The sequence below is a fragment of the Coregonus clupeaformis genome, chromosome 23, assembly GCF_020615455.1.
Source record: "Coregonus clupeaformis isolate EN_2021a chromosome 23, ASM2061545v1, whole genome shotgun sequence".
NCBI classification, from domain to species: domain Eukaryota; kingdom Metazoa; phylum Chordata; class Actinopteri; order Salmoniformes; family Salmonidae; genus Coregonus; species Coregonus clupeaformis.
In genome coordinates, this window is record NC_059214.1 from 40,532,710 (window position 1) to 40,676,888 (window position 144,179).

The 144,179-nt window shown below is 42.7% G+C and overlaps 4 protein-coding genes and 2 non-coding genes across 10 annotated transcripts in view; 2 read left to right on the forward strand and 4 right to left on the reverse strand.

Annotated features, from left to right (window-relative positions):
• Positions 1–10,377: 10,377 nt before the first annotated feature.
• Positions 10,378–114,689, reverse strand: LOC121536948 (leucine-rich repeat and calponin homology domain-containing protein 1-like). Of its 5 annotated transcripts, none has more exons than XM_041844621.2 (20): positions 114,387–114,689; positions 85,199–85,343; positions 62,834–62,960; positions 62,231–62,336; positions 54,298–54,434; positions 53,025–53,155; positions 51,987–52,074; positions 50,930–51,035; positions 49,785–49,903; positions 39,874–39,941; positions 39,063–39,143; positions 33,244–33,321; positions 33,126–33,168; positions 31,406–31,522; positions 29,927–29,996; positions 28,509–28,625; positions 18,285–18,394; positions 18,034–18,171; positions 17,831–17,908; positions 10,378–10,749 (listed from the first exon to the last, which is right to left on the reverse strand). In XM_041844621.2, the coding sequence occupies exons 1-20, from the start codon at positions 114,601–114,603 to the stop codon at positions 10,636–10,638; spliced, it is 2,190 nt and encodes a 729-aa protein (XP_041700555.1). In that variant the 5' UTR covers positions 114,604–114,689; the 3' UTR covers positions 10,378–10,635. The 5 variants fall into 5 exon arrangements, with proteins under 5 accessions (XP_041700555.1, XP_041700557.1, XP_041700553.1 ...); XM_041844619.1 differs by lacking the exon at positions 10,378–10,749 and adding an exon at positions 14,320–16,136; XM_041844623.2 differs by lacking the exon at positions 28,509–28,625.
• Positions 114,690–119,247: 4,558 nt separating this feature from the next.
• On the forward strand, positions 119,248–126,404 carry rubcnl (rubicon like autophagy enhancer). Its single transcript, XM_041844618.2, has 14 exons — positions 119,248–119,384; positions 119,590–119,695; positions 120,029–120,698; positions 120,841–120,920; positions 122,630–122,822; positions 123,163–123,217; positions 123,358–123,493; positions 123,729–123,868; positions 124,066–124,130; positions 124,693–124,931; positions 125,345–125,406; positions 125,726–125,879; positions 126,001–126,091; positions 126,191–126,404. The coding sequence occupies exons 2-14, from the start codon at positions 119,672–119,674 to the stop codon at positions 126,292–126,294; spliced, it is 2,013 nt and encodes a 670-aa protein (XP_041700552.1). The 5' UTR covers positions 119,248–119,384; positions 119,590–119,671; the 3' UTR covers positions 126,295–126,404.
• A 607-nt stretch (positions 126,405–127,011) lies between these two features.
• On the reverse strand, positions 127,012–127,121 carry trnal-caa. The gene is made up of 2 exons: positions 127,084–127,121; positions 127,012–127,057 (listed from the first exon to the last, which is right to left on the reverse strand). It is a non-coding gene; the product is annotated as a tRNA-Leu (tRNA).
• A 489-nt stretch (positions 127,122–127,610) lies between these two features.
• On the reverse strand, positions 127,611–127,719 carry trnal-caa. The gene is made up of 2 exons: positions 127,682–127,719; positions 127,611–127,656 (listed from the first exon to the last, which is right to left on the reverse strand). It is a non-coding gene; the product is annotated as a tRNA-Leu (tRNA).
• A 262-nt stretch (positions 127,720–127,981) lies between these two features.
• On the forward strand, positions 127,982–134,729 carry LOC121536946 (dehydrogenase/reductase SDR family member 12). Its single transcript, XM_041844617.2, has 10 exons — positions 127,982–128,136; positions 128,419–128,552; positions 128,972–129,054; positions 129,634–129,726; positions 130,073–130,154; positions 130,279–130,340; positions 131,669–131,773; positions 133,525–133,615; positions 133,743–133,880; positions 134,039–134,729. The coding sequence occupies exons 1-10, from the start codon at positions 128,081–128,083 to the stop codon at positions 134,149–134,151; spliced, it is 957 nt and encodes a 318-aa protein (XP_041700551.1). The 5' UTR covers positions 127,982–128,080; the 3' UTR covers positions 134,152–134,729.
• A 462-nt stretch (positions 134,730–135,191) lies between these two features.
• Positions 135,192–144,179, reverse strand: part of LOC121536945 (WD repeat and FYVE domain-containing protein 2) — an 86,475-nt gene continuing 77,487 nt past the window's right edge. Inside the window, exons 13-14 of the transcript XR_005994929.2 lie at positions 136,823–137,016; positions 135,192–136,644 (exon numbers count right to left, since the gene is read on the reverse strand). The gene's annotated coding sequence lies outside the window, so the exon portion shown is untranslated. The remainder of the gene's footprint in view (positions 136,645–136,822; positions 137,017–144,179) is intronic.

The following is a 144,179-nucleotide window of genomic DNA, read 5'->3' on the forward strand; positions in this document are numbered from 1 at the left end:
GGAACTCCTCAGACAGCTGCTATGAGAAGAGGGTTGGATCTGGAACCTGAGATACTGAGGCAATATTCTGATTTTTGTGATGTCTCTCTGAAACAATGCGGGGTCATCATCCACCCTGATTCACCTCACCTTGCAGCCAGCCCGGATGCTAAAGTCTTCTGCCCAACAGAAGCACCACCATTTGGTCTTGCTGAGGTTAAGAGTTGCGATGTTGAAAATGTTACCCAAGTTAAACACCTGATCACAGTTAAAGGCCAGGCCTGCCTTAAGAAGAGCCACAAATACTACTATCAGGTTCAAGGCCAACTCGCCTTAAGCGGACTTCAGTGGTGTGACTTCATTACAGATACCCGCACTGACTTCACAGTTGAGAGAATCTTTAGGGATGAGGAGATTATCCACTCAATGCGACAGAAGCTTGATCATTTCTATTATAACATCTACATGGATGTCTTCTTAAGTTATAAAACATAAGGCAGAATTTTATGTGTAAATAGTGTTAAGGTAAATGTGGAAGGTGAACCTTTGACATTTTTTTCTTTAACTGCAAATTAACTTGTCATATACTGTATATCTCCTATGTACTGAAACACACATTTTGAAAAGGATTGTGATGTAAATGTCGACATGTTTTTCTTTAACTGCAAATGAACTTAATTGTGTTATATACTGTATATCTATGTATTGAAATACAAATTTTGAAAAGGATTGCGATGTTGTAAATGCTCTTACCAAAATCAAAAGGATTGGAAGCAGTTGCTTGCAAACATATATTTAATAGTTCCATCAGTGCCATGACACATAAGCACATAACATGGTTAATAGTTGGATATTTTTACAATATATCACATTAGGTTCATTAATAGCTATGAAAAAGTTATTACCCTTAACAAAAACATACAGTATAACATTAGATCAATTAAATTACCAACAAAGTTAATTCATATTTACATTTTTTTTGTACATACAATACAGTAATATAAAAGTACTTCTATTTACAGCCCATCTAGCTTACTCAGGAAATATACAACTTCCAGTTGACAAAAACATCAGACTGGTTTGTCTCCTTTAATGTCAAGAGGTCCCTGATAGTTCGACATGAGGCAGCAGATGGCCCACAGCTGATTCACTGAACCCACTGTGGAAAGAGGAACAAGCCCATCCCAGATATGGTACTCCTTCACCCTCCGTATGGCCCTCTCGACTAAAATCCTCAGCCGGGCGATGGCCTGGGTCTTAAGAGTGTCCTCCCTGCTGAGCTGAGGAGATTTTTACGGGAAGATACGGGAATTTCTGTTTGTTGTTTGAACAAAATGGTACACTGCAATAGCATCTTCTCGAAGATTGTGCCATGCTTCGGTGTTGGATGGGATACTGTTGCGATACAGACACCGGGAGAAAAGAAACAGCTAAATTAACATTCAGCTTTGACCAGGAATCAATATTTATCTAGCTATCATGCACAACAGTATTTGAATAGGTGAGTTACTATACATTCATGAATAAACTAACTGCCTAACAAAGGGTTAGATAGCTAGCTAAGTAAACTTGTTACATTACAGCCAGGCAGCAATGTAACGCTACCTTTAACGTTATCGGTATCTGGTACTAAGTTGTTGTTAGCTAACGTTAGCCCACTTTTAAGTAACTAAGGCAGTGAACAATTATGAATTAACAATAACGTTAGCAAGTTACAAACCATTGCATATACGTAAACATTATTACTCTTAACTTTACTAATTTAACTTAAACGTACCTCAGAAGAGAAGTCTCAGGTTACGGGCGAACGGAAGTGAAGTTAACCTGCTACGCGGAAAGGCGGAAGTTAGATGACGTCATCGTGAAAAGGGCCTATTATGTTATTGACATTCATTTACTTATGCTCCAACCATTTCTCAATGTGCTCCACAATTTAATATGCTTTATCTTATATAATGTAGTAATTATTTAGTTTAGATTTTCCCCACCCTTGTAGTTATAATTGTTATTATTTTTTTACATGATTTACTACGCATTGCAAAGCTGCAAAAACATTTTTTTTCGTATCAGACTTATTTTGGAAACCAAATCTGAAAACCGGAAGTCTTAATGTGGATAGTATCTAGCTAATGTTGCTGCATAGAAAAACGACTGTTTCAGTAGCTATAGTTTGCTAGCTAACTATCTAGCTAGGTGTCATCATCTAAAATACCCCTAATTTATACAACTGTTCTTATTTGATTAATGGTGGTCAGATCCACCTATGTGAATCTAGCCACAATAGTGGAATTTGCGGTTAGCCTTCAAAATAAAAGTATGTAGTTGACAGTGTTGCCAAATTTATTATTTATTTTTTAAATTATTATTTTTTAGTTATTTTCAGCAGACGCTCTTATCAGAGCGACTTAGTTATTTTTTTTATTTTTTTTCATACTGCCCCCCCTTGGGAAACGAACTCACAACCCTGACGTTGCAAGCGACATGCTCTACCAACTGAGCTACAGGGTAGCTCAGTTGACTACAAATAGTGGAATTATGCCATGGATCATGCTAAACGAGGTTGGATTGTTGTTATATAAATTCAACAAAATAAAATAATTTGTTAATTTGACCAAAATCTGTTGAAATCACACTGGATGTATTAGACTTCAGAATTGCATTAGGGGCATATTTATTTCACTGTACAGCCTTACCTATGGATTATGGATAAATTACATGGGGTATCAGTCTACTCAGTGACACCCAGAGAACATTAGCGTCGTAACTCTTATTGCGGGACTCTGAAACCACTTTGAATTGAGCCACATGTATTGTACCAGTCACCCTACTATGTGTTTTGAACAGTATTCCAGAGGAAAAACAATACAACCTGGATGTTTTGGAGTCTGATAACTCTGAGGAGGACGTTGGGAAAAAAGCTCTTGGTACTGAGTAGAGTAGACTGACACCCCATTTAATTCATCCCCAATCCTTAGGTAAGGCTGTACAGTGCAATCTGAATGTCAATACGCACAATAGGTTGACTGGGGAGGTGATTTCCCACAGTCACAGTCCCGCAATAAGAGCTACAACACTAATATTTGTGTAAACTCTTCACAGTTGTGTTCTGTGGGTGTCACCAAGTAGTCTGATACCCCATTTCATTGCTCCACATTCCAAACTTGTTTAACATTATCTAGTCTAAATATTGCATGATTTCACCAATTGTAACCTTCTGCGTCACTTTCAAAGAGGTACTTTTATTTTGAAAGCAAACCGCAAATTCGGGCAAGCCTCACCAGCCAGATGAAGTGTACTGGCTGCTTATAAAGGTAGCTTTGGGCAACAGGGTTAAGTAGCTGGCTAGCTAGTTATTTTCATGAACTGAAGTTCAAGTTTAAGTAGCTACCTAGCTAATACTTACTCACATGTATTCTTAAATCATTGCTAAGAATATTGAAAATGACTGCAGTTTCTATTGATCATTGTTTTCAGGCTAACATTAGTTGCATTGGTGCTAGCTACAGTGCCTTGCAAAACTATTCATCCCCCTTGGCGTTTTTCCTATTTTGTTGCATTACAACCTGTAATTTAAATGTATTTTTATTTGGATTTCATGTAATGGACATACACAAAATAGTCCAAATTGGTGAAGTGAAATGAAAAAAACAACTTGTTTCAAAACATAAATAATGGAAAAGTGGTGCGTGCATATGTATTCACCCCTTTGCTATGAAGCCCCTAAATAAAGATCTGGTGCAACCAATTACCTTCAGAAGTCACAATTAGTTAAATAAAGTCCACCTGTGCGCAATCTAAGTGTCACATGATCTGTCACATGATTTCAGTATATATACACCTGTTCTGAAAGGCCCCAGAGTCTGCAACACCACTAAGCAAGCGGCACCATGAAGATCAAGGAGCTCTCCAAACAGGTCAGGGACAAAGTTGTGGAGAAGTACAGATCAGGGTTGGGTTATAAAAGAATATCAGAAACTTTGAAAATCCCACAGAGCACCATTAAATCCATTATTAAAAAATTGAAAGAATATGGCACCACAACAAACCTGCAAAGAGAGGGCCGCCCACCAATACTCACAGACCAGGCAAGGAGGGCATTAATCAGAGAGGCAACAAAGAGACCAAAGATGACACTGAAGGAGCTGCAAAACTCCACAGCGGAGATTGGAGTAGCTGTCCGTAGGACCACTTTAAGCCGTACACTCCACAGAGCTGGGCTTTACGGAAGTGGCCAGAAAAAAGCCATTGCTTAAAGAAAAAAAATAAGCAAACACGTTTGGTGTTCACCAAAAGGCATGTGGGAGACTCCCCAAACATATGGAAGAAGGTACTCTGGTCAGATGAGACTAAAATTGAGCTTTTTGGCCATCAAGGAAAGTGCTATGTCTGGCGCAAACCCAACACCTCTCATCCCCCCGAGAACACCATGTTTTTTTCCATCGGCAGGGACTGGGAAACTGGTCAGAATTGAAGGAATGATGGAAGGGAACTTCTTGAGGGAAACCTGTTTCAGTCTTCCAGAGATATGAGACTGGGACAGAGGTTCACCTTCCAGCAGGACAATGACCCTAAGCATACTGCTAAAGCAACACTCAAGTGGTTTAAGGGGAAACATTTAAATGTCTTTGAATGGCCTAGTCAAAGCCCAGACCTCAATCCAATTGAGAATCTGTGGTATGACTTAAAGATTGCTGTACACCAGCGGAACCCATCCAACTTGAAGGAGCTGGAGCAGTTTTGCCTTGAAGTATGGGCAAAAATCCCAGTGGCTAGATGTGCCAAGCTTATAGAGACATACCCCGAGAGACATGCAGCTGTAATTGCTGCAAAAGGTGGCTCTACAAAGTATTGACTTTGGGGGGGGGGGTGAATAGTTATGCACGCTCAAGTTCTGTTTTTTGGCTTATTTCTTGTTTGTTTCACCCCACAAAAATGTTGGGCAACTTCAAAGTGGTAGCCATGTTGTGTATATCAAATGATACAAACCCCCAAAAATCCATTTGAATTCCAGGTTGTAAGGCAACAAAATAGGAAAAATGCCAAGGGGGGTGAAAACTTTCGCAAGCCACTGTAGGTAACGTTACCAAGCTAAAGCTAGCTGGCTACCCCAGAAGTTGCTAATAACATCTGTATCAAAGATATTTGGTGTGTGCTTGTTTGCAGACTTTTTTTTGTACAGCTTTGACAGTGCTACTGATCATAGTGGTGGCGCTTGGCTTGAACATGCAAATTCAGCACACACAACATTCTATAATATAATAGAATGGTGTTATTTGACGTGTATCTTTTTTGACACGCAAAGACCCAAACGGCGTTCCATACATGACTGCTGGACCAGAACTCAACCAGGCTTTCTCCTCTGTGCCTTCTACCCTAACTGTGTACCTGCTACTATGCACCTGTCCCATACAGAGATTCATAGTGCCTGGTGAACTGAAATGAACCGGAAATGCCAGGTGAGCCGAAATGAACACACCTGCTGTGTTGAGTCAAGCTGAGAAAATACAATAGTGGGACCAGGATGTTTGGTGTTAAGAGTAGCTTGCATGCCAATCACATGGTCACTCCAACTGTGTTTTTGCAAAATAAAGGTTCAGTTACTCCTTTTGATTACATTTGTTGCCATCTTATGACACACTCTGACATCTCTGTGACCAATACAAAATACATGTATGTGGACTAAAGACCAAACATAAGACAATGTGCTTTTTACAGATAAGGTCTTTACTGATAAAGTGATGAGAAATATATACAGTATTCACAGCAGTTAAGGTGACATTAAAGGGGTGTTTCATGCAATAAAATCGAAATTGCTGTACAACAAATACAGCAATTTGACAAAAGGTACAAAATTGTACAGTACCAGTCAAAAGTTTGGACACATCTACTCATTCAAGGGTTTTTCTTTATTTTTTTACTATTTTCTACATTGTAGAATAATATTGAAGACATCAATATGAAATAACACATATGGAATCATGTAGTAACCAAAAAAGTGTTAAACAAATCAAAATATATTTTATATTTGAGATTCTTCAAAGTAGCCACCCTCTGCCTTGATGACAGCTTTGCACACTCTTGGCATTCTCGCAACCAGCTTCATGAGGTAGTCACCTGGAATGCATTTCAATTAACAGGTGTGCCTTCTTAACAGTTAATTTGTGGAATTTCTTTCCTTCTTAATGCGTTTCAGCCAATCAGTTGTGTTGTGACAAGGCAGGGGTGGTATACAGAAGATAGCCCTATTTGGTAAAAGACCAAGTCCATATTATGGCAAGAACAGCTCAAATAAGCAAAGAGAAACGACAGTCCATCATTACTTTAAGACATGAAGGTCAGTCAATCCTGAACATTTCAAGAACTTTTAAAGTTTCTTCAAGTGCAGTCGCAAAAACCATCAAGCGCTATGATGAAACTGGCTCTCATGAGGACCGCCACTGGTATGGAAGAGCCAGAGTTTACTCTGCTGCAGAGGATATGTTCATTAGAGTTAACTACACCTCAGAATACAGCCCAAATAAATGCTTCACAGAGTTCAAGTAACAGACACATCTCAACATCAACTGTTCAGAGGAGACTGCATGAATCAGGCCTTCATGGTCAAATTGCTGCAAAAAAAACACTACTAAAGGACACCAATAAGAAGAAGAGACTTGCTTGGGCCAAGAAACATGAGCAATGGACATTAGACCAGTGGAAATCTGTCCTTTGGTCTGATGAGTCCAAATCTGAGATTTTTTATTCCAACCACCGTGTCTTGTGAGAGGCAGAGTAAGTGAACAGATGATCTCCGCATGTGTGGATCCCACCGTGAAGCATGGAGGAGGAGGTGTGATGGTGTGGGGGTGCTTTGCTGGTGACACGGTCAGTGATTTATTTAGAATTCAAGGCACACTTAACCAGCATGGGGCTACCACAGCGATATGCCATTCAATCTTGTATGCACTTAGTGGGACTATTTGTTTTTCAACAGGACAATGACCAAAAACATACCTCCAGGCTGTGTAAGGGTTATTTGACCAAGGAGAGTGATGGTGTGCTGCATCAGATGACCTCCACAATCACCTGACCTCAAACCAATTGAGATGGTTTGGGATGAGTTGGACCGCAGAGTGAAGGAAAAGCAGCCAACAAGTGCTCAGCATATGTGGGAACTCCTTCAAGACTATTGGAAAAGCATTCCTCATGAAGCTGGTTGAGAGAATGCCAAGAGTGTGCAAAGTGGTCATCAAGGCAAAGGGTGGCTACTTTGAAGAATCTAAAATATATTTTGATTTGTTTAACACGTTTTTGGTTAGTACATGATTCCATATGTGTTATTTCATAGTTTTGATGTCTTCACTATTATTCTACAATGTAGAAAATAGTAAAAATAAAGAAAAACCCTTGAATGAGTAGGTGTGTCCAAACTTTTGACTGGTACTCTATATGGTACATCAAAATGCAAAAGAAACAAACATACATCACATAAAAATAAATGTCCTCCCAATCATAAGTACAAAACTGAGTACAAGCTTTCAGGACTATGTACAGAGAAAGGTAGAAAACAACTGCTCAACACTCAGCAGTCAACAGTTACACCGTGGTAAAAACATTTCTCACAATTATATAATATAGTTTGAATTCAATTTCATATTATGCCGTACATACATTTCTAAATCAAAATGGAGCACTGAGATTTGTTAGCTGTCAAAACAAACTATAAATACTTATTTTTAAAGTGCAGATCATTTCAGGCCAGTCGGCAGCCACACAGCCACTCCCAAAGGCAGGTTAGCATTTATTGTCATGAATCTTGCCCTGTAGGCAGCTCTGCAGAGTGGTCTCTAGATGGCAGAGCCACAAAGTCATAAAATCTGATTTGAACCCTAACCTTAACCACACTGCTAACCCTAATGCCTAACCCTAAATGAAGACCAAAAAGCTAATTTCTGTTTTCATGAATTTTTTCGATATATCCAACTTTGACTTTGCAGCTGGCCCATCTAACGGAAATCCTAAATTCTGCCTCCAGGGCAAGATTCATGACAATAAACATCAACCTCCCAAAGGCCAAAGGGATTGACTGACTAATCAATTAACAGTAAAGTAATGATCTCTTTTCATGTAAAGTCCCCTCGTTAAGTTTCTAAAGGTTTTGCAGCACATGGCCCAAACCTCCATAATGCCTAAAGGAAACAATACACAGTCACTTTCTCTTACTTAACAAATATCCCGGTCACATTTCCCTTCAGTCTCCACATATCTCTGGTCTATCATCAAAATATTGAAGGAAATGTTAGAACTGGGAGAAGGAGATACTGGTATGTTAGCCTCTTAGTAGTTCCATTTAGCTAAGTGGAAAGGGAATTACTTTGAGTATTAAAGTAGGATTCATGTGCATAATGTTTATTTTTATTTTTAATGTATTGTGAATTATATTAAATATAAGCTACATTATATACAGGTAATTGCCTAAATAAAGGAAACACTAGAGTAAATGAGGGATACAAAGTATATTGAAAGCAGGTGCTTCCACACAGGTGTGGTTCCTGAGTTAATTAAGCAATTAAAACATCCCATCATGCGTAGGGTCATGTATAAAAATGCCCAGTTCCCATAATTCTGGCCAGCATAACTTGAATAAGAGATCTCAGTGACTCTGAAAGAGGTGTCTCAAAGGAGCATAGGGGGTTTAAAGGGTGTGTGTGTGTCAGTCACCAGATCTCAACTCAATTGACCACTTATGGGAGATTCTGGAGCGGCGCCTGAGACAGCATTTTCCACCACCATCAATAAAACACCAAATTATGGAATTTCTTGTAGAAGAATGGTGTTGTATCCCTCCAATAGAGTTCCAGACACTTGTAGAATCTATGCCAAGGCGCATTTAAGCTGTTTTGGCAGTTAGCTGTACATAAATAGTAGTAGTGTTGTAATTGTTATTACTTTGCATTATAGCTATGTTAACAACGAGATCAATCCAGATCCTGATTCTAAGAGATTGTTAACTTTGCCTGAGGAGTGTGGCTGTTTATCTAAGGCAGTGACTGTTAGTTTAACTAAAATATAAAAAATACTATTAATAGAGTTATATAAATACTTTCTAAATACGAAACCCACTTGCACAAACCATCATCACATTACAGCTTCACATCAACACTTCTCATTAAAAGAAATATTACCATACTAAAGACATTAGATCATAAATCTTATAAGTGGCTCTGAAAAAACAGTTTAGTTGTTTTGGCAACTGTCAAATCTATCCAGTGAAACATTGTGTTTGATATTACTGCTAAAGCTTATGCTTTGGATACCAAGCTGTAGAAAATGCATTATATCTGTACAATAGAAAAAACACCACCGCTCGCTCACACGTATACACGCACACACACCTAGTATGCTTATATTGGAGTGTTCTGCTGTTTGTGTAGTGGTAGGATATTGGGCACTCAAGCAAAACTCTTCAGATGCTGCTAACAGTGTCTCTAAATCAGTGAATGCATTTCAGTTACTTTGCAGGTCCTACATGACCACCTAGCATTGTCAGCATCACCAGATACTTCAAGAGAGGTTATTTAGCAGTATACGATGTACTTGGACATGCAAACCCTCTCCTTCGCTCTTTTTCATTCCATCTAACTATTTTCTTCTGTCTCTCACGCATGCAGTCTACACACACACACACACACACACACACACACACACACACACACACACACGCAAGTAATACCATTGACAGAAAAGCAGGCTATGGAATGAAGCATCACAGTGTAGTAAGCCCACACCTCCCCTGAGTTACATACCCACAGCTTCCTATTCAAAAACCAAAACACCACGTTCCCACAATCTTAGGACAACCCTTCAACCTCTACAGACGAGGTGAGACAAATTCAAAGTAAAACATCATACAGAACTATACCTAAAATATATTACCTATTAGAAAAAAATATTTGGGGGATTCTTTTCAATGTATACAATTCTCAACCACTTGGCCATATTCATTATAAATATCTTTAAATAGGGATGCTGTAGCAGAGAGACCGCTATGTTGGAGTGTTCGGTGTCTAGTCTCAAATTACTGAGGGTGATAATACCTGGCCTTAGGAATAGAGGGGTGGAAACTGACAGCCCTTGAAATGCATAGTCAATTATACACAGTGCAGCATGCTAGAAGCTGTTGTAGGCAGGGTTCAAGCTACAGGAGTGTCCAAGGTGCTGGATGCTCCCATAACAAACCAGGGCACTCCTGTAAGAATGAAAAATTATCAACGTGGACACCAATGTCAGCTTTGAATATCCACATTAGTACAGCCCACTACTGTGTTTTAGGGCACCCAACGCATTACATTTTAGTCATTTAGCAGACGCTCTTATCCAGAGCGACTTACAGTTAGTGAGTGCATACATTTTCATACTGGCCCCCCGTGGGAAATGAACCCACAACCCTGGCGTTGCAAGCACCATGCTCTACCAACTGAGCTACACGGGGCCCCACTGTGTAACTTCAAACCATGGTTGTAAGAATCACGAAAGGAAGACTGAGATATAAGCTACAGTCCCTTGGAAAAGGCTTTTTCAGGAGGTACAATGGCAACTGTGTTCGTCACATTGACAAAATGAACCCCAGACTAAGTGGTGTGTGTCTGTATGTTGGTGTGTTGGTCTCCTTCCCTCTCACGTGAAGAGAGCCTGCTTGGTTGAGGTCTCATCCACCAGCGCCTGGACCGTCATGCTCACCTTGATCATACCCTTCTCCTCTAGTATGTGATGAGGCAGACACAGCTTATCCTATGGAGGTTCCACACAGAGAAAGAGAAAGAAGGGAAACAGAGAGAGAGCGAGAGTGGGGGGGAGGAGGAAGAGAGAGTGGGGGAGGAGGGAGAGAGAGTGGGGGGAGGAGGGAGAGAGAGTGGGGGGAGGAGGGAGAGGAGATAGGGAGCGAGTGGGACAGAAATAGAGAGATGGACGAGGAGGCAGCAAAAACAACAAGTAAATCAAAAAGACCCCTCAATGCAACTATGGTGATGAGTGAACATACAGACAGTACAGTTGTGTGTGGAAGTATGTTGAATAACCTACAGTGGGGAGAACAAGTATTTGATACACTGCCGATTTTGCAGGTTTTCCTACTTACAAAGCATGTAGAGGTCTGTAATTTTTATCATAGGTACACTTCAACTGTGAGAGACGGAATCTAAAACAAAAATCCAGAAAATCACATTGTATGATTTTTAAGTAATTAATTTGCATTTTATTGCATGACATAAGTATTTGATACATCAGAAAAGCAGAACTTAATATTTGGTACAGAAACCTTTGTTTGCAATTACAGAGATCATACGTTTCCTGTAGGTCTTGACCAGGTTTGCACACACTGCAGCAGGGATTTTGGCCCACTCCTCCATACAGACCCTTCAGGTTTCGGGGCTGTCGCTGGGCAATACAGACTTTCAGCTCCCTCCAAAGATTTTCTATTGGGTTCAGGTGTGGAGACTGGCTAGGCCACTCCAGGACCTTGAGATGCTTCTTACGGAGCCACTCCTTAGTTGCCCTGGCTGTGTGTTTCGGGTCGTTGTCATGCTGGAAGACCCAGCCACGACCCATCTTCAATGCTCTTACTGAGGGAAGGAGGTTGTTGGCCAAGATCTCGCGATACATGGCCCCATCCATCCTCCCCTCAATACGGTGCAGTCATCCTGTCCCCTTTGCAGAAAAGCATCCCCAAAGAATGATGTTTCCACCTCCATGCTTCACGGTTGGGATGGTGTTCTTGGGGTTGTACTCATCCTTCTTCTTCCTCCAAACACGGCGAGTGGAGTTTAGACCAAAAAGCTCTATTTTTGTCTCATCAGACCACATGACCTTCTCCCATTTTTTTATTTTTTTTATTTCACCTTTATTTAACCAGGTAAGCCAGTTGAGAACAGGTTCTCATTTACAACTGCGACCTGGCCAAGATAAAGCATAGTAGTGCAATAACAAAAAAAAAACAACAACACAGAGTTACATATGGGGTAAAAAAACATAAAGTCAGAAATACAACAGAAAATATATATACAGTGTGTGCAAATGTAGCAAGTTATGGAGGTAAGGCAGTAAATAGGCTATAGTGCAGAATAATTACAATAGTATTAACACTGGAATGCTAGATGTGCAAGAGATTATGTGCAAATAGAGATACTGGGGTGCAAAAGAGCAAAATAAATAACAATATAGGGATGAGGTAGTTGGGTGGGCTAATTTCAGATGGGCTGTGTACAGGTGCAGTGATCGGTAAGGTGCTCTGACAACTGATGCTTAAAGTTATTGAGGGAGATAAGAGTCTCCAGCTTCAGAGATTTTTGCAATTCGTTCCAGTCATTGGCAGCAGAGAACTGGAAGGAATGGCGGCCAAAGGAGGTGTTGGCTTTGGGAATGACCAGTGAGATATACCTGCTGGAGCGCAGACTACGGGTGGGTGCTGCTATGGTGACCAATGAGCTAAGATAAGGCGGGGATTTGCCTAGCAGTGATTTATAGATGGCCTGGAGCCAGTGGGTTTGACGACGAACATGTAGTGAGGACCAGCCAACAAGAGCGTACAGGTCACAGTGGTGGGTAGTGTATGGGGCTTTGGAGACAAAACGGATGGCACTGTGATAGACTACATCCAATTTGCTGAGTAGAGTGTTGGAGGCTATTTTGTAAATGACATCGCCGAAGTCAAGGATCGGTAGGATAGTCAGTTTTACGAGGGCATGTTTGGCAGCATGAGTGAAGGAGGCTTTGTTGCGAAATAGGAAGCCGATTCTAGATTTAACTTTGGATTGGAGATTCTTTATGTGAGTCTGGAAGTTGAGTTTACAGTCTAACCAGACACCTAGGTATTTGTAGTTGTCCACATACTCTAGGTCAGACCCGTCGAGAGTGGTGATTCTAGTCGGGTGGGCGGGTGCCAGCAGCGTTCGATTGAAAAGCATGCATTTAGTTTTACTAGTGTTTAAGAGCAGTTGGAGGCTACTGAAGGATTGTTGTATGGCATTGAAGCTCGTTTGGAGGTTTGTTAACACAGTGTCCAATGAAGGGCCAGATGTATACAAAATGGTGTCGTCTGCGTAGAGGTGGATCTGAGAGTCACCAGCAGCAAGAGCGACATCATTGATATACACGGAGAAAAGTGTCGGCCCAAGAATTGAACCCTGTGGCACCCCCATAGAGACTGCCATAGGTCCAGACAACAGGCCCTCCGATTTGACACACTGAACTCTATCTGAGAAGTAGTTGGTGAACCAGGCGAGGCAGTCATTTGAGAAACCAAGGCTATTTAGTCTGCCAATAAGAATGCGGTGGTTGACAGAGTCGAAAGCCTTGGCCAGGTCGATGAAGACGGCTGCACAGTACTGTCTATTATCAATCGCGGTTATAATATCGTTTAGGACCTTGAGCGTGGCTGAAGTGCACCCGTGACCAGCTCGGAAACCGGATTGCATAGCGGAGAAGGTACGGTGGTATTCGAAATGGATTATCTGTTTGTTAACTTGGCTGGATCATCCAGATGGTCATTGGCAAACTTCAGACGGGCCTGGACATGCGCTGGCTTGAGCAGGGGGACCTTGCGTGCGCTGCAGGATTTTTATCCATGACGGCGTAGTGTGTTACTAATGGTTTTCTTTGAGACTGTGGTCCCAGCTCTCTTCAGGTCATTGACCAGGTCCTGCCGTGTAGTTCTGGGCTGATCCCTCACCTTCCTCATGATCATTGATGCCCCACGAGGTGAGATCTTGCATGGAGCCCCAGACCGAGGGTGATTGACCGTCATCTTGAACTTCTTCCATTTTCTAATAATTGTGCCAACAGTTTGTGCCTTCTTACCAAGCTGCTTGCCTATTGTCCTGTAGCCCATCCCAGCCTTGTGCAGGTCTACAATTTTATCCCTGATGTCCTTACACAGCTCTCTGGTCTTGGCCATTGTGGAGAGGTTGGAGTCTGTTTGATTGAGTGTGTGGACAGGTGTCTTTTATACAGGTAACGAGTTCAAACAGGTGCAGTTAATACAGGTAATGAGTGGAGAACAGGAGGGCTTCTTAAAGAAAAACTAACAGGTCTGTGAGAGCCGGAATTCTTACTGGTTGGTAGGTGATCAAATACTTATGTCATGCAATAAAATGCAAATTAATTACTTAAAAATCATACAATGTGAGTTTCTGGATTTTTGAAAAATTACAGACCTCTACATGCTTTATAAGTAGGAAAACCTGCAAAATCGGCAGTGTATCAAATACTTGTTCTCCCCACTGTATATGAAGAATCTGAACAGCACTGAACTCATCATCCTCCTTCAGAGAACAGCAACACAGAGACAGAATAGAAGAGAGGATGGAAATAACCCCAAACTGTACATTTACTACCAGTTCCATTCACACCATCAGATATACAAGTCAGAAAAAGCCTCAAGGTCCATCAAAATCAGCACCGACTACGAGTTAAAACACACCCAACTAATAGTATACAGTAATGGCGTACCAATTGCAGTCACTGGCGAGGTTGACCTGACAACAGTGAATAAGCTAACATGGCATCCGAGTTAAAAGGAAAATATGGATAGAAATGGATGGGCAGTTTGGGGGCAACTTTGGACACTACATCCATGGCTTTTAAATTAAGTTAGAAAATTAGGTTAACCCTCATTGCTTTAAATTCAACTACAGACATACATCAATGGACAGTAGCAGCACTGCTGGTCTCAAAGTATCAAAGCTCTCATATAAATGAATGAGCTTCTAGTACAGTATAGTACAGTTCACATATCATATTCACTAGCCCTTCAACATAACACCTCCAGATTAGTCAGTTCTGTAAAATTGCATGTGCAAATGATTGTATGTTTAGAAATGATCATTGCACACCTTGTATTCAGTCCAGGTGCTTGGGTAAAATAAACTTCCATCCAAAGTACCTTCTTGAGGTTTTAAAATAAGAAAATGAATATATGGCTTGAACCACGACAGAATAGCACAACAGTTGGCCCAAAACGTATACATACTTTACCTTAGTAATGTAACTCCCCCAGGGTAAATCAACTATAGTAGTCCGAGAGTAACGTAGATGGTTGAGTGGTAGAGATGTGCAGTAGTGACGTGATTATTGAACTTTATTTAGTGACAGTGTGCTGTGTGACATATTACAGTCTAGTCATAAGTGGTGTGTTTATTAGGTCCAAACCTATTCACTGCTTGTTGTGTCTTTGTGTCATGGATGGCATTACTATTGAGCGTTGCCATTTCCTTCAAACAGACGTAAACGTATAAATAATACAGTTGTTATACTGTATCTGATGTGTCTTGAAGAGAGTGACCAATGTGACAAAAAAGCTCCAAGATCCAGCTTGATAGAGGAGCTGTACTAGTGCTCTGTGCTTACCTGGACTGGACCCAAACTAGACAGGCTGTATGGAACAAAGAGACTGTATGACCACATGGGGAATCAGTGTGTATGACCCCATACGACATGTCTGTGACCCCAGAGGGCATTAATAAAACGAACAGTCCAACATGACAGGCTTGATTTGACGCATTGGCCAAAGAGTTGTAGAGAGACTTCAGGTAACTCTTGTGTACAAGCTCCAGGCTTCTTTTCAACAGTTGGAATGTGCAGTATTGGTGGGGACAGTATATGAATGCATGCGTGTGAGGTTGTGAGTCAGTATTTATTGGAGTTTAATGGTGCGCATCTGCAATTTGTGCATGAATGCAACTGTGTATGAGACACTGTTGTGTGTGTGTGAATCAGTAGTTTTCCCGGACAGAGGAGAAGAGCACAGAAACAAGAGGTTGAAGAAAAAGAGGAGGATTGCGGAGGAGAAGTGTTGGCAAATGCGGAGGGCAGGGCGGGCTTTGACAGGAGATTGACAGGTGGTGTTACGTCAGCTCGCTCCAGCTATAGGCCACAAACAGCAGGAGGAGACAGAACACGTGTAACAGGCTCGAGCAAATCAGGTCCCACGGCTGCCATGCTGGAGGCGGAGCCTGGGCCACCTGTGTAGAAGCCTCGGGGGCAGGGCTTGGGTTTGGGCCCTCCCCCTGTCTGTCTGAGTCCCTCCCCTCTGTGGGGGTCTCCATGGTGACCAGGGCGCACACGGTAACACGGATCGGCCGCAGGTGACACTGGATGATGTCATAAGCTGAGCAGAGGGAAGACTGAGGGCCCAAGGAGGAAGAGGAGGAAACATACAAGGTGAATAAAGATGAAAGGAGAAGGATTGGAAAATGAGGGAAAGAATGATACAGATGGATGAAAGGAGTCACAGAGGAACATCAAAGGATATTGCACATGAAGAAGAGAAATCCAGTCAGATAGAAGTGTCGGAGAACAATGAGAGAGGGAAGTAGAACAGAGGAGAGGAGAGAAAATACCATAGGAAGAAGGAGGAAATGGGAAGGGAGTGCCAGGAAAAGACAAATAAGGGGAAGAGGTGCAGAGGAGAGGAAGAGAAGGAAGAGGGAGGGTGGTCCAGCAGGAAAATAGAACAGAGAGAAACAAGGCAGGATGTTACCCGGTGGAAACAGAGGTCAGGGGTCAAGGTGTGTGTTTATGTGCAGGGCGCAGGCGTGGGTAACGTGCAGGTCTGCTTTTTGAGAGAGAGTGTGTGACTTAAATTTATAAAACTGAAACTGAACTCTGTCTCTCTTTCAGAAAGCAGGCCATGCTGGGGTGTGGAGCTTTAGGAGAAATGAGGGTGCGGGTGGTGTTAGCCAGCTACGCCTTCACTTGCATTAGCTTTCAATCCAGCGCAAAGCACCTGTTTCAGCGAGGCAGTGACATTTCAGCCAGCAAGCAGCAGTAGAATCAGCAAGCAAGCAGGAGGTCTAAGGAAGCAGCCAAGAGGTCTCAAACAGTCTCACTGTTGGTATTGGTAATACTGTGTATTCTACTGTACAGTCCCAGCAGGCTACTCAAACACAGCAGGGATTACTACACCAGGGTAAGATCAAATAATGAGTTTCACTACCACAGTTTTCACTACCACATAATTACTGACTATTTACTAAAGGAGAAATCAACACAGTACTGAGTCACCAGGGTCAATTTGATACTCACACACAAGCACACTTATATTATATATATTATATTATGTTTTCATCCCATGCACACAGGACATCTTTCAGTCAAGTAAATGACATAACATTTCTGCCATGTTTTTCTGCAGGAATGACAGCACACCAGCTCCTGTTAAATTCATTTTTTTCTTTGGCACTAGCTGGGGTCAGAACCAGACAAGAGCCAGGTCAAAGTTCTAAAGTATAAAGGAAGCCCAAAGCCGTAGTGGGTAGTGATGATGACAGCATAGTCCAGTGTGATGATGATGATGATGAAGATGCAGCTTTAATGCTTGTGTCATACATTTTACACTCACTCAGAGGAGGAGTAGAGGGGGATGGGAAGGTGATTGGCTAAATGTGCCAGTTCTGGGATCAAACTATGTGCTCCGACTGGGCAGATTGTTTTGAGTGATGAGTATAAAGGGGTTTGGTCCCGATGTCAAATACATATCCTAGAACTGTACTACCGTATAAAATAAATAAGTTGTAGACTTCTCAAATGGTCTAGTTTCATCCCAGCACTAGCACCCAGCCTTTTCTGACCCTCCATACTAGTGTGTATACTATCTGTGTTCTATACAGGCTGTGTGCATCACTGATCCCCAATCAGCCCACCCACAACTTGATTCCAAACCCAATGATGCACTGTAGCTTTTATTCAAATTATTAACAGATCGAAGATCAGTTTACCTCAGTTAAATCCTATCTCTAACAGTGAATCTGAAATACAGTGGCTGATTCAGGATCAATGAGGTGCCACTATCTAACAGAAAGGAGGGGGTGTGTCTCACCTCGGGAACGCCCATCTTCCTACAGGCATCGAGGAAGTTCTCTACGTTCCGCCGACACTTGGCCATGCTGAGTTTGGGCTGCGGGGTCACACACAGGGTCACACAGAACACAGAGCTCAACGGAGACTATAACTGTCTATAACACAAAGAATCACCCATTCCCACATATCCCTTTTTAACCCCTCATTGACCCCCAGACGTACCACAGCAGGCGAGGGCACATGGATGCTGACCACGGAGCGTGGGCGAATGTGATTGGCCAGATGGCAGAGCACCACCCCATCCATGAGGGAGGAGCCTAGGTCTTCAGGAAGTGCCACCTTCAGTCTGCTCTCTATGCTCTGAGGAGAGACAGGAGGGGTAAGAGGGTTCAAAACACACACACAAACTGAGGACATAATGCTAATACTGGGGAGTTGACTTCCCGAAGCGAGAAAGAGAGAGAAGCTCTCACGTCTCTGAGTTGTTCCATCAGCTCCAGCTCTTCTCTCAGCTGTTCCATCTTCCTCCTCATGGTGAACTGAGGGTCAACAGACTCCAGGGTCTTATGGGTCCTCAGGAATACTGCCCCCAACAGGCAGGAGAGAACAACAACAGCCATCCATTAGACAGGATGTCAGTAACTAACACCTACACATATTGTACTGTACATATAGTCATTCACACCCCCCCACACACACTTCACACCCATAAAATACATACTGTAGCCTACATAAATGCATACTGCAATATTCACTGACACGGAAACACACTTTCACTTACAAGCGGATGCGTAGCTACTGATACTGTACAGTTGCATAACCCCTTATTCATATAAACTAATGCAGATGCACTCTACCGTGCTGGGCTCTGGGCTGCCTTCATTGTCATGGAAACAGTCATCTGCACTGGGAAGTGAATGTGGAAGACTGGGTTTCCTAAAGGTGTTCCACTTAGTCAATCCTGCATACCAACAGATAGAATAGCAAGCCCTCAAGGAACTAATGTAACTGAAAGTTCTAAAAAAGACTTGAAGCAATGCAGAATATTTATCCATCTTATCTTATTGTACATTCATCTGGGTAAGCACAAAATAAGCAAGTCACAGCTACAGAGAAGTAGTGTTTGTTTTTACTGTGTGTGGGAGGAGGAAATGTATTCAGAGTGTGTGTGTGTGTGTGTGTGTGTGTGTGTGTGTGTGTGTGTGTGTGTGTGTGTGTGAGAGAAACGGGCATAGCCTCTGATCATATTCTACAAAATAGGAGTGAATAATTTACTAAATCAGTCAGTGGCCTATCTTCTAGTCATAAATCTCCTTACAGCTCAGTGACACACCACACGTTCAGTAGCGCTGCCTTGTGATACACATTCAGACCACATGAGGGAGCCCAAGAGTCACTGGATAATTCAACCCATGCTTGGGGAAAAGGGAAGGAGAACGCATTTCTGAAGTATTCACACCAGGCCTTAATAACATGGGCCTATCTGATCATCTCTCACAGGGAAATGGCTCCTTGAGGGGCTATCCAAGTAGGAAGTGAGAGATAAACACACACAGGCCTCATCCAGAAGCATGACTGGCTGATAACTATCAGAGTGGGTAGAGGGGGGCAGCGAGGGGCGATGGTCAACCTCCCTTATCGCCATAAAGAGAACAGGATATTGATTATTAGAGAGTGTAAATATGGTTAGCAAGGGGTAAGAGTAACATTTAACAATACAACAACAGAATGAGACGTGAAAAGTTACATATCACAACATTTGGATTTGAAATATTTTGGACATCAGAGCAACCTTGAGGAAATCTTATTTGAGTCAAAAAATGATGTTCATATGATAGGTAAGATCTACAAAACCTTGCAGAGCGCATATCCAACTGACAAACTCTTAGAAAAAATATAAACTATTGGAACCAAGACTTAAAAATGCCTGATGTTGGCACAAGATGGAGAGAAAATTGGAGAATAACTAACGAAATTACAGTTAACTAAAATGTACACTTAATCCAGTATAAACTAATGTATAGAATGTATTATACAAGAGACAAAATTCCCTAATTCTACAGCACAACGGCAGACAAGTCTTAAGTGTAAAACTAATAATGACTCAATAATCCATGCTTTTTGGGAACGCTATAAAGTCCAAAAGTTATGTGTGGAGCTAGAAAGTTGGCTGTCAGAAGTATTACAATGTAAACTTACTTTTAATCCGTCTGTCTGCATATTTCAAGACATGGCATATGGGGGTGTAGGGAGATACCCAATGGGCTGGACGATTCTCTTCTCATCTTGAAAAAATGTATACTAAAAACTTGGAAATCAATTAATCCGCCATCATTGATACAATGGAAAAATCAAATGATTTATTATTTAAATATAGAAATGGCATGGGTGACCGAGAAACTATTTGGTACAATGTATGGCCAAGTGGCAAACAATAGTGCAGGCACTAGGGATGGGGGTGTGAGCATGCGTGTCTGGGCAGATGAGATGTAGTGCGTCTTTAAGTTGTTGTTCTATGTACAGTGCTGCTTGAAAGTATGTGAACCCTACAGGGCTGGTCATTATTTTGCTATAAAATATTAAAATAAACATAAAATCATTATCTAAACCCCAATTCATAATACAAATATTCCAAGTAAATGACAGAAACAAAAATATGATTTATTTAACAAAAGTGGTTTATTTAACAGAAACTCAGATTTGATGTGTGCAAAAATATGTGAACCCCTTCAGTCAATAGCTTGTACCTCCATTAGCAGTGATAACGTGGACTAAACGTCTCCTATAGCCAGTAATCAGTCTCTGACATCTGTTTTGAGGGAATTTTGTCCACTCCTTACAGAACTTTGAGGGGTGTCTGGCATGAACTGCCCGCTTCAGATCCTGCCACAGCATCTCGATTGAATTTAGGTCAGGACTTTGACTTGGCCAATCCAAAACACAAATCTTCTTTCTCCTGAGCCATTCTTTGGTAGATTTGCTTGAATGCTTTGGGTCGTTGTCTTGTTGGAAGACGCATTTTCGGCCCAGCTTTAGCAACTTGACTGATGGCCTGACATTCTGTTAAAGAATCTCCTGGTGTACCTCAGAATTCATGGTTCCCTTAATGATGTGGAGTCGTCCAGGTCCAGAGGAGGAAAAGCAGCACCAGATCTTGACATTCCCACCACCATGCTTGACTGTTGGGATAAGGTTATTTTGGTGGTAGGCAGTGTTGGGTTTTCGCCAAACATAGCGGTGTTGATTGTGACCAAAAAGGTCAATTTTGGACTCATCGGTCCAGAGAACGGACACCTGTCCAGGTGGTCTCTGGCAAAGTTAAGACAGGCAGTTTGGTTCTTTTTTGACAGCAGAGGTCTTCTTCCTAGCAACCCTCTGATGAACGGCATTTCGATTCAGTGTTCTTATTGTTGAAGCATGCACAGTTACCTGAGATGTAGCAAGGGAGGTCTGCAAATCTCTAGATGTTATGTTTGGGTTGGCTTTTACCTGATTTATTATTGTTCTTGTGGCTCTTGGGGATATTTTGGAAGGGCGTCCACTTCTAGGCCGAGTTGCTGTCATGTTAAATGCTCTCCATTTGTAAATTATTTGCCTCACAGTGGACTGATGGAGCTCAAATACTTTTGAGATGATTTTATAGCCTTCTCCAGACTGATGTGCTCTCACTACCCTCGTCCTGATGTCCTCTGAGATATCCTTTCCTCTCGGCATGGTGTGCCTTGCATTCACCTGGATGGGTAACACCAAACTGACCTGGTTTCTTATCTCTATTTATCAGAGTCCCGCCCAAACTCTTTCCTAACGATCTCTCCTTTGATTGGTTCATTTGGTAGCTAATTATTTACCCACCTGATTCTACTTACCTACTTGATTTAACCAATGCAACTTGAGGTTCACTTATTTTTGCACCTGCCCTAATTCCTTTTTAATTTTGTTTTTCTACTACACGCATGATTTCCTCTACACCAACATATGGTATAGGTAAGAATAAACCTGTTATGTCAGATCAAAAAGACTGGTTCTGATTAAATGAAGATTGCATGGTAAAAACTGAACAAATCTGTAATTGAACAAGTGGTTCACATACTTTCAAGCAGCACTGTGTAAGTTTGTATTTGGAGTAAAAAAAATGAGTATATATATATATATATATATATATATTTATATTACATACACACACACACTACATGACCAAAAGTATGCGGACACCTGCTCATCGAACATCTCATTCCAAAATCATGGGCATTAATATAAAGTTGGTCCCCCCTTTGCTGCTATAACAGCCTCCACTCTTCTGGAAAGGCTTTCCACTAGATGTTGGAACATTGCTGCGGGGACTTGCTTCCATTCATCCACAAGAGCATTAGTGAGGTCGGGCACTCATGTTGGGCGACTAGGCATGGCTCGCAGTCGGCGTTCCAATTCATGTCAAAGGTGTTCGAAGGGGTTGAGGTCAGGGCTCTGTGCAGGCCAGTCAAATTGTTCCACACCAATCTCGACAAACCATTTCTGTATGGACCTCGCTTTGTGCAAAGGGGCATTGTCATGCTGAAACAGGAAAGGGCCTTTCCCAAACTATTGCCACAAAGTTGGAAGCACAGAATCGTCTAGAATGTCATTGTATGCTGTAGTGTTAAGATTTCCCTTCACTGGAACTAAGGGGCCTAGCCCGAACCATGAAAAACAGCCCCAGACCATTATTCCTCCTCCACCAAACTTTACAGTTGGCACTATGCATTGGGGCAGGTAGCATTCTCCTAGCATCTGCCAAATCCAGATTCGTCCAGATGGTGAAGTGTGTTTCCATGGCATTCCTTTCACATTTCCTTTGTTTCCACTGCTCCAGAGTCCAATGGCAGCTAGCTTTACACCACTCCAGCCGACGCTTAGCATTGCGCATGGTGATCTTAGGCTTGTGTGCGGCTGCTCGGCGAACAGTTATTGTGCTGACGTTGCTTACAGAGGCAGTTGGAACTCTGTAGTGAGTGTTGCAACCGAGGACAGACCATTTTTACGCACTACGCGCTTCAGCACTCGGCGGTCCCGTTCTGTGAGCTTGTGTGGCCCAACACTTCGCGGCTGAGCTATTGTTGCTCCTAGACGTTTCCACTTTACAATAACAGCACTTACAGTTGATCTGGGCAGCTCTAGCAGGGCAGAAATTTGACGAACTGACTTGTTGGAAAGGTGGCATCCTATGACGATGCCACGTTGAAAGTCACTGAGCTCTTCAGTAAGGCCATTCTACTGCCAATGTTTGTCTATGGAGATGGCTGTGTGCTCGATTTTAGACCTATCAGCAACGGGTGTGGCTGAAATAGCAGAGTCCATCAATTTGAAGGGGTGTCCACATACCTTTGTACAGTGGGGAAAACAAGTATTTGATACACTGCCGATTTTGCAGGTTTTCCTACTTACAAAGCATGTAGAGGTCTGTCATTTTTATCATAGGTACACTTCAACTGTGAGAGACGGAATCTAAAACAAAAATCCAGAAAATCACATTGTATGATTTTTAAGTAATTAATTTGCATTTTATTGCATGACATGGCAGAATGGAAGAAGTTCAAGATGACGGTCAATCACCCTCGGTCTGGGGCTCCATGCAAGATCTCACCTCGTGGGGCATCAATGATCATGAGGAATGTGAGGGATCAGCCCAGAACTACACAGCTGGACCTGGTCAATGACCTGAAGAGAGCTGGGACCACAGTCTCAAAGAAAACCATTAGTAACACACTACGCCGTCATGGATTAAAATCCTACAGCGCACGCAAGGTCCCCCTGCTCAAGCCAGCGCATGTCCAGGCCCGTCTGAAGTTTGCCAATGACCATCTGGATGATCCAGAGGAGGAATGGGAGAAGGTCATGTGGTCTGATGAGACAAAAATAGAGCTTTTTGGTCTAAACTCCACTTGCCGTGTTTGGAGGAAGAAGAAGGATGAGTACAACCCCAAGAACACCATCCCAACCGTGAAGCATGGAGGTGGAAACATCATTCTTTGGGGTTGCTTTACTGCAAAGGGGACAGGACGACTGCACCGTATTGAGGGGAGGATGGATGGGGCCATGTATCGCGAGATCTTGGCCAACAACCTCCTTCCCTCAGTAAGAGCATTGAAAATGGGTCGTGGCTGGGTCTTCCAGCATGACAACGACCCGAAACACACAGCCAGGGCAACTAAGGAGTGGCTCCGTAAGAAGCATCTCAAGGTCCTGGAGTGGCCTAGCCAGTCTCCAGACCTGAACCCAATAGAAAATCTTTGGAGGGAGCTGAAAGTCTGTATTGCCCAGCGACAGCCCCGAACCCTGAAGGATCTGGAGAAGGTATGGAGGAGTGGGCCAAAATCCCTGCTGCAGTGTGTGCAAACCTGGTCAAGACCTACAGGAAACGTATGATTTTTGTAATTGCAAACAAAGGTTTCTGTACCAAATATTATGTTCTGCTTTTCTGATGTATCAAATACTTATGTCATGCAATAAAATGCAAATTAATTACTTTAAAATCATACAATGTGATTTTCTGGATTTTTGTTTTAGATTCCGTCTCTCACAGTTGAAGTGTACCTATGATAAAAATTAAAGACCTCTACATGCTTTGTAAGTAGGAAAACCTGCAAAATTGGCAGTGTATCAAATACTTGTTCTCCCCACTGTAAATATAGTGTGTGTGTAATACATGGCGTTCATTTGTTCCAGAGTAATAGACACAGATAGGGTCTCTGAGGGCACACACTGAGTGGTGAGGGAGTCAGAGAGAGAGCAAGCGAGACGGAAAGAGGAATACTTGTGTGCCCTGCTTTCAACAACAAACCCAATTTTACACTGTCTAATGGCAGCCCAGTGGCGTTCTACCCCAGAAGGAAATCCTGTATCAGAGAGGAAGTCTAAAATCCTGGTTCCTCTCTAGTCAGGGCTGCTACTGTGTGACATCACCGACCCACGGAAATTAAAACTGTCAACAGCTGGTGTTGTTTACGAGTTCAAAGGTCAATAAAAGCTACTGCACCACAGGGTCATTCAGTATCAGTACAGTCATTCTGCTTCCTCGTTCAGCCCTCAGGCATCCACACACAAACAGGCTGTGTAACTGCGTTACCAACGACTGGTGATGGTGTGACCCTAGACCAGGGCTCTCCAAGCCTGTTCCTGGAGAGCTACTCTCCTGTAGGTTTTCGCACCAACCCCAGTTGTAACTAACCTGATTAATCTTTTCAACCAGCTAATTATTAGAATCAGGTGTGCTAGATTAGGGTTGGTGTGAAAACCTACAGGACGGTAGGTCTCCAGGAACAGGGTTGGAGATACCTGCCCTAGACACACTTGGAATTGTGCCCTTAGACTGAGAGCTCATTGGCTGTTAATGAGGTCAGCCACTCGTGATCTCACCTATTGGTTACTGGTGATGTCACCTCCCTGAGGCGTGACTAGTTATATCTTCATTGAAAAACAAAGCTATCACCACTGTTCTCACTACTAGGGAATTCCATATGACAGATTGTCCAACATTACTGCTCCTTTCAACACCCCTATTTTCTTTCTTTGGGGCATTCTTTCTGAATGTCTTTGTTATTATAATCTACCTATTGAACTATTATCATTAGCAACGGGAGAGTGATAAAAACTTAATATTGACTTTGAATCCATGCTGATATCATAAAAGCGCACCCTTTGAACAATGTTGAACATTCATGTAACATAAGTCACCCTGGGGGGGAAATGGCTGTCGGCAGCTTTCTGTTTCCCTCCTGATGGAAGTGGGATATCCCCAGTGAGACCATTATCTAACAGTTAAAATATAAAACCATAAATACCATGAGCTATAGAAAGGAAGCCAGGGGAGAGGAACAGCACGATACTCCGTCCGTACGTACGTACGTACTGGGCTGAGTGAGTGAGTGGAAGTGTGTGCATGACATCAGATATCCCAGCCCTGGCATGAAAGATCCTGTGTCTGTGTTTAATGGGTTTTTCCAAAGGCTATAAAGCACTGTTAGGCAGAGCCCGTATCAAAGGGGAATATATAAAAAAAATGTAGGTGGTTGATCAGCTTTAATATTGCAGATAGATTGTAACTTCCGTCAATGTAATTGTCTGCATCACTTCCAATCCCCCATATGTATTTTATCATTGCAACTCCACGAGGTGAGAGCTTGCATGGAGCCCCAGGCCGAGGGAGATTGACAGTGTTTTGTGTTTCTTCCATTTGCGAATAATCGCACCAACTGTTGTCACCTTCTCAACAAGCTGCTTGGCGATGGTATTGTAGCCCATTCCAGCCTTGTGTAGGTCTACAATCTTGTCCCTGACATCCTTGGAGAGCTCTTTGGTCTTGGCCATGGTGGAGAGTTTGGAATCTGATTGATTGATTGCTTCTGTGGACAGGTGTATTTTATACAGGTAACAAACTGAGATTAGGAGCACTCCTTTTAAGAGTGTGCTCCTAATCTCAGCTCTTTACCTGTATAAAAGACACCTGGGAGCCAGAAATCTTTCTGATTGAGAGGGGGTCAAATACTTATTTCCCTCATTAAAATGCAAATCAATTTATAACATTTTTGACATGTGTTTTTCTGTATTTTTTTGTTGTTATTCTGTCTCTCACTGTTCAAATAAACCTACCATTAAAATTATAGACTGATCATGTCTTTGTCAGTGGGCAAACGTTCAAAATCAGCAGGGGATCAAATACTTTTTTCCCTCACTGTATATATACATATACACATACATACACATATATACATACATACATATCCTTTAAAAATATATATCCCTTTATTACTTTCCAACCCCATCATCCCCTTCCTAATTGGAGTAAACTAGTGAACAACAACGCTTAGGCCTCTACTTCATGCTTATACATACTATATACATTTTATGGACACAGTCACTAATTATATTTTGTTTGTTTTTACTCCTGAACTTCCTCCGATCATTTTCATGATGTCCATCTGGTATGCTTCTATATGCCATATCTTTCTAACTGTGCTCTTTCACAAAAGCTCACAATATATAACCTATATACTTATTATGGACACAGCATGTCTTACACTAGTTATCTTGCTGTTATTAGTTGTTGTTATTAGTCCCATCCTTCAGCTCCATTCAACAACTCCCATCTATCTCGTAACCATCCATATTGGATTTCTATTTGCCATATATTTTTCAAATTTCTGAACCTTTCTATTCTCATTGTTTCTACAGTTTGTGAATTGAAAATAAACATCTTTGCTAAAAGTATTATTATATCATTGATCGATTGACTATGACTTTTCAGATCACCCAGTAGTGCTATCTGCAGGGTCAGCTCCATGCAAATATTGCAATCCTTCAGCCATTCCTGGACCTGTGTCCTAGAAACAAGCTGTAAATGGACAGTACCAAAACAAATTTTCTAATGATTCTGTCTCTTCACAGCCAAATCTGCAGAGCTGGGAAGATTGTATCCCCCATACAAATAACATTATATTGGTAGCAAGAATTGTATATAATAATTTAAATTGAAAAATTCTAAGTTTTGAATCCGGCGTCGTTTTGCGTATCAGTTCATAAACACTATGCCATGGAATTTGTACGTCAAAAATCTCTTCCCAACTATTTTGCAATCTATATGGGACGACCATTATCTAACAGTTAAAATATAAAACTATAAATACCATGAGCTATAGAAAGGAAGCCAGGGGAGAGGAACAGCACGATACTCCGTCCGTACGTACGTACTGGGCTGAGTGAGTGAGTGTAAGTGTGTGCATGACATCAGATATCCCAGCCTGCTTTCCCACCAATATCAGCCCTGGCATGAAAGATCCTGTGTCTGTGTTTAATGGGTTTTTCCAAAGGCTATAATGCACTGTTAGGCAGAGCCCGTATCAAAGGGGACTTAATGGAGGCGTCTATGTGTGTTGCCAGATCTGGACTGTGGTTGTACTGGGAGTGAACATACTGTCTGATAATGACTGCAGGAGGAATTAACACGTTCTCTCTGTCAGACAGAATATGGTAATGTCCAGCACTAGACAAAATACTCAAACACAGAAACACACACATCTGTGTGTATAAATGTGTATGTGCATCAGACAGTGTCTATGTGGGTGTGTGTTGTTGGGTGGTCTTGGAACTAGCTTCTGTATAGCAGACCCCCTTCCAATGTCTTCAACCACATTGATGCAGTGACGTACAGACACAAGGTTTAACTTTTACCATGTGCCACCACCACCACCATAACACACACCACCATGACCACAACACACTCGCCAACATGAGAACAGATGGTGGGATGGAAAGATGAAGGAAGAGGAGGAGTGTGTGAAGTGTGGAGGCTCTCCTTTGATCCTCTGGGCTTCAGAGTTCTGCTCCGTCACACACACACACATACGTCAGGGAGCGGAGTAATCGAAAACACCCCAAACATGTGGTCCAAGGCACACATGTGACCACAAAAGTACCGTGCACACTTTCATCACACACACTTGGAACGAGGGATAGAGAGAAGATGAGAGATCACAGAGAGTGTAATAGATAGAAAGAGTTACAGGTGGAAATATAGAAAAAGGAAACAGTGAGAGAAGGAGAGAGAGAGAGAAACAGGAACGCGTCACACAAATGCAAATAGTTTGCAAACATCTGAGACTGTGTCTAGCTGTGTTTGGTTTCGAGGCCTCCGATTGGCCAATTAGTTGGGAGGAGTGACCTACCACTGCTGTGCATGCCTCCATCGACTGGTCTAGGGGGAGTGTCTCTATCGACGGACAGGGCCTGTGTGAGGAGGGGGCGGAGACAGGGCGGGGGCGAGCAGGGCAGTGAGGCGGGGGCTAGAGGAAGAGGGGGAGGGTCGAAGGGCAGGGTGGGGCAAGGTACAGGGGGAGAGGCCAAGTAGAAGACAGATCCATTCCAAAACCCGAAACCACACCCACCCCCCGAGACACCAGAGAAAGTTCCGGAAAAAAACGGTTTGAATTTTAAAAGACAAGGGAACGAAACAGGCAGCAGCAGTTGATAATCGCATGCAAAGACAGGTTGGGTTAGATAAAGGGATGTGATTGGAGTGAGAATTGGTGTAAGAGGTCATGCAGCAGTCGGTGAAAAGATAGAAAGGGAGTAAAGGAGAGGGGGAGGAAAGGAAGAAACAAAGGAGATGTGAAAGAGATGCCATAAAAATAAAAAATACATAGAAGAAAATAAATCAATATTAGTGCCATTTCACAATACAGATTCAATGACATGCTGTTAATGGTAGCAGGTAGCCTAAAGCTAAATTTCACACACTACAGTAGTAGCCTACTGTACGTAGCAACTAGCTGGATGGATGGATGCTAGCTCTATTTCTACAAGCAGCAAATATCAGATGCTAGAGTTGTTTCAGTGAACCTGCACCCAAAGCCATCTGACCATGAAGAGTACCAGACAGGTACAGAGGATTTGTAAAGGATTTTTTTTCTCAACTCAGAATCTGTGGATCTGCTCTGTTCCATGGGAGGTAGCTAACCAGTCCTCCAGTTAGTTAGCTAAAAGAAGAATGACACTTGGTATGCGTCTTCCTCCATAGCCACACTTTGGGTTTGGGTGCAGAGTACTCACATCCACTCTTCTCAGCAAACACACATCACTTTTTCCATATTGTTCACACAGCATGACAGAAACATTGTGGGAGCATTGCATGTTAGTCAGGACAGGGCTGGTAGCCTCTACAGCATGACCCAACTGCTGCTGTTTTAGGGGACTTGAGCACAGAGGGTGTTATGAGATATTGTATGCCTCAGAAGTTATAGTCTGAGGTGAACAAGTTGGGGGGCGATTGACTCGTGACAATTGGAGGAACTGCCCACATCTTTCTTACTTTGGGATAATCTTATAACCCCATAAAAGTAGGATCGGGGTGTGGGAGGATATGGGGTTTGGGGGAGAAGCAGAGCAGAGGGGATTGAGGGCATCCATGTCTTTATGTTGGAGTGAAAGGATGGATTTACGGATGGACCCTATCAGGGACTGTAGACAGTAGTATCATGTAATTATGGACTGTGATAGGTATAGAGATGTGCCCATCCCATCACCCACCCATCCATCCAGTCCTCTACCCACCCCCCATACTGTGCCATGCCCAGCCTGCACTCACCTGAGCGAGGCTTCAGCCCAAAGGCAGGGATGGTAAACGTGGGACTGCTGCCTGGAACTCGGTCTTCTCCCTGGTAGAGAGTCCATGGGAGTACAAACAAAAGTTAGGGACCCTCTTATCCTGAGAGTACACTTGCATAATACATACACATTATCAAGGTCTATATGGGCAATTGGGGACAAGACAGCTGGTGTTGAATGTGTATATGTTTGTGACCTCTGTGTGTGTATGATGCACATGTGTGCAGGATTTTGACTGGAGCTTAGCGTCCTATACTATGTAACACTAAAGATGACCTCTGAGCTGGCTTAACTAGAGCACATCTCACCCTGTCCCTTTCTCTGACCCTCACCCAGGTAATATCAATATTGCTTCAACTCTAATTAGTTGATTGTGCTGAGGTAACTGTTGCGACGACCATGTAGCTTGTATTGGACAGGCTGTCGCTATGTGGTGACAGTGCTCTCTTCATGTGGTCAGTGATGGCTGTGTGCTCTGTCCCCAATAGTGGGCCCTGTCGCTCTTTGTGTGTGTGACAAAGCTAGAGCATTGTTGAAGATTTTTTAAAGAATCGACAGACAATGAAGTCTTGTTCTCCTTGTTATGTGTTATGTTGTTGTTCCTCCTTCCTTGGTCCTGTTTTGTTTCAACTACAGGGTTGTCAACCCTCCAGCTAAAGATTTCTAAAGACATTAAACCAACTTTTAAGTTCAAAAGCATTTGTTTAGGCCTTTAAAGTGTGTGAGCCAATCTCGGTCTTGCTCCGAAGGATAGGACCAATCACTAGCCAGAGATTGTATCTGGGCAACAGTTACCATGGTATTGACCTAGACTGGGGTGGGGTCAAATCCTCATGTTTGTAAACTATTGGTCAACTTCACACACTATGAACTATAGCGCCATGCTACATACAACTAAATCTCACACAGACACAACAAAAATACCAACACTACACACAAGCACCTGCCTCAAATAATTCCCTTCATCTACCTCTAGAAGGGTAAACAAAGGTAAGATCAAAGTTACAGACATTCAAAACAGCAGACTGACACAGGGGTCTAAAAGGTAATGAGTTGACTAGGTAACAGGATAGAGGTCACACCAGCAAACACACCTACTGGTCACGAGGCTGAATCCTAAATTGAGATCCAAGTAAACGTTCACGCAATCTTGCACTGAAGTCAATGGCAGGTTTTTGAGAAAACTCAAGTTACGCACAGATCTTGAGTTAGGATTTGCCCTCTAATGCCCTTAACCACATTTCTAGGATCAGCTACCTCTACCGTAGCCCTTGTCTGAACTATGTAACACTTCACACAAAAACTGACTTGGGACCAGTGGTTAAGAGCATGAAGTGACCACACACACACACACACACACAATACACAACACACAGACACTAGATGAGGGAAGTCAGAGGCAGGGATTGGCAGGTAAGCCTGAGGGGCGTGGCCATCCATGGCTTGTTACTAAGTTTACCTGGTTGGACATATGTCTCTCATATTGTTGGCATGCAAGCTGGGCCTCCAGCCTGGCCCTCTCTAGAATCAACTCTCGTTTCTTCTGGAACTCAAAGCCTCCATCGGGAATGTCCCACTAGATAGAACATACCAACCGGTGGAACTTATTTGTACATCTACTTAGTACACTATATATACACACACAAAAGTATGTGGACACCCCTTCAAATTAGTGGATTCAGCCATTTCAGCCACACCTGTTGCTGACAGGTGTATAAAATCAAGCACACAGCCATGCAATCTCCATAGAAAAACATTGGCGGTAGAATGACCCGTGCTGAAGAGCTCAGTGAGTTTAAATGTGGCACCGTCATAGGAGGCCACCTTTCCAACAAGTCAGTTCGTCAAATTTCTGCCCTGCTAGAGCTGCCCCGGTCAGCTGTTATTGTGAAGTGGAAACATCTAGGTGCAACAACGGCTCAGCCGCGAAGTGGTAGGCCACACAAGCTCACAGAACGGGACCGCTGAGCGCTGAAGCGCGTAGAAATCGTCTGTCCTCGGTTGCAACACTGACTACCGAGTTCCAAACTGCCTCTGGAAGCAACGTCAGCACAAGAACTGTTCGTCTGGAGCTTCATGAAATGGGTTTCCATGGCCGAGCGGCCATAAACAAGCCTAAGATTACCATGCACAATGCCAATCGTCGGCTGGAATGGTGTAAAGCTTGCCGTCATTGGACTCTGGAGCAGTGGAAACGCGTTCTCTGGAGTGATGAATCACGTTTCACCATCTGGTAGTCAGACGGACAAATCTGGGTTTGACGGATGCCAGGAGAACGCTACCTGCCCCAATGCATAGTGCCAACTGTAAAGTTTGGTGGAGGAGGAATAATGGTCTGGGGCTGTTTTTCATGGTTTGGGCTAGGCCCCTTAGTTCCAGTTAAGGGAAATCTTAACGCTGCAGCATACAATTACATTCGAGACGATTTTGTGCTTCCAACTTTGTGGCAACAGTTTGGGGAAGGCCCTTTCCTTTTTCAGCATGACGATGCCCCCCGTGCACAAAGCGAGGTCCATACAGAAATGGTTTGTTGAGATCAGTGTGGAAGAACTTGACTGGCCTGCACAGAGCCCTGACCTCAACCCCATCGAACACCTTTGGGATGAATTGGAATGCCGACTGCGAGCCAGGCCTAATCGCCCAACATCAGTGTCCGACTTTGGAATGAGATATTCCGACGAGCTGGTGTCCACGTACTTTTGGTAATGTAGTGTACATCTACCTCAGCAATTCAAGCTTTACTTCCAGAAATCCTTATTCTCTACAAAGGAGACAAGCTTACAATCTAATACAGCTCGAAAAACAAACATTCACCACAGCTCAAATACATTATACTACAAACAAGTCATCTTAACAATATTCAACTACCAGAGCTATATTATAGAAGACAGGAAATTACATCAGCGGAGGAAAAAGGGCAGGGCTGCTTGCTCAGGAAGGGAAACTAAACACACACTAACCCAGGAGAGGGGTCTTAGTCTCTAACACAGATGCTACTGATATATTTTACAGTTTGACACCGTCACACACACACTTTCACTGCACATACAGATGATACACATATTCACACAACGGTCATAGTCAGAGTTCATACAATATAGGTGCTCAAAGGGTGCTCGTAGGTGTGTACATTATGCAGTAAAACCACATATGTGATTCTCATAGGAAAGAGGTCTCACCTTGGGTGTGGTTTGTCCGTCACCGCCGTCACTGTCTTGGCCACTGTAGTGAGAGACGAGAGTGTAAGATGCACAAACTCGCACACACACACACACACACACACACACACAGTCTTACTTGATAGAGTCCTCCACCATGACCATCTCAACAGGGTAGAGCTGAATTCCAGACAGGTCCTCTGTTTCCATATTCACTCTGAGAGCAGAGAGAGAGTAGCGTCAAGCAACTACACAGATCCCCACAACATTTACAGCTCAATGCCCAATGAGTCTCTTTCACCTCCACTGAGCCAGCCCCAGAGTAATTCCAGTCCCTGTACTGAACTATATGTTCACAGAACCAAGGAAGACAGCCAAATGTACCATGTCTGCTACCATATACATGTTGCAGAGCAGGAGGGAGCAGCATGCAGTACAGTGTGTGTGTGCCAATGACTGGGCTCCGAAAAAATAATAAAGACATAATGGTAGCTACATTTACAACATTCTGATATGGCCAAGTGGGACATTTCACCAACAACTCCTCACAACATTGACCTGAAATATGATTAGATGACACATGATGGATAATATATTCTACAGAGTTAGCGTTGGGCTGTGTGTGGGAGATTTTGACTGCCTCTATCTGCATATGATAATGAGCCATCTGTTAGGTTGGGGGATGTACGTGTTTTTGTCAGAAATGTAACCTCTGACTCAGTAGGGATAACGGTAATCCAAAGTTTTCAATGCAACGTTCCAACGGTACTTCATATAGAAGACAACAATGATTATGATAATTATGTCTAGGGCTGTCACGGTGACTTTATTACCGCCAGAGGCAGTCACGAGTCATCCCCACAGTCAAACTCCCTTGGTCACGGTAGTCCCATCCAAAACTGCACAAATGAATGGAGCTGATGGGTAGCCTACCAAACTTGCTAATGGCCTGGTACTCCACGCTCTATTGTCTCTCTAATCACTCTCTAAACACTTCATGATTTAATATGAATAATCTGAATGATGAGAACAAATGGTGATGGAGTAGGGCTTACCCCATTTTGTCGACTAGTCGATTATTTGGTCGATAGGCTGTTGGTCGACCGAGATTTCTTTAGTCGAGTAGTAACAATTTATTTTAATATTTTTCATGGTGCACAAGACACCTGTCTGATTCGCGCCTGTCTCAGTAGACTAATCCATTGCTGAGGCCACGGGGATGGCACAGTCCATCACTAAGACATGTGATACTGAAATTGGATATGGTTATATGATGTAAAAATAAATGGTGCAACACTAATAAATCTACACTGAACAAAAATATAAACGCAACATGTAAAGTGGTGGTCCCATGTTTCATGAGCTGAAATAAAAAAAATCCCTGAAATGTTCAATATGCACAAAAACCAAATTCTCTCAAATTCTGTGCACAAATTTGTTTACATTCCTGTTAGTGAGCATTTCTCCTTTGCCAATATAATCCATCCACCTGACTGGTGTGGCATATCAAGAAGCTGATTAAACAGCATGATCATGAAAATGTATGCACTCACTAACTGTAAGTCGCTCTGGATAAGAGCGTCTGCTAAATGACTAAAATGTAAAATGTAAAATCATTACACTGGTGCACCTTGTGCTGGGGACAAAAAAGGCCACTTTAAAATGTGCAAATTTGTTTTTTCACACAACACAATGCCACAGATGTCTGTGGAGTATTTCTGTCTGTAATAAAGCCCTTTTGTGAGGAAAAAAATCATTCTGATTGCCTGGGCCTGACTCCACAGTGGGTGGGCCTGGCTGCCAAGTGGGTGGGCCCTCCAAGGCCCACCCATGGCTGCACCGCTGCCCAGTCATGTGAAATCCATAGATTAGGGCCTAATTAATTTATTTCAATTGACTAATTTCCTTATATGAACTGTAACTCAGTAAAATCTTTGAAATTGTTGCGTTTATATTTTTGTTCAGTATAATATTATTTTATAACAAATGCGCTTTCTGCCGCGTTGGATTCGGTCGCTGTCCGCGGTTCTGAAAAAGAATATTTGGTGCGCCGTAGAATTGGCGCTTTTCCCTATGTTGCTATGTGCATAACTGCAAAGTTAACCAGCATATTGGGATTGAGAACAATGCGGGGGAGGCACCAGCAGCAGAGATGAGGAAACAGCCCTGGCCTTAACCTAATTTTCTAAGAGAATTGAGGAGAGAGGAAACCCCAATCTAACTGTTAAATGTGCCTGGCTTTATAAATCATCCATATATATCTACAGAAATAAGACAGATCTTGCTTATGTTGCCTGTTTGAGTGAGCCAAACCTCATGCAAAGGCAAAATGTCGGAAAAATAAATTTCACAGATTCTGCCATTTTTAATCTTTGCTATGCTGTAATATAGGCTTTACATAATTTTTTTTACATTAATTTATTTAGTGTTGTTTACACTGTTCCAAACAGGCAGAAAAATAATATTGTAATCTGACAGCACCAGCTTGTCACACATAACATGCACGCAGCTCTCGCTCCTATACCCTCATTTTTCTTGATCTCCTTCTTATTGTTATTGTTACAATTATTATTATGATCATTATAATAATAAGTAATGTCGTTATCATTAGTAGGCTTTGTATAGTAGCCTTGTATAACCACCATCGAGCTGTAGGCCTAAAAGCACATCCTGTTTAGTCTTAATACCGTAACTTACTTAGGCCTATATTTCAATATATAGGCTACTGTAATCACACAGCATACGAGACATTCATGCTTTGAAATGCAATCAAGCATTAAATAAAAGGAGCTTTGAATAATTAGCCTAAACAATAAATAAACTGCAATTCAAGAATGAATGCAACTGTTTTCAGTCTGCTGTAATAAAGGCTTTATAGATTTATTTATTTTTCGTTAGAACAGACTCTGGTACACTTATTTATTAAGTGTTGTTTACACTATTCCAAATGGTCAGAAAAAAAGTATGTGTCCCAAACAGCAACTGTTTGGCACACATAATACTCACGCAACGCTTGCTCCTATACCCTCTTTTTTCTTGATCTCCAGTAGTTTCCACAACTAAGTCAAATGTCTTCCACAGATCTGACTTTCCCTCCTGAGCAACCAGTAAACATTCGCCCGTTTCAAGTTTATTTTTCACGTCCTCCTCATCCATTTTGCTGTCGACATTACTGTGTTTGGAGTTTGTTATAACCAATTTATTGATGTGAGTATGATAGGCTACAGGTCAGGCCATATTGGTCACATGCATGCAATGCTTAAATGTTTCACATAAAGAGAGCAAGGGTTGAGGGAATAGGGATTGCATTTCATAAACAAATTAGGGATTTTGGTAACAGAACTTTTCAGTCAGAAACAAGTAAGAAACTAAATGGCTACACTGGCTTCCTGTTAAGGCAAGGCTGATTTCAAGGTTTTACTGCTAACCTACAAAGCATTACATGGACTTGCTCCTACCCATCTCTCCAATTTGGTCCTGCCGTACATACCTACACGTACGCTACGGTCACAAGACACAGGCCTCCTTATTGTCCATATAATTTCTAAGCAAACAGCTGGAGGCAGGGCTTTCTCCTATAGAGCTCCATTTTTATGGAATGGTCTGCCTATCCATGTGAGAGACGCAGACTCTGTCTCGACCTTTGAGTCATTACTGAAGACTCATCTCTTCAGTAGGTCCTATGATGGAGTGTAGTCTGGCCCAGGTGTGCGCAGGTGAACGGCAAAGCACTGGAGCGATGAACCGCCCTTGCTGTCTCTGCCTAGCCGCCTCCCCTCTCTCCACTGGGATTCTCTGCCTCTGACCCTATTACAGGGGCTGAGTCACTGGTTTACTAGTGCTCTTCCATGCCGTACCTAGGAGGGGTGCGTCACTTGAGTGGGTTGAGTCACTGACGTGATCTTCCTGTCTGGTTTTGTGCCCCCTTGGGCTTGTGTGGTGGAGGAGATCTTTGCGGGCTATACTCAGCCTTGTCTCAGTGTAGTAAGTTGGTGGTCTGTTGATATCCCTCTAGTGGTGTGGGGGCTGTGCTTTGGCAAAGTGGGTGGGGTTATAGCCTGCCTGGTAGGTCCTGTCCGGGGTTATCGTCTCAGCCTCCAGTATCTACGCTGCAATAGTCTATGTGCCGGGGGCCTAGGGTCAGTCTGTTATATCTGGTGTAATTCTCCTGAGGTACTGACCTGTTGCACCCTCTACAACCACTGTGATTATTATTTGACCCTGCTGGTCATCTATGAACATTTGAACATCTTGAAGAACAATCTGGCCTTAATGGCCATGTACTCTTATAATCTCCACCCGGCACAGCCAGAAGAGGACTGGCCACCCCTCAGAGCCTGGTTCCTCTCTAGGTTTCTTCCTAGGTTCCTGCCTTTCTAGGGAGTTTTTCTTAGCCACCGTGCGTCTACATCTGCATTGCTTGCTGTTTGGGGTTTTAGGCTGGGTTTCTGTATAGCACTTGTGACGCCTGCTGATGTAAAAAGGGCTTTATAAATACATTTGATTGATGTTGCAGCTTCAGCACGGACAGAGCAATAAACACTTGCTGTGCTGTGATCCCTTTTTGCTGCAGTAGGGACACCGTGCGCCAGTCACACAGGCACTCGCTGTCATTTATTTTTAATACAGTGTGACCATTGGGCTTTTCTTCAGTCATTTGTGTGTTTTAATTATTTATATATGTAGTTGATTTTTGTCTGTCTATATATGGAAAAATATGTTTAAACATTTCAACCAATTGATTGGTCGAAAGAACAGGATGACTCTCGGTCGCCCTAGATGGGGGTTAGAGGTCCTGTTCTGAAATGGACACAGGAAAGCCCAGGACCCAATATGCATAAATACATTTAAAAAAACCATTCCGAAAGGACAACCAGACCCGTCCCCTTATGGACCCGGTCCGATCAGAGTGAGGGAAGCAGCAGAAAAGCCAATTGTTTTGCTACTTTATTAAACCGGAGCCATGGATTAAAGGGAGAGAGAGAGAGAGGCACAGAGCGAGCAGCTGTAGGCTATAGGGAGCGGAGACCGTGCAGTGTGTGTGTGAATGTGTGTGTAAGACATGGGAGGCGCGGAGCAGGCACGGAGGTAGAGACCGCAACCACTGTTAACTCCCACTAGACTAATTTCTTGCTAGTTATTTATCATCCCATCCGATTACATAGTACCTGTCTTGACTGCATCAAACCGAGAGAAAGCAGCTACCTAGACTAATTGAGGCTAGCCATAACGTTACTGCGCATCTAAACATCCTACAGTTAGCCTACACATAACAACAACTCCATTCAGATTATATCCTAAATAGCAGTTTACCTGTTGGCTTTTGGTCTTTCTAATTTCACTTTTAATTCTGCCATTTTAATTCCATCTTCCATTGACTAGGTATTCCCTAACTTGCTTGCCACACAAGATGAGCAGCAATGCAATTGTCTCTCTCTGGAAGCGCAAGGATCAGAGCGCATGCCTTTTTTTGCAACTTTTTCCAAATCATCAATATAGAGCCGCATCATGCAGCCCATATGTTTTGATTTCTAAGACATTGCCAGGTTTATAAGCCTATCACAAGTAAATAAATAATAGTTGTATTGTGATGGTGTAGGCTACTGTATATTAAATTGATTTATTCAACTTTTTAAAATGTACATGTTCCAAAGGCGTGCGTCAGCAGCTTGTATGCATGTAAGCCTGGAGATAATAAACATGTTTATGTTAATTATGGTCAATTACCGTGAGACCGGCAGTCATTTGCATGACAATTACCGGCTGACAAAATGTCATGACCGCCACTGCCCTAAATTCAATGACCAATTTCACCTTGAAAATTATCCTGAACATGCTGGTAACAATGGGTATTAAATAAAGCCAACATCATAGTAGAAGTGAGATTGATGTAATAGTATAATAAGCAGCAATAAACAGTAATAACCAGCATTGTGACAGTATCATAATGGTGCCTACCTGTTAGGGTCTTGTAGTAGCTCCACAGCCTCCTTCAGCTGGTTGATCATGGCAATGTGTGTTCCTTCCGTAACCTTTGACCTATGGGCCAGGAAACAGGAAGTGAGTAGTCTTGTTTACGATTCAGAACCACGTTTCACCAATAAAAAAATGCTTTTGAATACGACAACATTAATGAAAAGAATAATCTAAATGCTAACCTAATGTTGCCCTGGTATAGATATCAAAGGCACAACCAAAATACATAATGTGGTTTGTAGCAGAACACACATAGCTTTGCTGTGGCAAGAAAATAGTATGGTGATGGTCTGTTTAAATAAAGAGCATATTTCAAGCCTCTTTTTGGGCCACATTTGACAGCGTGGGTCTATCTTTCATCTATGAAAACAGCAACCACAGTATAGAAGAGCCAAGAACAACTTGGGAGGTGCACAGCTTCTTAAAAAACACCAAAGACGTTTCTACTCTAGCCTACAGTAAAGTGCTGACAGTGTACATCAATCAACTTGAATACAGATGGGCAAAGAGTACTACTGCCTATGGACACATACAGCATAAAGAGAAAAACAGCACCTTATAGCACAGAGAAAGAGAGTGAGAGAGAAAGAAAGAAAAAGAGCTAGAGAAAGAGTGAAGAGAGAGAGCAAGAGAGAGAAAGAGAGAGAGAGAGAGAGAGAGAGAGAGAGAAAGAAAGAGGGAACAGAAACAGACACACCGAGACACACCCACTACAGTGAAAAGAGAGGGAGGAGAAAAGGAGAGAACTGGATGGATGAAGAGATGAAAGACGGATGGATGGAGGGATACTCACGTCTGTTCTGAGGCCCAGTGTGTGTCTTCTTCTATCCTGAGGGGCTCGTCGTAGTCTGCCGTCCGTCCCTGCACGAGCAAGAACACACACACGCACACGCACCCCGAGTTACACACACACGACATCAGCACCAGCTGCAGTCAGGTCACATGATCCAGAGAATCAGCCAGCGATTGGTTGCGGTTCAACATTGCCATCACTATACTTTTTCCTAGTGAGTGAGAGAGAAGGCCAGTGTGCCACCCCTTCCCTCTCCCTCCCTCCCTCCCTCCCTCCCTCCCTCCCTCAAAGATCTGCTGACACAATCCACATGGGGTTGAAGATGAGACCACCCTGTCAATTCAATTCAATGGGCTTTATTGGCATGGGAAACATGTTTACATTGCCAAAGCAAGTGAACTAGATCATAAACAAGAGTGAAATAAACCAAAAATAAACAGTTAACATTACACTCACACGTTTCAGAGGAACAGACACATTTAAAATGTCATTATGGCTATGTACAATGTTTACATCACACTGTCACACGCCCATGGGACAGCAGGGGAGGGGGAATAGTTATCAAGAGTAATTCCTGCCCCTAATCTGAAGATATCATCCATACTGGCCTATTGAGATGACTGAGATATCATCCATACTGTACTCCCTGTTCACCTATGACTGCGTGGCCAAGCACGCCTCCAACTCAATCATCAAGTTTGCAGACGACACAACAGTAGTAGGCTTGATTACCAACAATGACGAGACAGCCTACAGGGAGGAGGTGAGGGCTCTGGGAGTGTGGTGCCAGGAAAATAACCTCTCACTCAACGTCAACAAAACAAAGGAGATTATCGTGGACTTCAGGAAACAGCAGAGGGTGCACCCCCCTATCCACATCGACGGGACCGCAGTGGAGAAGGTGGAAACCTTCAAGTTCCTTGGCGTACACATCACTGACAAACTAAAATGGTCCACCCACGCAGACAGTGTGGTGAAGAAGGCGCAACAGAGCCTCTTCAACATCAGGAGGCTGAAGAAATTTGGCTTGGCACCTAAAACCCTCAACATTTTACAGATGCACAATTGAGAGCATCCTGTCGGGCTGTATCATCGCCTGGTACGGCAACTGCACCGCCCGCAACCGCAGGGCTCTCCAGTGGGTGTTGTGGTCTGCCGAACGCATTACAGAGGGCAAACTACCCGCCCTCCAGGACACCTACAGCACCGATGTCACAGGAAGGCCAAAAAGATCAAAGGACATCAACCACCCGAGCCACTGCCTGTTCACCCCGCTATCATCCAGAAGGCGAGGTCAGTACAGGTGCATCAAAGCTGGGACCGAGAGAATGAAAAACAGCTTCTATTTCAGACTGTTAAATAGCCATCACTAGCACATTAGAGGCTGCTACTGCCTATTGAAATCACTGGCCACTTTAAGAAATGGAACATTAGTCACTTTAATAATGTTTACATATCTTGCATTACTCATCTCCTATGCATATACTGTATTCTATAATATTCTACTGTATCTTAGTCCATGCCGCTCTGTCATTGCTCGTCCATATATGTATATATTCTTACTTAGATTTATGTGTATATGTTGTGAAATTGTTAGATATTACTTGTTAGATATTACTGCACTGTCGGAGCTAGAAGCACAAGCATTTCGCTACACCCGCAATAACATCTGCTAAACACATGTATGTGACAATTTTTTTTATTTGATTTACTGTCCTATTGAGATGACTGAGATATCATCCATACTGTCCTATTGAGATGACTGAGATATCATCCATACTGTCCTATTGAGATGACTGAGATATCATCCATACTGTCCTATTGAGATATCATCCATACTGTCCTATTGAGATATCACCCATACTGTCCTATTGAGATGCCAATATATCATGATCTAAATTGCAATCCAAATGATTACTTAAGATTCATATTCCATCCATATGCTTTAACGTTACAGTATCATTAAGGGCCATTAATCAAGCCTACTGGTCATCCAAAAGTCTTTATCAAGAGTTGATGGATAATAGTGTGATTGGATAAACAGTATTGGGTCATAGAGAACGAATGCAATATACATGAGACTGGAAGTCTGAACACATCAGCTACACTTTTCCTTTTGTTAAAAACACCAATCCTTTCATTATTTACAGCAAGGCCATTTCCCCATGAATCTTTGACAATACAGACAACCAATCAATCAATCAATCAATCAATCAATTTTATTTTATATAGCCCTTCTTACATCAGCTAATATCTCGAAGTGCTTTACAGAAACCCAGCCTAAAACCCCAAACAGCTAGTAATGCAGGTGTAGAAGCACGGTGGCTAGGAAAAACTCCCTAGAAAGGCCAAAACCTAGGAAGAAACCTAGAGAGGAACCAGGCTATGAGGGGTGGCCAGTCCTCAACCTTAAAGGAAGTCATACTGTTGTGTATAACGGGGTGCATATATGCACATTATGATCCTTATTAACAGCTCCAGAGTCAGTCTAGACATCTAGCTCATAATGGATGAGGCTGAGACCCAGGTAGAAAAAGTTGACCCAAAATCACCTATTAAAGGGGTAGTTCACCCCAAATGTCAAAATGTGTGAATTCAGCAAGTTGCTCACCTAAGTAACTTTAAACCAAGTCTTTCAGTGAGTGAGTGAGTGTTAGATTAATTTGGATTTTAAGAATAATGACTAAAGAATTTCACCCCAAACACAGTATAAATGTTAGAATTATCATGTAGTGTCAACCCACTAACAGAGGGGGCGTTACTAACCATTCAAGGGGGAAGGCGGGAACTGTTTAAGAAAGGTGGGAGGAGCATAGTGTCTTTGTTTGTCAAGGAGTATAAAAACAGGATATGTGTTTTTGAGCAGAGCTCTCCATGAATAAATTTACTGATAATTACTTGTGGATTGTGGACCTTGAATCATTGATGATTAAAACCAGAGCTTTACAACCTCTGGTAATGATTCAAGCTTAGGTCGAATTAGAGATAGAAATTCACATGACAGATTGGTCCTTCGAAGCGGAGCTTAATACATCTTTATCGTTCTAGAGACACCGAAATCCGTGCACGGCCGGGTAATTACATCCGTGAAAAATAGTCCTGGCCTTCCACGTTAAGGTTATAAGACAGGCCGGTGATTACTCTTTATGAACGATAAAGACGTTAACAAGTTTGAAAAAGCATTTTAATCCAGACTGCGAGGAAAAGGTCAGTAATTTTTATTCATGGATTTTGGTAAAATGAGTTAACTTAGTTACCAAAGTCAAAGAAGGTAATAATTATTACGACAGGGAGGGTCCGCAATTGATCCTAGAGGTAAATAGCTATTACAAAAAAAAACTAGTCCGAAATGACATGGTAGTGAATTGCAATCACAAATGTAAACTAAGTTAATATTGTCATTGTACGAATTGCAATGTTCAGTATAAACAGGGAAATAATTATCATCGTATGAGAGGGATATGTCGGGAGTTCTATATGCGACTGGGCATTTGCTAGAACTGTGCAAACAAGTTTAACAGATGATAAGGTCGTATGTGTGTGAGACTGAATCCCTCGGGAGACGTGATTATTATTTCAGGGGTGGGGGAAAAAATAAGTAGCGTGATGAAAATTGGGTAACTTACTCTTTTCATGAAACCGGAGTTTTAAATAGAAACTCTGGGTTAGGGGTTAAATAATTTTAAAGGGTTAATTACAAAAGCAAGAGGCGCACTAAGAGATTGGCTCCTACGGAAATAATTCGGGAGTGAATTATTTAAAAAACAAAAAGGGGGGGAGGGATTTCTTATTGTTCCACGATGGGAAAGACATCTTCTAAACAAGTCCGAGAATTAACGGGAGATGAAAGATATATGTTAGGGAGGGATCGGATAAATATGTTTTATGGGTCCATTTGGGAGAAGAGGTATGAATTTATTGGGCATCTCGAAGTAAAAAAGTTAGTAGGCAGATGCATATAAAATTAGATGAAAAAAAAGCGAAAGGAGGGGCTGAAGACAGGGAGTGTGTTTTTTTTAAGCGTGAAAATGCTTTAACGGGGACAAAGGAATATTTAACTATCGTGACTGCAGGGGAAAAGGAGAATGACTGTCAATATTTTTGGTTCGAACAAATGTTTGAAAAAATGATTCGTGTCAATTAAGAATTGGCTAAAAACACCACAAAGCGATTATTTGAGAGGTACCTATAAAGTCCAACGATGTGGTCCTCTGTAGCTCAGCTGGTAGAGCACGGCGCTTGTAACGACAAGGTAGTGGGTTCGATCCCCGGGACCACCCATAATAAAAAATTTATGCACGCATGACTGTAGGTCGCTTTGGATGGAAGCGTCTGCTAGATGGCATATTATTATGCATGTGTCTGGACTTTCGCACTCAAACGTAGACGTACGTAATGGGTGGGAAGGTGGAGAATATTTGCGTTTTTGGTCAGTTGGCAGACGCTCTAATCCGGAGCGACTTGAAAAACCAATAGAGAGTTGAATTGAACTATTCTGTCGTGTTGGGCATTTGAATGGCAGAAGGTGAAATATGTGTGTATGAGGAAATTCAACGGCGGGTATAAATGATAATCGGATACTACTTAGTATTTGGTTGGTTAAATGCTAAATAAAAGATTTGAGGCGTGGTTATGGGGTAACTAGGAAGACGCATTTATTCAATAGGGAATGGGTGGAGAGAGAGAGTTTTTTTACGTGTATTAAAAGTTGCATTAGATAGCTTTAGTAATATTCTAGATATGTCTATGAAAATATGTTATAAGTACTAATGACATTATTTCCTAAGAAGGAAAATTGTAGGGAAGTTTCCCGCGCCTCCCCCATAATGTAGGAAGGAGCAGGAGAGGGGGGGAGTGAGAGACAGGACATCGTTCAAATGGTAGGAATGTCATTAAGTGTATGCTGATAAATAATATCAAGCATTTGTTTTATTGATTGGGGCCGAATCAGAGAAAACTGTTAAATATATTGAATAGCGAACTGAAAATGAAAGGCATTGAATACAAATAATTGGAAATTTTTAAAACGATAATTTATTTTCGTTACAAGGAAGCAAGTGGCATTGGCTGTTGTGCTGGGGGAATAGCGCCAGCCTGTGGTGGGTTCTGGATTTGTTATAAATAACTTTATATTTTAAACTAAAATGAATAGACTACAATTGGAACATCAGAAAAAGGACAATATAATCCGTAATAGTTATTATAATTATTATTGATAGTTATTGCAGTTATTATTATCCTGAGTGGCGCTGTGGTCTAAGGCACTGCATCGCAGGGCTAACTGTTTCACTAGAGATCCTGGTTCGGATCCAGGCTCTGTCGCAGCCAGCAGCGACCGGGAGACTCATGGGCGGCGCACAATTGGCCCAGCGTCGTCCAGGGTAGGGGGGGAAATGGCCGGCAGGGATGGAGCTCAGTTGATGGAGCATGGTGTTTGCAACGCCAGGGTTATGGGTTCGATTCCCACGGGGGGAGGCCAGTAAAAAATAAATAAAGATTAAAATAATAAAAATGTATTCACTAGGTTGCTCTGGATAGGAGCGTCTGCTGGGTGACTAGAATGTAAATGTATTATCATTGATTCAGTAATGATAGGAGGGAAGTAGCGATAAAGTAGAGGGTTGAGTTGAGGACAAGGAGAATGATTTGTGGCTCTGGTTGGCGGGGAAAAAGGAGAGGCAGAGACAGACTTAGAGAGACAGAGGAAGTTAGAGAGGGAGAGAATAAAAGAAAAAGAGAGAAGGAAACTGTTTAGGTTTGAAAAACAAGCAGGCTGAGAGAGATTTTACTAGGGTGTGGATCAAATAATTGATAATGGATCATTTGAATGAGATCACATGTAGCAGATTTAGAGTAATCAATTAAATAATCATTGTATACTCGAGGAATTTTGAGGGATTTTATGAAGTTAGGCAGTATTTAGGTCATAAGAGGGAGCTACCAAATTAAGTTGAGCCTAACTATCTTTGATTGTTATTTTTCAATTGGGTTTTTCAAATAAAATAAAAACACACCCAGCATGATGTTTATAAAGGGTTGTTATGTTGAATTTAGGGAATTTTCAACAGTTCATAGGTGGTGTTTACTATGCTGTGGGATGGAACGGTTTATTGGGTGATATTTGAAACTAAATTCATGGAATAAGCTGCAGTAATCAGAAGAATGTACAATCTAAGGCGAGACAACTATTGCCTAGATCATTGATTTAGCAATAGGGTCAGGTAGATAAGGAAAAGAAGAAAACAATTAGATGAAGAATGATGAGCTTTTTGGTAAGGATAGACTTCTGTAAAGCTAAGGTCGTCATTATGTACTGCATACGGGTAAATCAAGTGATCTTATCTATGGGAAGGCAATGGCAGCCCATGGTAAAATCATTTGGAACTCTGAGGAGGAAGAACAGGTTATGTTGTTGCTCTCTTCCCAAACAGTCTTAGCTTTTAATAAATATATCAGGGATGTTACCCAAATAGTAGAGAGTAAAGAGGGATGACATTGGTCGTGGTTTAAAGATGATGGGGTTTTTTGGTGGGCTATTAGAGATAACTGGGTTAATCACGAACATAGAGGTTTTTATTCTTTGTTGCTAGGCAGAATACTTAAGTGACCTAAAAAATTGACATGTCCAACAATCAGTCTTCAGGTCAAGCCCGGGAGAGCCGGGGTAGAACAGAGGTTGAACTAAACATAAGTGTTTTTACAAGATAAGAGATTGTTTGATTGGATTACTAATTGATTCTGAACTGAATGAAAGTCGAATTTAGCCGCCATAAAGACAAAGGAAGTGGGAGGAGCAATAAAGAAGCAAAAAAGAATCTCAAAAATGAAAGGCATGGCAATTGGTTGATAAATAACCTAAGGGAATGTTTAGGAAGGTGGAAAAAATTTACACATAAGCAGAACTATGTGTCAAGAGGGGGGAAGAGGCTAATTGTATTAGATAATATACGAAGGAGAGGACAAAATACTTTAAAAAAACATTTTTTAGATAGTCTAAAAAGAGAATGCAGTCAGAAATTGTTACATTAATCTGAACATGTGTGAAGATAGTTTATTAACCACACCCGTATGTCAGAGGTTTTGTGCCCCACAGGTGAACTAAAGGAGAAGGTGACCCACTATCTAACCAGGTGACTGGTGAGCATCCAGTCACTAGAAGGAAAACTGGAAGCAGGCCTGTTGGGAAGGGCCCTATCAGGTTATGTTGGTAACCACCTTGGCCATTAGAATAGCAGAGAGAGGAACCTGGGTCCATGTTACCCACTGCAAGAAGGTAAGACCACATACAAGCACCGCTTAGCACACGCAGAGTTGACGAGCGGAACTGCGCCACAGGGTGCGGGGGTCACCTCTGTCAACGAAGATCTCCTACCCAGACCTATCATCACTGTAGTGTGTTCCTAGGGTGTGAGTATGGGGTGGTACCGAGCAGAAGGACTCAAGACAGGAGAGGGTTGGGGTTTTTGGGAATATGGGTGACCCTGAGCTGCATCATAGTCTCGGCAATAGTCGTGGTAGGTCAAAATCCACCACCACCTCGCACCAATTACGCTATGGCCTTACCATTATTAAGAAATAAAGGGAAAGCGACCCGACATACTGACCATCAAGGGCGAGTGATCTACAAAATAGGAGTCAGAGAAGGGTGGGGAGTAAGATTCAAAATTATGATTAGGGATCTTATCAGAGCGGATGAGCAAGCAACATGGGATTATAAGATCCCGTTGTATTTATGTTCAGCCCCCTCAGCGGATTGTTCCTGGGCTCAGGTATTTAGACATACTGGGGGAAGGAGATATGAGACGGGGGGACGGGGGGGACGGGGGGGCTGGACGTCAAGATGGAGGATAAGAAGGTATAACGACATCCCCACGGAAATGGTAGTAACAATAGTAAAAGTCACTAAAGAGGACATGAGAAGAACTTACTGGGCTTGCGCAGACGTATACGGACGGGATACTTGTCTAAGATTATATTTGATGGAGTCAAAAGAGATAGAGGGAGCAGGTACTGGCATTAATCCATTGATGACAATAGACCGAGTAAATCAGTCAAGGGATGACGGAGTCAATTTGACTAACCCGTCCACTATGAAAGATTTTCTCCTCCAGGAATGGAACAATGGGGAAGTGGAGGGGGTCCCTGATGAGAATCTCTGGTTAAAGTGGATGAAATACACCGCTAGGGCCTTGGGGGAGACCAATTGTTATGCATGCTCCATTGGGCGACCAACAATGTTGACCGCCCCAATGCCAAAGGCAATGTTTCCCTGTGTATTAGACCTGGGGTCCAATCAAAAAGAGCCAAATTGCACAGGGATTGGGCTGGCAAAATTGACATACTCGGCCAGCCCACCTAGATTCACTTTAACTCCTGGCGAATACCAGTGTTACAGACATAGAAATGGCACCCGTAACTTGGGTGATTTTGATGGCTGTAAGGAGATAATTAATGTGACTGATTTAGATAAGGAAGGAAGGGAAAAAAAATTAGGAACCTAACCATCCCTTTGACTGATGTGTGGTGGGCATGCACTAAAAAAAGGGAGCATTCGGCAGACATTACCAGAGGGATGGGTGGGTACTTGTGCACCAGTATTGTTGGTCCAACCTGTAAGAATTGGTCATCAAAGACCAGTGACAGGAAGAATAATTAGGAGAAAAATAAATAAGTCAGGAAGGAAATAGCCCAATTTGGATAGATGGTATAGGCATCCCCAGGGGTGTTCCAGACGAATACAAAGCTATAAATCAAATATGGGAGAGTTTTACTACAACATTTTTCTGGTGGGGGACAAACAAAAATATGGATATTTATTGACAAGACTAGAGATGCAGTAAAGGGGATCTCTGAGCGATTATCCGCCATCCCGCTCATAACTTAGTAGAGGTTGGTTCTAGATCAGGCAGAAAGAGCCGGTGTCTATAGAAAGATAAGCCAGTGTTGCATATTTATCCCTAACAACACCACACCGGATGGGACAGTCACCAGAGCTCTTACAGAATTAACTGCACTAAGTGAAGGATGAACTGAACTCAGAAGTTAGTACATTGTGGATAGGGTGGTTTAATTAAATATTTGGTAAATGGAAAACCCTAGCAGCCACCATCTTAGGAGCGATCAGTGTTTGTATGGGTATTCTTGTATTATGTGGTTGTTGTCTTGTTCCCTGTGTCCGAGGATTGGTGAGTCAGGCGTTGGTGAAATGCAGTATCTAAACAATGATGAGAGATGGACTGACTCCGGACTCTGACCAGGGGAATGTGAAAAACAATCCTCCAGGCTTGGTGGATGACGAGGATTTGGACCCTGAAAGACCGCAATTGGATGAAATGTTTATTAGTTCTGATGTGATCTCTGAGATTAATCATGCTTGTAAAATACATTTATCCTGAATGTGGGAATATTTAGTCAAAGGGGTGGATTGTTAGATTAATTTGGATTTTAAGAATAATGACTAAAGAATTTCACCCCAAACACAGTATAAATGTTAGAATTATCATGTAGTGTCAACCCACTAACAGAGGGGGCGTTACTAACCATTCAAGGGGGAAGGCGGGAACTGTTTAAGAAAGGTGGGAGGAGCATAGTGTCTTTGTTTGTCAAGGAGTATAAAAACAGGATATTTGTGTTTTTGAGCAGAGCTCTCCATGAATAAATTTACTGATAATTACTTGTGGATTGTGGACCTTGAATCATTGATGATTAAAACCAGAGCTTTACAACCTCTGGTAATGATTCAAGCTTAGGTCGAATTAGAGATAGAAATTCACATGACAGTGAGTGAGTGAGTGAGTGAGTGAGTGAGTGAGTGAGTGAGTGAGTGAGTGAGTGAGTGAGTGAGTGAGTGAGTGAGTGAGTGAGTGAGAGAGAGAGAGTGAGAGAGAGAGAGAGAGAGAGAATGGCCTTGCCTTGATGTAACTGACAAAGCAGTTGCTGAGAGCAGAAGAGTCTCTGTAGCCAAACTGTTCCTTCAGGGCCTCAGTGGGGCTCTCCTCTATCAGTTGCACCCCGTCCCTGTGGGGGTCCGCTACATGGGGCAGAGATAGAGGTCAGAGATCAATGTAAAGAGTGTCACAGTTCAAAGGCTGTACTGTATGGAGACACTGTCCCTTATATACATAGAAATATATTGTGTTTGATTGCTCGTTTATGAGATTTGGGTGGATAGTGAAACATTACACTCCCCTCCATATGTATTTGGCAGTGAAGCAATCTCAGTCTGTCTGTCTGTCTGTGTGTGTGGTCTACAGAGAATCCATCAGAGCTCTGCTAATATAGCAGCCCAGATACTCTGAGGCAGCTCTATTCTCCTCTCTGCTACACTATTCCACAGTATGGATGAGTCCACCATGTTGTACCAGGCCGCATTCTTCCAATCAATTAGAGGGCTTAGTGAATAAAAGGTGACGGCCCCCATCTCGTCTGATCAAGCCTGCCTGCCATTTAACACATACACTACATTAGTACTGTTACACACTCTCACACCACCTTCACTTTCAACACCATTCCCACCCAGTCTGAGGACCGCCAGCCTATCAGTGACCCCCTCCCAGACTACTCCCTGTGTGTGCCGACATAGCCTTCCTGGTGTATATCTTTACTTCCTGTCCCCACCTCTCTCACTCACACAAACACACAGAGTTTAGCCAGGGTCAACACTACCCCAGAGCTCTCTCCGTCCTTCTCAAAAACAACAATCAGGAAAAACTCCCACTGAGCCACATAAAGACACCATGAAGGCTCCGGAAACATCTCTTTTATCCCACGTCCTCTCTTTAGAGCAACAGAAAGTGACAATGTTTCTATTCTGTTTCCTCTGGTGGCAGATAGGGGAGTAACATTAACCAGAGGCCTCTCTGCAGTGTCTATCTGGGCTGTGTTACCCTAACCTGAGGATGTCACACACAGCCCTGCTGGCTTTTCTCTTCTCCCATTCAGGAGGGCTGGTATCGGGGATGGGTGGCTACTCATTGACAGGGTCGGTGGGTGGAGTGGGGTGGAGATATCCTTACTGAGAGTGTCAGAGGTGTGTGGCATTCTGTCTGTATGCTACCTGTGAGAGCACTGATGTGTTCGCTGGAGTCGTCTTTGCTTAGCCCCTCCTCCTCTGTGATGTGGGACATGGGGACATTGAGACTCAAGCTGTCCTCGTCTGAGGGCTGAAACAACCACACAGTTCAGTTACCAAAAACACTAGCAAACATTTCTGTTACCAACAAAAATCTAAGCATTTCAGCTGCTACAACTCAACAGTATTTCAGTCAGAATCAGCCAAATGTTTCAGCTACCAAAAAACAACCAGATATTTTCTGTCAAATGCATCCAGAGAACTGTTGTATCATACCTGACAATATCTTCTTCACTACTTTTATCTGATCATCACAAAATACACTGAGGTCATGGATGAGTGTATACCGGTATAAAAGTAAGAAAGAACAAACAAACCCACCCAAAAAAGAAAACAGAAATATAGCCTGCTACCCTCAGGCGGTGGCTGTGTGCTCAGCCGGCACAATACAGCCTCGAACAGCTCTGAAGAGATGCTGACTGTTCAACATCACAAGGTAGATGTGCTCTTTCTTGCATAACTTTACATATACATTTCTAAACATTCTGAAGTCATGGTGCAGAAAATGAAGGGAACGATCAATGGCAATGCATAATGTTGGACACAGATACTGAGTAATCAATGCATAATGTGGTCCTCTGTAGCTCAATTGGTAGAGCATGGCGCTTGTAACGCCAGGGTAGTGGGTTCGATCCCCGGGACCACCCATACGTAAAAATATATGCACACATGACTGTAAGTCGCTTTGGATAAAAGCATCTGCTAAATGGCATATTATTATTATTATTATAATGTCGGACACACATACTGTGTAATCAATGCATAATGTTGGACACACATACTGTGTAATCAATGCATAATGTCGGACACACATACTGTGTAATCAATGCATAATGTCGGACACACATACTGTGTAATCAATGCATAATGTCGGACACACATACTATCAATGCATAATGTCGGACACACATATAGTGCATGTGTGCGTGCGCACACAACAAACACACATAAACAAACACACACACACACACACTCATTCTACCTCAGTGGCAGACAGTCTCTTGTCCCCGTTGTCGCTGCCAACTCCTGAGTCAGTGTCCTGTTTCTTATTCTGGTCAATGTCCTCCGTGCTGAGAGGAGAGGGGTGAGAGGTGAGAGAGGAGGATTATGGGACGGCCAGGGTCAGGAGGTAAAAACGCACACGGAGGAGAGAGGAGAGAAAGTGACAGAGAGCAGAGTCTAATCGCTCCGATCACAGAGGAGATGAAGGGCTCTGTCACGCTCTCTCTTTCTCTCGCTCTGTCTAGCTTTAAGCGAAGTTATCCACTGAACAGAGTCTCCAGACAACTGAACCGTGATGTGCTCCAAGATACACTTCTCACACACACGCGCGCTCTCTCACACACACACACACACACACACACACACACCTTGTCGTTTCTAGGCCACCTAAATTTGCATCCCAAGGGAGCATGTTCACTGATCACTGAAGCATATGGCATTCTGTGCTCATCTTCATTCACATTCACGCACTAAATCCAATTCTGGCCTCACACCTACTTAATCATTATTATCATTCAATACATCAACCTTATGAGAATCCATGTGAATACAGTTCTACTGAAACATTGGGCCAGGGTGTTGGATCCTTCTACTGTGACTCTATGGCTGAATTATAAATAGCTCTGCTGCTCTTTTCCTCCACTGCCAGGAGTGTGTGTGAGTATGTATGAGAGTGGGAATTGAGTGTGAGTCTCTGAGCTCTCCAGGACAAAAGGAACATTTTTCCTGCCCACGCGTTGCAGTGGGGAGGGTTATTGGGGTGGGGGCGGACATTACAGGGCACATTACATAACATAACATCCTCCCTCCCTGTAAAACACTTCACTCTCATACACATTGAGATGAAGGCTCAGCCGCAGCACTAAAACAACAGGTATAAATGAAGAATCTGGCAACACTCAGTGGTAAATAAATCAGTGGTTGCCAATACTGGTCCTGGAGAGCCAAAGTGTATGCAGGGTTTTGTACCAGCCCAGCACTAACAGTTGCCTCCGTTAGGATTACCATAGCAACTCACCTGCCAGTGGTGGGTTGTGATAGGCTGAGGCGCTCCATGACAGGCAGGTAGAGAGAGTCAGGCATCTTGTCACTCCGACACGCCTCGATGCTCAGGTACTTAAATACGTGAACTTTTCCCTTTATGCAGATCTAGAAAACAGATCATCAATGGGTGAATTAGAGCAACTAGATGATGATACAAAAGTGGGTACACAAATAGTTACACTATATGGAAAGCTAAAACAAAATATGCACAGTGACATGGTCAACTAGAATGCCCTATGATGAATGCTATATTCCATTGCAACGTATGTCATGCCAAGCTGTGGAGAAAGCCGTAGCCCCATGCAGATCCAGACTAGGGACGGGCATTTGAAATATTTTCACTATTCAAATAATATCATAAATTTTTTTAGATATCCGGATAGTTGAAATACCGTAATTTTCGGACTATAAGCCGCGCCGTTTTTCCCATTTTTCGACCCTGCGGCTTATATATGTGGTCCTCTGTAGCTCAGCTGGTAGAGCACGGCGCTTGTAACGCCAAGGTAGTGGGTTCGATCCCCGGGACCACCCATACACAAAAAAATGTATGCACGCATGACTGTAAGTCGCTTTGGATAAAAGCGTCTGCTAAATGGCATATTATTATTATTATTTTATTATTATTATATAACGGTGCGGCTAATCTATGGATTTTTACAGCTAACGGCCACTAGAAGACCTCCTAAATCTATGGATTTTACAGGTTACAGTCCACCAACTTTAACTCTATGGGCTCTATGACCGGTCCGCGCCCCCCACCTTTAAGCGGCGGGCTCCAGCAGGAAAAGCTGGAGGCCGGAAAAGAGTGAGACAGGTAGCGCGCAAAAGTAAAAGTGGAACTGAGAGTGGTACGAGAGACAGAACGAGAGCAAGACAGACAGACATTACGAGAGCGAGACAGTTTGTCTCTTTCCCGACAATCCCCTCTGTGCACGAACCCTTACATATGGTAATTAAACATGAAAACACCTGCGGTTTATAGTCCAGTGCGGCTTATATATGTACACATCATTCAATATCATTCAATTTAGCTGCTGCGGCTTATACTCCGGTGCGCCTTATAGTGCGGAAAATACGGTACACTGTTTTTTGCGAACATTGTGTGCTCAGACAAAGCCTTTTCATTGTTAAAATAGGCCTATATATTTTTTTATTTATTTGTATGAATAGGCCTACTTGCAAGTAATGGAATACTAACGTCTGTTCGGATATTTGATTATCCGTGCCCATCCCTAACCCAGACTGACCTGTGCAGGGGGACTCTGTAGGGGGTTGTTCTCCAGCTGTAGTGACTGGAGCTGGGACATTTTCCTGTAGCACACTGGGATGGTGGACACCTTGTTACAGGAGAAGTCAAACTTCACCAGGGGAAGCTCCGCCAAGTCTGAGGGCAAACACACAATTCCTAGAGTTAGAGGAGTAATTGTGTGTGTGTCAACAGCTCTGGGACATGACTCCAGTGGTCTCCTGAGGGTCATCGTTGCCAGGGAACGACATGGAGCTCCATCCACCTATCAGGTGAGGGCGTACAGCCTGGTGGCCGTCATCCTGAGGAAGAGGGAATGTCCACAAGAACAACAACGTCTACACAACCTACATCAACAACCCAGTATAAACACCCAAACAACCTCTGAGCAACATCCACAGAATCCATAGTGTGTGGGTTGACAAGGTCATGACTAGGATCATCAGACATAACTTTCCCCCCTAGAAACCCCCACAGCCCAGCAGGAGCAGCCCTGATACTTCAAGAGTCCCTCACTGCCAAAGTTCCACTAACGTGGACCATGCCAAAAGTTTAAAATAAACTGGAGGAATGTATCCTAGGCACTAACCTCGGCAGAAACCACTATGGCCCAGTCCATGTGGGAGGAGAGACATAGCTAGGGAACAGGAGAAAACCACAGACAGAGAGGCTGACTATCACAACATTGGAAAATACTGATAAAATAAATAGCAGCTATTAGGCTCGGTGTTACTGGTGTAGCGTTGTCATATCATATGCATTTGAATGGGAAACATTGGATAAAATAGTCCTGAAATCAGAGAGAGAAAACAGACAGTGAGAGGTCAATGACAGAGAGAAAGATAGTAACAGCCCAGCTAACACATTTGGTTCCTTGGAAGTTGTGGAAACGTATGTTTTTGGTTTCGCATTGGTTCTGGGAACAAAGCTATACGTTTCCTGACCGGTAAAACTGAACGTTTTTTAAACGTTCTAAGAACGGAAGTGAAAATGTTGCATGTTTTGGGAATGTAAATATTTAGATTGAAGGGAGGTTCTGAGAACATTTTACTATGGTTCCCTGAACATTTTCCTGGGAGATTTTATTAACATTCTGAGAACGGAAATTATAGGTTATTGGAAGGTAATTAAATAACGTTCTGAGAACATGTTTCAATAAGACTTTTTATAACACTGCTAGCTTAGTTTGGGTTAAATGTTTTGAACTCCAAGCACAGATAGGCCACATTGAAATTGTGAGAACATGACTTAAATAGAATCATGAGGAAACCTGTAGAAAACGTTATGCTTAAGTACTGAAATTCCCACAGAAGAACGTTGTTTCTTAACGTTCTCTGAACGTTCTGAGAACATTACTTTAAATAGAACCATGAGGAAACCTGTAGGAAACCTTCACTGAAGCACATAAATACTCACCTAAGAAACATATGGTTCTCAGAACGTTATGTGCTAGCTGGGTATCCTGCACCATTTCCCAGAACTTTGTGGGAGGGTTGTATGCAAAATAACCATAGGACAAGCAAGCTCTCACAAAGCTCTAAGAAACACATGGTTCTCAGAACATTATGTACTAGCTGGGAGAGAAAGAGTAACAAAGACAGAGCTAGAGAGTCTCAGAGATTCTGTGCCAGCAACACATTTCTCAAAAGGTCGTAATTCAAGCGAAACAATTATGACTATACCTCTCCGACAACCTTTTATAATTAAAATCTCTGAGAGATAATCTTGGCTTGGAGTACATGAGGGAGAGTGCCAAATATATATATTTTTTACCAACCAGTACTCTACTTTTCTTAATTAGCTGAAATGAGAAAGTCTGTCACATCCTCTTCCCTCAAGGTCACCCCTTAAAATAACTTCTAAGAGGGATTTCAACTATCATTCAGTATAAAAAGGGGGACATCTCATTCTGAATAGTCAGGTAAATCAATTCCATTTCCGAAGCTTTCAGGGACTTTACCAACATTTTCAACAACAGGATTTCAACCTCCAGACAATATTTTCAGAATCTATATCACCTACTGAACCAGTAACCGTAGGAATTTCCAAAAACCAACAACAAAGAAACACATTTCTTCAGTGAAACTCTTTGGCAAGACAGCTAAAACATTTCAGTGCCTTGGTGGTCCAGTAATGGGGTCTCTACAAAGACATTTGAGGAGGGACGCCCCAAAACTTCAACAACCATTAATCTAAAACTCGATTTCCCAACATCCCCCTCCTCCCCAGGGCTATCCAATCCCCTATCCTGTCCCCCACTAACAGAGTCGAGCCGCCTGGCCAGATTAAGGCTCATCAATCAAACCCAGAGAGGATCGATGGAGCATCTGCAGCGGGATCATAAATCACTTTCTGTAAATCTGCAACAGAGACGCATCCGAGGAAAATATGTAGTAAGACTGTTCGGAAAAATACTCTCGTCCATCATTCAGACAATGAGAGGTTCTGACAGATGGCGGGCGGCGTCTCTGGGATTTAGAGAGCCGTCCTGTCACAGACGTCTTTTACTCTACTAGACCTCTCAAACCACAAAGACCACTGCTGCAATACCCCTAGGCCCTAAGACATCCCAGGAGACTGGATCATAGACATCATATATCTGTCTGAGACAGACATACACCAAACAAAAATATAAACGCAACATGTAAAGTGTTGGTCCCATGTTTCATGAGCTGAAATAAAAGATCCCAGAAATGTTCCATATGCACAAAAACCTTATTGCTAAAGAATTGTGCAAAAATTTGTTTACATCCCTGTCAGTGAGCATTTCTCCTTTGCCAAGATAATCCATCCACCTGACAGGTGTGGCATATCAAGAAGCTGATAAACAGCATGATCATTACACAGGCGCACCTTGTGCTGGGGGACAATAAAAGGTAACTCTAAAATGTGCAATTTTGTCACACAACACAATTCCACAGATGTTTCAAGTTTTGAGGGAGCGTTCAATTCGAATGCTGACTGCAGGAATGTCCACCAGAGCTGTTGCCAGAGAATTGAATGTTAAGGATCTCCCTCTGCCTATTGGCTTATTTGCATATTCAAGCCTGTCTCAAAATTCAACACTGCCCCTTTAATTAAGACATAAGCTTTTTACTTGACTGGCTTTTCAAAGACAACTTGAAATGTAGCCTACACGTTTTGTGCTCTTGTAGGAAGCACTAACTCCTCATTGCTGACCTATACTTATCTATAACTGGGCTAATAACTCCCTAACTAGCAAAGAATATCAACAAATGTGCACACATGCATAATAATGACAAAGCAAAAACAGGTTTATAGAAATTGTAGCAAAATAAATAATATAATAACTGAAATATAACATTTACATAAGTATTCAGACCCTTTACTCAGTACTTTACTCAGCGATTACTGCCTTGAGTCTTCTTGGGTATGACGCTACAAGCTTGGCACACCTGTATTTGGGGAGTTTCCTATTCTTCTCTGCAGATCCTCTCAAGCTCTGTCAGGTTGGATGGGGAGCATCGCTGCACAGCTATTTTCAGGTCTCTCCAGAGATGTTAGATCGGGTTCAAGTCCGGGCTCTGGCTGGGCCACTCAAGGACATTCAGAGACTTGTCCCGAAGCCACTCCTGTGTTGTCTTGGCTGTGTGCTTAGGGTCATTGTCCTGTTGGAAGGTGAACCTTCACCCCAGTCTGAGGTCCTGAGCGCTCTGGAGCAGGTTCTCATCAAGGATCTCTCTCTCTGTACTTTGCTCCGTTCATCTTTCCCTCGATCCTGACTAGTTTTCGAGTCCCTGCCGCTGAAAAACTTCCCCACAGCATGATGCTGCCACCACCATGCTTCACCATAGGGATGGTGCCAGGTTTCCTCCAGACGTGACGCTTGGCATTCAGGTCTGAGAGTCCTTTAGGTGCCTTTTGGCAAACTACAAGCGGGCTGTGTTTGATAAATAAAAAAGTATATCAGTTTCACTTAAGGACCAAAGGATTGACAGCCGTCCCATATAGATTGCAAAATAGTTGGGAAGAGATCTTTGACGTACCGATCCCATGGCATAGTGTTTATGAACTGACAAGCAAAACGACACCGGATTCAAAAATTAGAATCTTTCAATTTAAATCATTATATAAAATTCTTGCTACCAATAGAATGTTATTTAAATGGGGGATACAATCTTCCCAGCTCTGCAGATTTTGATGTGAAGAGACAGAATCATTAGATCATTTGTTTTGGTTCTGTCCATTTGTAGCTTGTTTTTGGACACAGGTCCAGGAATGGCTAAAGGATTGCAATATTTACCTGGAGCTAACCTTGCAGATAGCATTACTGGGTGATCTGAAAAGTCATAGTCAATCAATCAATAATATAATAATACTTTTAGCAAAAATGTTTATTTTTAATTCACAATCTGTAGAAGCAATGAGAATAGAAAGGTTCAGAACTTTTGTAAAACATCACAGTACGGTTGAAATATATATGGCAAATAGAAATCCTATATGGATGGTGTTAAGAGATAGATGGGAGGAATTGAATAGAGTTGAAGGATGGGACTAATAACAAATAACAACAAATAATAACAAAGATAGCTAATAATGTAAGCATACTGTGTCCATAATAAGTATATAGGTTGTATGTTGGGAGCTTTTGGGAAAGAGCACAGTTAGAAAGATATGGCATATAGAAGCAAACCGGATGGACATCATGAAAATGATCGGAGAGGTTGAGAGTAGAAGAAGTTCATTCATATATATATATATATATATATATATATATATATATATATATATATATATATATATATATATATAATTATTGTAAAATTAACTCTGTCCATAAGGTGTAGATAGTAAGTATAGACCGGAAGTAGAGGCCTGGGCATTGTTGTTCACTAATTTACTCCAAGTAGGGAAAGGATGGTGGGGTTGAAAAGTAATAAAGGGGAGTATATATATATAAAAAAAAACATGGGGGATTGGAAGTGATGCAGACAATTACATTGATAGAAGATACAATATATCTGCAATATTAAGCTGATCCATATTTTGTTTAATTTTTTTGTTTTTTTTATTATAAAAAAACTACAAGCGGGCTGTCATGTGCCTTTTAAATAATAATAATAATATGCCATTTAGCAGACGCTTTTATCCAAAGCGACTTACAGTCATGCGTGCATACATTTTTTGTGTATGGGTGGTCCCGGGGATCGAACCCACTACCTTGGCGTTACAAGCGCCGTGCTCTACCAGCTGAGCTACAGAGGAGTTCCGTCTGGCCACTCTACCATAAAGGCCTGATTGGTGGAGCGCTGCAGAGATGGTTGTTCTTCTGGAAGGTTCTCCCAACTCCACAGAGGAACTCTGGAGCTCTTTCAGAGTGACCATCGGGTTCTTGGTCTCCTCCCTGACCAAGGCCCTTCTCCTCCAATTGCTCAGTTTGGCTGGGTGGCCAGCTCTAGGAAGAGTCTTGGTGGTTCCAAACTTCTTCCATTTAAGAATGATGGAAGCTACTGTGTTCTTGGGGACCTTCAATGCTGGATAAATTTTTTGGTACTCTTCCCCAGATCTGTCCCTCGACACAATCCTATCTCGGAGCTCTACGGACAATTCCTTCGACCTCATGGCTTGGTTTTTGCTCTGACATGCACTGTCAACTTTGGGACCTTATATAGACAGTTGTGTGCCTTTCCAAATCATGTCCAATCAATTGAATTTACCACAGGTGGACTCCAATCAAGCTGTAGAAGTATCTCAAAGATGATCAATGGAAACAGGATGCACTTAAGCTCAATTTCGAGTCTCATAGTAAAGGGTCTGAATACTTATGTAAATAAGGTATCCGTTTTATTTTTTTTATATACATTTTCAAAAATTTATAGAAACCGGTTTTTGCTTTGTCATTATGGGTTATTGTGTGTAGATTGATGAGGATTTTTTTTATTTAATCCATTTTAGAATACATCTGTAACATAACAAAATGTGGAAAACGGGAAGGGGTATGAATACTTTCCGAATTAACTGTATATTTTTATTTTCAGTTCGTCAAATTTCTGCTCTGCTAGAGCTGCCCCGGTCAACTGTAGTGCTGTCATTGTGAAGTGGAAACATCTATGACAGACGTAAAAATCGTCTGTCCTCAGTTGCAACACTCACTACCGAGTTCCAAAAAGACTCTGGAAGCAACGTCAGCACAATAACTGTTCGTCGGGAGCTTCATGAAATGGTTTTCCAAGGCCGAGCAGCTGCACAAAAGCCTAAGATCACCATGCGCAATGCCAAGAGTCGGCTGGAGTGGTGTGAAGTTCGCCGCCATTGGACTCTGGAGCAGTGGAAACGCGTTCTCTGGAGTGATGAATCACGCTTCACCATCTGGCAGTCCGATGGACGAATGCGGGTTTGGCGGATGCCAGGAGAACGCTACCTGCCCCAATGCATAGTGCCAACTGTAAAGTTTGGTGGAGGAGGAATAATGGTCTGGGGCTGTTTTTCATGGTTTGGGCTAGGCCCCTTAGTTCCAGTGAAGGGATATCTTAACGCTACAGCATACAATGACATTCTAGGTGACATTCTGTGCTTCCAACTTTGTGGCAACAGTTTGGGGAAGGACCTTTCCTGTTTCAGCATGACAATGCCTCCGTGCACAAAGCGAGGTCCATACAGAAATGTTTTGTCGAGATCGGTGTGGAGGAACTTGACTGGCCTGCACAGAGCCCTGACCTCAACCCCATCGACTGCGAGCCAGGCCTAATCGCCCAACATCAGTGCCTGAATTCAGTGCCTGAATCCTTGTGGCTGAATGGAAGCAAGTCCCCGCAGCAATGTTCCAACATCTAGTGGAAAGCCTTCCCAGAAGAGTGGAGGCAGTTATAGCAACAAAGGGGGGGGACAACTACATATTAATGCCCATGATTTTGGAATGAGATGTTCGACGAGCAGGTGTCCACATACTTTTGGTCATGTAGTGTAACTGCCCCCTGCTTCTCCACAAATGCATAGGCTATAGCCTACTTTATTTAATTGAGACCACACGTGCACCTGATCTCTAACGTGTGGCTACTGAACTTGAAGCAGCAAGAATAATGACAGCTACACTTGCTACTTTTGCATATAGCCTACCTTTTAAGATGACAATTTGCCGGCAGAGACAAATAAATGAGTAATCAATACTTATCGAAAATGAAAAGGCACAATGCTTGCTCACCATAGAAGCCTAACCTATGCACACGTTGTGCCTTTTCCTTTTCAATGATTACATTTTTTGATTGCACCTCGAATCACGTTGGTTTAGCGCCCTCACTTCTAGTAAACTACAGTCTAATCATATTTAAGTTAATTTCATATGTAAGTTAACTGCCACGCGATTCTTTGCCCATGTAGGCAGCGTACTCTATTTTAATGAGACCACACATACTAGGCACACTTGGACTCATACACAACTAGGAGAGGAGAGGTAGGCTACTGAAGCAATTTCTGAGTGTGTGAATAATGCCCATAATATGTGTTTTAATACAATAGGTAGGCTTAGGTTAACGCATACAAAGCAGAAAGATGACAGTTTCCAAATAATCTGCGGGACAACAAAAATATTTGAATCCCAAAGTCGTCTGACTGCCCGCTCCTGCCCGCAGCATGAAAAACGCAGATAGCGCCACAATGATCTCTGTCGGGACCTGTAGAATGCCCTAACCGTAACCTCAAATTCCAAGACCATAAATCCCGTGGAGGTTCTCCACTCAAACTACCTCTAGAATTCCTCTTTAGGTAACTGGTTCCCTAAACATTCTGTCATCCACCAAAATCAGCTAAATAAACAAACCATTGTTTCCAAACACAACCCAGACATGACCCAGCTGCGACAAAACACCTGGGTCCCCGAGTCTCTTCTTGACCCATCTGGAAAACATTTCCTTAGGTATCAAAACTCACAGGAAAGACATATGGCATGTAATGTGGTTTCATGGGTCTAAACTCACCTTCAGGTAGGACACAGAGCAGGTTCCTGCGGACGTTGAGTTCTCGGAGGGCCTTGAGTCGGCCGATGTGACGGGGCAGAGCAGTGATCTCATTACAGCTCACATCCTGTAGGGGGCACAACACACTGAGTTAACTCACACACACAACTAACACTTTACTGATGGGTGTGCAGGATTTTGTTCCAGCCCTACTCAAACACATCTGATTCATCTAATCAAGGTCCTGATGAGCTGCAGATAAGAGAATCAGGTGTGTTAGAGAATGGCTGGTCTGTTCACCCAGTAACTCTCCAGGAGGATGGTTAGTCGCCCCTTGTGTACAAGAGCTAAGGTAAGAACTAGGGATTTGTATGGCTCATAACACATCCATATTAATGCTCCCTATCCCACTGTTCTACCATGTATCCTCACATGGAGTCAGACAATGTCTCCCCTCGTCCCCGCTCCTCTCCTTCCCTGCTCTAGCTCCATGAGGGCTGGTTCCATTCATTTCACCCCTCAGTGGAGAACAGAACAGTTACATAAGGCCTGGCTAGGAACTCACACAGGAAACTAAGAGCTGAGACTGACACTGGCACACACGAGAAAGAGAGAATCTCTTACCAGCTCCATGAGGCTCCTGAGCTGCCCGATGGCCTCAGGTATACACACCAGCTTGTTGTTGCTGGCATTGAGGACTCGTAGGGGCAACCCACACAGGGAGGCTGGCAGAGCACACAGCTGGTTCCGACTGTGGACACACACACACACACACACACACACACAGAGCTATTATATTACACACCGGAAGAGAGATGCAGATCAAAGAGAGATAAATAATGCCCAGAGTCTTTCCAATCTAGACCTGACGACGATCCATTTGGATGGAAACTTAATTAAAGGTGTCAGATGCGTGATGGACCTTATTCATGTGTATTAGAGTACATGACCCCATACCAACTGAACCCATTTCCTTAAAGGGGAATTTCACCATGGCATATAGTCATTACTATATTAACAACATTACGTTTTTATCATAAACATCACAATTATCCAAACCACAATCTAGAACTAGCACATTTTCATTTCACTGGTAGAAATCAGGAAGTTTAGGCTCCCTGACATGGATATACATGGCTATACCAAAGGGAGAAAGACCTTAGCTTTTGTTTACATAAGAAAACAGACATCTGAATAATTTAACATCAATTAAAGTTAAGAGGGTAAAGGCAAAGAGCACTATCTGCATTGTAAGAATGTGTTGCATAATGACATATTCCAGGGATGGGCAACTGCTGGCCCCTCTTTCGTAGGATTGCAGACCAATTTTTTTGGGGGGGAACTCAGTCGGGGTTTCAACTTACTGTTGAGTTAGAATAATAGAATACACAAGGTGCAATTTTGAAATTTGTCAGCAAAACCTTTTTAGATTGGTAAGTTAGTCTAGCAGCCAGCTATCAAAACTTGTAGTAAGCATGGTCTAATTAATTGATAATCAGCTATCATATTAAAAACTGCAAACATTTGCCTCCACCCTATGGCAACATTCGCTGTAAAACTGCTATTTTTCCTCTTCGCCGTCACAAGAGGGGGCCGCTAAAATGTTTTACTCGCAAGGTGTGTGTGTGTGTGTGGGGGGGGGGGTACGCAGACCTACGAGGCACTGCGGCCCCTCATGAGTTTTTTTGTGGCTCCCACCCCCATCAGTTGCCCATCCATGACATATTCATATTAACAGTACATGTAAATGACTCAGTGTTTGTCATTGCTTGTGTGTAATATGCTGTACTGTAGTGTTTAATTCGATACCGATACAAGTTATAATATCACAATACCAAAACAATAACACAGCAAAAAAAGAAAGCATATTAGCCAAAGTCACAGAATGACACTTGATCCAGACAGATACTCAGCTACTGCTCTGTTCAATCATTGGGCATCTTTTGAGTTCAGTATCATTCCATTTGAAATGTTTTACGTCAACATCCATGTTGCATTAATGAATCAATTCTACAATCATACAATCAATTTGACTCTGTTTTTACCAATTCAACTACATAACAATGGTAATCATTTATTTGAATGGTAAATCTCTATCGATAAACTGGGTAAATCAAGATGTAGCCTAGGCCTATTCACAATATACAGGTGAATGCATATTCAATAGGAGTGTTTGTATGCATCAAGTTATTGAGCTTGTTTTGGCTGATTTCATGGGGCTACAGATGACAAACAAACAATCTGTTTCCCTTCCATTTGGGACTTATTTTATTGTACTGATCAACAACATTTGCATAGAAGTAGCATATTTTAAGTGTGCGCTGTCTCTATAATGACGTAATTCACGAGGCAAGGGTGGTGCGGCCCTTCAGAGCCCTATTCACACACACAGTCAGACTTTCACTGAGGCAATAGATCATCTTTGGGAGAGAAGTGAGAGAGAGAGACCAATTAAGTGAATGAATAAAGTTTTGGTGGCAATCGGCTTTGAAATCAGCATATTTTGATTTGCATATTATAAAAAACAAAGTACTAGGGTAGTGAATTGGTTAGCTTCAGCTGTAAGCTAGCAAGGAAAGTTAGGCTACAAAGCTGGAAGATACCGGTATCTTCTTGCTTTGTAAAGTGTTCTAGCCTGTATGGACATTGTTTTGCGAACAGTAATTAACTGTTTCTACATTTCTACATGCCATGTCGCATTATTGAAGTGTGTTAACTTCTGTGCGGCATCAGTGGGGAGATAACATGATGTAGGCCAGAATGGCTAAGTGGAGCAGGCACGTGTGCTTGTGCTATAAAAGGGGACATCAGCTTTGCTGATACAGACTTGATCTGTGAGACACATTTGACAGAAGTACCGAAAGTAACAAAAATGCTAGTACCGAACCGTTTTTCATGTTCTAGCATCGAAAAGTACAGAAGTTTCAGTAGACCGTGCAACACTACTGTACTGTAAGAAACTACTCACCTAGGACTTGACATAGATTAAGTAGATTAATCAAATCTCACATTGTTGTCAATTTCTGCTCAATCCTGCATGCTTTCTCAATCAGCTTTAACTGTATGTGCACTCGTAAATCAGGTCCTTTCTTGAGTTGGGCTCTGGGATATAACAACCGTTGAGTATCTGATTTTATGGTGGATTGTGGAGGGGGGATGAGTGTGTTGGAGTATGTGAGTATGTGCGTGTGTTTGTCCGGCATCTGTTGTGGGGGGGTGGGGATGTTGGGGGGGGGGGGGTGGTATGGGATGGACCACGGCAATTATTTGCTAGGATAATAATTGCTTGTCAATAAATTAAATGTAATACAATGACAATCTGGGTTATATGTTAAAATCCTACGCATGAACTGCCGACATTATTACGCATAGTAATTGATAATGATGGAAAATAAGATATGCAAGATATTTGAATAGATATATATTTTTAAATAGTTATATATAGAGGTGACAACATTGGAAATGCTTTTGGCGGCTTCTGCTTCTGTTTTGTGCGTGGCACTGTGTGCTGTTTCCGATGGATGGGTCCTGGCCTCTCGGGGCCTTAGGGATCCGGAGGGATGTGGGTGGGATGCCAATCACTGGGATGACGGCTCAACTTGGGATGGGGAGGGGCTTTAGCGGAGGAATTAGTGGAGAACAATTGAAGGGATACTTAGTAGCAATGCAAATATCATGGTACAGCTATATGGACACTCAATCATTACGGTATTTTTTATTGGTAAATTTACAAACATATATAATGATGAATAGACTTGAAACTTGTATCTCATTATGGTGTATGGTGAAATAAGTATAGCCAGTTATAATTGTAATGGCTTAGCTGATAATAACAAAAGAAGAACAATATTTACATGGCTCAAAGAGAAGGAATATAATATCTATTGTATACAGGAAACTCATTCAACAATTCGAGATGAAGTTGCGTGGAAAAAAGAATGGGGGGGGGGGGAAATATACTTCTCCCATGGGCAAAGAAATTCAAAAGGGGTGATGATATTAATTAATAGTAATTTCGATCCGAATGTGCAAATTGTCCAAATAGATACGCAAGGTAGATGGATTATTTTAAATATGGTATTGGACCATAAACAGATATGGCTCATTAACCTTTACGGACCAAATAATGATGATCCACAATTCTTTGACAATATATATAATAAATTATCAAGCCTGCAAGCAACTCAAGACAATATTATTATGGTGGGGGATTATAATACTGTTTTAAATAGCTCAATGGACCGAAAAGGAAATCACACCACAAACAATCACCCACATGCTCTTAAGGAAATTGTGAATGTCATGGATACATTAGAACTAGTAGATATATGGAGGCTTAAATATGCTGATCTAGTGAGATATACATGGCGGAGACTGAATCAAGCTAGTCGTCTTGACTTCTTTCTTATCTCATTCTCGTTGGCACCAAAAGTAAAAAAAAGTGTTGATAGGGGACAGAATGCGGTCGGACCATCATATAATAGGCATATACATTACTCTGACTGAATTTCCACGTGGGCGAGGATATTGGAAATTTAATCAAAGCCTATTAGATGATAATTTATTTATAATTAGAACAAAGGAATTTATAACTGACTTTTTCCAACATAACATAGGTACAGCGAATCCCCTCATTGTATGGGACACCTTTAAATGTGCCTTTAGAGGCCATGCAATTCAGTACTCATCTCGAAAACAAAAGCAATTTAGGTCAAAAGAGTTTATACTAAGAAAGGAAATAGAAAGTCTAACAGAACAGATAGATGGCAATAAAAACTGTAACATAGAGGCTCAGAATAAATTAGAGGAAAAACAAAAAGAAATGGAAAAACTTATTCAAGAAAGATCAAGTGTAATATATTATAAAAATAAAGCAAACTGGATGGAATATGGGGAAAAATGCACAAAATTCTTTTTTAATCTTCAACATAGGAATGCTACCAAAAAGAACTTAATGAAACTGGTTACAATTGACGGAGTCACCCATAATTCACCTAATGATATTTTGAAGGAAGAAACAAAGTATTTTAAGCATATGTTTTCTTTTCAGTCGCCTCCATCTCCTCTAACTGAAGCTAATTGTAGAGATTTTTTCCTATTGATAATGTCAAATTAACAGCCACACAGAAAGACTCATGTGAAGGTGAAATTACAGAGGAGGAACTTCTGGATGCAATTAAAGACTTTAAGTCTGGGAAAACTCCAGGGTTGGATGGCATACCAATCGAGGTATACCAAACCTTTTTGATATACTAAGAGGACCGTTATTAGCATGTTTTAACCACTCCTATGTAAATGGTAGATTATCTGACACTCAAGAAGAAGGTCTGATCTCATTATTACTGAAACAGGATACAAGTGGAAAATATAAAGATCCAGTCCATTTACAAAATTGGAGGCCCCTTACACTTCAGTGTTGTGATGCAAAAATCCTAGCAAAATGTATAGCGCATAGAATTAAAAAGGTATTGTCGGATATTATTCATTCTAATCAGACAGGTTTTTTACATGGAAGATACATTGGAGATAATATAAGGCAAGTATTGGAAACAATAGAACACTATGGAAAATATGGGAAACCAGGCCTGCTATTCATAGCAGACTTCGAAAAAGGCATTTGATAAAGTTCGACTGGAATTTATATATAAATGCCTGGAGCATTTCAATTTTGGAGAATCTCTTATAAAATGGGTCAAAATCATGTATAGTAACCCTAGGTGTAAAATAGTAAATAATGGCTATTTCTCAGAAAGTTTCAAACTGTCAAGAGGAGTGAAACAAGGTTGTCCACTATCGGCATATCTATTTATTGTGGCCATCGAGATGTTAGCTATTAAAATCAGATCCAATAATAATATCAGAGGATTAGAAATACAGGGCTTAAAAACAAAGGTGTCATTGTACGCAGATGATTCATGTTTTCTTTTAGATCCACAACTAGAATCCCTCCACAGCCTCATAGAGGATCTAGATACATTTTCTAACCTCTCTGGATTAAAACCAAATTATGACAAATGTACTATATTACGTATTGGATCACTAAAAAATACAATTTTTACATTACCATGTAGTTTACCAATAAAATGGTCTGATGGTGATGTGGATATACTCGGAATACATATCCCAAAGGAAATAAATGATCTCACTTCAATAAATTTTAATAGAAAGTTAGCAAAAATAGATAAGATCTTACTACCATGGAAAGGAAAATACCTGTCAATTTGTGGAAAAATCACCCTGATTAACTCTTTAGTATTATCCCAGTTTACCTATTTGCTTATGGTCTTGCCTACGCCTAGCAAACCGTTTTTTAAATTATATGAGAAAAAAATATTCAATTTTATTTGGAACGGCAAGCCAGACAAAATTAAAAGAGCATATTTATATAATGAATATGAATTCGGAGGACAGAAATTATTAAATATTAAAGCATTAGACCTATCACTAAAATCTTCAGTCATCCAAAAGTTATACTTAAATCCGAACTGGTTCTCAAGCAAATTAGTAAGATTGTCTCACCCACTGTTCAAGAAAGGCCTTTTTCCCTTTATTCAGATTACAACCTCTCACTTTCAGTTATTTGAAAAGGAAATAATCTCCCAAATGTCACTATTTCTAAAACAAGCCATAGAAAGTTGGTTGCAATTTCAATTTAATCCTCCAGAAACGACAGAACAAATAATGCAACAAATATTGTGGTTAAATTCAAATATACTAATTGACAAAAAAACTTTATTTTTTGACAGAATGTTAAAAAAGGTATAATCTTCGTAAATGATATCATCGGTAGGACTGGTGGAGTTATGTCGCACATGCAGCTAACAAAAACATATGGAAATGTCTGCTCTACCCAAAATTACAACCAAATAATTGCAGCCTTACCGCAAAAGTGGAAGAGGAAAGTTGAAGGGGGAGAAAGTAAGGAACTTGTCTGTCGGCCTTGCATTAAAGAACATAATTGGTTAAGGAAAACTGTGATAAATAAAAAAGTATATCAGTTTCACTTAAGGACCAAAGGATTGACAGCAGTCCCATATAGATTGCAAAATAGTTGGGAAGAGATCTTTGACGTACCGATCCCATGGCATAGTGTTTATGAACTGACACGCAAAAACGACACCGGATTCAAAAATTAGAATCTTTCAATTTAAATTATTATATAAAATTCTTGCTACCAATAGAATGTTATTTATATGGGGGATACAATCTTCCCAGCTCTGCAGATTTTGCTGTGAAGAGATAGAATCATTAGATCATTTGTTTTGGTTCTGTCCATTTGTAGCTTGTTTTTGGACACAGGTCCAGGAATGGCTAAAGGATTGCAATATTTACCTGGAACTAACCTTGCAGATAGCATTACTGGGTGATCTGAAAAGTCATAGTCAATCAATCAATAATATAATAATACTTTTAGCAAAAATGTTTATTTTTAATTCACAATCTGTAGAAGCAATGAGAATAGAAAGGTTCAGAACTTTTGTAAAACATCACAGTATGGTTGAAATATATATGGCAAATAGAAATCCTATATGGATGGTGTTAAGAGATAGATGGGAGGTATTGAATAGAGTTGAAGGATGGGACTAATAACAAATAACAACAAATAATAACAAAGATAGCTAATAATGTAAGCATACTGTGTCCATAATAAGTATATAGGTTGTATGTTGGGAGCTTTTGGGAAAGAGCACAGTTAGAAAGATATGGCATTTAGAAGCAAACCGGATGGACATCATGAAAATGATCGGAGAGGTTGAGAGTAGAAGAAGTTTAGGAGCAAAAAAAATATATATATATATATATATATATATATATATATATATATATATATATATATATATATATATATATAGAATTATTGTAAAATTAACTCTGTCTATAAGGTGTAGATAGTAAGTATAGACCGGAAGTAGAGGCCTGGGCGTTGTTGTTCACTAATTTACTCCAAGTAGGGAAAGGATGGTGGGGTTGAAAAGTAATAAAGGGGAATATATATATAAAAAATAAAAAAAACATGGGGGATTGGAAGTGATGCAGACAATTACATTGATAGAAGATACAATCTATCTGCAATATTAAGCTGATCCATCCCCCCGAGAAAAAAAAAAAAAAAAAAAAAAACATATATAATGATGAATAGACTTGAAACTTGTATCTCATTATGGTGTATGGTGAAATAAGTATAGCCAGTTATAATTGTAATGGCTTAGCTGATAACAAAAGAAGAACAATATTTACATGGCTCAAAGAGAAGGAATATTATATCTATTGTTTACAGGAAACTCATTCAACAATTCTAGATGAAGTTGCGTGGAAAAAGGAATGGGGGGGGGGGGGGCGGATATACTTCTCCCATGGGCAAAGAAATTCAAAAGGAGGGATGATATTAATTAATAGTAATTTCGATCCGAATGTGCACATTTTCCAAATAGATACGCAAGGTAGATGGATTATTTTAAATATGTTATTGGACAATAAACAGATATGGCTCATTAACATTTACGGACCAAATAATGATGATCCACACTTATTTGACAATATACAGTGGGGGAAAAAAGTATTTAGTCAGCCACCAATTGTGCAAGTTCTCCCACTTAAAAAGATGAGAGAGGCCTGTAATTTTCATCATAGGTACACGTCAACTATGACAGACAAAATGAGAAAAGAAATCCAGAAAATCACATTGTAGGATTTTTTATGAATTTATTTGCAAATTATGGTGGAAAATAAGTATTTGGTTAATAACAAAAGTTTGTGCTTAAGCCAGTACATGTCCAGGCCCGTCTGAAGTTTGCTAGAGTGCATTTGGATGATCCAGAAGAGGATTGGGAGAATGTCATATGGTCAGATGAAACCAAAATAGAACTTTTTGGTAAAAACTCAACTCGTCGTGTTTGGAGGACAAAGAATGCTGAGTTGCATCCAAAGAACACCATACCTACTGTGAAGCATGGGGGTGGAAACATCATGCTTTGGGGCTGTTTTTCTGCAAAGGGACCAGGACGACTGATCCGTGTAAAGGAAAGAATGAATGGGGCCATGTATCGTGATATTTTGAGTGAAAACCTCCTTCCATCAGCAAGGGCATTGAAGATGAAACGTGGCTGGGTCTTTCAGCATGACAATGATCCCAAACACACCGCCCCGGGCAACGAAGGAGTGGCTTCGTAAGAAGCATTTCAAGGTCCTGGAGTGGCCTAGCCAGTCTCCAGATCTCAACCCCATAGAAAATCTTTGGAGGGAGTTGAAAGTCCGTGTTGCCCAGCGACAGCCCCAAAACATCACTGCTCTAGAGGAGATCTGCATGGAGGAATGGGCCAAAATACCAGCAACAGTGTGTGAAAACCTTGTGAAGACTTACAGAAAACGTTTGACCTGTGTCATTGCCAACAAAGGGTATATAACAAAGTATTGAGAAACTTTTGTTATTGACCAAATACTTATTTTCCACCATAATTTGCAAATAAATTCATTAGAAATCCTACAATGTGATTTTCTGGAAAGAAAATTCTCATTTTGTCGGTCATAGTTAACGTGTATCTATGATGAAAATTACAGGCCTCTCTCATCTTTTTAAGTGGGAGAACTTGCACAATTGGTGGCTGACTAAATACTTTTTTTCCCCACTGTATATATATATAAAAAAACATGGGGGATTGGAACTGATGCAGACAATTACATTGATGGAAGTTAGAATCTATCTGCAATATTAAGCTGATCTACCCCCGCAAAAAAAAAAGAAAATACTCATTAGCTTTCCCATAAACACTTTTGCACTGTACTTCTGCAAAACATAAACACACAGTCTGAATCCAGTTCAGTTCAGTCCAGCACGACAGCCCAAAACCCCTCATAAAAACAGGATGTTGGTGTTCCCTGCCTGGTTTACATGAGCAGTTCAACAAAATGCTCGAAAACAATCCAAAGCCTTTCCAAAACAGATCAGAACTCCTCCAAAACAGTTTCAACCTCTCATAAAAACAGGCTTCTGGATTTCTGTCTCCGGCTTACAGCTGCAGTTAGCCAGCACGCGGAAGGATGTCTGTGGCAGAGCAATAAGAGAGAGGCCCTATTATGTAGACAGACAGACTGGAATAGAGGCCTTTAACATAGACAGTGAGAATATAGAGACATTTAACATAGACAGAGGTTGGTAGAGAAGCTGGCAGTATGAGCAGAGCTGATTACAGATGACCCCAGAGAAAACAAGCTCTCCACTGCAACAAAAAAGGCTAAAACAATATCCTGGAAATGACCCATCGGTACACACACACACACACACAGGGGAAAGCCTCTTGTTCTGTAGTGTGTGGTAAGACTTTGATTACACTTCCATGAGATATTGGTTATTTTGTGCTGGAGAACAATGAGAGTGGTGAGGACTTATGGGAACATTCTGGAACACTGGATGCTTTCACACCACTCAGAGGTGTTTGCAGCGTGTATGTGTGTGTGCGTGTGTGCCTACGAGTTTGCATGCATGCGTTACGGAAGTTCTAGCCGTATCACTGTGCAGTCCAGAGGCGCCACAGAGCCAGAGCTGTCAAACACTGTCTCTGACCCAAGAGATTATAGACGGGATGAGTTTCTCTCTGGGATGTACTCTCTATGGAATCCTCCTACAAGATCCGATTCAACACCTCGATATGATGAAGGAGAACGTATAGACATAACACTGTGACCGGCTGAATGAAGAATTCTAACAACCACCCATCCAATAATTTCAGCTACCTGTGTATGCAAAATGGAATCCCCAGTGGAGCAGTAACATAACAACACACAGGCCAAGAGAGGAGCTATCAGCTAGGATCTCTCTCTCTCTCTCTCTCTCTCTCTCTCTCTCTCTCTCTCTCTCTCTCTCTCTCTCTCTCTCTCTCTCTCTCTCTCTCTCTCTCTCTCTCTCTCTCTCTCTCTCTCTCTCTCTCTCTCTCTCTCTCTCTCTCTCTCTCTCTCTCTCTCTCTCTCTCTCTCTCTCCTCTCTCTCTCTCTCTCTCTCTCTCTCTCTCTCTCTCTCTCTCTCTCTCTCTCTCTCTCTCTCTCTCTCTCTCTCTCTCTCTCTCTCTCTCTCTCTCTCTCTCTCTCTCTCTCTCTCTCTCTCTCTCTCTCTCTCTCTCTCTCTCTCTCTCTCTCTCTCTCTCTCTCTCTCTCTCTCTCTCTCTCTCTCTCTCTCTCTCTCTCTCTCTCTCTCTCTCTCTCTCTCTCTCTCTCTCTCTCTCTCTCTCTCTCTCTCTCTCTCTCTCTCTCTCTCTCTCTCTCTCTCTCTCTCTCTCTCTCTCTCTCTCTCTCTCTCTCTCTCTCTCTCACTCTCTCTCTCACTCTCTCACTCTCTCACTCTCTCACTCTCTCACTCTCACTCTCAAACATGTTTACATTGCCAAAGCAAGTGAAAAAAAAAACATACAGTAAACATTTCACTCACAAAAGTTCCAAAAGAATAAAGACATATCAAATCAAATGTTATTTGTCACATACACGTGTTTAGCAGATGTTATTGCGGGTGTAGCGAAATGCTTGTGCTTCTAGCTCCGACAGTGCAGTAATATCTAACAATTTCGCAACATATACCCAATACACACAAATCTAAGTAAGGAATGGAATTAAGAATATATACATATATGGACGAGCAATGACAGAGCGGCATGGACTAAGATACAGTAGAATATTATAGAATACAGTTTATACATATGAGATGAGTAATGCAAGATATGTAAACATTATTAAAGTGACTAGTGTTCCATTTCTTAAAGTGGCCAGTGATTTCAATAGGCAGCAGCAGCCTCTAATGTGCTAGTGATGGCTATTTAATAGTCTGACGGCCTTGAGATAGAAGCTGTTTTTCAGTCTCTCGGTCCCAGCTTTGATGCACCTGTACTGACCTCGCCTTCTGGATGATAGCGGGGTGAACAGGCAGTGGCTCGGGTGGTTGATGTCCTTGATTATCTTTTTGGCCTTCCTGTGACATCGGGTGCTGTAGGTGTCCTGGAAGGCGGATAGTTTGCCCCCCGGTAATGCGTTCGGCAAACCCCACCACCCTCTGGAGAGCCCTGCGGTTGCGTGCGGTGATACAGCCCGACAGGATGCTCTCAATTGTGCATCTGTAAAAGTTTGTGAGGGTTTTAGGTGCCAAGCCAAATTTCTTCAGCCTCCTGAGGTTGAAGAGGCTCTGTTGCACCTTCTTCACCACACTGTCTACATGGGTGGACCATTTCAGTTTGTCAGTGATGTGAACTTGAAGGTTTCCACCTTCTCCACTGCGTTCCCGTCGATGTGGATATGGGGGTGCACCCTCTGCTGTTTCCTGAAGTCCGCGATCATCTCCTTTGTTTTGTTGACATTGAGTGAGAGGTTATTTTCCTGGCACCACACTCCCAGAGCCCTCACCTCCTCCCCGTAGGCTGTCTCGTCATTGTTGGCAATCAAGCCTACTACTGTTGTGTCGTCTGCAAACTTGATGATTGAGTTGGAGGCGTGCTTGGCCACACAGTCATGGGTGAACAGGGAGTACAGGAGGGGGCTGAGCACGCACCCTTGTGGGGCCCCAGTGTTGAGGATCAGCGAAGTGGAGGTGTTGTTTCCTACCTTCACCACCTGGGGGCGGCCCTTCAGGAAGTCCAGGACCCAGTTGTACAGGGCGGGGGTCAGACCCAGGGCCTCAAACTTAATGATGAGCTTGGAGGGTACTATGGTGTTGAATGCTGAGCTATAGTCAATGAACAGCATTGATCTGTTCTCTCTCCCTCTCCCTCTCACTCTCCTTATCAACCCTCTCAGGTTCAAGTGTCATATTATGTCTATATACAGTGTTGTAATAATGTGCAAATAGTTCAAGTACAAAAGGGAAAATAAATAAACATAAATATGGGTTGTATTTACAATGGTGTTTGTTTTTCACTGGTTGCCCTTTTCTTGTGGCAGCAGGTCACAAATCTTGCTGCTGTGATTGAACACTGTGGTATTTCACCCAATAGATATGGGAGTTTATCAAAATTGGATTTGTTTTCAAATTATTTGTGAGTCTGTGTAATGTGAGGGAAATGTGTGTCTCTAATATGGTCATACATTTGGCAGGAAGTTAGGAAGTGCAGCTCAGTTTCCACCTCATTTTGTGGGCAGTGTGCACATAGCCTGTCTTCTCTTGAGAGCCAGGAATGCATTCGGCTGCCTTTCTCAATAGCAAGGCTATACTCACTGAGTCTGTACATAGTAAAAGATTTCCTTAATTTTGGGTCAGTCACAGTTGTCAGCTTTCTGCCACTGTGTACTCTCTGTTTAGGGCCAAATAGCGTTCTAGTTTGCTCGGTTTGTTTGTACATTCTTTCCAATGTGTCAAGTAATTATCTTTTTGTTTTCTCATGATTTGGTTGGGTCTAATTGTGTTGCTGTCCTGGGGCTCCGTTTGTGTTTGTGAACAGAGCCCCAGGACCAGCTTGCTTAGGGGGCTCTTCTCCAGGTTCATTTCTCTGTAGGTGATGGCTTTGTTATGGAAGGTTTGGGAATTACTTCCCTTTAGGTGGTTGTAGAATTTAACGGCTCTTTTCTGGATTTTGATCATTAGCGGGTATCGGCCTAATTCTGCATGCATTATTTGGTGTTTTACATTGTATACAGAGGATATTTTTTGCCGAATTCTGCATGCAGTCTCAATTTGGTGTTTGTCCCATTTTGTGAATTCTTGGTTGGTGAAAAGACTCGAGACCATAAAGGGCAATGGGTTCTATAACTGATTCAAGTATTTTTTGGCCAGATCCTAATTGGTGTGTCGAATTGTATGTTCCTTTTGATGGCATAGAAAGCCCTTGTCTCAGATCGTTCACAGCTTTGTGGAAGTTACCTGTGGGACTGATGTTTAGGCCGAGGTATGTATAGTTTTTTGTGTGCTCTAGGGCAACGGTGTCTAGATGGAATTTGTATTTGTGGTCCTGGCAACTGGACCTTTTTTGGAACACCATTATTTTTGTCTTACTGAGATTTACTGTCAGGGCCCAGGTCTGACAGAATCTGTGCATAAGATCTAGGTGCTGCTGTAGGCCCTCTTTGGTTGGGGACAGAAGCACCAGATCATCAGCAAACAGTAAACATTTGACTTCAGATTCTAGTAGGGTGAGGCTGGGTGCTGCAGACAGTTCTAGAGCACTCGCCAATTCATTGATATACAGCTGTGGAAAAAATTAAGAGACCACTGCACATTTTTCTTAAATCAGCATCTCTACATGTATGACAGCCATTCCATTCCAGTGTCTGTTGAATTCCAACACAGGCATACCTCATTCTAATGAATTAGGTACTGATTAGGTGATCACCTGAACCAAATCTTATTTAACGAGGAAAAGTGTAAAAACCACTGCTGTGGTCATCACTATCCTCTTGCAATAGGACCAGCTGGATGGCAAAAACAGTGCTAATAGTACCTCAAAGGTAATATTAATAAAAAAATAACTATTGACCATGCCAAAAGAGTTGAAAAGGAAAGTTTTGAGTGAGGAAAAGAAGGGTTCAATTCTGGCTTTACTGGCAGAGGGATACAGTGAGCGTCAGGTTGCTTCCATCCTTAAAATTTCAAAGACGGCCAAGCAGCAGACATTGGGGACAACAAAGCTACAGACCGGCAGAGGGCGAAAACGACTCTCTACTGACCGGGATGACCGCCAACTCATTTGATTGTCACTCAACAACCGTAGGATGACATCAAGTGACCTACAAAAAGAATGGCAAACGGCAGCTGGGGTGAAGTGCACGGCGAGGACGGTTTGAAACAGGCTCCTAGGGGCAGGGCTGAAGTCGTGCAAAGCCAGAAAAAAGCCCTTCATCAATGATCAGCAAATAAGAGCCAGGCTGAGGTTTGCAAAAGACCATAAGGATTGGACCGTAGAGGACTGGGGTAAGGTCATCTTCTCTGATGAGTCCAATTTTCAGCTTTGCCCAACACCTGGTCGTCTAATGGTTAGACGGAGACCTGGAGAGGCCTACAAGCCACAGTGTCTCGCACCCACTGTGAAATTTGGTGGAGGATCGGTGACGATCTGGGGGTGCTTCAGCAAGGCTGGAATCGGGCAGAAGGACACATGAATCAAGCCACGTACAAGGTTGTCCTGGAAGAAAACTTGCTTCCTTTTGCTCTGACGATTGGTTTTTCTAGCAGGACAATGTGCCATGACACACAGCCAGGTCAATCAAGGTGTGGATGGAGGACCACCAGATCAAGAACCTGTCATGGCCAGCCCAATCTCCAGACCTGAACCCCATTGAAAACTTCTGGAATGTGATCAAGAGGAAGATGGATGGTCACAAGCCATAAAACAAAGCCGAGCTGCTTGAATTTTTGCGCCAGGAGTGGCATAAAGTCACCCAACATCAATGTGAAAGACTGGTGGAGAGCATGCCAAGACGCATGAAAGCTGTGATTGAAAACCAGGGTTATTCCACCAAATATTGATTTCTGAACTCTTCCTAAGTTAAAACATTGCTATTGTGTTGTTTAAAAATGAACATTAACTTATTTTATTTGCATTATTCGAGGTCTGACAACACTGCATCTTTTTTGTTATTTTGACCAGTTGTCATTTTCTGCAAATAAATGCTCTAAAATGACATTATTTTTATTTGGAATTTGGGAGAAATGTTATTTTTACCCAAACACATACCTATATATAGTAAAACCAGAGAAACTGATAATTTTGCAGTGGTCTCTTAATTTTTTTCCAGAGCTGTATATGTTGAAGAGGGTGGGGCTTAAACTGCATCCCTGTCTCACCCCCCGGCCCTGTGGAAAGAAATGTGTGTTTTTTGCCAATTCAACAAAGCATGAGAAGACTTTGCCTTTGTTTTGGTTTGTTTGTTTGTCAATTAGGGTGTGCAGGGTGAATATGTGTTCTGTTGTACGGTAATTTGGTAAAAAGCCAATTTGACATTTGCTCAGTACATTGTTTATGCTGAGGAATCATATGAGTCTGCTGTTCATGATAATGCAGAGGATTTTCCCAAGGTTGCTGTTGACGCATATCCCACAGTAGTTATTGAGGTCAAATTTGTCTCCACTTTTGTGGATTGGGGTGATCAGTCCTTGGTTCCAAATATTGGGGAATATGCCAGAGCTGTTAAAGAGTTTAAGTATAGCCAATTGGAATTTGTGGTCTGTATATTTTATCAATTTATTTAGGATACCATCAACCCCACAGGCCTTTTTGTGTTGGAGGGTTTGTATTTTGTCCTGTAGTTCTTTCAATGTAATTGGAGAATCCAGTGGGTTCTGGTAGTCTTTAATAGTTGATTCTAAGATTGTATTTGATCATGTACAGTGGTGTGAAAAAGTGTTTGCCCCCTTCCTGATTTCTTATTTGTTTGCATGTTTGTCACACTTAAATGTTTCAGATCATCAAACAAATTTAAATATTAGTCAAAGATAACACAAGTAAACACAAAATGCAGTTTTGAAATGAAGGTTGTTATTATTAAGGGAAAACAAAATCCAAACCCACATGGCCCTGTGTGAAAAAGTGATTGCCCCCTACAACCTAATAACTGGTTGGGCCACCCTTAGCAGCAACAACTGCAATCAAGCGTTTGCGATAACTTGCAATGAGTCTTTTACAGCAAATTTTGGCCCACTCATCTTTGCAGAATTGTTGTAATTCAGCCACATTGGAGGGTTTGAGCATGAACTGCCTTTTTAAGGTCATGCCACATCATCTCAATAGGATTCAGGTCAGGACTTTGACTAGGCCACTCCAAAGTCTTCATTTTGTTTTTCTTCAGCCATTCAGAGGTGGACTTGCTGGTGTGTTTTGGATCATTGTCCTGCTGCAGAACCCAAGTTCGCTTCAGCTTGAGGTTATGAACAGATGGCCGGACATTTTCCTTCAGGATTTTTTGGTAGACAGCAGAATTCATGGTTCCATTTATCACAGCAAGTCTTCCAGGTCCTGAAGCAGCAAAACAGGCCCAGACCATCACACTACCACCACCATATTTTACTGTTGGTATGATGTTCTTTTTCTGAAATGCGGTGTTACTATTACACCAGATGTAATGGGACACACACCTTCCAAAAAGTTCAACTTTTGTCTCGTCAGTCCACAGATTATTTTCCCAAAGGTCTTGGGGATCATCAAGATGTTTTCTGGCAAAAATGAGACGAGCCTTAATGTTATTTTTGCTCAGCAGTGGTTTTCGTCTTGGAACTCTGCCATGCAGGCCATTTTTGCCCAGTCTCTTTCCTATGGCGGAGTCATGAACACTGAACTTAACTGAGGCAAGTGAGGCCTGCAGCTCTTTGGATGTTGTTGTGGGGTCTTTTGTGACCTCTTGGATGAGTCATCGCTGCACGCTTGGGGTAATTTTGGTCGGCCGGCCACTCCTGGGAAGGTTCACCACTGCTCCATGTTTTCGTCATTTGTGGATAATGGCTCTCACTGTGGTTCGCTGGAGTCCCAAAGCTTTAGAAATGGCTTTATAACCTTTTCCAGACTGATGGATCTCAATTACTTTCTTTGTCATTTGTTCATGAATTTCTTTGGATCTCGGGAAGATGTCTAGCTTTTGAGGATCTTTTGGTCTACTTCACTTTGTCAGGCAGGTCATATTTAAGTGATTCCTTGATTGAGAACAGGTGTGGCAGTAATCAGGCCTGGGTGTGGCTAGAGGAATTGAACTCGGGTGTGATAAACCACAGTTGAGTTGTGTTATAACAGGGGCGGCAAACACTTTTTCACACAGGGCCATGTAGGTTTGGATTTTGTTTTTTTTCTTAATAATAACAACCTTCATTTCAAAACTGCATTTTGTGTTTACTTGTGTTATCTTTGACTAATATTTAAATGTGTTTGATGATCTGAAACATTTAAGTGTGACAAACATGCAAACAAATAACAAATCAGGAAGGGGGCAAACACTTTTTCACACCACTGTATATGTTTTTGCTGTTTGTTCATTGTTATAGGGCGAAAAAGATTGGATAAGTGGTTTATCCATACATCTCCGTTTTGGATAGATAACTGTTCATGTTGTTGTTGGTTTAGAGTTTTCCAATTTTCCCAGAAGCTGTTAGATTCTATGGATTCTTCAATTACATTGAGCTGATTTCTGACGTTCTGTTCCTTCTTTTTCTGTTGTGTATTTCTGTATTGTTTTAGTGATTCACCATAGTGAAGGCGTAGGCTCAGGTTTTCTGGGTCTCTATGTTTTTGGTTGGATAGGTTTCTCAATTTCTTTCTTAGGTTTTTGCATTCTTCATCAAACCATTTGCCATTGTTGTTAATTTTCTTACGTTGTCTGCTTGAAATTTTCTATTTGATAGGGAAGCTGAGAGGTCAAATATACTGTTTAGGTTTTCTACTGCCAAGTTTACACCTTCACTATTACAGTGAAACATTTTGTCCAGGAAATTGTCTTGAAGGGATTGCATTTATTATTGCCTAATATATTTTTGGGTAGATTTCCACACTACTTTCCTTCCATCTATAGCATTTCTTAATATTATTCAGTTCCTTTGGTTTTGATGCCTCATGATTGAGCATAGCTCTGTTAAAGCAGAGTGTGATTTTGCTGTGATCTGATAGGGGTGTCAGTGGACTGACTGTGAACGCTCTAAGAGACTCTGGGTTGAGTTCAGTGATAAAGTAGTCCATAGTACTACTGCCAAGACATGAGCTATATGTGTCCAGTTCTGGCATTTAGGTCGCCACAGACCAGTACATGTCCCTGGGCCTGGAAATGGTTGATCTCCCCCTCTAGGATGGAGAAGCTGTCATTGTTAAAGTATGGGGATTCTATTGGGGGGATATACAGTGGGGAGAACAAGTATTTGATACACTGCCGATTTAGCAGGTTTTCCTACTTACAAAGCATGTAGAGGTCTGTAATTCTTATCATAGGTACACTTCAACTGTGAGAGACGGAATCTAAAACAAAAATCCAGAAAATCACATTGTATGATTTTTAAGTAATTAATTTGCATTTTATTGCATGACATAAGTATTTGATCACCTACCAACCAGTAAGAATTCCGGCTCTCACAGACCTGTTAGTTTTTCTTTAAGAAGCCCTCCTGTTCTCCACTCATTACCTGTATTAACTGCACCTGTTTGAACTCGTTACCTGTATAAAAGACACCTGTCCACACACTCAATCAAACAGACTCCAACCTCTCCACAATGGCCAAGACCAGAGAGCTGTGTAAGGACATCAGGGATTGTAGACCTGTACTACGCCGTCAGGGATTAAAATCCTGCAGCGCACGCAAGGTCCCCCTGCTCAAGCCAGCCATGTCCAGGCCCGTCTGAAGTTTGCCAATGACCATCTGGATGATCCAGAGGAGGAATGGGAGAAGGTCATGTGGTCTGATGAGACAAAAATAGAGCTTTTTGGTCTAAACTCCACTCGCCGTGTTTGGAGGAAGAAGAAGGATGAGTACAACCCCAAGAACACCATCCCAACCGTGAAGCATGGAGGTGGAAACATCATTCTTTGGGGATGCTTTTCTGCAAAGGGGACAGGACGACTGCACCGTATTGAGGGGAGGATGGATGGGGCCATGTATCGCGAGATCTTGACCAACAACCTCCTTCCCTCAGTAAGAGCATTGAAGATGGGTCGTGGCTGGGTCTTCCAGCATGACAACGACCCGAAACACACAGCCAGGGCAACTAAGGAGTGGCTCCGTAAGAAGCATCTCAAGGTTCTGGAGTGGCCTAGCCAGTCTCCAGACCTGAACCCAATAGAAAATCTTTGGAGGGAGCTGAAAGTCCGTATTGCCCAGCGACAGCCCCGAAACCTGAAGGATCTGGAGAAGGTCTGTATGGAGGAGTGGGCCAAAATTCCTGCTACAGTGTGTGCAAACCTGGTCAAGACCTACAGGAAACGTATGATCTCTGTAATTTCAAACAAAGGTTTCTGTACCAAATATTATGTTCTGCTTTTCTGATGTATCAAATACTTATGTCATGCAATAAAATGCAAAATTAAAAATCATATCATGTGATTTTCTGGATTTTTGTTTTAGATTCCGTCTCTCACAGTTGAAGTGTACCTATGATAAAAATAGAGACCTCTACATGCTTTGTAAGTAGGAAAACCTGCAAAATCGGCAGTGTATCAAATACTTGTTCTCCCCACTATAGGTAGCACACAAGGACATTTTTCTCTGTTGAGATGATTTCCTTATTAATTTCTAGCCAGATGTAAAATGTTCCTGTTTTGACTAATTTAATACAGTGGGTTAAGTCTGTTCTATACCAAATTAGCATGCCCCGGAGTCTCTTCCCTGTTTCACACCTGGTAGTTTGGTGGATGTGACTACCAGCTCTCTGTAACCTAGAGAGCAACCAGTGGGTCCGTCTCCTTTATGCCATGTTTCTTGTAGGATATGTCTGTATTTCCAATGTATTTGATGAAGTCTGGGTTCCTGCTCTTTAGGCCAAAGGCAGATGACCTCAGACCTTGTATATTCCAGGATGAGATAGTATAGGCTTTGTGTTCCATAGTGTCTAGTGTGTTTTTGTGTGGTTTAGGGCCGGACCATCACAGTAGGTGTGAGCAGAGCATGTTGAGCATCTGATACATACCTCTTAGGTCGCAGGATGGTGCTTGGGCGGGTGTAATAGTGGGGGTTGGGCCTGTTGCTCTGCTCACGGCCTGGGCATATGTCCTGCTGTCATGTTGAGGTCCTTGCCGCAGGGGCATGGGGTGGGCAGAAGGGGCATAGGTCTGATATGGGGGGGCCTATATAGGGTGTAGCCAGGGTTTGCTTGGGGTGGTCTTAGCTGGTTGGGGTGTGGCTGGTGATGGTGGGGTGTGGCTGGTGATGCTGTGGTCTGGGTGTAGGTCCTCTTGGCGTGGGTTCTCTCGGTGCAGGTCCTTCAGAAGGGGTCTTGCAGGTGTCTCGCTGGTCTAGACGGGGTGTCCGTTGCTCCTGTGTGAGGTGCTCGAGCTACGGTTGAGGGTGACGTCCTTCAGGGTCCTGTCAAAAGTTGGGATTGCTGCCTTGTAGAGGTGGACCTGGTCGTAAAGGCTGTTCAAGTCCAGGGCGGAGTGGTTGGCCAGGTAGACATTAGGTTTTGAGGCACAGTCTCACGAAATGCTTGCATTCACCCGCCTGTATGGTGGCAGGGTGAAAGTCTTTTCGTGGTAGCAGGATGGAGATAACTACTTGTGCGTCTCTCTCACTCTCCTTATTGACCCTCTCTCTCTCTCCCCTTCTTTTCTATTTCCTTATCGTCTTTCTCTGTGTTTAATCTTTCCATATACCAGGGAGGGCAGGCCTTTCTCTCTGCTATGGAAACGACCTTTCAGCTTCCCCACTCCAGATACACAGGCCAATACAGGCCAATAGGAGGGAAAAGGCATTCATGACCTTGGCTCCTGACTCCCTCCCTCCCCGAAACAATGTGTTGTCTGGTATGTTAGATATTATTGTTCTGTGAACACTCCTATCAAGCATTGCTTTTTACAACCCCTCATGAAGAGTCATGTGATATGTTTTATGGCTATTATATTTCAAGTGGCTGGTGTATGTTGATCTGAAAACCACTACACTGCAGCTAGCACAACAGCACAAGCTAACACAATAGAGCAACAAGCGAGCATGCCAACAGCCACAGTAAAAGCTGCCTGCCTAAATAAAAGCTAACAGAACAAAAGCAGCAAAAACAAATCAGCAAACTCAATGACACAACATGAAAACAACAGCTGACAGCTCCAAACAGCCTCCATCCCATTAACTTCAAAATAAGACGTTTTTTTCCACAACTGCCAAAGTTCTATCTAGACAACAAAGAGTCTTTATTCTCTTTCCACCATGATACAGGAACAGAACGATCCTAAAACTAAAGCTGTCCTTTTCATGTGTTCCTGGTGCAGACATGGAGAACATTGTCTATTTCCTGTTTTGACGGCAATATGAAAAGCCACAAATTCAAACGAGATGATCTGCCAGTGTCTCCATGGCGTCTGATAACATTCCTGTCTAGTGGTGTAAAACACATCCCCTGGTGCTGTCACTGTGGTGCTCACATCACATTATACTCAGACACACACACGCCACGGACTCACTCACTCACACACTCACGTTAACCTACATCAGCTACCCTCCACCGAGGCTCAGTGATGAGAAGATAAACTACATTTCCTATTACATCCTCCCCCTTCAGATGTAGCATTTCGATAACTAATTCAACTTATTAACTCAACTTAAACGATATGGCCGCAACATGACATGCATGCATGCGTGTATGTGTGTGTGCGCGCGAGAGAGTTTGCTCTTCTGTGTGTCTCTGTCAGAGATATGACTAATGAATTTCCCTCAGTTGCACTGTGGTCTGAGCAGGGAGGAAGAGACGTGAAGGACAGAGAGTACCGAGTCTGTCTCAGGTTGATGATGCGTACAGCAGGCAGTAAAGAACCAGGCTAGCACTGATATGATGATCTCTCTCTCTCTCTCTCCCCCCCCTCTCTCCCCCCTCTCTCCCCCCTCTCTCCCCCTCTCTCAATAGCTAGATAAAGCGGGAGTGGAGACTGGAGAGAGATAAAATGAAACAGGTAGTGTCATGCATCATTCCATTATGCGATCTGAGCGTATTGCACAAACACAGAGACAGGATGTGCTGTTGCCCTGTGGTCCTGCGATGAGGTTGGAAGCGGTGCCAGCAGCCCATTGAGAGGTGTCTGTGATGCGTGAAGCCTAACAAGCGTGTCAGTCCTGGGGAACAGTTGGGATCAAACACCTGAGTCTAAACAAGCCCTGGTCCAAAGAAGGTACTGCTAACTGCTAACCTTCTCTGCTGCTTATCAAATATCAAATGACATCTAATATATTTAACGCTATACTGAACCAATACTGCCACCTTTATAAGGATAACTGTGCAAACACAACTTTAACGATCAACCACTGATATTCAGCAACTCCTGGAAAGAAAATGGAGGCATTTCTATCATTGAAAACTAATGTGTTTCTCACTCACTCAACAGTCACCTGTTAACTGTAGGTCCAAGTTTTACCTGAGGTTTAAGGAGGTGAGTGACTGTAGGCTGATGATGGTGTCAGGAATGGTCTTGATACAGTTGTGATAGAGGTTCAGAGTTTCCAAGGCAACCAGGTGACACACCTCCAAGGGGACCTCCGCCAAACGATTCCTCGACAGGTCTATGAGAGAGAGAGAGAGAGAAAAAAATAGAATAGGAAGAGACAAATATCACCTGTAGTTATATACTAGTGCCACTAGGTGTCTCTCTCCCCAGCCCAGGACCTCCCCTCCATACAACCCAGCTCAGCAAAGCCATCCAAAGGCTACAGGCTAACACAAGAATTCCTGTACTGTACTGGCTACCAGCAGCAAATAACAACACTGATATCAGCTGAGGCAATAATAACAATTAGCCACTGTGTTCAGTGTTCAGATTAGCTCCACTCCACCCCTGCCTACTGTTCCATGGTGATTTAGTGAATTCAACTGGGATGACCTAACGCACTCAGTCAATATGGAAGCCTGTGTTACATTATGGACACCACAGGGGAAGGAAGTTCTGTTAAAAACACTCAGATACAAAAGGCTACTCATTGTTGATCTTCCGCTCTAGCAAAACAGCTTCAGTGTGACTCAAAGGCCTGCTAGCACTAGTAGCGCTGACTGGAAATAATGACTAAGGCCTGAAAATAACATCACACTGTGTGTGTGTGCATGCGTACTATGTGTGTATTTAGAAAGACCAATCACCCACAGTGAATGGTGTCACAGTGTCATGTAGCATTGCATCACATCACTACGACCACATCCTACTATGCTACTATCCTACACATCTAACGAGAGACAGCTCCTGTTACACTACAACAACATGAAGCCATGGATGTTATCCGAACATGGCTGGGTATGGCATGACAGACAGATGAAGGCTCAAACTGAGACACATATTAGGGGGTGGGGACGTGCGTATGTGTGTGTCTATGTGTTTGCATGGCGGGCAGTGTGGGCAATACAACTGTCATGTGATGTGACATTGATGACGACATGGCCTAGGGTAGGGTAGGGTCAATCCCCCCACCCACACACACACACAGATACACACTCAAACACATACCCTAACACGCTCCACCGCCCTTGTAAATTAGAGCATCCCCATGGTAACCAACCCCCACAAACCATAGACACAGGAGCATTGATGTAAATATATTTAATGACACACATGAACACACCTGCATAAATGTGTGCATGCGTGACATTCCATGCAAGGAGACAACCATGTGACCGTGACAAAGATAAGACCATCATATCCTGCACTTCGCTGCAATGCCCTCTGTTCAGATTAGGCTAGTTCAGATAGCTTCCATGACAACTCAGACTGTCTGGAGGATGAAGAGCTCTACTATTACGAGTAGTGTCCTGCTTCTGTCAGACACACACACACACAAAAACACACATTCATCTTCTCTCTGTGCTACTCTTCTAAAGCTGTGTCCATTCCCCTAGCCAGACTGAAGTGTTGATCCAGAAAGCAAAAAGGTTTACAGCTCTCTTAACCCCCCCCCCCTCCTCCTCGCTCTCTCTCTCTCTATTTCCCTCCCTCACTCTCCCTCTCTTTTACAGCCCTCTAAGTGCCTCATATTTCCACTGTACAGCAGCTGAACCACATCTCCCTCAGAAGTGGAGAACTAACAATCCCTCCTCCCTCTACATCGCTTTCCAAGCTCTCCCTCGCATTCCCTTTCTCTCCCAACAGAGTTAGCCATCAACTCGCAAACACTCACTCAGCATATAGACTAAAAACAGACACACCTAGGGGCCTAGTTAGTTTAGAGTCATACCTACAAACGTATGCACAGACACACACACACCTGAGAAACGTATTCATACAAGCATACACACACACACACACTGAAACACACACACAGAGGGCCATCAGTCAATGCACAGCATGCTGGGAATGGAACTCCCCCAGACCCAGTACAGGAAGTGAAGGGAACAACAATCCCCATGGGACAGATTCAACCTTAAAGGAAAGGTTCACCCATTTTTTATGTTGTATTGTTTTTGTGCATCTCGGAGTGATGTTCTATCGATTCCCTGGGTCATTTCATGTTTTCATGTGTATCTGAGTTATTGGTGTTCAAGTAGGCAGAAATCCGTCCGGTATTATGTAGCGCCATGATAAAGTGCAGACTTTCAGCTTTAATTTTAGAATATTTACATCCAAATTGGGTGAACGGTGTAGGAATTACAGCACTTTTATATGTGGTCCCCTCCTTTTTAAGGGACCAAAAGTAATTGGACAATTGGCTGCTCAGCTGTTCCATGGCCTGGTGTGTGTTATTCCCTCATTAGTTCATTTACAAGTAAGCAGATAAAAGGTCTAGAGTTGATTTCAAGTGTGGCATTTGCATTTGGAATCTGTTGCTGTTAACCCTCAATATGAAGTCCAAAGAGCTGTCACTTCCAGTGAAGCAAGCCATCATTAGGCTGAAAAATCTAAACAAACCCATCAGAGAGATAGTAAAAACATTAGGTGTGGCCAAATCAACTATTTGGTACATTCTTAAAAAGAAAGAACGCACTGGTGAACTCAGGAACACCAAAAGGCCCGGAAGACCACAGAAAACAACTGTGGTGGATGACAGAATAATTATTTCCCTGGTGAAGAAAAACCCCTTCACAACAGTTGGCCAGATCAAGAACACCCTCCAGGAGGTAGGCGTATCTGTGTCAAAGTCAACAATCAAGAGAAGACTTCACCAGAGTAAATACAGAGGGTTTACCACAAGATGTAAACCATTGGTAAGCCTCAAAAACAGGAAGACCAGATTAGAGTTTGCCATAAACATCTAAAAAAGCCTGTACAGTTCTGGAACAACATCTTATGCACCAGAATGATAGGAAGAGAAGAGTATTGAGAAGGGAAGGAACTGCTCATGATCCGAAGCATACCACCTTATCTGTGAAGCATGGTGGAGGTAGTGTTATGGCGTGGGCATGTATGGCTGCCAATGGAACAGGTTCCCTTGTATTTATTGGTGATGTGACTGCTGACAAAAGCAGCAGGATGAATTCTGAAGTGTTTAGGGCTATATTATCTGCTCAGATTCAGCCAAATGCTTCAAAACTCACTGGACAGCGCTTCACAGTGCAGATGGACAATGACCCAAAGCATACTGCGAAAGCAACCCAATACCTTTTTAAGACAAAGAAGTGGAATGTTCTGCAATGGCCAAGTCAATCACCTGACCTGAATCCAATTGAGCATGCATTTCACTTGCTGAAGGCAAAACGCCCCATGAACAAGCAGGAACTGAAGACAGCTGCAGTAAAGGCCTGGCAGAGCATCACCAGGGAAGAAACCCAGCATCTGGTGATGTCTATGGGTTCCAGACTTCAGGCAGTCATTGACTGCAAAGGATTTGCAACCAATTATTAAAACTCACAATTTAATTTATGATTATGTTAGTTTGTCCAATTACTTTTGAGACCCTAAAATTGGGGGGCTATGTATAAAAATGGTTGTAATTCCTACACGGTTCATACAATAATTTTGACAAAATCTTTCAATGAATGATGAAAGTGTTAAATTAAAGCATATCTTGATTGTTTCCTTTCAAATCCATTGTGGTGGCGTACAGAGCCCAAATGATGCAAATTGTGTCATACAAGACAAGACGAGACACAGATTACCAAGACATATGCGCACGGCCTGCCCCCTCCTCTCTCTCCCTCCCATGCGATGGCTCTCTCTTCATTAATGATGGGAGTATGTGTTGTCTTCGGTCTGTTGCGTGTAGAATATCCTAGCCTATTTATTGAGGATAGGCCATGCTTTGCTAAAGTTGCAAGTCAAGAAATTGCGAGATCCAGCATTTCATTGAGAGATACAGCTTTTGATTGCCGATAGATAGACCTAGTACAAGGTTCTGACTTGGTCTGGCTGGTGGCTGACCTGCCTATACTGTGCCCCTCCCCTCTCTCTCCCCGTCCCTCGCTATGAAAGATGGAAGTGTTCTCAGAAGTATGGTAACTAATCAGTCTCCTCTGTTCCAAAAATACTTAATCTTAGGAGTCGATTCCTAGGGGAATTGAATCTTGACACTCAGAAATGGGAGTCGACGTGCAGTCAAGCGCCCAATAGACTCCTATTCACTCCTTGAAGGAAAGTGCTCCTTGTCCTAGAATCGCCCAGAATGCAATGTGTGGCCAATCGACGTAGCATGGGCAACGTTTCCCATCTCCTCAAAAGTATATATATATCTGACGTGGATGTCGATTAAGGCAGCCCCCCGCACCGCTCTGATTCAGAGGGGTTGGGTTAAATGCGGAAGACACATTTCAGTTGAATGCATTCAGTTCTACAACTGACTAGGTATCCCCCTTTCCATTTCCATTGCGAATGTTAGACTCCACTCTATGAGGCACATCGATCTGCAGGTTCAACATTGTGAGATTGTAGACTCCTATATTGATAATTCAGTTTGTTTAGGCGATTTTACAGCTAACTAGCTACGTTACATGCTAATATTGTCTTTGGTATTATTGTGTGTAGCTACGTTTTCTAGCTAGCTAGTTAGCCAGCCCATAGAACGAGCATTGCATTATGGATTTTGTAATCGACTTGGAGCTGCAACAGATTTCCACAACGATTTTCCATGTTGCTACCAACCTTATAACACCAAAATTAAACATTTGTTCACAAAAAATATTGTTCTCACATATTACTGTTATTTAACACTGTAAATTAAAGGAATTCATGGGTTTTGGTGGATTTTTCCTTTAACACCAGTGCAATGTACAATCACATGGGCAGACAGACACATATACATGTAGCCTCCATAAACCCAGGCAGACAAGTATCCCAGTTAGGCTCAGAGGCCTATAACTATGCAACTCTATAAAATGTATAATACAAAGTATGTGATGGAGAGGAAGCAGTGTGTGTGTGTGTAGGCAGTAAACAGTGTTATTAGAACTATGAGTTATCAGAGACCAGACCTCTTTTACTGAGGGGCTAACGTCTCCCTACGGCGAGCACTCAGGACCATATGTTGATTTACATAATTTCCCCTCCTCCTTTATGTGAAGAGAAAGAAAGAAAGAAGAGACAGATCGAGAGAGGGTGAGCATGTGTGTGTACTGTTATCCAGCACTCCTAGGCATGGAACACATCTGTGTGTGTGTGTGTTTGAGAGAGAGTGAGTGAGTGAGTGAGAGCAAGCACAGCTTATGGTTGGAGGGGGAATGTAATGGGGGGAATAGGAGGAGAGGAGCACAGATGAGACGGACAGGTGGAAGGGTGAATCACTGACTGAGCCTCAAGGAGGTCTCCTAGTCTGACACTGGTGACCCATACACACACACAGATAAAGCCTGTAGCACCCTCTCGACCTGACACACTATGATTTGTGTGTGTGTATATGTAGGAGTACCATATGCCACTGCCAAACCAAAAGCCAAAAAACAACATTCCCCTTCACACACACACACTGCGAATTCTCAAGGCCCAAGGGTGAGATGTGTCAGTATCCTACCGCAATGCCCTTTACATGACCCTATAGTGCTGGGAACCACACACGAAATTGGAATCCTTAACGTTAAGAAAAACGTTTGTGTTTGTTTTTTCCCCACAAATTTAAAGGGACATTTCTAAAATGTTAAACTAAATATTCATCATCTCCAGTACCACCCCAACATCATCAGCATGTGAAAATAGCGCATTTCTATGTTTTGTAGTAAAAAGATAACGAGGAAGATAAGTGTTTCAAGTGACATCAACCAATTAGTAGGCAATGCCTACTCATAATTGGTTAAAATCACGATGCACACTGATGATGTCTTGGAAACACTTCTCTTCCTCAATCTTTTTTTACTTTTTCCACAAAGCATAGAAATGTGCCATTTTCACATACAGTATGTGGATGTTGGGCAGGTGCTGGAGATGATGAATATGAAGTTGAACTTTTTTAAATTTCCCTTTAGAAATCACAATGCAGTCATCACAAAACATATTATTTTCCATGTTATAGCCTAACTAGAAGATAAAGGCCTGGATAATTTAAATAAAACCAGAGAGGATGAGGCAAACTTTAGGATACTTTGGTGAATTTGCGAGGCATACAAGACAAGACATGGCGAGATAAAGATTACCAAGACATATGCGCACGGCCTGCCCCCTCCTCTCTCTCCCTCCCATGCGATGGCTCTCTCTTCATTAATGATGGGAGTATGTGTTGTCTTCGGTCTGTTGCGTGTAGAATATCCTAGCCTATTCATTGAGGATAGGCCATGCTTTGCTAAAGTTGCAAGTCAAGAAATTGCGAGATCCAGCATTTCATTGAGAGATACAGCTTTTGATTGCCGATAGATAGACCTAGTACACGGTTCTGACTTGGTCTGGCTGGTGGCTGACCTGCCTATACTGTGCCCCTCCCCTCTCTCTCCCCGTCCCTCGCTATGAAAGATGGAAGTGTTCTCAGAAGTATGGTAACTAATCAGTCTCCTCTGTTCCAAAAATACTTAATCTTAGGAGTCGATTCCTAGGGGAATTGAATCTTGACACTCAGAAATGGGAGTCGACGTGCAGTCGAGGAATCAATTATTTTGTCAACTCTCCACCACTACATCATCGTCGTTAACAGCTGGAAAAATGTCAGAGAAAGGCAAGCGACAGCAGCGAAGTCCTGTATGGCAATACTTTGAGAAGTCAAATGAGAAGGGAACACAAGCAGCAATGCTTAACCATCTGAAAGGGACACACTGTGAGACCCAAACCGTTTCTGGCTGCAGCACGGCTGCATTGTGAATACCCGTGGAATTATAAAATAATTCATAAAATAATTTTAAGTCACATCCACAACCGTTTAACATAGCCATCAACAGCCACACCAAGAACACCAGAATAACTGTGTTACGCACCAATGTTTGTAATGCTTATAAAGCGTGAGGAAAAAAACTACCTCTCTGACTCACACTCATGTGACTAGAGACGCACGCACATGCACAAACATACCTCCTCCTCTTAAGGCTGCACAATGTTAAAGGTGTTATGAGAGCCAATTCTATCCCTAACCTCTTCAGACCATCCAGTGTCACACTTAGAATGAGATTTACTGGAAAGGAGGTTAAACTCACACGCACACACAGCTCCCATCCCACCAAAGCAGGAACTATGTCCTCCTTACCCAAATAAGCTTAGCAAACTCAAACCATTTTTTTTTTAAAACAAATATGAGAACTAGGGTGTGTGTGTAGGCCTAGCTCATGTCATGTTTTCAATAGCAATCAACACTGAAGAGCAGAGCATTGAATACAGGTCACTTCCATGTAAAAAGGACCCAAGAGCATCAACATGTGAAGTTCATAGGAGCATGTCAAATTGGGTGTCAAATGAAAGCTGAGTCTCTTTTTTTATAATTTTTTTATTAAGGCATATATACATTTTCTACCATTATCCATCCAAAAATAAATAAATAAGCAAAGGCTTTGATTTCTGGTCAAACAGATGGAAAATGGGTCTTAGATAACATCTACCAGAAAAAGTCTTAAAAAGGAATTCGAAAAAAATAATAATGTTGAAGATCCATGCCAACTAATATCAACACATATTTTGTTTGAGAAATTTTTTCTGCCTTCTGTAGGCTTAAGAAACATTGCCTTGTGCATTGAAATTCCATTACCAAAAACCCACATACAGTGGGGGAAAAAAGTATTTAGTCAGCCACCAATTGTGCAAGTTCTCCCACTTAAAAAGATGAGAGAGGCCTGTAATTTTCATCATAGGTACACGTCAACTATGACAGACAGAATGAGATTTTTTTTCTCCAGAAAATCACATTGTAGGATTTTTAATGAATTTATTTGCAAATTATAGTGGAAAATAAGTATTTGGTTAATAACAAAAGTTTCTCAATACTTTGTTATATACCCTTTGTTGGCAATGACACAGGTCAAACGTTTTCTGTAAGTCTTCAAAGTTTTCACACACTGTTTCTGGTATTTTGGCCCATTCCTCCATGCAGATCTCCTCTAGAGCAGTGATGTTTTGGGGCTGTTGCTGGGCAACACGGACTTTCAACTCCCTCCAAAGATTTTCTATGGGGTTGAGACCTGGAGACTGGCTAGGCCACTCCAGGACCTTGAAATGCTTCTTACGAAGCCACTCCTTCGTTGCCCGGGCGGTGTGTTTGGGATCATTGTCATGCTGAAAGACCCAGCCACGTTTCATCTTCAATGCCCTTGCTGATGGAAGGAGGTTTTCACTCAAAATCTCACGATACATGGCCCCATTCATTCTTTCCTTTACATGGATCAGTCGTCCTGGTCCCTTTGCAGAAAAACAGCCCCAAAGCATGATGTTTCCACCCCCATGCTTCACAGTAGGTATGGTGTTCTTTGGATGCAACTCAGCATTCTTTGTCCTCCAAACACGACGAGTTGAGTTTTTACCAAAAAGTTCTATTTTGGTTTCATCTGACCATATGACATTCTCCCAATCCTCTTCTGGATCATCCAAATGCACTCTAGCAAACTTCAGACTTCAAAAAAATGTGGTCCTCTGTAGCTCAGCTGGTAGAGCACGGCGCTTGTAACGCCAAGGTAGTGGGTTCGATCCCCGGGACCACCCATACACAAAAATGTATGCACGCACGACTGTAAGTCGCTTTGGATAAAAGCGTCTGCTAAATGGCATATTATTATTATTATTCAGACGGGCCTGGACATGTACTGGCTTAAGCAGGGGGACACATCTGGCACTGCAGGATTTGAGTCCCTGGCGGCGTAGTGTGTTACTGATGGTAGGCTTTGTTACTTTGGTCCCAGCTCTCTGCAGGTCATTCACTAGGTCCCCCCGTGTGGTTCTGGGATTGTTGCTCACCGTTCTTGTGATCATTTTGACCCCACGGTGTGAGATCTTGCGTGGAGCCCCAGATCGAGGGAGATTATCAGTGGTCTTGTATGTCTTCCTAATAATTGCTCCCACAGTTGATTTCTTCAAACCAAGCTGCTTACCTATTGCAGATTCAGTCTTCCCAGCCTGGTGCAGGTCTACAATTTTGTTTCTGGTGTCCTTTGACAGCTCTTTGGTCTTGGCCATAGTGGAGTTTGTTGTGTGACTGTTTGAGGTTGTGGACAGGTGTCTTTTATACTGATAACAAGTTCAAACAGGTGCCATTAATACAGGTAACGAGTGGAGGACAGAGGAGCCTCTTAAATAAGAAGTTACAGGTCTGTGAGAGCCAGAAATCTTGCTTGTTTGTAGGTGACCAAATACTTATTTTCCACCATAATTTGCAAATAAATTCATAAAAAATCCTACAATGTGATTTTCTTGAATTTTTTTCTCTATTTGTCTGTCATAGTTGACGTGTACCTATGATGAAAATTACAGGCCTCTCTCATCTTTTTAAGTGGGAGAACTTGCACAATTGGTGGCTGACTAAATACTTTTTTTCCTCACTGTATCTTTAAGATATTTTCAAATTTCTCTCCCTCATGAGGAGGAAGTATAATTAATTGACAGAAGTAACAAGTAAAGGTAGACCTATCAATTAATCAGTGTTTTTTCTGATATCAATTTTGTTTATGAATTAAGTGATTAAAACTTGAAATTCCGTAACCAAAAACTGGTAATGGAATTTCTGCAATTTGCCTTTCTAGGGCAGTATAATGTACTCTACTGTGCTGTACTCTATGGTGCTGTGCTGTCCAAACTTGTGAAACATAGATTACATTTTTACATTGTCTATGATTGGTTCAGATTTAGTCCAGACCAACCAAATTTGGTCTTGTTTGGGGGCAGAGCTCATTAAAATAATAGCCAGTGTGTAGAATAATACGCACATTTGCAAAGGACGATATTGTATATTTATACCTTTGTGTACCTATTTAGGATGCATCACCATGGAGAAAATGACATTCATATCCATAATTATGCATTTCTGTGTAGTACAGATCAGGGACCCATGATGAAATTCCTTTACCAGGTGTAAATCCTCTTCACTTACTGTAGTTCAATAACAAAAATAGATGTTCAATGCGTCACGTCATAGCTGACGACCCATTCTTTCTGCAGACATTGTTAAATCTTAATTCAGAGGAGATATTTCGTTTTGGAAAACGTGGACACAAAAAACGGAGGGAGATTTTACCTAAATTCTGTTACCAAACTTTGCATCTGCACAGTTCTTCCAGTAAATGTGTTTTGTAAAATGTTTAGTGTAAATTGTTAAAAGTAGTCCTTGTGCATAGAGTTGTATGGTTTGTTAAACTTTGAAATCAATGGTTTTTGTTTGGCATACATTTTAAAATGTCTCAGCGCAAATCTGTTACCGTGGAATTGCCCTACAGCTCAGATACACTTAGTGATAGCTATGTTATGGACAAGAACATTCTTGTTACAAGTTCCTTATCTTTCCCCCCTTTTCATTCACTCTTTAGCAGCTAGTCTTACTTTCTCTCTTTATATGAGCTCTTGACATATCTCTTCCCTTTATCCAGACGCCATGGGCTGAACGGTTCAACTGACAGCCAACAGATACAGACACTAACGTTGCTCAATAGAGTCCGGCTCTTTGTTGGATAGATACAGTGGCGCACACACAAACGTACACGCATGCACAAGCACCACTGCAATAGATATCAAGGTAGCCCAGATGGCATGGCTTATCATTCTAATCCCTGGCACACAACATATTGACACAGCTGCAACTGCTACTACTACTGGGGCACAGGACTGGGGTGTGTGTGTGTGTTTCTGATAAAGGGTTAGACACAAGGGAATTCTCTCACTGTATAGTGTGAGACCCTGTCATTAAGACCTTGTTTACACCCCCGCCCCAGACGTACAACGACCCGCCCAACAATAATTTGGAAACAACCATGTATTAGGTGACTCGTCACAGGGGGGAACCTGAATTACGTGTTTTTCAGACAAAATTGCAGCTCTGTATAACAGTTTCTCCTGCACATAACCTCTGTGGAATATACAATATGACAGACAGTATGAAAGGGGAGCACACACACTCTACTTGTGTCAACCAACCTTAAATCATAAACATAGCATTCCACCTACAGTACATCAAATATTCTCCAACTCCTCAACACTACTACAATCTACTAACATTATGACTGCAGCCTGAGGGCCTACCTTCCAACACAGTGTGACAAGCCTCAACCATTTACACACAATATCTTAGGGCTGTGAATTGCCAGGGATCTCATGATACAATATTATCACAATACTTAGGTTCTGATACGATATCCATTGCGATTTGCGATTCGATGTTCCAAACATATTTCTCACCATATGTGTGCTGCAGAGGGACAAGAGGGAACCATGAGAAAACAAGTTTTGATCAGTCATGGAAATTGTTGAAAACAAAATTGGCTCCTTATTTAAAAAGATAGAGAACAAGCTATGAAGGAAATATAGTTTTGGTGCAGGTAAAGCCAACTAGCGCAAAAATAATATTGCGATATTGTCAAAAAGTATATCCTGATATGTAACTGTATCGCTCCAAACTTCTCCAGAAGGTCTCAAAACCTGTTTACACTATCTTAGAAGGCTTAGGACTGAGTCACGGTCCCCCTACTCCACGGAAAATGTAAACAGTTTATGGCATATACTTCCCCCCACATCAGTTCCACCACTTTCTGTTACCGACACTGAGACAAAATGGCCGCCACAGACACATCAAACAACATCTAGAGCCTAGATGCCTTAAATAGGCCTGTCAGCTGGCTCCAGTGTCTTCAGGCGCAGAGAAAGTGAGTTTCTGTTCTGTTCCGCCATTCATGTGGTGCCAGTCCACTTGTCTGGACTAGTGGCGGCACAGGTTAGATCATAGCTCGATGGTAAACAAAGGTAGCATTGAGCTGGTTGTCATGGTAGAAGAAATGGCTGAGGCCAGCAATGTTTATGATTCCTGGTTCCTGATAAACATTCTCAGGAATACCCCTTATCAAGGACTGATGCGAGAGTGTGTTAAGAAGAGTTCCAGAGGAGTTCTGAGAAGTTACGGATAGGACAGGGCCTTCCTCCTACTCTCTGACTTGGCTGTATATCCAGAGCGGTACGTGTTCATTATCAGCTCCAGTATGCACTCAGGACATCCCTCAGAGGCATGGTTCATTACAGACAGGAACGAAAGACATAAACAAGAAATGGTGTGACCTAGGCCCTCGCTAGCTCCCTCTCCCTCTTCACTCGTTCTCCCCCTCTTTCGCTTGGTCTTTATCTCCCTCACCCTTCATATGACTGTGTGGGTCCAACACCCTACCCCGACATGGGCCTCCTCCTACAATGTGTCCTGTTGGTCAGACCTCCCGGGTTTTCCCATCCTGAGGCCAGCTTCCAAGGAAACCCTCCAAATGAACACTTGAAACGGAATCAAAACCACAGTGAAATTTAAGAAAATGAGCATGAGAGAAAACCTGCTGACACTCACTCACACACACACAACCCCCCTGTATCCACATCAACTCTCCCCCACTGACATGAGTCTGACCTCACAGACCAATCACCAGATAGATTGTGTGACTCAAACAGGAAGACACAGGACGTGTCCATCCATCAGTGTCAACACTGAACTCTGCTTGTCAGGGGGAAGGAAGGACGCTCCAATTAAACAGCTCAAAAAACACATTCCTTCTGCCATGACTGTAATCTAATGATTTCTAGTGGTTATTCTGCTAATTCATTGTTTCCCTGTTGCTGTGTAGAAGTATCATTGTCAAGCAGATGATATTCAGCAAGAGAACATCTGGCACCAATAATCATCTTAAGGGAGTTAGGATCTATATCAAGCCTAACAGATTCCACAGCACTCTAAATCACTGCTGATCTCAATTCCCTCTGCTGGAGGGCCTACTCACTTACACACACTGTTTCTCTCTCTCTCCTCTCTTTCTTCCCACCACACACACACACACACACACACACACACACACACACACACACACACACACACACACACACACACACACACACACACACACACACACACACACACACACACACACACACACACACACACACACACACACACACACACACACACACACACACACACACACACACACACGTCGGGGCATGTTAATGTGAGTCCCACTCCAGTCTGGTAGAGGAACAGGCCGGTCATTGAGATCAGCTCAAAGGCTAACATCATCTCAACCGTGGGCACACTATGGCCCTCACTGGACTCACTGAGGAATCTGCAGAATCAGGAGCACATGGGTCTTTCTAGAAATAATGGGGCCAATTGTGTGACATTGGGATAAACATTTCAAAATGGTTTGAAACAAAAATAAAGGATTTTCATGCAGTTCAACATGTGTACTTAAGAGGAATAAATGTGAATATATGCAAATTGACCCATAACTCCACCTATACAACATAGGACTTTCCCCTGTTAAGCAGGGTTCATACAGACATTGGCAAGTCCAATTCAAGGACTTTCAGGGACTTTTTCAAGCATTTATTTGTAATTTTCAAGGACATCAATGTTATACAATTGTATAATTTATAAAATTGTACATATAGGGACTAATATATAACCCCCCCTCCCTCCCCCAGAAAATCATGCAAAAAGTGTCATTTTGATATTTTGGATGCATTGATATTCAAATTATTACTCCATTCTAAAATATGTGAGAATAATGTGGACATGGCCTGACTAAATAGATTGGCTGCATGGTGATTTTTCTGTAGCCTATATGGCCGACGCAGGCACACATAATAAAGCCATGAATAGTGGTAGCATGAATCTCACCATCGCTGTTTTTATCATGAGAAAGTTACCAAAAACCAGGTTCCTTTTTAATGGAAGGATTTGTATGGAAAGCCAAGTTGAAGCCAACATTAGATGTTGTCGTCCTCGTAATAACCGCATGTGGTTTTACCGCAATAGAGTAGCGCAACACTCTTCAATTGAAGCAGCAGGAAATAAACGAAAGTGGCCACATCTCTCACAAAAATGGATCAAAAATGAAATCATGTATAATTATATGGGAGCAGGAGAACTGATAAATTGGCTACAATAATTACAAGGACTTTTCAAGCACCAAATTGAGGAAATGTCTGATTTTTAAAGTGAATTTCTGAGCTCCAAATTCAAGTAGGCTACTTCAAGCCCCTTATATTGTTTAAAATTGCAGCTGTAACATGGTAAACAAAATGTATTTGTCATGTTATTTCATTACCAGATCATATTGTGAATAAGCCCACTAGGCTGTGTAATTTGTTGTCACTATATCCAGAATCATTACTAGGAATAGCGTTGGGTGTTGCGCAAGATAGTCTATCCTACACAATTGCACACAGTAGACTCAGTGTCCAATTGGAGGCACAAAAACATCTGAAAACATGAACACATTACCTTTATGCTTTTTCTGTTAGAATCTAACGAGACCCTGCTGTAAATCAATCAGACAACAGATGATCAACATCAGTTCTCTAGGGATATTAGATCCAACGTGGATCAAGGCACAAGTCTTCACCGGCGTAACGAATGAGACACCAAAATATTCTGGACATTCCTTGCGAACACCTTTTTTCCAGCACTTAGCGCATGCGATGCAACAACAGCCCATCACAACAGCTGTTCGTCACTTGACTGTCATTCAGAAAATTTGTTCCTGGATCAGATGATGTGTGAAACTATCACGGTGTAATTAATCAGCTGGACACCAAATACGCATCCAACAAGTATTATGCATAATTATTGAAGAACCACGTTAATGACAGTATCGATTCAGGTGAAGTATCAAGGTAAGGTGACTCTTTCGGTTAGAAGCATTCGATTTTGCAATCACATTTATTATTTGGGAGACATGAAATGTTACGTAGTTACACTGCATTTCTGAGATCTCTATACAAAACAACTGTCCAACAGCTAGATCCAGTATTCTTACAGGGTTTAAGTTTAACTGATTAATGCTTAATATACGATATAACGATAACTTACAATGCCATAAATGCAAGGACAGAAAACTAATATTTTATGTCACACGATTTTGGACAAATCCGTCGAGACACCAACCATGATTAAGGGTTAACATAGGTTTTAAATCAGCTCATGAATTGTATTGAATATAGCTATGATCCCCTTATCTTAATGTAATGACATGACATTTTTTTGCAGATTATTATCAATGACTTATCAACAGCTGTAACAAGCTATCCAGCGTAGGAAATCCTCACTGGTATCCTAGTTTATAGAAAGACGCACACACACACACACACACACACACACACACACACACACACACACACACACACACACACACACACACACACACACACACACACACACACACACACACACACACACACACACACACACACACACACACACACACACACACACACACACACACACACACACACACACACACACACACACACACAAACTTCTGCGTGGCTGATAATATTTGTTTACACACACAGTTTCTTTGACTAATACACCTATTGTTTACAGTATGCACCATGTGTATGAGTAGACCCAACAGGGCAGTCCCATGGGACCCAACTCACATGGCTGAGTAGAGAACTAAAAGTCCCTGTACTGCTGTTCTGTTTAACTGCTCTGTTCCAGCTGCATCCTCAGGTCCTGCAGGAAGAGGCCTCTCCCTCTACCTCTAATGACAGGGTCTATGTCACACACACACACACACACACACACACACACACTTTAGGTCCACAAACATGTGCACACACCGCAGTGATATAAAAAGCCTATCCTGAGAACCAGTGTAGCCACACAGTACACTGCTGCAGATGAACAACAATGTAGTTGGGCTGAGGGAGCCATCTCATTCTCACAATACTGCCAGATAAACAGTCAAAGGTCTGCATCACTGAACTGTACAACAAGCTTAGTTCAAGAAGCCTTAGCCACAGCCCCTAGCAGTCACACATCAAAACCAGTGGACCCACCAACATCTCCTCGTCAATAAAAACACAACACCAGGGTCTAGGGCTGACTGACTGTTTGGTTTCTCATCAGAGCATGACAGACCTACGGAAATGATACTAAAGGCCAAGAAGGGAGAAAATATGCACTTGAGAATATACAACTAGAACCTAAAAGGGTTCTTCAGCTGTCCTCATAGGAGAACCCTGAAGAACCCTTTTTGGTTCCGGGTAGAACCTAGAGGGTTCTACATGGAACCCAAAAGAGTTCTACCTGGAACCATAAAGGGTTCTCCTATGGGGACAGCCTTTTGGAACCCTTTTTTCTAAGAGTGTAGCCTATATGTGAAGAAGTGAATGAGGACTAAAAGGCTTGCTGCTGCTGTATTATATGTGACCCTAAATGAACGCTCCACAGGTACAGTGGCTAAAAGCAGCTAGCCGACTGACAGACCGACCGCACTGCATTTCATTTCACACCAAGCTGCTTTTACTGACAGCAGCAGAATGACTGCCTGCCTGGGACAATAACAGGCCAGTATGAGGCTGGAGTGGGCCAGCCGCTGGATGTGGGATAGGGTTCAGTGAACTGTACTGCACAGGGTTAGGGGGTGGGGGGGAAGGAGGGATAGACCATTACCTCACCGCTAGGTCACTTTGTAGTACACACTTCAAAGGGGTGAGAGGGTGAAGCTGCTAGAAAGTGGTAATATGGTGTGATTAGTGTGATGTCAGTTACAACACAGGATGCCTACTGCCAGTGGTGGTCTCCACTGTTTACGTATGAATGGATGTGACCATACATTAGTCTGTGCACACATGTGAATGCTTGTGTGCAATCCTGTGTGAAGGCATGATGTGTAGGTGTCCATATTTCTAGATGAGGCCCTATAGGAGTAAAGATAGATGGTGTGACACAGCTCTCTCGTTCCCCCTCTCTCTCTCTCTCTCTCTCTCTCTCTCTCTCTCGTTCCATCTCTCTCACACAATCACTCCCTCTCGTACCACAATGATAGCAGCACACTAGGAGATTACCATGTTATGTAACAGAGCAATATTAGAACACCCACAAACACTCTCTCATACATACCCACACACGCGGGCTCCCACACACTCACACACACACACACACACACACTCGCTCTCTCGTATTATGTTGGGCACTTCATTCTACAACACAGATCGCATTAAGATTCAAGACATGATCTTCTCTTTCAGTCTGAATTACAGTATGTGACATAACCTGATCAGTCTTCAGCTCACCTCAAAACTCCTATAGATAAGAGCTGAATCCTAACTTGAGATTTGCATGTGGAACTCAGACTTTCATGTCAATCCTACAATAAGAGATTTGCATGAAAATGCCAATTACGTGCAGATTTTGATTGAATAGTAAACACAGCTTGGACTATGGTGGCGCTGGCCCTTCTAGACACACATCACACGTGGTGCTCTAATAAGTCATCCACTGACAGTGTCCTGGTGCTTCTATCCCAGTGTAGTAAACTAGGGCAGAACCCAGAAATAACATGTGACTCCAGTCTCTTCATCAGAGAGAATCACGTAGGCCAGGTCCCTAAAGGTAGGGTAGTACAGGCCACCCAGCCGATTCACTACAGACCAGGAGAGTGTGTATCTGGGCTACAGTATCTGGGTCAGCCTTACAGCTGATTCACTACAGACCAGGAGGGTGTGTATCTGGGCTACAGTATCTGGGTCAGCCTTACAGCTGATTCACTACAGACCAGGAGGGTGTGTATCTGGGCTACAGTATCTGGGTCAGCCTTACAGCTGATTCACTACAGACCAGGAGGGTGTGTATCTGGGCTACAGTATCTGGGTCAGCCTTACAACTGATTCACTACAGACCAGGAGGGTGTGTATCTGGGCTACAGTATCTGGGTCAGCCTTACAGCTGATTCACTACAGACCAGGAGGGTGTGTATCTGGGCTACAGTATCTGGGTCAGCCTTACAGCTGATTCACTACAGACCAGGAGGGTGTGTATCTGGGCTACAGTATCTGGGTCAGCCTTACAACTGATTCACTACAGACCAGGAGGGTGTGTATCTGGGCTACAGTATCTGGGTCAGCCTTACAGCTGATTCACTACAGACCAGGAGGGTGTGTATCTGGGCTACAGTATCTGGGTCAGCCTTACAGCTGATTCACTACAGACCAGGAGGGTGTGTATCTGGGCTACAGTATCTGGGTCAGCCTTACAACTGATTCACTACAGACCAGGAGGGTGTGTATCTGGGCTACAGTATCTGGGTCAGGCTCACATACACAATAATCTGGACTGGTGGAGGAGGCAGATATCGCTGTTTTTACCCAAACATTGATTCCTATTGAGTTCTAACATAACTGCAATGTTATTAATACATGTTACATGATGGTGGAATCGTACATGTGATGTGTGTGTGTGTGTCAGGTAGGGTGCAGAGCAGATGTGGTCAGAAGTGACATTCCAGGATATTAATACCAGCAGGTAAGACCTAAAGAATGTAGTGAGGAGAGCCTCCCATTGTGTGTGTGTGTGTGTGTGTGTGTGTGTGTGTGTGTGTGTGTGTGTGTGTGTGTGTGTGTGTGTGTGTGTGTGCATGCATGCATGCGAGCGAGAGAGCTACTGAGCTATTCTTGAATGTCTCTCTCTTTGTATACTGGACCTTATAGCTGTGAATGCATGAGTTTGTCCCCATCTGTCGCTAGACCTTTTCCATATACCAGAGAGAAACTAATCACACCCACCTCTGAAACAACACAGCAGCATTAGCTGTTAGTTGGCAATTCAATGGTTTTAAATGATGTCTTAATCTGTAGCTGAAGTACCTATCAAATTAATGTCCAGGCTTACTGCCCTCCTCTCTGCCTACCTATTCCATGCTGTCACTGATGCGGTTTAGTGATGAGGTCACCACATTTGGGACTCAGCTGAGGCTGCTGCTACCTGTAGAGGCATGACAGCCTCAGGGCCTCAGAGCAGCGAGTGAAACACCTGTCACACATCACAGCCTGGCTCTAACACACACAAACAGCTCCTCTCCTACAGGTCAGTACTGGTCTGATACATGGTGTTGCTGTCTGTGTGACGTTTTGTATCTGAGGGCTGTGAGGCTGAGGCAGGTCTGTACTGTAACAGAGGCAGGAAGCCATCCCAGCCCCTCCCCGCCTAGCTCATTGTGTGGAAGGGGAGCAGCTAAGGCCGTTTCCTGGCTGGGAAATGCTGGGACACTGCACCCCCCCGCCCTACATCACACCATCCTACCACCCTCCCTGCCCCTACTGCAACATGTCATCCATCCCTCCCTCCGTCCCTTGCTACCCCGACTCAAGAGAACAAGTGAATCTGAGAACACTGGGAGACACAGTACTGTCCCTTCAGAAGGGGGTTTCTGGTGACACCTCACACCAGTACGTCAGGGGTGTTTATTACACACACAGAAACCCCCGAGAGAGAGCGAGAGAGAGAGCGAGAGACTTCCCCAGACCCGATACCATTGAACTAGATAGAGGGTGATAACTATTTTATACAGGTCCCATCTGCTGTACACATCTCTCCCCTCATGCATCCACAGAGCAGAGCTTTGAACCAAGCCTGTGGAGCGTGAAACAAACACGGAACCTCATATCCGACACAGACAAGAACCTCTCCCTCTCTCAGCAACCAAACATGCCTGAGCAGTTCCATTAGAACAGCTCTGACCATCAACCAACGTTACCTGAGTGTTATTGCGTTGCAGCATGGTTTTGGGTCATCCGCTGGCTTGAGCCATTATCCAGGATGACCAAAATAGCTTGTGGTTTCCTAGAATCAATGATATTTAGCAAGGCCATTCAAATACCCCACGCACATTTACAAACCCTCACCACAACAGAGTTCTATAAAGCAACAAACGTGTTATTGAGCCTCCAAAAAGCCCCAAAAGTTATTCTAACATTCATAGTGCTAAATGTACCTTAGATAGTATTTGGCACTTGCTCAAGGCTGTGGGTGGGTGTATGATGTGAAGACATAAGCTCCTTTAAAAACATTTTAAAAATAATCATCCTCCAAAATATAAGCCCTTCTCATCCACCCCCATATACTAGAACCTCCCCACCCAAATTCTGCCCCTGGCATCACAATGGCAATGGAGTTAATACCATCTCCCTGCCCCGTCTATTTCGCTATACCTCTCCCTCTCTCTCTACAGTTTGTACATTTCTCTGTAGAGCTCATAAAAAAATTTAAACACATGAATACCATCCTCAGCCCCCACACACACCAGACATCACACACAATTAAACCCAGTCAGTCAGACAGACAATGTCACGGTGTGTCTGTGTAGCTGTAGAGCTATAGGTGTCGGTCTGATGGTACCAGTACAGTCCTACCAGGGACTGACATGTCAGATGCGGAGGGAAGGATTACAACCAGCCCACATAATCCCTAGTACTAATCCATCATTGTCTGCCGCTCACTGGGTCACAGCAAACGGTTTCTAGAGCAGCGCGTGTGTGTGTGTGTTGTGCTCCATGGTGACACTCCAGACTAAACAAAACACAGCCCTCACACACTGATGCAATGAATTTGATTAAAAACCCAATAACAGAAGATTGAGGATATATACAGCTGTACCAACAAAGCAAGACAAAAAGGTAGAGGCATCTAAATTCCATTATTTCCATTCCTTTCAATTCAAATTAACTTTATTGACCTAATAAACTCAGCAAAATAAGAAACATCCTCTCACTGTCAACTGCGTTTATTTTCAGCAAACTTAACATGTGTAAATATATGTAAGAACATAACAAGATTCAACAACTGAGACAAACTGAACAAGTTCCACAGACATGTGACAGAAATGGAATAACGTGTCCCTGAACAAAGGGTGGGTCAAAATCAAAAGTAACAGTCAGTATCTGGTGTGGCCACCAGCTGCATTAAGTACTGCAGTGAATCTCCTTCCTCATGGACTGCACCAGATTTGCCAGTTCTTGATGTGAGATGTTACCCCACTCTTCCACCAAGGCACATGCAAGTTCCCGGACATTTCTGGGGGGAATGGCCCTAGCCCTCACCCTCCGATCCAACAGGTCCCAGACGTGCTCAATGGGATTGAGATCCGGGCTCTTCGCTGGCCATGGCAGAACACTGACATTCCGGTCAAGCAGGAAATCACGCACAGAACGAGCAGTATGGCTGGTGGCATTGTCATGCTGGAGGGTCATGTCAGGATGAGCCTGCAGGAAGGGTACCACATGAGGGAGAAGGATGTCTTCCCTGTAACGCACAGCGTTGAGATTGCCTGCAATGACAACAAGCTCAGTCCGATGATGCTGTGACACACCGCCCCAGACCATGACGGACCCTCCACCTCCAAATCGATCCCGCTCCAGAGTACAGGCCTCGGTGTAACGCTCATTCTTTCGACGATAAACGGAATCCAACCATCACCCCTGGTGAGACAAAACCGCGACTTGTCAGTAAAGAGCACTTTTTGCCAGTCCTGTCTGGACCAGCGAAGGTGGGTTTGTGCCCATAGGCGACGTTGTTGCCGGTGATGTCTGGTGAGGACCTGCCTTACAACAGGCCTACAAGTCCTCAGTCCAGCCTCTCTCAGCCTACTGCGGACAGTCTGAGCACTGATGGAGGGATTGTGCGTTCCTGGTGTAACTCGGGCAGTTGTTGTTGCCATCCTGTACCTGCCCCGCAGGATGTACCGATCCTGTGCAGGTGTTGTTACACGTGGTCTGCCACTGCGAGGATGATCAGCTGTCCGTCCTGTCTCCCTGTAGCGCTGTCTTAGGCGTCTCACAGTATGGACATTGCAATTTATTGCCCTGGCCACATCTGCAGTCCTCATGCCTCCTTGCAGCATGCCTAAGGCACGTTCACGCAGATGAGCAGGGACCCTGGGCATCTTTCTTTTGGTGTTTTTCAGAGTCAGTAGAAAGGCCTCTTTAGTGTCCTACGTTTTCATAACTGTGACCTTAATTGCCTACCGCCTGTAAGCTGTTAGTGTTTTAACGACCGTTCCACAGGTGCATGTTCATTAATTGTTTATGGTTCTTTGAACAAGCATGGGAAACAGTGTTTAAACCCTTTACAATTGTATTTTTACGAATTATCTTTGAAAGACAAGGTCCTGAAAAAGGGACGTTTCTTTTTTTGCTGTGTTATATATATATATATATATATATATATGTGGGAATACTTTGGAACATTTCCTAAATTTAACTCAGTTTTAGCTGAATTCCTGGTGATTTTAGTCTTTTTTGACCCCAAACTAAAACCTTTTTTTTTTACGAAAAACTATGGGGGCCAAATAAAAATCACTGACATTTTTTGGCCCGTGGGCCACCTGTTGCCAACCCCTGCTATAGTGTAACCCAATCTCCTGCTGTTCCAGCCCATCTCTGTCCTGGTCTCTTGGGGCATCACCTCCTCTGAACAGGGCCAGTAACAGCTCCATTAACAATGCATTAGCTCATTATCCTCCTGTCCCCAGACTATACTCCACCATAGCACCCGCCACAACGTGTTTATCCCATCACCACGGTTACCGTCACGGGGCCTAGCCCACGGTGTCTTGTCTAAGATCTAGACTGGGACCTGGTGATATAGGGATGAGGGAGAGTGTGTGTGTGTTTGAGAGAGAGAAATACATACTAAGGCTACATACAAGATACACAATGAACTTTTGAAGGTAGTTTACTTATGTGGAGGCGATGAGGTCTGTCTTAGATTCATATTATCCTCCCCAGGCTAGGACTTAACATGGATTATGTGTGTAAGGGAGATAGAATTGGAGAGAGAAAATGAGAGCTGGAGACTAGAGAGATAGGCAGTGTGTGTGTGTGTCTGTGTGTGTGAGAGAGAGGGGGATAGTAGATGTGCGAGTGTGTTTTTCACTCAGCTGTGGTTTATGACAGTTCTCAGGTGTGGTCCGTACACAGAACAGACAGACCCTACCCTCCAATACCCTAACACCCCATCCCTGGTTGCATTCCTGCGAATTCACCGCTTCCTGTAGGAGAGAGACATACGTACTTGCGCGTCTGACAGGACATCCCAGGGAGGGGACAGAGAAATTAAAGCAGGTGTCTGTGTGTTTACAGGGCACCAGAGTGTATCCTGGCAGCCAGCCTAGTGGTGAAGGAAGAGTGCTAGGGCTGGACTGGAGACTGGAGCTGAGGGTCGTAACACAGGATCACACACACAGCACTGGGAGGGAGGTGGCTCTTTAGGAACCAGGGAACCAGTCTAAGTGCTTGCACGCGTCGCACCAAATGTGGATCTTGCGTTCGTTCGTCTGCCGATCGTTCAGTGTGCTGTGTTTTAGGGACCACCTGCTGTAGACGTCGGACTGCCTTCATTTTTCATGCGATTCTACATGTAATCATTGCGCACTCGGTTCGCAAATTACATTGAGGTGCTCAGTACTCTGGGTCAGCAAACACTACTGGTGTGACTGAGACCTAACAGATCTCACATCACATCACAGCAAGAAAGAGAGAGAAAGAGAGTCAGGCTGTAGCTCCAGAATGTGTGTGGATGGCGTGAAACAATGCCAGAAATGCCCTTCTTTGTCGTTTAGAATAGAGTGGGAGGCGGTTTCCTTTCCTGCCCCATTCCTCAGAACAGGCCAATAAAACCTCTAGAACTGACTATTACACTCTGAAACATAAATAACCATGGAGAAAAATGCTACCATCAGATACATAACGTCACCACAACATTCCGGGAACATTCGCCACTAGCTGAAGCGGATGCCTTTCTTACATTTCTGTTTGGTTCCCATTTCCTCAAAAACCTCCCCTAGGAATCATTATAAAATCAATCAGGCTATTTTTGGAGACAACCAAAAAAGGTTTCCCTCTGGTCTGGGTGAGTTGAGCTCTGAGGTCAGGAAGGCAGAATGGTAATGTTGCAGGAGTGTCCTCCTCCTCCTCCACTTTCTAATCCTACTAACAATCTGATTAGACCCACAGGACCTTTAGGCTAAACACTTTTAGGACCATCATAATATCAAAGAGTAAGACAGAGCTTCATCTGTGTACACATACTCACACACACAGTTCAAAAAAAATATTGCAACCGCTAATTTGAGATTAACTCTTTTTTAATCCAAATATAGTACCCTCCGTCATCCCAGTGCAAATTCACAATGATGATGTACCCAGCAATGCTGACTTTACCAGTTTATATTATATCTATAAACAGCGTGAGTGGCCAAACCGACCACTAGGATGAGGATGGTAGCCTACTGTTCCAATGTTCGCTCAGTTCAACTGTCGGCACTTTGTGTGGCACAGTGCTTGTCTGTATGTGTTAACTCTGAGTGATGTTTATAGTGAGTGGACACAGTAGTAGGTGTGTGTGTGTCAGGTAGGGTGCAGAGCAGATGTGAAGGTCAGAAGTGACATTCCAGGATAGTAATACCAGCAGGTGTGTGTGTAACTGTCAGTAATGTTATCAGTGTGTAGACCCAGTCAGACAGTAGTAGGGTAATTATCACCTCTAGTAATAGCTAGCGATCCCCTGGCCACCTTGCTGTGTCAGCCGACCTGGGCCATGTGTCAGCCGACCTGGCCATAACTTTAAGCATCAGTTGTCAGAGCACCTTACCGCTCACTGCACCTGTACACAGCCCATCTGAAATTAGCCCACCCAACTACCTCATCCCTATATTGTTATTTATTTTGCTCTTTTGCACCCCAGTATCTCTATTTGCACATAATCTCTTGCACATCTATCATTCCAGTGTTAATACTAATTGTAATTATTTTGCACTATGGCCTATTTATTGCCTTACCTACATAACTTGCTACATTTGCACACACTGTATATATATTTTCTGTTGTATTTTTGACTTTATGTTTTGTTTTACCCCATATGTAACTCTGTGTTGTTTTTATTGCACTGCTTTGCTTTATCTTGGCCAGGTCGCAGTTGTAAATGAGAACCTGTTCTCAACTGGCTTACCTGGTTAAATAAAGGTGAAATAAATAAAATAAATAAATACAAATAAATAAAAAAAATGGATCAATGTCAGTCAGTGGAACTCAATGACAGGGAAATAGGGGTAGGGAGTTAAAAGGGCCCCTACATCAGATTCAGGCCACATACAGTAGTATTACCAGTGTCAGTCTGCACACAGGTCCTAACATGTAGGAACCATGTAGAAGTAAGCTTTTGGTTTTAGGCAGATTATCAAATATGAAACTGCGTTTGGGACTTTTCCAAAGCCGAGTAAGAATGTGTGTGTGAATGTGTGTATACTTTTGATAACTGTCTCACTGCAGAAGCAGAAGTGGCAGACAGTGCTATCCTGTAGAGACACGTTCTCTAGGTACAGTATTACAGCCTATTCATGTTGTAATCACAGTTAATGGTGCTGATCTCTATGCCATATGTCATGTGATTAACAGTGGGATAAGGGGGTACTTCAACTGCTGGGGAATCAACTGCAATCAAGGGATTTCTCATGCAGCATAACCAAGCACACTTTGGATTTGACCCTTCCTCGATCCCACTTTCTAATCATACACCATGTAGTGCATATACAGTGGGGAGAACAAGTATTTGATACACTGCCGATTTTGCAGGTTTTCCTACTTACAAAGCATGTAGAGGTCTGTAATTTTTATCATAGGTACACTTCAACTGTGAGAGATGGAATCTAAAAAAATCCAGAAAATCACATTGTATGATTTTTAAGTAATTAATTTCCATTTTATTGCATGACATAAGTATTTGATACATCAGAAAAGCAGAACTTAATATTTGGTACAGAAACCATTGTTTGCAATTACAGAGATCATACGTTTCCTGTAGGTCTTGACCAGGTTTGCACACACTGCAGCAGGGATTTTGGCCCACTCCTCCATACAGACCTTCTCCAGATCCTTCAGGTTTCGGGGCTGTCGCTGGGCAATACGGACTTTCAGCTCCCTCCAAAGATTTTCTATTGGGTTCAGGTCTGGAGACTGGCTAGGCCACTCCAGAACCTTGAGATGCTTCTTACGGAGCCACTCCTTAGTTGCCCTATCTGTGTGTTTCGGGTTGTTGTCATGCTGGAAGACCCAGCCACGACCCATCTTCAATGCTCTTACTGAGGGAAGGAGATTGTTGGCCAAGATCTCGCGATACATGGCCCCATCCATCCTCCCCTCAATACGGTGCAGTCATCCTGTCCCCTTTGCAGAAAAGCATCCCCAAAGAATGATGTTTCCACCTCCATGCTTCACAGTTGGGATGGTGTTCTTGGGGTTGTACTCATCCTTCTTCTTCCTCCAAACACGGCGAGTGGAGTTTAGACCAAAAAGCTCTATTTTTGTCTCATCAGACCACATGACCTTCTCCCATTCCTCCTCTGGATCATCCAGATGGTCATTGGCAAACTTCAGACGGGCCTGGACATGCGCTGGCTTGAGCAGGGGGACCTTGCGTGCGCTGCAGGATTTTAAACCATGACGGCGTAGTGTGTTACTAATGGTTTTCTTTGAGACTGTGGTCCCAGCTCTCTTCAGGTCATTGACCAGGTCCTGCCGTGTAGTTCTGGGCTGATCCCTCACCTTCCTCATGATCATTGATGCCCCACGTGGTGAGATCTTGCATGGAGCCCCAGACCGAGGGTGATTGACCGAACTTCTTCCATTTTCTAATAATTGCGCCAACAGTTGTTGCCTTCTCACCAAGCTGCTTGCCTATGGTCCTGTAGCCCATCCCAGCCTTGTGCAGGTCTACAATTTTATCCCTGATGTCCTTACACAGCTCTCTGGTCTTGGCCATTGTGGAGAGGTTGGAGTCTGTTTGATTGAGTGTGTGGACAGGTGTCTTTTATACAGGTAACGAGTTCAAACAGGTGCAGTTAATACAGGTAATGAGTGGAGAACAGGAGGGCTTCTTAAAGAAAAACTAACAGGTCTGTGAGAGCCGGAATTCTTACTGGTTGGTAGGTGATCAAATACTTATGTCATGCAATAAAATTACTTACTTAAAATCATACAATGTGATTTTCTGGATTTTTGTTTTAGATTCTGTCTCTCACAGTTGAAGTGTACCTATGATAAAAATTACAGACCTCTACATGCTTTGTAAGTAGGAAAACCTGCAAAATCTGCAGTGTATCAAATACTTGTTCTCCCCACTGTACACACATTCCCTCATCAGTCATCAGTATAGCCTGTCAGGTAGACAAATCCCTTCCTCAGGCTTGGTTATAGTGGTTCTGTGTGCCTGTAAAGACACACTCTCTCTGACTGAATGACAGCTGATGACAGAAGAGAAGCCTGTTTGTAGCCTCTGGTGTATGTGTGTGTGTACATGTTTAACTATACTTGTGGGGGCCAGAAGTCCCCACAAGTATAGAATAGTAAACAAACTAAAATTTGACCAACTGAGGACATTTTGTTAGTCCCCACAAGGTCAAACGCTATTTCTAGGGGGTTTAGCATTAAGGTTAGAATTAGGAGCTAGGGTTCGTTTTAGGGTTAGAAGCTAGGGTTAAGGTTTGTGGGTTAAGGTTAGGGACAATAGGATTTTGAACGGGACTGAATTATGTGTCCCCACAAAGACTGTGTGTGTGTCCAGGCCATTAATGTGACACTGGGATAACAGATTAGTGACTCGACCTCAATGCTCAGCTATGAAAAGCCAACTGACATTTACTCCCGAGGTGCTGACCTGTTGCACACTCTACAACCACTGTGATGATTATTTGACCCTACTGGTCATCTATGAACATCTTGAATCATGTATGATGCTGTGTGCAGTCCTAAAAACATGCACATAAAGGGTAAACACTAAGACTAGGATTTACTGTCAAACCCATTGACAGCCCTTACTTATTAAGCTTGCCTGAAAATCCGACATTGAATTGCATTGAATTCAACAATCTGGCTTGTAGAGGTCGTGAGAGGAAACTTTCCTGACTCAAATGCTCATTTCTGCCCGACGTAGAATTCAATGCAATTCAACGTCGGGCTTCCAGGCAATTAAGAAAGCCTACTGAAACTGCTGACAGGTCAATGGATTTAACTGCTGTAGTGCACAGTCATGCATGGCCCAACCAATCTATACAGAACAAAAATATAAACGCAACATATAAAGGGTTGGTCCCATGTTTCATGAGCTGAATTAAAAGATCCCAGAAATGTTCCATACACACAAAACATTTATTTCTCTCAAATTTTGAGCACAAATTTCTTTACATCCCTGTTGTAAGCATTTCCCCTTTGCCAAGATAATCCATCCACCTGACAGGTGTGGCATATCAAGAAGCTGATTAAACAGCATGATCATTACACAGGTGTACCTTGTGCTGGGACAATAAAAGGCCGTCGTTTTTGAGAATTTGGCACAACCGCAGACCATGTGTATGGCGTTGTGTGGGCGAGCGGTTTGCTGATGTAAACAGAGTGCCCCATGGTGGCGGTGGGGTTATGGTATGGGCAGGCATATGCTATGGACAACAAACACAATTGCTTTTTATCTATGGCAATTTGAATGCACAAAAATACCGTGACGAGATCCTTTTTTTTAAAGGTATCTGTGACCAACAGGTGCATATCTGTATTCACAGTCATGTGAAATCCATAGATTAGGGCCTAATGTATTTATTTCAATTGACTGATTTCCTCATATGAACTGTAACTCAGTAAAATCTTTGAAATTGTTGCATGTTGCGTTTAATTTTTTTTTCAGTATATAATACAAAATACTGGAGTTAATTGCGTGACTGCTGGTTGTATGACAGCCTACCATGGAAACTTTGTCCAGGATAGGCTGCTGCAGTGAGTGTGAAACCGAAAAGGGGTTAGTACGATTCTGGGAAATAATATGGGGATTTCCACGACATTCTTCGGACAAAATTCAAAGGAAAAGGCAGCGTGCTGTTCCGTCATTGTTTGCCATAAACATACAGACCGTGGGCATTTATGGTAGCCTAGTTGGAGTATTATGGCCATGCTATCTATAATGGCCCACATTTCGTTGCCTACGCACAATACTGAACATCTGTCCCAAAACTGATTCTCCGCATCGAGAGGGCAAAGCTTAGTCGTGCGCTAGCCGCTAGGCACCGCATGTCCATTGTCGATAAAAATTATCCCATCATTACGTTCAATTGTCTGGAATTGAATGAAAACTTCTTAATTCAAACAAACTCCACACATCAAGTTCTCGCTTACACAGAATACAAAACCCTTCGTCTCCAATAGACTACCTGAATTCCAAAAATCCATGCACTTTGTCGGGACTGCTGGGCGCAGGAGCAGAAGAGATTCAGAATAATTATACGGCATTTTCTATTCTTACCTGCTTCCACCGTATCTGATAAATCGTAGTTAGATGCTGTCCTGGGGTATTCTTTGAGTTTCCTGGCGCTGAGGTTAAAAAACCCGGAGTTCGCTCCTTCTTCCAACGCTCTTTCCAAGCCGCGGTTGGGAGGCAGGTTATTGCCACTGATGTTACTTTGTATCGAGGCAGAAGAGAGCTGGGAATGGGGACGAGGGTCTGGTCCCAACGTCGCCATATTAGCCCCTGCTTTATTTAAAATAAATGCTCTGCGATGACTGTATCCCAGCACAAACTATGGGAGCGACTCCAATGGTTTGCGAATTTCCTCTTCGACTGCCTCCGCTCCCACTGCGACTGCGCTATTTACAGTACTACGTTGAACTCTAGCCAGACCAACGGCATACTGGTAAATTAGGATTTTGCATCCCCTGCTGACGAAATATAAAACTGCCATAATTTATCTTCAAGACCTACTACTATATGACATTACTATCTGTACTGTAGCCTACATATGTAGTTCATTTGAACTGAGTGATACAGAACAATAACAGATCTTAGGGATGCAGTCACAGTGAGTATGTGTTTTGAATGATTGAAAGGCCGGCACAACAACTTTACAGAATTACAATTACAGAACATTTTTCATATCATTCATTTCATATCATATCTTGGATGAGGATTCCTGGAGTTCATTGAGTCTGATATAGAGAGAAACAGAGAGCGAGAGAAAGAGGGCAAGAGAAAGAGAGAGAGAGAGAGAGAGAGAGAGAGAGAGAGAGAGAGAGAGAGAGAGAGAGAGAGAGAGAACACACACACTGAGATAGAGAGAGAGAAGCCTCACTGCCAATGAGAGTGCTGAGTCAAGCACTTCAATAACCTGCTTGCATCAGCAGATATACTGATCACTGATTACACTATGGAGGCTACACAGTACACACACACTCACAAAGTGACACCGACAGAAAGGCAGAGATGTACAGTGAGGGAATAAAGTATTTGATCCCATTTACATTACATTTTACATTTACATTACATCCCCTGCTGATCCCTGCTGATCACCCCTGCTGATTTTGTACGTTTGCCCACTGACAAAGAAATGATCAGTCTATAATTTTAATGGTAGGTTTATTTGAACAGTGAGAGACAGAATAACAACAAAAAAATCCAGAAAAACGCATGTGAAAAAAAAATGTTATACAGTGGGGAGAACAAGTATTTGATACACTGCCGATTTTGCAGGTTTTCCTACTTACAGAGCATGTAGAGGTCTGTAATTTTTATCATAGGTACACTTCAACTGTGAGAGATGGAATCTAAAACAAAAATCCAGAGTTGCCCTGGCTGTGTGTTTCGGGTCGTTGTCATGCTGGAAGACCCAGCCACGACCCATCTTCAATGCTCTTACTGAGGGAAGGAGGTTGTTGGCCAAGATCTCGCGATACATGGCCCCATCCATCCTCTCCTCAATACGGTGCAGTCGTTCTGTCCCCTTTGCAGAAAAGCATCCCCAAAGAATGATGTTTCCACCTCCATGCTTCACGGTTGGAATGCTGTTCTTGGGGTTGTACTCATCCTTCTTCTTCCTCCAAACACGGCGAGTGGAGTTTAGACCAAAAAGCTATATTTTTGTCTCATCAGACCACATTACCTTCTCCCATTCCTCCTCTGAAGCATCCAGATGGTCATTGGCAAACTTCAGACGGGCCTGGACATGCGCTGGCTTGAGCAGGGGGACCTTGCGTGCGCTGCAGGATTTTAATCCATGACGGTGTATTGTGTTACTAATGGTTTTCTTTGAGACTGTGGTCCCAGCTCTCTTCAGGTCATTGACCAGGTCCTGCCGTGTAGTTCTGGGCTGATCCCTCACCTTCCTCATGATCATTGATGCCCCACAAGGTGAGATCTTGCATGGAGCCCCAGACCAAGGGTGATTGACCGTCATCTTGAACTTCTTCAATTTTCTAATAATTGCGCCAACAGTTGTTGCCTTCTCACCAAGCTGCTTGCCTATTGTCCTGTAGCCCATCCCAGCCTTGTGCAGGTCTACAATTTTATCCCTGATGTCCTTACACAGCTCTCTGGTCTTGGCCATTGTGGAGAGGTTGGAGTCTGTTTGATTGAGTGTGTGGACAGGTGTCTTTTATACAGGTAGCGAGTTCAAACAGGTGCAGTTAATACAGGTAATGAGTGGAGAACAGGAGGGCTTCTTAAAGAAAAACTAACAGGTCTGTGAGAGCCGGAATTCTTACTGGTTGGTAGGTGATCAAATACTTATGTCATGCAATAAAATTACTTACTTAAAATCATACAATGTGATTTTCTGGATTTTTGTTTTAGATTCTGTCTCTCACAGTTGAAGTGTACCTATGATAAAAAATTACAGACCTCTACATGCTTTGTAAGTAGGAAAACCTACAAAATCGGCAGTGTATCAAATACTTGTTCTCCCCACTGTAAATTGATTTGCATTTTAATGAGGGAAATAAGTATTTGACCCCCTCTCAATCAGAAAGATTTCTGGCTCCCAGGTGTCTTTTATACAGGTAACGAGCTGAGATTAGGAGCACACTCTTAAAGGGAGTGCTCCTAATCTCAGCTTGTTACCTGTATAAAAGACACCTGTCCACAGAAGCAATCAATCAATCAGATTCCAAACTCTCCACCATGGCCAAGACCAAAGAGCTCTCCAAGGATGTCAGGGACAAGATTGTAGACCTACACAAGGCTGGAATGGGCTACAAGACCATCGCCAAGCAGCTTGGTGAGAAGGTGACAACAGTTGGTGCGATTATTCGCAAATGGAAGAAACACAAAATAACTGTCAATCTCCCTTGGCCTGGGGCTCCATGCAAGATCTCACCTCCTGGAGTTGCAATGATCATGAAAACGGTGAGGAATCAGCCCAGAACTACACGGGAGGATCTTGTCAATGATCTCAAGGCAGCTGGGACCATAGTCACCAAGAAAACAATTGGTAACACACTACGCTGTGAAGAACTGAAATCCTGCAGCACCCGCAACGTCCCCCTGCTCAAGAAAGCACATATACATGCCCGTCTGAAGTTTGCCAATGAACATCTGAATGATTCAGAGGAGAACTGGGTGAAAGTGTTGTGGTCAGATGAGACCAAAATGGAGCTCTTTGGCATCAACTCAACTCGCTGTGTTTGGAGGATGAGGAATGCTGCCTATGACCACAAGAACACCATCCCCACCGTCAAACATGGAGGTAGAAACATTATGCTTTGGGGGTGTTTTTCTGCTAAGGGGATAGGACAACTTCACCGCATCAAAGGGACGATGGACAGGGCCATGTACCGTCAAATCTTGGGTGAGAACCTCCTTCCCTCAGCCAGGGCATTGAAAATGGGTCATGGATGGGTATTCCAGCATGACAATGACCCAAAACACATGGCCAAGGCAACAAAGGAGTGGCTCAAGAAGAAGCACATTAAGGTCCTGGAGTGGCCTAGCCAGTCTCCAGACCTTAATCCCATAGAAAATCTGTGGAGGGAGCTGAAGGTTTGAGTTGCCAAACGTCAGCCTCGAAACCTTAATGGCTTGGAGAAGATCTGCAAAGAGGAGTGGGACAAAATCCCTCCTGAGATGTGTGCAAACCTGGTGGCCAACTACAAGAAACGTCTGACCTCTGTGATTGCCAACAAGGGCTTTGCCACCAAGTGCTAAATTATGTTTTGCAGAGGGGTCAAATACTTATTTCCCTCATTAAAATGCAAATCAATTTATAACATTTTTGACATGCGTTTTTCTGGATTTTTTTGTTATTCTGTCTCTCACTGTTCAAATAAACCTACCATTAAAATTATAGACTGATCATTTCTTTGTCAGTGGGCAAAAATCAGCAGGGGATCAAATACTTTTTTCCCTCACTGTATGCCTTCAGATACAGAACCGAAAGAAGACAGTGAGTGAGAGTGGTGGAGTGACAGACTCATCTCTGTTTTGTCATACCTAATTTCTCATCCTGTCATCCTTCAGTCTGGTTCCATCTGGAGTTAGCAAAGGCTTCTGGGATTCTATTCCAGACTAATCCAGCCTAAGAGAAATAGCCTATACTTCTACTATTCCCAATATTCATGACAGTGTGACTATTTCTTTTCAGGGCCTGAAAAAACAGTCCACATCTTCATGTCACTTCCCACTGGGCACAAACTGATTGAATCAACGTTGTTTCCAAGTCATTTCAATGAAATGACGTTGAACCAATGTGGAATAAACGTTGAATTGACTTCTGTACCCAGTGGGTTATTTGTCACTTTACTCCCCTTACTTCATCTTCTATTATTAGTAGATCATCAGTACAAATAAACTGATACTTCCTCATAGTTCCTCTTTTCTGTTCAAGCTGCATTCTGGTGTGATAGGCTTAAGGCTGATTTCTGCAACATCTCCTTCTTGCTGAACAAAGCATTACTTACCACTGCAGGGAACCTATCAGGACTACAAGCATAATTCACTACTCTTGACCTAAACATGAATAAGGAAGACTATTACATATGGATTAGGTTCAATCTATTTCTTTGTGCATGATAACTCAACCTCACCAGAGATGTGTGAGCTGTTGGAATTAATGTGTATAAGATTTAGTAGACCTACTTGTCAAGTCAAACATATAATAATGTATAGTTCTGAGACACTTCTTTGAGTGTGAGCCTTTGACCTTTGATAAAACATTTATTACACAAAGACATAGCTCATTCGCTATTTGAACTTGGAGTTTGGAAATTCAGAGCTTATTTAAAAATAGCTTATGTATCTAAAGTTATCATTCACTTGATCATTTGTTGAAGAACAGAGGCTTCTTGCATCTGGTTTGAAAAGGGCACTACTTTACCACAGAAATTTCAACCCAGCATTAAATGCAGGAAGTAAAGATATCCTGCTACCTACTCCTTGCTCAACAAGTTGACCGTTTTACAGTTGTGTGATTTCAGAGTCACACGACAAAAAGACTCAGGTTCAACCATGTCCTTCATTTTGGAATCATACAAAATAGTGAGTACTTAGTTTGACAGAATATGAAATTGTTTCAGAGATTCTAAAGGGGATCACATTTGTGATTTTTCTTATGGTTTCAATACTACTTGTAGGTGTATCTTAACTTCAGTATAAATATAGGCTTGACGTGCCCATTGATATATTGTTCATTAGTAATGTTTAAAAATAGATATATTATTAGAATAATTGTGTATCTTTTCAGAAACTCTACAAAGTCAATGTCCTTCATGTTCATCCGTCAGTCAAACAGTGAGCTCTGACCTGCACTTGATTGTCCAACTAATATGGACTCACAGCATATCAAAAAGGTTGGTGTTCATGTGGAAATATCCCCCTTCACAATAGAGATATGGTTGTAATATTAATATCTTCTACAACTTTTTATTGTAAAGTGTCATAGGAAGTAAATTCATCTGTCAAATGAACTTGTAATGATGGAGATGAGAATATATTCTGTGAATACTGACTCAAACAATGCCACCATGCAAGTCTTATACATTTCAAGTTGCTCTGAATATATATTTTCGGCTGGTAGTTTTCAGTTAAGTTTTTATTCAGGAAGTACAACAAGAGCAGTTGTTTTGAAGGAAATTGAGGTATAACTGCGTTCATATAAAATCTCTCTCTCTCTTTGTGTGAAGGTGGTCAGTCGTGGTGGCACTGCCTCTCCTCTACGGAGGTCAAACGATGTGAGCTGGTGTGTGGACATTGTCCCCACATCCCCCTATCTAAGTCCACCACACGGACACTGCACTGACACAGAAAGCAGCGGGGAAGAAAAGCACATAGGGCAGTCCTCTCATGATGATGATGATGATGATGATGAAGGACACTATAAGAGTAATGAAGCACCAGGGAATTACTCAAACAGGCAGGACCCCTCTCTGCTGTCCCCAGGTGATGACCAATATCACCTGCCCAGAAGTAGCCCCGTCATCTCCCGCAGGAGGAAGTCCTTAACATGGCATGGAGATACAGGGCTGTCTCTGTCTGTGTTGCCCCCTACTACTGTGGCCCCTCTGGGTCTTAGTAGTGACCCCCCATCAACATCTGACCGATATCATCTTCATCTTACTGAGACCCCACGGTCAGCAGAGAGGTCAACTGGTAGTGTAGAGGCAGAGTTTAACCCCTGTCACTGTCCTACTATATCTCAGTCAGATAAGCCACGCTGTGTCTCCATCTCGGCCAACCTGAACCGCCTGCTGACCAGCGGGCTCCATCTGCCCTTCAGGGGCCCCCAGGGGCCAGGGCTGGATCAGGAGAAGGGTCACCGTCTACGCTCCACCTCGGATGCCCATCCACAATTAGGTAACCTTTTCAGCTGTCCTGATATGGCAGACTTTACAGGTCTTTACAGGTGCAGAGGGAAAATAAGACAGTGAGAAATCAAGGTTCCTTATGTCTAGTTCACTGATTTATATGTTTTTGTCATTGTGCTTTGACATTAAAGTGCCTATTAAGGATAAAAGATCAAGTGATATTACACACTGCTCTGCAGACATGTTCAAGACTGGCTGTGACCTGGACAAGGTAAATTACCCTCTCTAAAACATATTTGCTTATTTATATTTGCTTATTTATATTTTGTTTATTTTTTAAGCATCTACAGTGCCTTTGGAAAGTATTCAACACCCCTTGACTTTTTCCACATTTTGTTAAATTACAGCCTTATTCTAAAATGGATTAAATAACATTTTTAATCAGCAATCTACACACAATACCCCATAACGACAAAGCGAAAACTGGTTTTTATAAATTTTTGCAAATGTATAAATACAAAAAACGGAAATACCTTATTTACATAATTATTCAGACCCTTTGCTATGAGACTCGAAATTGAGCTCAGGTGCATCCTGTTTCCATTGATCATCCTTGAGATGTTTCTACAAATTGATTGGAGTCCACCTGTGGTACATTCAATTGATTGGACATGATTTGGAAAGGCACACACCTGTCTATATGAGGTCCAACAGTTGACAGTGCATGTCAGAGCAAAAACCAAGGTCGAAGGAATTGTCCGTAGAGCTCCGAGACAGGATTGTGTCAAGGCATTGAAGGTCCCCGAGACAGGATTGTGTCGAGGCATTGAAGGTCCACAAGAACACAGTGGCCTCCATCATTCTTAAATGGAAGAAGTTTGGAACCACCAAAACTCTTGCTAGAGCTGGCCGCCAGGCCAAACTGAGCAGAGAAGGGCCTTGGTCAGGGAGGTGACCAAGAACCCGATGGTCACTCTGACAGAGCTCTAGAGTTCCTCTGTGGAGATGGGAGAACCTTCCAGAAGGACAACTATCTCTGCAGCACTCCACCAATCAGGCCTTTATGGTAGAGTGGCCAGACGGAAGCCACTCCTCAGTAAAAGGCACATGACAGCACGCTTGGAGTTTGCCAAAAGGCACCTAAAGACTCTCAGACCATGAGAAACAAGATTATCTGGTCTGATGAAACCAAGATTGAACTCTTTGGCCTGAATGCCAAGCGTCACGTCTGGAGGAAACCTGGCACCATCCTAACAGTGAAGCATGGTGGTGGCAGCATCATGCTGTGGGGATGTTTTTCAGCAGCAGGGACTGGGAGACTAGTCATAATCGAGGCAAAGATGAATGGAGCAAAGTACAGAGAGATCCTTGAAACCTGCTCCAGAGCGCTCAGGACCTCAGACTGGGGCGAAGGTTCACCTTCCAACAGGACAACGACCCTAAGCACACAGCCAAGACAACACAGGAGTGGCTTCGGGACAAGTCTTTGAATGTCCTTGAGTGGCCCAGCCAGAGCCCAGACTTGAACCAGATCGAACATCTCTGGAGAGACCTGAAAATAGCTGTGCAGCAATGCTCCTCATCTAACCTGACAGAGCTTGAGAGGATCTGCAGAGAAGAATGGGAGAAACTCCCCAAATACAGGTGTGCCAAGCTTGTAGCGTCATACCCAAGAAGACTCGAGGCTGTAATCGCTGCCAAAGGTGCTTCAACAAAGTACTGAGTAAAGGGTCTGAATGCTTATGTAAATGTGTTATTATTTTTTTACTTTTTTTATAAATCTGCAAAAAATTCTAAAAACCTGTTTTTGCTTTGTCAATATGGGGTATTGTGTGTATATTGATGAGTAAAAAACAATTGAACCAATTTTAGAATAAGGCTGTTACGTAACAAAATGTGGAAAAAGTCAAGGGGACTCAATACTTTCCGAAGGCACTGTATGAACTCTCTGTGACATTATGCTTTATGCCTGGTGTGTAGGAGAATGCTCATTTCATAGTGGTGGACATGGTGCTGGAGGCCTTGGAGGGGGTGAAGTGGGCTGTGAGTCTGAGTCAGAAGAGCTGTGGGGCCATGGGGAACCATACAGAGGCCTCAGAGGGCTCAGGGACCCAAATCTGCATCCACCCCTCAAAGACACACTCTCTTGTGTCCACTGACAGCGGATATGAAGGTAGGAAACAAGAGGATGTAATAATGGAAGAGGGCTTTAAAATGGTCATGAATTGTCATGAAATTGTCATAAACATTTTGGACAAAAACTGTTGGACAAGATCATCTTGAATGCTTTCCTTTTATTGCTGACCAATGTTCTAGGTGTGTAGAGAAATTATGCAAACACAACCAACCCACCCAGTCATATCAGATATGTGGTCATAGAGGACGTAGAGAGGAAGCCATTTAGGGGTGTGGGAGACAAGGCAATGACAAAGAAGGATGTGTCAGTGGGACCATGTGAGAAAAGAGTGTTCTCTGAGTTAATGTGTTTCATATCACCTCTGTTTGCATTGTAGGTTGCGGAGCAGACAATAGACCAATAACCAGAGGCGCTAATATGTCCTTTAAAAGGTAGAAACAAACAAACAGCTACAACCCCATCACACCTCTGATTAACTGTGATAGTATTCATCATAGTCTTCATACAACAGCTTAAAAAATAATTCCTTTTCATCTTGTCTTGTTCTTACCCCCATTATGTCCATTGTCAGTTCCCTGGGCTGTCCCATAATGCTCTGCTCTGCAGAGGGCCTAGCCCAGCAGCTGGTGTGTGACTTCAGGAAGCAGTGGTTTCCCACACAGGAGCTGAAACGCGGCCGTCAGAGCATCAGGACCTCACTGCAGGAAGTGAGAATCACTGTGGTTACAAAATGTGTCCCTGCAGTCAAACACACAAATACAAAGCACATTTTAACAGGCATACTTTCTGTTCTATTTCGGCTAGCTGGAATATTGCAATAGAGTAGATTTGTGAAATACCGTCACTTACACATGAGGAATGACTGTGAAATGTTCATTACTTCAATAGGATGTTTACACCAGACTGGAAGAGTGTGTACCAATCAATGACCTTAATCCCCAGCTTCCTGGTGGTGTTTGTATGGTGAGTGATGCCCGTCTTAGTCTGAGTGAGGAGATCAGACAGAGAACCAGGATGAGGGGCACTCTGAGCTGGGCCCCGCCCCGGTTCCAGATCATCTTCAGCGTCCACCCCACCCAGAGGTCAGTATGGTGTCACACTGACTTCACTGATGATGACTATTCCTACAGGGGATGGGCGTGTGCACAAGTTAGAAATTATTCTCATTGTGTCATGGTATTACTCCCTTTCACTCTCGGTACAATACATTTGTTCTCTTTATTTCAATCTGCAATAAGTCTGTTAATCAGTTTTCCTCATAATTCTGTCTCCTGCCCAGGCGCAGTGAGGTTGTTGCCTCCCAGCACTTCCTCTGTGCAGGCTGTGGAACTGAAATAGAACCCAGTAAGTACTACTCTAGTCCAGAGAGCTGGACACTCTGGGTGATCCACCTGGAGCCATAGCAAGCCCTTTAATGTCAAAACTGAGGCAGAGCTCTGTACATATTTCCTTTGCTGTATGGCGCTCTGAGAGTGTTTTCGTGTTTATCGGTGGTTGCGGAGGAATGCTCTGAAGTGTGTGACCGGATTATTTACGGCGCTCACCTGCTGTATATTACCTGTGAGAGGAACACACACTGCACACAGTCTCACTCTTTCACACACACACACACACACACACACACACACACACACACACACACACTGCTGGGCTTTCACTGACAGAGGCCTGCTTGTCTGCTAGGAGATAATGTGTGAATTATGTTGTTGTTATGGTTGAAGATCCAAGTTTAACTGCTTGACTGCAACCTTTTTACTCTACCTCGTGGATTCATTTCTGAACTAAACAAAAATCATACAGTGTTGCAGTTATCAAAGCCTTAGTTTGATCTATCCTGTTGCTTTCTACATTACACATTATATGAATATCAGTCCATCTAGACAATCACATTGCTCTCATACCTCAGGATACATCAAGAAGCTGCGCTACTGTGAATACCTGAGCAAGTACTTCTGTGACTGTTGCCATGGCGGCGCTGAGTCTGTGATCCCGGGCTGGGTGCTGACCCAGTGGGACTTTGGGAGGTACCCAGTCAGTGATTTTTCCAAGCAGCTGCTGGACTCTGTGTGGCACCAGCCTCTCTTCGACCTGACCTGTGTTGGCAAGACCCTCTACAGCAGGGTGCGAGAGCTGGACAGGTTCAGGGTAAGTAGACTCCTATAGGAGCTGAGATACTGTATACAGGGTTTCAACTGGTCTGGGGTCAGTTCTGATTATTGTGCTTGAGTGCGGTGTGACTGTCGACTGAGAATAGAAACTGGGCAGGTCAGTGGATTAGGTTCAAGCTAACAACTGCAGGCTTTAAGACAATGAGAGATATGGTCTGGGATCAGTTTTACAGCAGTGGTGAATCCTCTTCTTCAGCAGTGTCTGGGGGGCTCATATCTGTACGAAGAGGAAACTCAGAATAGGGATCTCGGAGTCACTGGGAGAATGTGGATGAGTCTGTGTCTTTGATTAGTTCTCCTAATGTTCAGTGGCGCCATGCAGGGAATGTTGCAGAGTCGAGACCTCACACACATATTGATTACATTAACACTCTCTTCTCCCCTCCCAAGGACCTGCAGGAGCAACTATTAGGCATTAAGAGACTGCTGAAAGCATGCAGGTTATCTGAGGGGTAAAGACATCCACTTAATGATTCTCCCTTCACCACTCTCTCTCACACTCTCCTTTCTCATGCCAACTTCTTCACCACACATGGCACTTTTTGCCTTATTTTGGGCTAAACTTCATAAATCTGTTGGCTGTTGGTTGCAGACGGCAACCTTCCAGTTTTAATCATTTGAGCCATAACTCGCTGTACAGATGAAAGTTTTCATCTGGACAGATAAATGGGTTATGATCTAGCCTGGGTGTTGTTTTAGATTTATTCTGAATAGCCAAAAGTCTTGGTGCTTGACAAAGTTCTTAATTTGTGCTGTTGTTATCATGCTCAGGGTCCTGAAGGAGTTTGAGCAGCTTCCTGATCACCTGACACAGGAGCCACACCTGTTCTCCATGGATGACCTCCTGAGGGTCAAACGGGGTCAGCTGGTGCCGCTGGCCAGGGCCGTGCTCCGGGTGGTCATCGCCCACGTGGAGAGCTGTCAGGTATATCCACCAGTCACAAAATCATAGATGGACAAATAAAGTTACATTCTATTCTAATATCTTGACTTCACCTATGCAGTGTTCAATAGTTGAGACTAAGATCTGTTGTGTTTTACCCCAGGTCTGCCTGGCTAGAGGCTTCATCTGTGAGTTCTGCAAGCAGAAGGATGTGCTATTTCCCTTCCAGAGCGAGACCTGCACACGCTGTGAAGGCAAGTGTTTTTCTGATCAGACAGAGATAGTCCGCTCTTCACCTTGACTTTTTTTTAAATACACATAAATCTGATAACGATGCATCTCTCTCCTTTTAGTGTGCAAGGCCTGTTTCCACAAAGACTGCTTCAGAGATGAGGAGTGCCCTAAATGTGCACGGATCCAATCTCGAAAAAAGCTGATGGACACGTTCGGCCTCTAGAGTACATGTTGGAAGTGTGGGAAAATATCCTCACATTGTTACATGTGTTTGTCTCTTGAATCTGAATACAGAGTATTCCAAATAATAAAATGCTGTGCATAGAAATTTAACAGTATAATTTACATTTGAATTCACTAAGCATGTCACATGAAAGAAGCAGGTACTGAGTCAGGTATGGACCCTCCCCATTTTATCAACAGTCATTATGGGTGGAAGAGAAGATGCTGCATAGACCGAATATCAGAATGGGTTTTGTGGGATTGTGTTTGACTATCATTTTCGAATTACAGTACTGTCCCCTCTGCTCAGTATTACCAAAACAAATTTGAACATAGCGACATCTGTTGGACATTTGAGTGAATCACCTCACATTCTAATGGCCATAAAAAAATGCCACGCGCTGATGTCAGAAAGATAACATTTCTACCTCAGATTACTCATTATGCTGTATTACATTTAATTTTTTTACATTTTAGTAATTTAGCAGACGCTCTTATCCAGAGCGACTTACATCTTACATGTATCTTAGAACTGTAACATTTGTATTGGTTGAAATAGCCTAAAACAGTCTGCTGAATAACCCCAGTTGACATGCCCTGATATCAAGTTTGGATATATCATCCACTTTACAATTGACATTGTCTTGTAACTATTACAATAAGACATTTATATACTCACCGACTAGCCTATATTGAAGCATGAAAGGTTCAAAAGAATTGTCAGAAGTGGGATTCGAACCCACGCCTCCATGCAGAGACCAGAATGCCCCTTTCCAGGAAGGATTTTCACCTTGAGTCTGGCGCCTTAGACCGCTCGGCCATCCTGACAACTCTGAAAAAGTGAGAGAAAACAGAGAATGTATTCATTTAACCAGCATTGCTTATCACGTTAGCTAGTTAAGGATAATTAATCTTCATTATAGCTACAGCAGCTATTCACAATCAAAAACCGTGAACCTTACGATATCGCTAGCTACCCATTTCCTTTTTGTTAGCAAATCTAGCTAGCTAGTTAGCATTTGTTTGTCAATAGCTAGCTAGATAACGTACTACTAGTGATATTGCAAACATACATATAATAATATAATATAATATGCCATTTAGCAGACGCATTTATCCAAAGCGACTTAGTCATATACATATATAACGTTAAAGTAACTTAACTTGTAGAATTAAATGTTATTTGGTATGACGTATGCATTGTCAATGGTTGAGCTTAGTTTAAAATCAACATTATGCAAGATATGGCACTTTACCGGCTTTGCTCTGAAGAGTTGATGCTGTTTTTTACGATTATATATCTGGGGGAAAAAAGACTGTCAGAAGTGGGATTTGAACCCACGCCTCCATTCGGAGACCAGAAACCCCATTTCTATGGAAGGTAGAACCTTGAGTCTGGCGCCTTAGACCACTCGGCCATCCTGACAACTGATGTTGGAAGAGAGTAATATTAGTTATAAAGATAAATATAGCAGCAGTATTATACAGGTTAGCTGATAATTTCAGTTGTTCAGGTTGCTAGGTTCACTACTCAGTTTACTGTTCACTAAACACTTACCAGTATTTACACATTTGTTATTTTAGCAGTAGTTTAGCTACAGACAGAGGTTTGTGTTGCCCCATGTGACTGTGTGTTTGCCCCACCCATTGGACGACGTAACGAGTCATTCTTATGAAACGTAAAAAGAGGCGTGCTTTGTTTAGTGTTATGAAATTTAACAGTAGCTATATAACTCCACTTAAATCAAACGGAGCTATTATATAACTAACTAGTTAGCTACCTAAAGATGTCGTTTTACAGAAATGCCGTTTGGTTCGTTAAAGGACTTCAAGAATACACAAAGTGAGTATCGGTATTTGCTAGCTAGTGTTGCACAAAAATAGAAGGTTGAAATTTTAGGTTTGAGTGACTGACACACACATGCCTTCACAGTACATATTGATGTTAGCAAATAAACAATGTATTTGTTAGTTAGTAGTCATACAGTTACTATACCGACAACCTCAATGTAACTGCCTTTACTTTGCCTTTTTCAACATTAGTGTTTGCTTTATTGTATCTCAGTTCCTTAATCACCATCACCAATAACCTTATGTTGAGATGAATTTTTCTTGTGTTCAACAGAAGCGGATATGAAGCAGCAGCTAAGCATTTTATTATTGGGGACCTAGACGTGAACCTGAGTGGCAGATCTTTTGTGATCACTGGGGCCAACAGCGGCATTGGAAAAGCTACAGCCCATGAAATAGCCAAAAGAGGTAAGGCACAGTCAATGTCCTATGAGTGTTTAAAACAACAATGAATATGGTTTTCACCTTGAAATGTTTGTAACTAATCTGTAATATATCTGTGACCATAGTTTGTACACGTTTTACTCATCTGTAATATAACTGTTGACCATAGTTTGTACACATTTTTAGTTTCCATTATAGAGTGAGTGATAGGCTATTTATTGATTAACAGTAGATTTATGAGTGAGTGCTTGTAGGTGGGCCAGATGGCAACAACCCTCAAGGTGAGGTCTCATAGAGGTTTATATAGACAGACTCAAAAACCAATCATGAGGACACTATGGTGTTCAACTCCTCAGGTGGCTGATCATTAGTCGTGTGAAGGGGTTCTTTGAGGTCACTATAGTTTACCCAGTGTTTGAAATAGGGTTGATGTTTTATTGCAGGAGGGATGGTCCACCTGGTGTGTCGTAACAAGGAACGGGCAGAGGAGGCTAAAGAGGAGATAGTGGAACATAGTAAAAACCAGGTGAGGAGGACTGAATGACACAAAGAAAGAATCAGTACAGAAAGAAACACCACACACATTTATTCATGCCCAGCAACTGCCTGGTGAGGGATGAAGAGCAAACCATTGAGTAAATTGTGAACTGCTTTGTTCATGGGGTCACAATGTGGCATATTCATGATGTCATCATGAGTTAGGTGCTGCACAGATTAGCTAGGCTAATCTAACGATGATAAGGATATTTTATGCCCATTTGGGTGGAAGTTGAGGTGATATACAGATGAGATGATCTGCTTCCTGCCTTGCTTAGACTGATTAATGTGGACAGGCACTAAGTCAAACAGAAACAGAGGCTTGTTTGATCCTGCACCGTCATGTCTGGGGGTTGTTACGCCTCCGGTTTGGTAACAAAGTAACACTGCTGTGTCTATACTCAAGTCCCAAGGCTCGCACTCTCCAAATTCCATGTTTGGCTTCTTTGTGATCAAATTTGAATACTGTAATCAATCTTTCCAACTGCCAGCGTAATAGTTCAGAATCAGACTTAACGTTGTTCTATGTTGTTGATCATTTTCTTTTAAATTCTCTTTGTCTCTGCAGAATGTCCATGTTCACATCGTTGACATGTCCAGTGCAAGACAAGTGTGGGAGTTTGCAGAGAGTTTTGCTAAAAGCAACAGCATTCATGTACTGGTAAGGTATCTGAATCATCTCCAAGCCCCACACATGGGTTAGTCCATTGAATAGATGAAAGGGTTCATGGGCTGCTAGTTTGAATATGATACTATATGAATGATTCAGTTTAAATGAGTGATTGAGTATGATTCAACATGAGTAATTAGATTCGCTAAGTTAATTATTAATATGCCATTTAGCAGACGCTTTTATCCAAAGCGACTTACAGTCATGCGTGCATGCATTTTTAAAATTTTTTGTGTATGGGTGGTCCCGGGGATCGAACCCACTACCTTGGCGTTACAAGCGCCGTGCTCTACCAGCTGAGCTACAAGTTTATTCATTATGATTCTTTCTCACCCAGATCAACAATGCAGGGTGTATGGTAAACCAGAAAGAGCTGACAGAGGAAGGTGTAGAGAAGAACTTTGCTACGAACACTCTCGGTAAGTAAGATCAACCCAAGGGCAGTAGTCACGTCTCATTGGAAACGATGCACACCACTTACTTATATAGGTTGATACGTTTACTCACAATGTTCTTCCTCATCATTACGGTTCACTTGGTTAGGTACCTTCATCCTAACCACAGCGTTGATACCAGCCCTGAAACAGGCACAGGACCCACGAGTGGTGAGTAATGTCCTGCCTTAGACATACGACATTGGCCCAATACTGAACATGGTCACATCAATGAAATGAGAAAAGTTAGAAATGTGGCTCTTGTATGGCCTTTCCTCCATTAGTTCTGTGTTTACAGTGAGGGGAAAAAAGTATTTGATCCCCTGCTGATTTTGTATGTTTGCCCACTGACAAAGAAATGATCAGTCTATAATTTTAATGGTATGTTTATTTGAACAGTGAGAGACAGAATAACAAAAAAAAAATCCAGAAAAACTGAAATCCTGCAGCGCCCGCAAGGTGCCACTGCTCAAGAAAGCAAATATACAGGCCCGTCTGAAGTTTGCTAATGAACATCTGAATGATTCAGAGGAGAACTGGGTGAAAGTGTTGTGGTCAGATGAGACCAAAATCGAGCTCTTTGGCATCAACTCAACTCGCCGTGTTTGGAGGAGGAGGAATGCTGCCTATGACCCCAATAACACCATCCCCACTGTCAAACATGGAGGTGGAAACGTAATGCTTTGGGGGTGTTTTTCTGCTAAGGGGACAGGACTACTTCACCGCATTAAAGGGACGATGGACGGGGCCATGTACCGTCATATCTTGGGTGACAACCTCCTTCCCTCAGACAGGGCATTGAAAATGGGTCGTGGATGGGTATTCCAGCATGACAATGAACCAAAACACACGGCCAAGGCAACAAAGGAGTGGCTCAAGAAGAAGCACATTAAGGTCCTGGAGTGGCCTAGCCAGTCTCCAGACCTTAATCCCATAGAAAATTTGTGGAGGGAGCTGAAGGTTCGAGTTGCCAAACGTCAGGCTCGAAACCTTAATGACTTGGAGAAGATCTGCAAAGAGGAGTGGGACAAAATCCCTCCTGAGATGTGTGCAAACTTGGTGGCCAACATCTGCGTCTGATCTCTGTGATTGCCAACAAGGGTTTTGCCACCAAGTACTAAGTCATGTTTTGCAGAGGGGTCAAATCCCTCATTAAAATACAAATCAATTTATAACATTTTTGACATGCGTTTTTCTGGATTTTGTTGTTGTTATTCTGTCTCTCACTGTTCAAATAAACCTACCATTAAAATTATAGACTGATCATGTCTTTGTCAGTGGGCAAACGTACAAAATCAGCAGGGGATCAAATACTTTTTTCCCTCACTGTATGTGCTTGTATTAATGCCTAATTCACCAGCAGAGGGCCTAATGTGTCTGAACAAATGCATCAAAGGAATCTATTACATTTTACAAAAACAAGAAAAGGACATTTCCCATCTGTCTATAGCAGTCTAACATCCCATATTGTCATGATGATCATCACCCCTCTCCTCCAGATCACAGTGTCTTCAGGGGGCATGCTGGTCCAGAAGATGAAAGTAGACGACCTGCAGTCTGAAAGGGGGACATTCGACGGCACTATGGCCTACGCCCAGAACAAAGTAAGGATATGGTGCATCTCTACTACCCACTCACCCATGAGCGAATGCATTATCTAGCCTACAGTGAGGGAAAAAAGTATTTGATCCCCTGCTGATTTTGTACATTTGCCCACTGACAAAGACATGATCAGTCTATAATTTTAATGGTAGGTTTATTTGAACAGTGAGAGACAGAATAACAACAACAAAATCTAGAAAAACGCATGTCAAAAATTGTATAAATAGATTTGCATTTTAATGAGGGAAATAAGTATTTGACCCCTCTGCAAAACATTACTTAGTACTTGGTGGCAAAATCCTTGTTGGCAATCACAGACGTTTCTTGTAGTTGGCCACCAGGTTTGCACACAGCTCAGGAGGGATTTTGTCCCACTCCTCTTTACAGATCTTCTCCAAGTCATTAAGGTTTCGAGCCTGACGTTTGGCAACTCGAACCTTCAGCTCCCTCCACATATTTTCTATGCGATTAAGGTCTGGAGACTGGCTAGGCCACTCCAGGACCTTAATGTGCTTCTTCTTGAGCCACTCCTTTGTTGCCTTGGCCGTGTGTTTTGGGTCATTGTCATGCTTGAATACCCATCCACGACCCATTTTCAATGCCCTGGCTGAGGGAAGGAGGTTCTCACCCAAGATTTGACGGTACATGGCCCCGTCCATCGTCCCTTTGATGCGGTGAAGTTGTCCTGTCCCCTTAGCAGAAAAATACCCCCAAAGCATAATGTTTCCACCTCCATGTTTGACGGTGGGGATGGTGTTATTGGGGTCATAGGCAGCATTCCTCCTCCTCCAAACACGGCGAGTTGAGTTGATGCCAAAGAGCTCGATTTTGATTTGATTTCTGACCACAACACTTTCACCCAGTTCTCCTCTGAATCATTCTGATGTTCATTGGCAAACTTCAGACGGGCCTGTATATGTGCTTTCTTGAGCAGGGGGACCTTGCGGGCGCTGCAGGATTTCAGTCCTTCACGGCGTAGTGTGTTACCAATTGTTTTCTTGGTGACGATGGTCCCAGCTGCCTTGAGATCATTGACAAGATCCTCCCGTGTATTTCTGGGCTGATTCCTCACCGTTCTCATGATCATTGCAACTCCACGAGGTGAGATCTTGCATGGAGCCCCAGGCCGAGGGAGATTGACAGTTATTTTGTGTTTCTTCCATTTGCGAATAATCGCACCAACTGTTGTCACCTTCTCACCAAGCTGCTTGGCGATGGTATTGTAGCCCATTCCAGCCTTGTGTAGGTCTACAATCTTGTCCCTGACATCCTTGGAGAGCTCTTTGGTCTTGGCCATGGTGGAGAGTTTGGAATCTGATTGATTGATTGCTTCTGTAGACAGGTGTATTTTATACAGGTAACAAGCTGAGATTAGGAGCACTCCCTTTAAGAGTGTGCTCTTAATCTCAGCTCGTTACCTGTATAAAAGACACCTGGGAGCCAGAAATCTTTCTGATTAAGAGGGGGTCAAATACTTATTTCCCTCATTAAAATGCATATCAATTTATAACATTTTTGACATACTTTTTTCTGTTTTGTTTTCTTGTTATTCTGTCTCTCACTGTTCAAATAAACCTACCATTAAAATTATAGACTGATCATTTCTTTGTCAGTGGGCAAACGTACAAAATCAGCAGGGGATCAAATACCTTTTTTCCCTCACTGTATGACTGCAAAATAATTCTGTACAAAATTCTGTTACAGTTCTGTTATATTCTCTGTGAAAGTGATTTGCTGTGTGTTGTGGTGACAGAGACAACAGGTGATACTGACCGAGAGATGGGCGTCCCAGCATAAAGAGATCCACTTCTCCTCAATGCACCCTGGCTGGGCTGATACTCCAGGTACTAACACCGATCTAAAGTCAGAAATCTAGACAAATATTCATCAGCACAAGCCTCCATGCATTTCTTAATGATTATTCTGTGTTGGAAACTTGCTAATGTATCTGTGTCTCTGTGTTCCCTGTAGCTGTCCAGTTGTCCATGCCTGACTTCCATGCTAAGATGAAGAACAAGCTGCGTACGGAGGCAATGGGGGCCGACACGGTGGTGTGGCTGGCTGTCTCAGCAGTGGCCTCCAAGCAGCCCAGCGGACTCTTCTTCCAGGGTGAGACACAGGGATGGAGAGGGTTGAGGGTGGAACAGGAAGGGGAGGGGATATATTTGCTTAGAAAGGCCTCCTTGATAGACACACCCTGGCTGTTTAAATACCGTCCTGCTATCTCTTACATCTGCTCCTCTATTTTCTTTCCCATAATGCCCCAGACCGAATGGCGGTGCCCACACACCTTCCGCTGGCTTCATCCAGGTCCTCTCCGGCCGATGAGGAGAAGCTGCAGGCGACACTGGAGCAGCTCGCACACAAGTTCAAACCTTGACCTCTCCTACAGCGGTCAAAAGGTTATGAACAGACATACCCTCCAGCCCATGTGTCCGTTGACAAGCACTCCTCATTATAGATATGCACTGTATAAAGCGGACATAGCGGGAATATTTGTACAACAATTTATATTTAAGCCTTATGATCTGTAAATACATATATTGAATGTACTGATTGATTGCTTGCTATTGCTAAGATCAAAGTGTAGCCACACAGAACATTTCAATGGCTCATGTTTGGGGTAGAGGCCTTCACGGGTTCAAAAAGTTGGACCTGGGGTTTTCCCATCTGGACCCGATACGCATAAATATGTTTTAAAAATAGAGACCCGTTCCGAACGGACCCGTGGACAACTAGACCAGTTCCGTATAGACCTGGTCCGATCCAATCAGAGTAAGAGAAGCAGCAGATAAGTCCATTTTTAAGCTACTTTATTAGCCGGAGCTGATTAAAGGGAGAGGAGGTAGAGAGAGGTGACGCTCTAGCAGGGGCCGTGCTGTGTGTGTAGTCTACTGTGAGTGTGAGCGAGTGACATGGGGAACAGGGAGGAGGGAGAGAGAGACTGCAACCAACCAAACCAACTCGCGCTATAGTAGACTAATAGCTGCCATAGCTAGGTTATTTATCATCCAATATGATTACGTAGTACCTGTCATGACTGCATTAAACCAGGAGAAGCTAGCTAGGCTAATTGAGGCTGCATGCACTGTCTCCTCCTACACAGTTACAAACAACAATGACACCATTCCACAGGAGGTTGGTGGCACCTTCATTGGGGAGAACGGGCTTGTGGTAATGACTGGAGCAGAATCAGTGGAATGGTATCAAACACATGGTTTCCAGGTGTTTGATGCCATTCCATTCGCTCCGTTCCGGCCATTATTATGAGCCGATCTCCCCTCAGCAGCCTCCACTGCTCCATTCAGAATATAAAGTAGCAGCCTACCAGTTGGCTCTTGGTCGTTGTAGTCTATCCTTCTCCTTTTAACTTTTAATTCCATCATTTTAATTTCATCTTCCATTGATTAGATATCTCCTAACTTTTGCCCCACACGGAGGCTCAATGACTGTAGCCTATTGCAGCTTTGATGATTGGCCAACAACAAGCTACACGCGCCACTCTTGTGAAGAGAAAAGAGCAGCAGCATAAATTATACAATTTCGCGTTCAGATCTCTATGGGTCCTTCTGGACAAGTCAGTTAAAATTACACATACCTGAGACCAGTGACAATCATATCAGATCCAATCCAGATGTGACATTATTTAGAATTCTGGATCTGGACCCGCTCGGGTCCCGGATCGGGTCTCGGGTACAGGTGGATCCGTGAAGACCTCTAGTTTGGGGTCATCTGATGCTTCATAACTTTTTACAGCATTCTACTTCCCTCTAAAATTCTGCTACAAAGGATTTTCTGTTAGCTTGTATGTTGCATACTACATGCAGTTCAGTACTAATACAGTACATAGTGATTACCTCAGAACTTCTTTGGAAATGGGACCTTCTGTTTCAGATTGTGCTCTAGCCAGGCACCTGGTTTAGGTTGATGGATGAAGAAATAATGTTTTACTCAGATTCAGCAGTGTATACCGTCCACAGCATTTTATAAAACGTTATTGGTCGCATACACAAAGGTTTTCATCAGGGTTTAACAAGGGCTCATGTTCAAAGGTCCTTCTGGTTGTGTTGTTAGCGGTAATAGTGTCATCACAACTCTTTTGTATTCTGTTATTATTCATTTACTGCACAACCAGAACAAACAATCAGTCTTTATATTTGACTTGTCCAGAGAGTCATTGAGATACTGTACTTAGAGCTACATGTTGTTTGTCTTGTTTTACGTGGTTTAGTACTTTGACATACTTTCTTTAAAATGATTCCATTATTTTATCCATGTTAATCAAACCAGGAACTGTGAGCAGAAATGTGTTTTATTAAGAGCACAAATAAAGCCAAGGCTACACATACACAAATAAACACTACACACTCTAGTGTAGAATATCCGGTGCATTACCAAAGGCAGTTAATCAAAAATAAAAGCACCAATACATTTTTCAATCTGATATTATTTTCAGCATGCCTTCTAAATGCTTGATTTTGTCGTGATTTGGCATGCAAATTACTTTATAAAACATAGGTGTATATATATTTTTTGTCTTCTAAGCTAACATGATATAAAACAAATTAAACCTTAATGGAGTGCTTAATTTAAAGTAAGTAACATTAACTTCAATAAATACTGATTCAATCAATCTCCTTGAGAACCTTCATCAGAACAACTTTGACAGCCATTTTAAGGCCATTCCTCCTACTTTGGGAATTATTACCGGGAGAACCAACATAGTGGCATCCCCAACAGTATCCAGAGCCTTGCTCATAAATGAAGGCCTATTCTCTTCCTCTTGTGCCTTCGCTCCCTTAAGAGCATCTATCTCTCTTTGCATTTGGTGTGCTCGGTCATCGAACCCTTGCTGGAGAAGGTCATTCTGCTCCTGAAATGATAAACACAGTTTGTCACAGACACATACTGTATATACAGTAAATCACATACACAGTGTACGCCTGACAAATGCAGTGTACACATCACAGACAGACACACAGTTTATATTATTTCTACAGTTACTATAGTTTTAAAGTGTTCTTCTCAAAGTTTTTATTTGTGGTTCTTACCCTGATTCCGGCCTGCAGAACTCTGTCATGCTCTGCTATGGCATTTCTACTGTCTCTGTCCATCCTCTCCATCAGCTGGTTGACATTCTCCTTGTACGTCCTCTGTTGGTCCGCTCTCAACCTCTTCTGGACTACAAGCTGCTCCTCCATGGCTTGACTCTCCCGCTCAGAAGCCTCCCTTAATGCTTGCTCCGCTGCAGAGAGAGAGAGAGCGAAAGTGAGTTAAGCCTGGTGGTCATTACAATGTTGTCGTCAGGTAATGTCAAATCATCAAATCAAATTGTATTGGTCACATGCACCGAATACAACAGGTGTAGACTTTACAGTGAAATGCTTACTTACGAGCCCGTTCCCAACAATGCAAAGTTTAAAAAGTAAGACAAATATTTGCTTACTAAAAAGGAAATAGTACCGAGTCAATGAGCAGGGGTACGAGGTAGTTGATGTAATTGAGGTAATACAGTATGTACAGTTGAAGTCGGAAGTTTACATACACCTTAGACAAATACATTTAAACTCAGTTTTTCACAATTCCTGACATTTAATCCTCGTACAAATTCCCTGTCTTAGGTCAGTTAGGATCACCACTTTATTTTAAGAATGTGAAATGTCAGAATAATAGTAGAGATAATTATTTATTTACTTTGATCATATTCCCAGTGGGTCAGAAGTTTACATACACTCAATTAGTATTTGGTAGCATTGCCTTTAAATTGTTTAACTTCGGTCAAACATTTCGGGTAGCCTTCCACAAGCTTCCCACAATAATTTGGGTGAATTTTGGCCCATTCCTCCTGACAGAGCTGGTGTAACTGAGTCAAGTTTGTAGGCCTCCTTGCTCGCACACGCTTTTTCAGTTCTGCCCACACATTTTCTATAGGATTGAGGTCAGGGCTTTGTGATGGCCACTCCAATACCTTGACTTTGTTGTCCTTAAGCCATTTTGCCACAACTTTGGAAGTATGCTTGGGGTCATTGTCCAGTTGGAAGACCCATTTGTGACCAAGCTTTAACTTCCTGACTGATGTCTTGAGATGTTGCTTCAATATATCCACATCATTTTCCTTCCTCATGATGCCATCTATTTTGTGAAGGGCACCAGTCCCTCCTGCAGCAAAACACCCCCACAGCATGATGCTGCCACCCCCGTGCTTCACGGTTGGGATGGTGTTCTTCGGCTTGCAAGCCTTCCCCTTTTTTCTCCAAACATAACAATGGTCATTATGGCCAAACAGTTATATTTTTGTTTCATCAGACTAGAGGACATTTCTCCAGAAAGTACGATCTTTGTCCCCATATGCAGTTGCAAACCGTAGTCTGGCTTTTTTATGGCGGTTTTGGAGCAGTGGCTTCTTCCTTGCTGAGTGGCCATTCAGGTTATGTCGATATAGGACTTGTTTTATTGTGGATATAGATACTTTTGTACCTGTTTCCGCCAGCATCTTCACAAGGTCCTTTGCTGTTGTTCTGGGATTGATTTGCACTTTTCGCACCAAAGTACGTTAATCTCTAGGAGACAGAACGCGTCTCCTTCCTGAGCGGTATGACGGCTGCGTGGTCCCATGGTGTTTATACTTGCGTACTATTGTTTGTACCGATGAACATTACATTTTACATTTACATTTTAGTCATTTAGCAGACGCTAAATGGTACCTTCAGGCGTTTGGAAATTGCTCCCAAGGATGAACCAGACTTGTGGAGGTCTACAATATTTTTTCTGAGGTCTTGGCTGATTTCTTTAGATTTTCCCATGATGTCAAGCAGAGGCACTGAGTTTGACGGTAGGCCTTGAAATACATCCACAGGTACACCTCCAATTGACTCAAATGATGTCAATTAGCCTATCAGAAGCTTCTAAGCCAGGGTTCTTCAATCCTGGTCCTGGAGGGCCGAAACACTTCTGTTTTTTATTTCTACCTGGTAGTTAATTGCACTCACCTGGTTTTCCCAGGTCTGAATTAGCCCCTGATTAGAAGGAGAGGATGAAAAACAGAGGTGTTTCGGCCCTCCAGGACCAGGATTGAAGAACCCTGTTCTAAGCCATGACATCATTTTCTGGAATTGTCACGCCCTGACTCTGGGGACTCTTATTTGTTGAGTCAGGGTGTGACTTTCTATGTTGTGATGTTCTATGTTGTATTTTCTAGGTTTAGATCTAGTACGTCTAGATCTATGTTGGCCGGTGTGGTTCCCAATCAGAGGCAGCTGTCGCTCGTTGTCTCTGATTTGGGACCATACTTAGGCAGCCTATTGGCACTAGGGGGTTGTGGGATCTTGTTCCGTGTTAGGTATGTTGTTTGTGTACCTTGGAGTTCACGTTTCGTTTCTTGTTTTGTCGTTGTGTTTATAAGTCTAATAAACATGTATGCATATCACGCTGCGCCTTGGTCTGATCCGTTCATGAACGAACGTGACAGGAATTTTCCAAGCTGTTTAAAGGCACAGTCAACTTAGTGTATGTAAACTTCTGACCCACTGGAATTGTGATACAGTGAATTATAAGTGAAATAATCTGTCTGTAAACAATTGTTGGAAAAATGACTTGTGTCATGCACAAAGTAGATGTCCTAACCGACTTGCCAAAACTATAGTTTGTAACAAGAAATGTGTGAAGTGGTTGAAAAACAAGTTTTAATGACTCCAACCTAAGTGTATGTAAACTTCCGACTTCAACTGTACATGCGGGTAGGGATACATGTGTATTGTCATTTGGAGTTTAGCACACTGATTTGGCAGATTTGAGTTATATATATTTTATATCTATTATATCACCTTCTGCTCTCTGCTCAGCTTCAGGGGTGGAGTGCCAAGGGAAGCCAGCTTGGATTTGGTGTCTCTCCAGTCAAATCGCTTTGAGAGCATACATCATTAACAGAAACAACGTGAATTGTTGCATCTCGTTGTGTTGTTGTCCCTTTCCTTAATTAGCCATGGATGGAGATAGGGATTTGGACTTGTGTTTTTACTTAATTCTCTGTACTGGCTGATTATAACGGCGATTCTGATCCAACCACTAATTGATACATTGTTGTGCCCCTGGCCTGAGAGGATAGAAGTTGAATATGTACAGTAGCTAGATGTAGAAGGCTAATGTTAACTAGCTAACGTTGCCCGTGAATGGAAGTTAGGCTAGCGAGCAAGCATTTTAGCCAGGTAGCCTAGGACAACTACAAATAAAAGAGCGTACTGTATGACAGAGTGATAGACCATTTCGTTAACATGAAAGTGAGGAGGATGGCATTGGCGTTTCTCTACAAATAGGGTGAGTCAACATGTTTTTCTACTTGCACGAACGCGCTCGCACGCTGTTATAATGACTTGTGATACAAGATTAATTAATGTATGTAAACTCCTAAGCTGCATGTAGGAGAGGGGACAAGGACACGCCATGTGTTATAGAGGTCACTGGTAAATGATAGAGGGTCGGTGTGCAAAGATAGATTGGGGGCCACTTGTGATAATCTTAGAAGGTGTACGTGATGGAATGGCCTGGCTAGGGTGACACACAATACCAAGTATGTGGATGCTATTGTGGTAGATGAGTGACACTCAATGATGGTTGGCAGATGTTGGAAGAAGTAGATCAGAAGGGCATTATATAAACTGAGAGATTTTCTATGGAAGTCATTCATATGACAAGAGGCTACGTCCGTACCGCATGTCATTGAATCCATTATTGTAACCATTAAATAATGACTGAATCAACTCCAAATATGAGTGTCGACTACTGTCTTGCATCATGAACTTCTCGATACCAGAAACTCATCATAACACACGCACATGCGCGCAAACAGAAATCAGAACCATGGACAGCCACATCATATTTAGCTTATGTTGATTGGACTAAATTGTTTTTGATATATTGTAGTTGTCACTGAATTAGACTAAGCAGAGGTGATTTGATGATGTTGAAATGTTGATGTTGAAATGGTGCTGGAATAGTGGAGGCAGCTCCAGTTTTCTTTGCAACTTGCGCTAACTCTCTGTGGTTCTAAATCAATAGTTGTTTAGTGGTAGGAAAATGTGGTCCATGCTGTAGGTCATGTAACTTGTCTGTTACATGCAATATGCATCGTGGACTTCACAGGACAGAGGTTGCTATCTTGTTTTGTGATAAATCAAATCAAATTTTATTTGCCACATGCGCCGAATACAACAGGTGTAGACATTACCGTGAAATGCTTACTTACAGCCCTTAACCAACAATGCATGTATTTTTTACTAAAAAAGTTAAATAAAACAACAACAACAAAAAAGTGTTGAGAAAAAAAGAGCAGAAGTAAAATAAAATAACATTAGGGAGGCTATATACAGGGGGGTACCGGTGCAGAGTCAATGTGTGGGGGCACCGGCTAGTTAAAGTAGTTAGGTAGTTGAGGTAATATGTACATGTGGGTAGAGTTAAAGTGACTATGCATACATAATTAACAGAGTAGCAGCAGCGTAAAAAGATGGGGTGGGAGTGGGAGGGCAGTGCAAATAGACCTGGTAGCCATGATTAGCTGTTCAGGAGACTTATGGCTTGGGGGTAGAAGCTGTTGAGAAGCCTTTTGGACATAGACTTGGCGCTCCGGTACCGCTTGCTGTGCGGTAGCAGAGAGAACAGTCTATGACTAGGGTGGCTGGAGTCTTTGACAATTTTGAGGGCCTTCCTCTGACACCGCCTGGTATAGAGGTCCTGGATGGCAGGAAGCTTGGCCCCAGTGATGTACTGGGCCGTATGCACTACCCTCTGTAGTGCCTTGCGGTCGGAGGCCAAGCAGTTGCCATACCAGGCGGTGATGCAAACAGTCAGGATGCTCTCGATGGTGCAGCTGTAGAACGTTTTGAGGATCTGAGAACCCATGCCAAATCTTTTCAGTCTCCTGAGGTGGAATAGGCTTTGTCATGCCCTCTTCACGACTGTCTTGGTGTGTTTGGACCATGATAGTTTGTTGGGGATGTGGACACCAAGGAACTTGAAGCTCTCAACCTGTTCCACTACAGCCCCCTCGATGAGAATGGGGGCGTGCTCAGTCCCCTTTTTTTTCCTGTAGTCCACAATCATCTCCTTTGTCTTGGTCACGTTGAGGGAGAGGTTGTTATCCTGGCACCACACGGCCAGGTCTCTGACCTCTTCCCTATAGGCTGTCTCATCGTTGTCGGTGATCAGGCCTATCACTGTTGTGTCGTCGGTAAACTTAATGATGGTGTTGGAGTCGTGCCTGGCCATGCAGTCATGGGTGAACAGGGAGTACAGGAGGGGACTGAGCACACACCCCTGAGGGGCCCCCGTGTTGAGGATCAGCGTGGCAGATGTGTTGTTACCTACCCTTACCACCTGGGGGCGGCCCGTCAGGAAGTCCAGGATCCAGTTGCAGAGGGAGGTGTTTAGTCCCAGGATCCTTAGCTTAGTGATGAGCTTTGAGGGCACTATGGTGTAGAACGCTGAGCTGTAGTCAATGAATAGCATTCTCACATAGGTGTTTCTCTTGTCCAGGTGGGAAAGGACAGTGTGGAATGCAATAGAGATTGCATCATCTGTGGATCTGTTAGGGCGGTATGCAAATTGGAGTGGGTCTAGGGTTTCTGGGATAATGGTGTTGATGTGAGCCATGACCAGCCTTTCAAAGCATTTCATGGCTACAGACGTCAGTGCTACGGGTCGGTAGTCATTTAGGCAGGTTATCTTAGTGTCCTTGGGCACGGGGACTATGGTGGTCTGCTTGAAACATGTTGGTATTACAGACTCAGTCAGGGACACTTGCCAGTTGGTCAGCACATGCTCGGAGTACACGTCCTGGTAATCCGTCTGGCCCTGCGGCTACGGAGAGTGTGATCACATAGTCATCCAGAACAGCTGGTGCTCTCATGCATGCTTCAGTGTTGCTTGCCTCGAAGCGAGCATAGAGGTGGTTTAGCTCGTCTGGTAGGCTTGTGTCACTGGGCAGCTCGCGGCTGTGCTTCCCTTTGTAGTCTGTAATAGTTTTCAAGCCCTGCCACATCCAACGAGCGTCAGAGCCGGTGTAGTACGATTCAATCTTAGTTCTGTATTGACTCTTTGCCTGTTTGATGGTTCGTCGGAGGGCATAGCGGGATTTCTTATAAGCGTCCGGGTTAGAGTCCCACTCCTTGAAAGCAGCAGCTCTACCCTTTAGCTCAGTGCGGATGTTGCCTGTAATCCATGGCTTCTGGTTGGGGTATGTACGTACTGTCACTGTGGGGACGACGTCATCGATGCACTTATTGATGAAGCCAGTGACTGATGTGGTGTACTCCTCAATGATATCTGAAGAATCCCAGAACATGTTCCAGTCTGTGCTAGCAAAACATTCCTGTAGCTTAGCATCTGCGTCATCTGACCACTTTTTTATTAACCGAGTCACTGGTGCTTCCTGCTTTAGTTTTTGCTTATAAGCAGGAATCAGGAGGATAGAGTTATGGTCAGATTTGCCAAATGGAGGGCGAGGGAGAGCTTTGTATACGTCTCTGTGTGTGGAGTAAAGGTGGTCTAGAGTTTTTTTTACTCTGGTTGCACATTTAACATGCTGGTAGAAATTAGGTAGAACGGATGTAAGTTTCCCTGCATTAAAGTCCCCGGCCACTAGGAGCGCTGCCTCTGGATGAGCGTTTTCCTGTTTACTTATGGCCTTATACAGCTCATTGAGTGCAATCTTAATGCCAGCATTGGTTTGTGGTGGTAAATAGACAGCTATGAAAAATATAGATGAAAACTCTCTTGGTAAATAGTGTGGTCTACAGCTTATCATAAGATACTCTACCTCAGGCGAGCAAAACCTCGAGATTTCCTTAGTAGTTGATTTTGTGCACCAGCTGTTGTTTACAAATATACACAGACCGCCACCCCTTGTCTTACCGGAGTCAGCCGTTCTATCCTGCCGATGTAGCATATATCCCGTCAGCTGTATGTTGTCCATGTCGTTGTTCAGCCACGACTCGGTGAAACATAAGATATTAGTTTTTAATGTCCCGTAGGTAGGATAACCGTAATCGTAGGTCATCTAATTTATTTTCAAATGATTGAACATTGACTAATAGGATTGATGGAAGAGGCAGTTTATTCGCTCGCCGTCGGATCCTTACAAGGCACCCCGACCTACGTCCACGATATCTCCGTCTCTTTCTCCTGCGAATTACAGGGATTTGGGCCTTGTCGGGTGTCTGTAGGATATCCTTCGCGTCCGACTCGTTGAAGAAAAAAATCTTCGTCCAATACGAGGTGAGTAATCGCTGTCCTGATATCCAGAAGCTCTTTTTGGTTATAAGAGACGATGGCAGAAACATTATGTACAGAATATATTACAAATAACGCAAAAAAAACACACATAATAGTACAATTGGTTAGAGGGCTGTAAAA

What these genes read in the sequence shown, in the direction of transcription:
- LOC121536948 (XM_041844619.1), bottom strand. Translation starts at nt 114,603, where the DNA reads ATGGCGACGTTGGGACCAGACCCTCGTCCCCATTCCCAGCTCTCTTCT. An exon ending in TCAGGAGCCTCATGGAGCTG is followed by an intron (nt 62,337 to 62,833) that starts GTAAGAGATTCT and finishes TGCCCCCTACAG; the next exon opens with GATGTGAGCTGTAATGAGAT. An exon ending in GCTTTGTCAGTTACATCAAG is followed by an intron (nt 39,942 to 49,784) that starts GCAAGGCCATTC and finishes TTGCTCGTGCAG; the next exon opens with GGACGGACGGCAGACTACGA.
- rubcnl (XM_041844618.2), top strand. Translation starts at nt 119,672, where the DNA reads ATGGACTCACAGCATATCAAAAAG. An exon ending in TCAGGACCTCACTGCAGGAA is followed by an intron (nt 123,494 to 123,728) that starts GTGAGAATCACT and finishes CTTAATCCCCAG; the next exon opens with CTTCCTGGTGGTGTTTGTAT. An exon ending in GAGAGCTGGACAGGTTCAGG is followed by an intron (nt 124,932 to 125,344) that starts GTAAGTAGACTC and finishes TCCCCTCCCAAG; the next exon opens with GACCTGCAGGAGCAACTATT.
- LOC121536946 (XM_041844617.2), top strand. Translation starts at nt 128,081, where the DNA reads ATGTCGTTTTACAGAAATGCCGTTTGGTTCGTTAAAGGACTTCAAGAA. An exon ending in GCAACAGCATTCATGTACTG is followed by an intron (nt 129,727 to 130,072) that starts GTAAGGTATCTG and finishes TTTCTCACCCAG; the next exon opens with ATCAACAATGCAGGGTGTAT. An exon ending in TGGCTGGGCTGATACTCCAG is followed by an intron (nt 133,616 to 133,742) that starts GTACTAACACCG and finishes TGTTCCCTGTAG; the next exon opens with CTGTCCAGTTGTCCATGCCT.